This window comes from Rhinopithecus roxellana, chromosome 21 (assembly GCF_007565055.1).
Source record: "Rhinopithecus roxellana isolate Shanxi Qingling chromosome 21, ASM756505v1, whole genome shotgun sequence".
Lineage (NCBI taxonomy): Eukaryota > Metazoa > Chordata > Mammalia > Primates > Cercopithecidae > Rhinopithecus > Rhinopithecus roxellana.
The window spans coordinates 2,865,262-2,987,157 of NC_044569.1; the positions used below are offsets into that span (position 1 = coordinate 2,865,262).

A 121,896-nucleotide genomic window follows, 5' to 3' on the forward strand; every position below is an offset into this window, starting at 1 on the left:
TGCTTTTCTAAGGAAGGCCTCTTAACCACCCCTTTAATTGTCATCTGGTGCCTACCAACTCCTTTATACTACTGGAACATTGTAAGGAAGCTGGGAGAAAAGCTTGAATCATGAAACATTCCAAGGCTTTAAAACCACAGGTGTGAGTCCTGCCTGAGTCAGGTCAGTCACTCAAGAACCGGAGGGGATACCTGTGTTTAATCACAGGAAGCAAAGGAACCAAGGAGGAGATGGAGAAGCAGTTTTCTGGCAGGAAGAGAAGCAGTAGAGTTTTCAAAGGGAGTAGTTTGTCAACAATAAATCGCTGCAAATGGAACTTCACAGACAATTTCTCAATGCTGCTGTCACAGAAAAAGAAAACCAAGAGTGCTTTAAAAAATGTTTTAATCTTGTTAAGGCACCAGAAGGTGATGGACAGATTTACTGTAGTATTTTATGTAAAAATTCTAAGGAGTTTTATTTTTAACAAACTCTCACTGCCAATGATAATTTAATAGACTGGAATATTCTCAGCTCAGGATGGAGGCATGTCTACAGTAAGTTTTGCCCAAACCTGACAGCATCAACAGAAATGGAATCTTACTGGCTTGTATTACACTTAAACCAAGATGTAAAACTGTTTACTTTGACCTTAGGAAAGGGACTATAATAATCTAATGGGATAATGCATCTTCCCATGATCAAAGTGGATTTGTCATAAAAGGGCCTTGGCAGAAAATGTAAGGAAGTTTACATTACTGTAAATTGCACAAATTGCCCATGATAATTTCAGTGTAAATGCTGAAAAAGCTTTTGATTGCCTGAAAGGATTACTTCTTTATAAAATATTAGAGGAAAAACTAGAAGTTTTCTGGTTTTATGAAGAATATGTTTCGTATAGCTCATGTAAAATAAAAAATCAGAGATAACTAGAGTTTGCGAGAAAAAGGAAAACATCTTTTCACAGTCATATAACAGACTATCCTGCAGTTGTACAAATCATCACAAACTGCAAAGCTGAAAAATTGCTCTTTTCAAATTGTATTTAATTACTTAGAGGTGTTCAATTTTATCATACTGTAAGAAAACCAGACTGTTACAAATATTCATCTACTTTAACATGAATTAAAAAATAATTTTAGCAATCCACAATGCTCACTCTTTACTTAAGTCAACCCGGTGTTGTAGTTTTAGAGGCAATGAGGATAAGTTGGAACCATAAAACTGAGCCTTCGACTCACCTTTGTCAAGTCCTAGCTATGAGACTGGGCAAGTCATTTTGCCTTCCTGGCTTTCAGTTTCTTACTCTGTAAAATGAAGTTTGGTAAAATCATCTCTAACTTCCTATATAAATTTAAAATGCTGATTCCATTCCTTTTTCAATCTCTGATTGTATTACAGACTATATTGTGTAATTATCAAAAGGTCTATTATTCTGGCCAACTCTATTATATCAAGATCAAAAAGATGCTTATATTGATCAAAACTTCATTTTTTATAGCACAAGACAGCACATATATCTATTTATAGTGATGAAAAAGTAAATTTGCATCTGCTCCTAATACTGGAAGACATGTGCCATCAGATTCTCTGAACACACAGAAGGGCTAGAATATCTTCGGAAGACTTTATCCATCTGTGTCAGACATGAGGAAGCTGGAGATCCCTGACAGTGAAAGCTGCCGTGCTGTTGACCACGTCCAAGCTATTTTCAGATTGATCAAAGGAGATGGCAGTCCACCTGGACATCCAGCGAAGCCATGTGTACCTCATGCCTTTTCAGAAGGATAGTAGCCACAGGAAAGATTTCGGGATGCCCTCTATCTCCACTCAGATTTACTAAGCTTTTGTGTTAAATGGAGAAATTAAAAACCAGAAAAGATCATAGACTTGATGTTCTCAGAACAGAAGGGCTTCCAGCGAGGTGTTGATTCACGAGCCCTAACAACTTGGAGACGCAATTTCTTTGATGCACCTCATCAAATAATCAATGAGACTGGCCAGGCAACGTGCAGGCGCCGGGATGTGCTGTTGACCCAGTGGTGACTGCTGTGACTGCCACATAGAAGGAGCTCAGGGTTCTCACCTGCACGCCCTCTGTTGTCCTTCGTCTTCTGTAACACTGGCATCTTTTTCTCCCCTCTCTGATGATCCTTCTCTGGCCATTTCACTGGCTTCATTTTTCTCCTTCTGCCCCCAGACCAAGAGGATGTGTGGTGTGAGTTGTGTCCTGTCTCTGCCGCTCACTGTCTGGGTGACCTCAGGTATATTACTTCTGTCCTCCGGGCCTTAGGTCTCCATCTGTAAAGTAAGGATCCTGGAGGCACCTACCTCATAAAGTCCTTTAGAGGGTTAAATGTCTCCTGTGAGCACACTGAAAGCAGGGCCTGACACACTCTGAGCACCCAGTAAGTATTAGCTGTTGTGGTTATTTGCCAAGGTCATGGCTGTCTGCCTTCCTCCCTCTATGCTTTGTCCCTGAGACTATACCCATTCTCCTGGCTTCAGCCACCCCCCTCCTGGATGATTCCCAGATCCAGCCCTGCTCCTTGAGGGCTATCCTATTCCACCTTTATTGCAAATCAGCTCAACCTGGGTTCTCTTATTGACTTTATGCAGGTAGCCTTGGACAAGTTCCCTGAGCTCTTTGGGCTCCTGTCTCCTCACATCTATTATGAAAAGTTAGATTGGATAATCGTTAACTCCTGAATGCTACAATACTGATCCTATCTCTAAAACCCATGTCATTGCCTTCGCTTTCAAGCCATTTCTCCCTTTGGATTAAAAAAAAAATTCTACTTAATGATAACAGCTTCTTTCCAGTCCTTTAAACCTGAAATCTGAGTATTATCTCAGAATCAACCCATTTTCCCTACAGCCAGTCAGGTGTCAACTTCTGGCAAGGGACATATTATCCCCCTTCCTTTCCATGGCTGTCTACTGCCTGGTTGAGTCCTTTTACCACTTCATGTTCAGATAATACTGATGCTTTCCTAGTTGACCTTCCTTTTCCTGGGTTACTCATTCATTCATTCTTTCTTTTTTGGCTCTTTAAGAGGAATATACTAAATTGACAATTATACTGGGATTCAAACATCTGTCTTTCCCTTAACACTGTTCATAAATACATGGTACTGTTAGTCTGTGAACTTGAGACAGTGTTGATAAATGCGTACATGTTTATGATTTTATCTCCTTTTTGATTTATGACAGGCTACCCTTAAATGTGATTTTATCTTCTTGGCGTGTATTTTTGTTTGTTTTTGTTATTTTAATGAGGATGAAATAGCTCCCTCAGTTCCTTGTGAAGTTTTTTTCCTTTCCCTTAAATGTTATTTTGGATGTGTTTTGTTGCTCAAAGTGCATCTCATACCTATTCTATCTTGGGTACTGTGCTTCCTGTGGAAGGCACACATGTCTGTGGTCTGCTGGGGGCACCTGTTCTAACCAAGAGTGGCAGTGCAGCATGGTGAGCGCCATATTGTGTGTGGGCTGTTATGGGAACACCATTTCCATGACATCACATTCTTTGCTGAAGAACCTTCCTTAATTCCCCATTGTCTAACAGGATAAAGACCAACTTTCCATGATTTGAATTCTATGTACCCTAACTTTTTTTTTTTTTTTTTTTTTTTGAGATGGAGTCTCGCTCTGTCACCCATTCTGGAGTGCAGTGGTGCAATCTCAGCTCACTGCAAGCTCCGCCCCCTGGGTTCACGCCATTCTCCTGCCTCAGCCTCCTGAGTAGCTGGGACTACAGGCGCCCAGCACCACGCTCGGCAAATTTTTTGTATTTTTAGTAGAGACGGAGTTTCATCATGTTAACCAGGATGGTCTCGATCTCCTGACCTCATGATCTGTCCACCTTGGCCTCCCAAAGTGCTGGGATTACAGGTGTGAGCCACCGCGCCCGGCCTCTACCCTAACTTTTAATGCCTTTTTGTTTTTTCTGCTTTCTTCTCTGGCTTGGTTTTTTCACTTCCTCTAAACGCTTTTTGTCTGTGTTCTGTTCTCCAGTTATGAAAGGGCTTCCTCCTGCTCTCCTACTACCCCCAAATTATGCCTGTCCTTCAAGGATTTTTGTGTTGAAAGTAGAAACTCAAAGAATGCAAGGAGCCTTCTATGAGTCCACAAAGATCACCTCATCATCTCATTGGCCAAAGCAAGTTGACTGCTTAGCCAGCTTCTCTCTTAATTTCCACATTCTAGGTCTTGTGTCCTCAGTGAAAACATGTCCATGTCAAGACTGACTTATTCTACTTTGTCCCCTCCCTCCCATGTCCCCTAACACAGGAATGTGTGTGTAGAAGGCACTCAGTAATTCTTAAGTGAATAAATAAATAAATAAATAAGGTAGATTTTGGGCTCTAAATTAAAACTGGACTTCAACATGAGCATAATATGAAGGGCCTTACAATGTTTGTTTATTTATTTATTTATTTGAGATGGAGTTGCGCTCTTGTTGCCCAGGCTGGAGTGTAGTGGCATGATCTTGGCTCACTGCAACCTCTGCCTCCTGGGTTAAGCGACTCTCCTACCTCAGCCTCCCGAGTAGCTGGGATTACAGGCATTCACAACCATACCCGGCTACTTTTGTATTTTTAGTAGAGATCAGGTTTATCCATGTTGGTCAGGCTGTTCTCGAACTCCTGACCTCAGGTGATCAACCCGCCTCAGCCTCCCAAAGTGCTGGAATTACAAGCATGAGCCACCACACCTGGCCCGTACAGTGTTTAATGACCAAAGGATGCAGCTCACCCCAACAGATCTGGGCCTGATTCTCTGAGACATGGCAAGCACCCACCCATGCCTAGATGTTGTTACAAAACATTTGGCCAGGAGCCCCATTGCTGTGGAGATAACTTCTCTTGACCTGCTTCCCCAGAACTGCTATTCTGCAGCTGCTTCTTGGGTACCAGAAATTTGCTGTGGAGAAATGTACCAAGTCAGGCTGACATGAGGTCATTTTAAAGGATGTTCAGCCAGACTTTCAAGAGGAAGTGTCCTATTCCTTCCCTATTGTCATGGCACCACCAAAAACTTCCCTATTGTCATGGCAACACCAAAAACTGTCTTTGCACAGGATGCATAAGCTCAATGATCTAAACATTGCAGTACTCAAGAATATAGATATTGTTTTGGTTTACCCTGGCATAGCAGCCCCAGTGGGGCCACTCAGGGTCCTGTTTGCAGGCTGCTACTCCCCTCCCTCTGCTCTGTTGGCTTTTTTCCCGTCTGCTTTAGTGCTCTCAGCTGCTACCCATGTGCTGTGTGAGGCTCAGAGCTTGGTCCTATATTACTGACTGGCCACACCTTCTCAGTCACTCTCTTTCCACTGCATCTTCTCACATACATTCTAAAATAAATACATAGGCCAGTTATGATTTTGCTTCCCTTCCTCCTTGTCTGGACAAGCAGCTTCCACAGCTGCCCTTGCTTCAGGTACTCCTGTTCCTTTCCTTTCCAGTGAAGTGAAAATATAAAATGCAGGCTCCAGGGTCGGATGCAGTGGCTTACACCTATAATCCCAGCACTTTGGGAGGCTGAGGCGAGCAGATCACGAGGTCTGGAGATTGAGACCATCCTGGCTAACATGGTGAAACCTCGTCTCTACTAAAAAAATACAAAAAAATTAGCCGGGTGTGGTGGCGGGCGCCTGTAGTCCCAGCTACTTGGGAGGCTGAGGCAGCAGAATGGCGTGAACCCCGGGAGGTGGAGCTTGCAGTGAGCCGAGATCGAGCCACTGCACTCCAGCCTGGCGACAGAGTGAGACTCCGTCTCTAAATAAATAAATAAATAAATAAATAAATAAATAAATACACAAACCACACACAAAAAACATAGGTCCTGTCTGTGTTACCTCACCTTCCAGGTCCCCACCCAGATCACTTGCTCAGGGGACACTCTGAGCCGTGCCCACCAATGGCGTTCAGTGTGTGAGTTACTCACCTGCCACCAGCATCTTATTAATGCACCCTTGGCCAGAAGCCCCGCATGTTTGCTCAAAGAAACGCTCAGACCTTGGGATGCCAGTCTGCCAGGTTGGCATTTCATGGCAACACTGTCCCTCTGTGCACAGTGTTCTTTCCTTCACTGCTAGGAAAAGAGAAGCAAGGTTCACCCAGCCTATGTCAGGCCATCTCCAAAGGCCCTCTTCTCTTCTGAGGCACCTCTTTCTGATGGCTTTTATTTTGGGAGGGGTCATCTGCAACTCTCTTCTTTCCGGTCTCTAGACCACCAGAGTCCTTGTGCTCCACACTTGCTGTCTCTCCAGAAATAAGGAATCAACTGGGAACAGGCTTTATTTTTTTTTTGCTGGACTGTCTGATTACATTTAGTCTGAGGGTCACAGGAAGAGAGCAGGTGCTATTAACCTGGGGCCAGGAACCCTCTTATAGAGAATGCGAAATTGTGTGTATATGAGAGTGAGTGTTTCTGTGGGTTTAGTGGACGCTTTTCTGAGATGATGGCCCATAGTTTACCCAGCTTTCCAAAAGAGTCTCTGATCCTCTCCCAGAGTTTACAATCTACTGCACTAGAGCCTTCCGCTTCAAGCAGAATGTTTACATTCTATACCTACATTGCTCTAAGTGTGGTTTGGAGGCTATTTCCTTATAGAATCATTTCTGCAGGGATCAAGTAGGGAGAGATGAGAGGGATGGGGATGAAAGACGGAACTTGCCAGCAGTTCTTGCAGGTAATGCTGAGTTAGTCCTTTTAGGCGTGCCGGGTGGACAGAAAGGCACCGTCTGCTCCCCTTAGCCCATGTCACAGCTAGAATAGTAATGGCAAATACTTACATGTGTGCAAGCAACTACTCTAAGGTTTTTACATGTATTATTTAATCCTCACAACAATCCTGTGAAGTAGATATTGTTATTTTCATTTTTACAGATACAGAAACTTGGTTGTAAAGAGACCAATTTGCCCAAGGTCCAGTAAGTGGTAGAGTTGGTATTCAAAGTAGGTTACCTGGTTCCAAGTTTACGTTCTTAATCACAAACAAAATCCTTTATAAGCAGATATTTGCCAAAGGGGAATAAGCAGATATTTGCCAAAGAGAAACTTAATGGAATATGAAGAGTCGTATTTAACTTTTTTAAGGATGGTCTCTGGGGGAAGATATTTTCATAGGTATTAGGAGATAGATGATGGCCTACATTTGGTAGTAATTGAACAATAAAATGTTATTCCCTATATGCGAATAAAAACATATTTCTAATATTTCCCTTAGTCCCTCAGAAGAGAATCAGTGTGTAGATAGATGCCAGCTCTGAATGCAGTGCTTGGTTCCCCAGGGCTCGCAGCAGTTTCTCTTCCCCTCCTCGACCTCGAGTTCTGGGCTCTTCAGGCACGGCCATAGCCCCTTGCTCTTCTGTCTCTACTCAGCTGCTTGTGTTTTCTTGTCTGCCCGGTGCTTCAGTCAAAAGGACCTGCAGATGGATGAGGGTGAATGACTCAAAGTGAACCCCCCACCCCACACTGTGCTTTCCTCTGAGCTCTGGCCCTTGCAAGAGACAAGGGACGTTAAGATCCACTCTGTCACCGAAGCAGGGACATTGGGAGTCTTCCTTGCCTTCCCTTCTTTCCTCTACTCCTCATCCAGAATATTACAATATTCCCAGAAACCTCACCCCAAAATATTCCCAGAAACCTCACTCCAAAAGAGTTTGGGAGCCCATCCCTCCTCCCCATCTGGACACCTTTGCCCTAGGTCAGCCCTAGTCTCTCTCCTGACTTGACAGCCTGCTGCTGCTGCTGCTGCTGCTGCTGCTGCTGCTGGAACTCACCCTCTGGGCTCCATGCTTCACACAAGTCCAACCACACTCTCTCCTTAACAGCTTCTCATGACAGGGTTCCCCTGTTTGTAACTTGCCATGTGCCAGGCACTGGGCTGAAATTTTGCATGCACTGCCTCACAGGTTCCCAGTAATCCCAGGAGGCAGCAGCTACCGTGTTCTGTCCCTCACAGATATGAAAAGCAGGCTTTGGGAAGTTAAAGAACTTGCTAAGATGGTGTGTCTCATATGGTCAGAACTGGATTAGAACTGTAGCTTTGCATGCACAGGTCTCAACTACTGCGCTGTGCTGCCATGGGACAGTGTCCAGCCCCTCTGTCCTGATGATCTGACACCACCTACCTCCTCAGGCCATGGGGAAGCATTCCCTGCCTGGACATCCACCCCAGCAGCACCATGCTTGTGTTGTTCCCTGTACACACTGAGTGATCTCCCGCTGTGTTCCTTCTGCCTGGAATGCCCATCTCAATTCCTACCCCATGGCTCTGCCCTTTAAAGCTCAGGTCAGGAGTCACTTCCCCCAAGGAAACTTGTGACTGGATCACCTGCTACTCCTCTGAACCTCAGTTAGACTCTGTGGTGTATATTGTCATCATTTCCACTTATGGGCCATCTGCGGGAGCCCTCCAGGCTCAGGGGCCACATCCATTCTTGCACCCTCAACACATAGTGCTAAGCCTCACCCATGTACGATGGTCATCCATGACCATCCACAATGGCCAATGACCTACTTTCTGTTAGTGCCTTTTATCTGCCTCTCTCCATTCTGCCTTGGACTATAAGCAGGCATTGTATCTGTTTAATTGGCTTTGCACACCAACTACTTCACTATAGTGTAAGTGAGCCCTTTAAAATTGTGTGTACAAAGATGATGAATGATGATTTTTGCTTCCTTTACTTTGTGTACAGATGCAAGCCCAGAATCACAGGGCGGCAGTGTGACCGATGTGCTTCCGGGTTTTACCGATTCCCTGAGTGTGTTCCCTGCAATTGCAACCGAGATGGGACTGAGCCAGGGGTGTGTGACCCAGGGACCGGGGCTTGCCTCTGCAAGGTAAGAGAGATAGTGCAATGTCAGAGACGCCAGCTGCCAGTCAGCGGGGAAGTGCTTCATGTTGAGTCAACATAGAAGAGTATGTGGGAAATAGGACTGACCCAGAAGAGATGTTGATAGTGTGAGTAGCGTTTTGTAGTCATGATCTCATTCTACAGAAATAGTTAGGAGGCAAGATCCCATTTATCTTTTGGAGAGGTCACAGACCACCTTAGAATCTGATGACAGATATAGACCCTTTCCAGAAAATCAACACAAACTTTTATCTACAGTTTCATGAGGTTCATAGGTTCCCCTAAAACCCACTCCTGAACCATGGACTCCAGGTGATCATCTCTGCTCCAAGGGGTTCCACCAGGTTGTAGGAGACCTTCCAATTCCCAGGAGATGTTTTAAGGTGGTGGTGAGTGAGATGAATTGGTCTCCCCATCCTGTGAACCATACAGTGCTATTTCTCTACTTGCAAGATGCCGCAGGGGCATTTTATGAAATTTAGAGAATTCTCTCTTCCATTTGTGTGTGGTATAAAAGTTTAAACGATTAACGTGGGATGTAAGCTTAATAATTAATGTCTCTTTTAATGTTTTGCTCACATCCTTATCCTAACATCTTGTGTTGGTATTTAATTTGTGCAAGTAGCTAATTGCAACTAGGGAAATTTTGGAAGAAGTGATCTCTTACTTCATGTTTTGCTTCAACAGGAAAATGTAGAAGGCACAGAGTGTAATGTGTGTCGAAAAGGCTCATTCCATTTGGACCCAGCCAATCCCAAGGGTTGTACCAGCTGTTTCTGTTTTGGAGTAAATAATCAATGTCACAGCTCACATAAGCAAAGGGCTAAGGTATGCATTGACAGGAAGTGCTGGGGAACATTTTGTACATGGATTTGTTAAATGGTAAGTGTTGCCCTCGCTGCTCCTTGGTCTGCAGCATTTTAAAATTCTTGTTTCCTGAATTCGTTGGGTGTTTGCTCGAATATCATGTGCTCAGAGGGGCTTTCCTTCACCACTCCCGATAAAATAGCCCACCTTGGACACTCTTGCTGACCTTACCCTTGTCTTCCCTACAGCAGTCATCACTCCCTAACATATTTAACATTCTGTTTTAAAATTTGTTTATTGCCCTTCTTCTTCTGTCCCTAGAATGTGAGTTCCCTGATACACCCCTAGTGCCTAGAATAGGACCTGGGACATAACAGATGCCCAGTAAATCTCATTAAATAAATAGAGTTTGTCATTTTCCCCCTTAAAGGAAAACCCTGTTTCTATACTCACAACACTCTAACACCAAATGTGTGGGGTTTTTTTCCATACCAAAAATTCTCTGATTTTCCCAGACACTCCCGGGGTGTCCTGCAATTCAATTCACTTCTGACACTCTCTACCTGGAGGTGGCATCAGACTGTACAGGCTAAGGGCTCAGTTCTTCCAGACTGCCCCCACTTCAGATGCCAGTTGCAAGTCCCAGGCCTCCAGTACTTCTCCAGTGTTTTGCTACAAGTCGGGGGTTCCCACAGCCCCCTTCCTCATGTTTATAATCTGCTATAATGGCTCCCAGAATTCAGGATATACTTTCCTTCCTATTGCTTTTTATTATAAAGAATATGATAAAGGAGACAGAGCAGCAGCCAGGTGAACAGGTGCATAGGGTGAAGTCCAGGGGGTTCCAGGCATGGGAGTTAGGGCGCACCACCCTCCTGGCATGCAGACGTGTTTACCCACCCAGGAGCTCTCCCAAACCACCATTTAGGGTTTTTGTTTTGTTTTGTTTTGGTGGCTCTTTCATGTAGGCGTGATTGATTAAATCATTAGCTATTGATGATTAACTCAATCTCTAGTCCCTCTCCCTTCCTCAGAGGTTGAGGGTAGGGCTGAAAGTCCCAACCCTCTCATCCTACCTTGGTCTTCCTGGCTACAAGCCCCCATCCTGAAGCTACCCAGAGGACCCAGCCACCACTTATCTCATTAGCACACAAAGAGACACTGTTACCACATCAGAGAGTCCAAGGGTCTTAGAAGCTCTGGCATCAGGAATTGTGGACTAAGACCAAATATTATGGCAAAAGATGCTCCTATCACCCCTCTCATTCAGGAAATTACAAGGGTTTTAGGAACTCGGTGCCAGAAACTGGTAGTAATAGCCAAATCGATATTTCTCATTGTGTCTCATTATGTCACAATATCACACCCCTCATTTCTCATTTTTACTTCTTTCTGTTTTGCTTTCCTTCTCACCTATTTTATCATATCTTTTCTTTGACTACTTTTTTTTTTTTTTTTGAGACAGGGTCTCTGTTGCCTAGGCTGGAGTGTAGTGGTGTGATCACAGCTCATTGCAACCTTCGCCTCCAGGGCTCAAGCAATCTTCCTGCCTCAGCCTCCTGAGTAGCTGGGACTACAGGCATGCACCACCACACCTGGTTAATTTTTGCATTTTTTGTAGAGTCGGGCTTTTGCCATGCTGCCCAGGCTGGTCTCAAACTCCTGGGCTCAAGCAGTCCTCCCACCTTGGTCTCCCACAGCGCTAGGATTACAGGTGTGAGCCACCGCACCTAGCCTTCTTTGGGCATTTTAAAAATTAACTCAATGAAACTAAAACTGTTCTTGCTTTCATTATTCCATGAACCAGTAACCTCATGCTTGCCTTCTTTGTGTGAGTCATGTCTTATATCCAACAAGTATTCAAAAACAGATTTTTTCTTTTTTTTTGTCTCCCAGGTTCAAGTGATTCTTCTGCCTCAATCTCCTGAGTAGCTGGAATTACAGGCATGCCTCACCACGCCCGGCTAATTTTTGTATTTAATAGAGACAAGGTTTCCCCATGTTGGCCAGGCAGGTCTTAAACTCCTGACCTCAGGTGATCCGCCCACCTTGGCCTCCCAAAGTGCTGTGATTACAGATGTGACCCACCATGCCTGGCCCCAAAATGACTATTTTATATATTTTACTGCCTGCCTATTTCATATCTTTTACTGCCTGTCTCCTAAAAGGAGTGCAGCTAGTAATTGGAAAAAAAAAATACTTTGTAAATCTGCTCTGAAGTCTCTTCTCCCCTGGGAACCAGAAAGCATTAATCCAACCCTATGCTTGGTCAGTTCTTTCTTTTTTTACCTCAAAATTAACTGGCTTCCTTTGTGACCAGGAAACGATTTAATTCTGATGCTCCATTTAAAGAAAAATAATAATACCAAGCCACTGAATTCCACATCACATTTTTCTTTATAGGGAGCTTGCCATTAAATGCGCCATGGTCCTAGTTTTTATTCATACGTTTGTTTCTTTATTATTCGAACACTCATTGTTCACCTACTAAATGTCAAGAACCAGGATGTGTGCTGGATTACAAAGATAAATCCCACATACATAAGGCCACTGCCTTCCCAGAACTCCCAGTGGCAATGGGTGAGACGGGGCTCCGGCTTGGGAGGGCAGGTGGAGGAGGAGATGCATGAAGGAGGCCTCTGAGGCAAGGAGGCTGCCCGTGAAGCTTTCTGTATACATCATGCAGCCATCACGAGGGGTGCCACGACCAAGACGTTTTCATCCGTTGCTTCTCTCCCTCTTTCCAGTTTGTGGATATGCTGGGCTGGCGCCTGGAGACGGCAGACAGAATGGTCATCCCCGTCTCATTCAACCCGGGCAGCAACAGCATGGTGGCGGATCTCCAGGAGCTGCCCGCAACTGTCCACAGCGCGTCCTGGGTCGCACCCGCGTCCTACTTGGGGGACAAGGTAATGATGTCCTGCTGTTCTTCTGGGCCCTCAGTGGCCCTCTGCTATTGCTGTGTGAGCATCATTTCCTGGAAATCTGGAAGGAAGCATCCAGCAGTTCAGGTTACTAACATTCCAGAAATGAGCTGAACTAAAATGAAGAAGAGACCTTGCTTCCTGCTGTGAGGGGCTGAGCAGGCACCCACTGCACCCCACCGTTGCCACGCATGAGCTACCAGCAAAGGAAATCGCCCACAACGTTTTTCTCAGTTTTTACCTAATGCCAAAGAATTTTCCTCCAGAGAAATAACCATTTAAATGATATTTATTGCAAATGGGACATGCATGCTTTTCAATGCCAGTGCTGAGAATTCTTTATTTTAAGGCAGAATAAAGCCTCTTTGTTAGGAAAACAAAAGCTGACAAGTGACTCACAAGCTTATTAAAAGAAACGCAGGATCTGGTGGCAGTTCGACTTTCCTAAGGAGAATCGCACTAGTTACACACTCCTCAGGAGCTTACAAACCACTTGCTCTTCCTTTGCTGCATGAGTTATTATGCCAGAGCCTGGCCACCTCCACACATTTTATGAGGACAGAAACGCAGGCCTCATGTGGCAACACCATCAGGTGACATATGTTTCTTAGCAAGGGTGGAACTTGCTAACGGGTGGATTTCACAGGGCCCGCCTCAGGGGATGCCATATTCTCACATTAGGAGGAGTAAACTATTAGGGCCTCGGCCTGAGGTCTCTAACTTTGTCTTCTGGATGAAGGACTGTGGGTTTTGACATCTGAGTGTGGGAAATATTGCCTCTCTCCTATGATCCCACTACTCTCACTTAATACTCCTCTTTACTGCTATATGATGGGCACATGTGTTATCTATCGTCATGTAACAAATTACTCCAACACCTTGCAGCTTAAAGCAATAATGATTATCTGGGATGAAGAATTCAGGAGGGGATGGCCCAGAGTCTTCCGAGGTTACTGTCAAGATGGCAGCCAGGGCTGTAGTCCCCTGGGATTGGAGCATCTGCTTCCAAGCTCACCCACCTGGCTGTTAGCAGGCCTCTGCTTCTGGCTAGCTGTGGGCTGGAAGCCTCTGTTTCCCATCACACGAGACCCTCCATAGGCTACCTGAGGGTCCTCATGACATGACCGCTGGTTTCCCCCAAATCAACTTATGGGGGATGGGTAAGGGGGTTGGGTGAGGGGGGGAGAGAGAGAGAGAGCGAGTGAGCAAGAGCGAGCTAGCTCAGGACAGAAGCTGCAGTGTTTTTGTAACCTAAATTTCAGAACTGCCATGCCCTCACTTCTCCTTTATTCTATTCATTAGCAGTGAGTCACTAAGCCCAGCCCACACCCAAGGGGAGGAGAATTTGGTGGCTCACGCCTCTAATCCCAGCACTTTGGGAGGCTGAGACAGGTGGATCATCTGAGGTCAGGAGTTTGAGACCAGCCTAGCTAACATGGTGAAACACCTGTTTTTACTAAAAATACAAAAATTAGCTGGGCATGGCGGCGAGTGCCTGTAGTCCCAGCTACTCGGGAGGCTGAGGCAGGAGAATCACTTGAACCTGGGAGGCGGAGGTTGCAGTGAGCCGAGATCGCGCCACTGCACTCCAGCCTGGGCGACAGAGTGAGACTCTGTCTCAAAAAAAACAAAACAAAAAGGAGGAGGGGAAATTAAGCCCCACCTCTTAAAGGCAGGAGTGCAAAGAATTTGAGGCCATGTTTTTAAAATCACTTTAAGCCCATCAAAAAAGCAATACTTAATCACAATAATAATTTAAGACATTACCTTGAAATACTTCCAGGCTTGGAGATCAAAGCTCTGTAAGGCTTTGTCAGGTTACAGACTCTAAGGAAAAGCTTCTGTTGAATGGGATCCTAGAAGAACGTGGCTTCGTTCCCCTGCCTCCTCTGAGTTGTTGGCATTTTCCTGTGGGTTATTTTGTTCTGTGTAATCAGAGGTGATCTTGCCTGTGATTTTCATCCTTCTGTCACTTCTTCCTTCTTGACTATGTTTTACTGTAAGGTTGGGAAGTGTCAGGACCCAAGGTGTGAAGTAGCTGTCAGAAAACTGTTACCATTCACTCCATGTCCCCAACACCATCATGCTGCTTGAGTGACACAGAGGTCTGTGCACCTGCTGGAGTTGTCAGCCATGGCTACTGTACCCAGCAGAACTCACAATAATTTAGGAAATGTTCACCATCTGCTTTCAGGAGAATTGTTTTTGGAGAAAATTTATTTTTAGAGGTTCATTTTATGACTGATAGATATTATCCAGTTCTCTCAGTTAAAAAAGAAACCAATGGCCTAGATTTCCTAGAATAGTTGTGGATTAAATAAACATTTTGGTTTAGTAATCATCTAGAAAAAAAGGAAGATGACTATTATTTCCTTCCTTCCTTCCTTCCTTCCTTCCTTCCTTCCTTCCTTCCTTCCTTCCTTCCTTCCTTCCTTCCTTCCTTCCTTCCTTCCTTCCTTCCTTCCTTCCTCTCTTCCTCTCTTATAGGGTATTGCTCTGTTGCCCAAGCTGCAGTGAAGTGGTACAATAATAACTCACCGCAGCCTCAAACTCCTGGGCTCAAGCGATCTTTCCACCTTAGCTTCCTGAGTAACTGGGACTACAGGCATACACCACCACACCTGGCTAATTTTTAAATGTTTCTTGTAGATTCAGGGTCTTGCTATATTGCCCAGGCTGGTCCCTAACTCCTGACCTCAAGTGATCCTTCTGCCTTGGCTTCCCAAAGTGCTGGGATTATAGCTACTACACCCAGTCTTATTTTTCTTTTTAATAAAGGTATCTTCTCGCTTGTAAAACTCAATCATGTTTGTGCTAAACATTTCAGATGACATTAAAAATAGCATAAAGTAGAAAAAATACCATCCTCAACCCCACCCCCTAGATACAACCCTTGTTAACAGGTCGAGTGTGTTTCTTTCCACGCTTTGTGTGCCTAAGTACTTTTCATGTGGGTTGATACTGACATCGTTTCTTTTAATGCTTGTGCTATTGATACTATTAATTCCGTTTTAGGTTTCTTCATATGGTGGCTACCTCACTTACCAAGCCAAGTCCTTCGGCTTGCCTGGCGACATGGTTCTTCTGGAAAAGAAGCCGGATGTACAGCTCACTGTGGGTATCAGAGCATGACCTAAGTGGCAGGAAGTGGCGGTTGCAGTTGGTGCTGATCTAAATTTAGGACATCTTGATATGTGGCCTACACAAAGTTTAGATTAGATCATTTCCAATATTTTGTAGAAACTAAATTACAGTTGAGAACATGTAGCATCTTTTCAGGATCCTGCTTCCTCTGACCAAATGGTTTCTGTCTTCTCTGCCTCCAAAATACTTAACTGTACTTTGCTTTTGCCTCTCACTAGTTACTGCCTCATGTTAAACTTTTTTTTTTTTACTTTTTTTATTTTTGTAGAGATAGGATCTCGCTGTGTTGCCCAGGCTGGAGTTGAACTCCTGGCCTCAAGCAATCCTCCTGTCTTGGCCTCCCCAAGCACTGGGGTTATAGGCACACACCACCATGGCCAGCTAATTTTTTAATTTTAATTTTTGTAGAGATAGGATGCTGGCCTCAAACTCCTAGGCTCAAGCAGTTCTCCCTGCTCAGCCTCCCAAAGCTCTGGGATTACTGGCGTGAGCCACATGTCCAGCCACATATTACATATTTTTTATGTTTCTGTCTTTCAATTTTGTTTCATAATTGAATCCTTCCCATGGGGCAAGATCATATCGTTGGACTCTGTAAAGGACAGGTGACCCCTTTTCTCAAAAGGAGGGGAGATTAGAGAAATATGCCAGGAACTCCAATCCACTGAATGGTAACTGTTGGAGGAGAGTCCAAACGGGCCCCTCTCAGTGCTGGGCTCTGGGTAGGGGGAATGGGAGTCATGTGGTCTGAGAGGCCCTTAGAAGACTTTGTGGTTCATTTTGAGCTAAGTCTTTAAGAATGGGCATAAGAAGAGAAGTGCCCTCCCGGGGCAGGGACTAAGGCTAACAGGACTCAGGAGTGGTACAGGGCAGGAGGCTGTGCTCATGGATGACCAGTCCAATGGGGTTGTATCATCAGTGTGTGCAGAGTTGTTGAAAACAAGTCTGGAAGGGTTTGATGCTATAATAGGGTTTTTTTTTTTTTTTTTTTTTTTTTTTTTTTTTTTTTTTTTTTTTTTTTGAGACAGGAGTGCAGTGGCATGATCTCGGCTCACTGCAAAGTCTGCCTTCCTGGTTCAAGCAATTCTCCTGCCTCAGCCTCCTGAGTAGCTGGGATTATAGGCATGGGCTACCATGCCCGGCTAATTTTTGTGTTTTCTGTAGAGATGGGGTTTCACCATGTTGGCCAGGGTAGTCTCAAACTCCTGACCTCAAGTAGTCCACCCACCATTGAAGGGATGTTTGTGTTGTGAGAAAGGAAGTAACGACATCCACACACAATGTGCCTGGCACACAATCCAGTGTGGCAGTCTAGAAAATTCCTTGAGGGCAAGGGTAGTATCACATCCTACTTTGCATTCCCCACAACACAGGGCGTAATACCTTAAACGTAGGGGAGGGTGCCATTGCGTGAAGCCGGCTCCATTTCTGGTTTATGGGGTGTGATTAATGTGATGTAATGATAGCTTCGCGAAGGCTTTTCTCATGTCATGCGCTCACACCAGCAAGTCACACACACCTCATCACAGCATATTCTTGGTAGATATTTGTGTTCAGGCACTACTGCGTTGTGTTCGGTTTCTACTGGTATGCAAATCTACTGAACTGTTCTAAAAACTCCAAGGAACCTTGGCAGAATGTCTTGAAGATAAAGCAGCAAAGATTTTAGAGTTATAGTCTAAGGAAAAATAGCTACACAGTAAAAACACAGTCACAGCAGTGCTGTATTTAAGTTTCATGTTTTTGCAGAGCATCTTGTAGTTCAGGCCACGCCTATTTTTTTACTGCCAAAGTTTATTGTGCAAACCATTGGAATTCACTGAAAGGTAATGACCACATTTTCTGTTTCATTTTACCTTCAAACATGGAAAATAATTTAGGCTCATGAAACATTTTCCCTGCTGCTTTGTTCTAATACACTGTAATTAAGAGCCTCTAGGGCATGTTTCTTAGATTAAGGTTTCAAATGATATGTGATCCCAGGTAATGGCCTTCTTTCTGAAATACCAGCCCTAATGAAATACCAAACCCTTTAGGGTTTGGTGCTACAGCAGAAAAGCTGGGACATGAGTGTGTTTTTGCAGTAGGGTTGCTGATGGTAGGGTGCTGATGCAGTAGGGTACTGGCCACTCCACCCTGCCCTGTTAAGATGCACATGTGAGCCACCATAATGTCGTGGGCTGGAGGCTGAGAGCGAGTGAGGCTGGGTCCCAAAGCGGGAGGCAGCAGGGGAACTTCTTGCTCCACATGCCAGCCTGCAGCTCCCTGCTTGGGCCAACCCTCTGCCCTCCCTGCCCTCCTCAGTAACCCACCCACCAAAGCACTTTCTTCCCACCACAGGCTGGTTTGATGGGCAGTAATGAAAACAGCACTTCCTGCACTGACTGCAAGGCATAAAGAAAATTTTTTTTTCTGCCAGGTGCGGTGGCCCACACCTGTGATCCCAGCACTGTGGGAGGCCAAGGCAGATGGATCACTTGAGGTCAGGAGTTTGATACCAGCCTGGCCAACATGGTGAAACTACTAAAAATACAAAAATAAGCAGGGTGTAGTGGCGAGCAACTGTAATCCCAGCTACTAGGGAAGCTAAGGCAGGAGAATCTATTGAACTCGGGTGGCAGAGGTTGCAGTGAGCCAAGGTTGTACCATTTCACTCCAGCCTGGGCAAGAGAGTGAGATTCCATCCCCGCCAAAAAAAAAAAAAAAAGAGGAAATTCCATCTTTTTAAGCTATTTTTGGCCAAGGCAATTTTCCAGATTTCTCATTTGTGAAAAGACACCTATAATTATTCTGTTTCCATATCACTAATATTTTTATTAAAAATAGTTAATTCTGAGCTATTTTTTTAAAGTCAGGTATGTCATATGATGTAGACCATAGAAATGTTTTCTTAGATCGGTTACACATCTTGAAAGATCCCAGTGAAGGCACTAACGCATTCATGATTTTCTTTAAAAGGGTCAGCACATGTCCATCATCTATGAGGAGACAAACACCCCACGGCCAGACCGGCTGCATCACGGGCGAGTGCAGGTGGTCGAGGTAAAGGAAGAGCAACCATGGAATGGTCCTTTCTGTTTTATGACTTAATTATTTCAGACAATCATGATTTTTACTCATTTTAAGAATTTTAAAATATGGATTCTATTTATATAAATATAAGTTTATATATACAGGTTGAGCATCCTTAATCTGAAAATCCAAAATCCAAAATGCTCCAAAACGCAAAATATTTTGAGCACCAACATGACACTCAAAGGAAATGCTCATTGGAGCCTTTCAGCTTTCAGATTTTCAGATTAGAAATTCTCAGCGGGTAAATACAATGCAAATGTTCCAAAAAAAAAAAAAATTCTGAAATTTGGATCACTTCTGGTCACAAACATTTCAGAGAAGAGATACCCAACTTGTATAGATTCGAAATATGAATTACATAAAATGTGGAGTGATTGATGCTCATGTGGCTTTCTTGGTTCCATCTGTCCAGCCCTTTTATACTTTCTCTCCCATTTCACAATTAATTATCCTTATCTTAAAAACCCCGTGAATCAGCCTGGGCAACATGGCAAAACTCTGCCTGCACGAAAGCAAAATTCAATGGGCATGGTGGGGTGTGCCTATAATCTCAGCTACTTGGAAAGCTGAGGTGGGAGGATCGCTTGAGCCCAGGAGGTTGAAGCTGCAGTGAACCATGATCACGCCACTGCACTCCAGCCTGGGCAACGGAGTGAGACCCTGTCTCAAACAAACAAACAAAAAACCTGTGAGCTTGTAAATGCTGTGACATAGCTCCCTGTCATCCTCAGGTCTCCCTCAGTGCCTGAGACCTGTTTAATGTTCAACATATGCTTAGGATGAATGAATAGAAAAGCTATGAAAATGTTTTATATCCAAAGAAATAAGAGTAATACTAGCAAAATAAAGGAAAGCTCATCAGATCGTAAAACATTTTGTTATACTTATTTGGTTACAACTATTCCTAAAAACTAGTGTTCCATTTATATTATTAAATATGTCCAGTACCTCTAGGTGAAACTTTTTGAGTACTTTGAACTTGGAGACATATTTTAATGTTTCTGAAAAGGTACATCTATACAGTGGAATACTATCTGGCAATAAAAGAAACAAAATATTGACACTTACTACAAGACACCAAAGAAATATCATATTGCATGATTCTATTTATGTGAGACAGGTGATATCAGTAAAATGATAGAGAATCTCTAAAAATTCTGTCCTCCATAAAAGCAATGAGAGAACTGGCAAAAAGGGAAAAAAAAGGTCAGAATCAACGTTTTCAGAACTCTGGAAATTACTCAAAGCCTTGCAGCCATCTGGAAATGGCACACAATGTATAAAGATGCAATTTGTACCATAGTAGCATACAAGAGGAGGGAATGATACTAATAGAAACAAAGTTTTTGCATACTATTGAAATTAAGCTGGCATTTATATAAATTGTCCAGCATGGACACATGCATAGAGACAGAATGTAGATTAGTGGTTGCCTGGGTTTGAGGTGGGAATGGGTAGTGACTATAAACTGACACAAGGGTTCTTTTTAAGGTAATAGAAATGTTCCAGAATTACATTATGATGATGATTGCATGCTTCTGTAAATTTATTACAAAGTGTACACTTAAAATGAGGGAATATTATTGTATGTAAATTATTCCTTAAGTTGCTAAAATATAAATTAAAATTATATAAGCATCATATTTGTGTTAGTAATAGCTACCATTTGCTAGGCACTGTGCTGAACATTTTATATATATTGTATCATTTAATTTACCTTAATTATAATGATAGCCCCAAGACATTAGGTATTACTGTGCCTATTTAAGAGATGTAAAAACTGAGTTCAACAAGGGCAACAAAATATAAAGGTTAAAAAGGCAGGCTTTTGGAAACCGAGTGTGGTGGCTCACGCCTGTAATCCTAGCACTTTGGGAGGCTGAGGTGGGTGGATCATGAGGTCAGGAGATCGAGACCATCCTGGCTAACACCGTGAAACCCCGTCTCTACTAAAAGTACAAAAAATTAGCTGGGCGTGGTGGCACACGCCTGTAGTCAGGAGTTCGAAACCAGCCTGGCCAACGTGGCAAAACCTCATCTCTACCAAAAAGACATTAAAAAAAAAAATTAGGTCAGGTGCAGTGGCTCACACGTGTAATCACTGCACTCTGGGAGGCCAAGGTAGGCAGATCATGAGGTCAGGAGTTTGAGGACCAGCCTGGCCAACATAGTGAAACCTTGTCTCTACTAAAAATACAAAAATTAGCCATGTGTAGTGGCACGTGCCTATAATCCCAGCTACTCGGGAGGCTAAGGCAGGAGAATCACTTGAATCCAGGAGGCAGAGGTTGCAGTGAGCTGAGATCGCACCATTGCACTCCAGCCTGGCAGCCTGGGCAACAGAGCAAGACTCTGTCTCAAAAAAAAAAAAAAAAAAAAAAAATTACCAAACTGAACATAACAAGTGTTGACAAGAGTGTGGCAAAATTGTGACCCTTTGACCCTTTTGGTGGGAATGTGAAATGGTGCATCCACTGTGCAAACACTATGGAAGTTCCTCAAAAAATTAAAAGTAGGATTACCATATGCTCCAGCAGTCCCACTTCTGGATATATATCTAAAATAACTGAAAACAGGATCTTGACAAGATATTTGCACATTCATGTTCATTGCAGTGTTATTCACAATAGCCAAGAAGCAACCAAATGTCCATCAACAGATGAATAGACAAAGAAAAATGTGGTATATATAGATTTATACAATGAAACATTATTCCCCCTTAAAAAGAAGGAAATTCCGTCATAGGCTACAATATAGATGAACCTTGAGAACCTTATGCTAAGTGAAATAAGCCAGTCACGAAAGGACGAATACTTCATGATTCCACTTATATGAGTTATCTGAAATAGTCAATTCTTAGCAACAGAAATTAGAATAGTGGTTGCCAGGGGCTGGGGAGGGGAAAAAGGGAATTGTTCAATGGGTACGGGGTTTCCCTTTCGCAAGCTGGGTAAGTTCTAGAGATCTGTTGTGCAATGTTGTGCTTATAGTTAACAATACTGTACAGTTAAAAATGGTTGAGATGGTAAATTTCATGTTGTGTGTTTTTTACCATAATAAAACTTAAAGTAATATAAATGTTTGTGCAAGAAAAGATTGTATTTTCTGTCACCGTTGTGTCCGTTTAATGAATGACCTGAGCTGCGTGACTCACTCGGTTTCCATATGCCTTCCTTCCCTGTTTCTTACTCACCTTATGTTTGCACAAACAAAAGCACATTTAAAAACAAGTATGACACTGGGAATTTTATTTCATTTTATTGCCCCTTCTTCCCTGCCTTCATTTTTTTCCCTTCCTTCATGGGAATAACCCAGGACGTCTGACTTCTAAATGTAAATACTCCAGGAGACAGGTATTTCCCCATCTTATTTCATTTCTCCCTATGCATTTTAAGTGTCTTTTCTTTGATTCATTTGGGGCGTCTGCCTCTAAGGAACCCCTGGAAGTGAGCCTGCCTAAGGAAGACCCTGCCTTTCTGTTTCCATGTGTAGGGAAACTTCAGACATGCCAGCAGCCGTGCCCCGGTGTCTAGGGAGGAGCTGATGACAGTGCTGTCTAGACTGGCAGATATGCGCATCCAAGGCCTGTACTTCACAGAGACTCAAAGGCTCACCCTGAGTGAGGTGGGGCTGGAGGAAGCCTCTGACACAGGAAGTGGACGCAGAGCATATGCTGTGGAAATGTGTGCCTGCCCCCCTGCCTACGCTGGCGACTCTTGTCAGGTAGGAAGTTTTCCCATCCACAGCATTCCAGTGGGGAACTCCTGTGGCTGTTGTTTTTGGCTGCTGTCCAGCACTACGGGATGGTTTGGGGCCCTCTGTCTATTGTTTCTCTGTTCAAGTTTCTGCAGGGCTTATCTTATATCTTACCTAGACTCCCTTCAGGAATTAAATGTGAAAAAGACATCATCAGTGTCTCAGAATTCATAGGAAATCTACAGGAGTTCAATAGATGCTGAGGGTTAGAGAAATCCAGAGTAGGAAAATAATATACTGTAGTTTCAAATAGCTAGAAGGAGGGTATTGACTGTTCCCGACACAAAGAAATGATCAATGTTTGAGATGATGGATATGCTAATTACCTTATCTGACCACTAAACGTTGCATGTGTCACACCATCACTATGTACTCCATAAGTATTTATCATTATAATTTATCAATTTTTAAAACAAAATATTTTTAAAATGAAGGAGCTCACCAGTTAGTATTTGAGCCCCTGCTTTCCCAATAACTGACCTTATACCTTTCTCTAATCCGAAGCCTCCCTCCACCCCACTCTCAACCCACCAGTAGAGTTGAATTCCAGAGAATATCCTGGATTTCTTAGACGACACTATGTTCTGGCTTGCAGCAGGACTCTCATTGTTTGAGGTCCAGTCAACCAGAGCTGTCTTCAGATGATTAACATGTGCTAAATATGTCTTTTCTTAAAGATCAGGGCGAAAGCACAATGTTAGCACGATTAGTAAAAGTAGCAATGACAGAACGCTGTCATTCTGTGTATTCCATACATCCATAAGTACATAGGCTTAACAAAACCTTTCACTTTCTTTCCTCGCCCCCTGGTAGCTGAAAACCCCAAGGTGATCTGTGCATACGAGTTTCCACTTTTTAAACCTGCAAAAACAAATCTGACCTGCCGTGGTCTTCTGGGGACTCCCAAGTTGTAATATTTAGCCCACAGGTTGCCTACATTCTTCCCCTTCCTCCATCTCTTTTCTAGCCTGATTAAAATTGATAGCCCGAGGGAAAGAGAGGGACTCTGGATTTCTACCCTCCTACCCAGGGCGTGTTCCCTGCCCGTGACTCAGCCTGTGATTTAGGGCGTCTGCAGGGTGAGGTGGGTGGAAGGTGATGCCCGCCCCACCTCACAGGAATTACAGAGCGGTGCACTTACCTGCGGGACTGTTATGTGCACTCTGGCACAGGCTGACTCATGTGTGAAGTTTAAAGGTGGGGCGCTTGCCGCAGACAGCCTTCCTTACCTGAGTCAGGCAGGCCCGGACACTGAGCAGGAAGGGCAGGTATAAGAGGAAGAGGCAGAGGTTCGTGCGCAGCCAGCGGACGCCCAGGAACCAGGATGCCTCCAGCAGTGAGGCGGTCAGCCCGCAGCATGGGATGGCTGTGGATCTTTGGGGCAGCCCTGGGGCAATGTCTGGGCTACAGTTCACAGCAGCAAAGGGTGCCATTTCTTCAGCCTCCCGGTCAAAGTCAACTGCAAGCGAGTTATGTGGAGTTTAGACCCAGCCAGGTAACATCCTTTTAAGTTTTGGTTTGGGATGGGGAAGAGTTTCCAGCTTTGTGACATTTTAAGTTACAGTTATGGTGACTAATGAGTAAATGGGTGGACTGAGGAGGGGCTGATGGCCTCCCAGTCGCCTTGACTGGCAGTGTTTATTACAGTGCCTGACAGATTGCTCTCCTGAGCTATTAACCACAAACCCCGTTAACATCAGCCCACCTGGAAATGCTGAGACAGTTAAGAGCTTGAATGCTTGCGGGATGTTAATATACAATGAAACTTTATGCCCTTTAGAGACCAACCATCCCAAGCCTCAGAACAAAGGAGTCCAATGCCTATAGCTTTCCAAATGCTACTTGGAAGAAAATTTACCCATGGGGGGAAAAATGAGAGTGAAATGCAATGCTTAAGAAAAGTGATCAAAGTTTGCATAATTCCTCAAAGACATGCTTCCATTTACCAGGCAGGAAACATCAAGAAATTCTGCTCTCTTTAAACATCCTGGATACTACATGTATTCTTACAGAGAAATAGATCCCATGGCTACAGATATAGCCCTGGAAACTGGATTAGGGACATAATCTTATTTATATAATTTGTATTACAAAATTTACTGGAAAACTTAACATAAAACATCATCATGTTAACTAGTTATAAAACCCCTTTATTGAAATAATGTATTAGAACACATTCATTTTCATTTAAAAGTGAGTGTTCAATATAATCTGAATACTTGAACTGATTTTTTTGTAGAATGTGGTTTTGCTTGCTTTATAAGAGGTGAAAAAATGATTCTATTTTAGTAACTGACAAATCCTCAGAGAGTCACATGATATGTAACTCTTGCAGAGTGTATTTTCTGCTTGTAATCAAAAGCAAATTAAGATGGGTGATTTAGTTTTAATCAGGATAGACTATACTCCCCCAAAGCGTGTTTAATTAAGGCTTCTACTCAGGCGTGTTGTCATAAACTAACCAGATCTATCTGCTTATTTGAATAACTTGCCAAATGTGATTATTTTGTAAGCAGGTAATGTGATATACACCAATAATTATAAGTTACTTGCCACTTATTAGGACAGATTGTATAATAGATACAGTGACACCATCATTGGCTACATTTCGTTCACATGTAAATCTCAGTTGTGCTTTCAGCAAAAGAACATTCCTTTCATACTTTCATACTTTGATTCTCCTTTAGACAAGCCTATTCGTATAACAACATAATCTGTTTATTTGCAATGTACTCTTTGCCCTAAACATGGTTCCTAATAGCTTAAAGGAACATTATGTTGGAAACTATGGTCTTATTGTGCATGATCTGTATTCATTGGTAATTTTGGAAGGGGCTGTAGCAACACCTGGGAGATTGTACTCCTGGAGCACATGAGGCTTCTGCCTCTCTCTCCTGTCAGGTGGCTTCTTTCTTTCTTCCACTGGACCAGGTAGAGACCTTTATGGCCATGAATGAATAAGAATGGACTGTCCACTTCAAGATTTCGTTTGAGTATAGTTTCTGAGTTTTACAGACATATGTGCTATTTAAAGAAGATTTAATAAAAGGCTATCCTTTGTCTTGAAATCATTTTCCTGATGCTTTCAAGATAGGATATATAGGAGATCAGAGAAACAAATTAGGGACAATATCTGATTTCAGTGTTTATTAGACCGGGTTTCACTCTTGTTGCCCAGGCTGGGGTGTGGTGGCGCAATCATGGCTCACTGCAACCTCCACCTCCCAGGCTCGAGCAATCCTCCCACCTCAGCCTCCCTAGTAGCTGGGACTATAGGCATGTGCCACCACGCCCGGCTAATTGTATTTTTTGGTAGAGATGAGGTTTCACCATGTTGCCCGGGCTGGTCTCGAACTCCTGGGTTCAAGTGATCCACCGTCCTCAGCCTCCCAAAGTGCTGGGATTACAGGCTTGAGCCACCACAACCAGCCAGTATCTGATTTTAATCTGTGCACTGATTTGCTCTGCCAAAATAAAGGACAATGTCTATAATTTCCTTTAAAGACAGAAATCTAAATAATTTTAATGACTGGTATAAGAAGAATTGCTTTTTTTTTTTCTATTGGAGGAATTCTTAACTAGAATCCTTTAAAAAAAGATACTAGTTCATGAAAAGAAAATTGTAATTCTTTTCATCCAGATGAAAATGCATAACTGTATTATACTGAAGAGAGATAATATACGGGAGATAGAAATAGTCAAATCAAGGTTGATGAGGAGACAAGACCAACCCAAGGAGAGTCCCTCAGGCTGAGCCTCTGTGTGTTCAGTGTGGACCAGATGTTCGTGAGCAGTCCTGTATGGGAACCTCGTGCACGCTCCCCTCCCCTGGCTTCTCTGTTGCCCATGGACCAGTGAGTGGCAATGAAGTGACTCCCCTAACTGTGGCATGATTGTCTAAATCTCAGTGAAGACTCCTATTCCCCCCAGCCCACTCCTCCTCCTATACTGCCCCGCCACCAGCCCAAACCCACACTTGGGAAAGAAAATGGCTACCCAAAGATAATTTGGACTTGAAATGATTTGCTTAGACGTCCTCCCCTCTAAGGACGATTCTCTTTATTCATCCATTTCCACCTTCTCCACCTGCCCTCAAAACAGTTGTTGTGAGAAGAGAGGAGCCCCTTCTTACCCCCCACCTCCACATGTGCCCTATCCCTCATGTCCCCACCATGCGTCTCACACTCCCACCAGGGCTTGAAAACCAAACAGCTTGAGAGAAAAACAAGTGGACATGACAGGTGGTTGAAATTAAAAATCTTCACACTGACTGAAGAGGTTTGAAAAATGAATGGTTCAGCTGGGCTCAGTGGTGCATGTGCCTGTGGTTCCAGCTACGTTGGAGGCTGAGGCAGGAGGATTGCTTGAGCCCAGGAGCCCGAGACTCTAGTGTGCTGTGATCACACCTGTGAATAGTCACTACACTCCAGCCTGGGCAGCATAGTGAGACCCTGTCTCTAAAAAATAAAAATGATGTGAATGCTTCACAGTGAGAGGTGTCACGTGCTTTGGATAGTAATTGTTTTCTTTCTTAGTACTGATTAAACACTTTGTTTGAAAAATAGGGTTGTAGCCCTGGATATTATCGGGATCACAAAGGCTTGTATACCGGACGGTGTGTTCCCTGCAATTGCAACGGACATTCAAATCGATGCCAGGATGGCTCAGGCATATGTGTTGTGAGTAAATTGACACTTTAATGCTATCAGCAGGCAATCTGTTTCTCCTCCGTTCCCCTCTGGTATGCCCGAAGACATCAACATTACATCTCCTGCCAAACCCTAAATAGAGGTCGCTGTGTGAATATACGAGGCTCCATTATCAGGCTGAATTATTTTACATTTCATTTTTTCCTCCATTTTAACTTGCACCATTAAAAGAGTGCTGCTATCTGAGCAATTAAGTTACACTTTAGCTTCTGAATCTCTCCTTCATGAAATGATAGTAATGGGTGGACCTTGGAAGTTAATTCTTGCCAGGACATAACTAATCCAAGCCATTACTTTGGGTCCCGATTTTGTTGGGGTGGCAGGAAGTTATAGGAGTGGGGCTTGTTGTCGGCTGACCAGTAACTCAAGAAAGCAGCCAGGGAGAAAGGGATTTGAGGAGCGCTTAAGGCTCATAAGAAATCAGTCCAACATTAGCTGGGCGTGGTGGCAGGTGCCTGTAATCCCAGCTACTCGGGAGACTGAGGCAGGAGAATTGCTTGAACCCTGGAGGCAGAGGTTGCACTGAGCCGGAATTGTGCCACTGCACTCCAGCCTGGGCAATAAGAACAAAACTCCGTCCGCCTCCACACCAAAACAACAACAACAACAAACAAATCAGTCCAACACAAGCTTCACTATTGCCAAGACAAAGTGGGGCTTGGAGAAGACAGTGGGGGAGGTTGTGGGGAAGAGAAAGTGCTGATCGCCCCTCCCGTCCTCACAACATCCTCCGCCTGCCTGTTCCCTGTATTGACTATATTTTCTCATGGCCTCAAGGCTGTCTTGGATGACTACAACATATCCACTGGAAAATTATCCTTTTGGAATATTTTATAAAATTCTTCTACCTAAAATTAGTTTCTTAGGACATTTTTCTTATGCGTCCTGAAGCAGAACCTTTTTTATTCTGCTTTTTTCATCCTTTTCATTAGAGTTCTTCTCCTTGGTAACCAGGGCTTCCCGAGTGAGGAAAATGGACAGTGAAAAAGAGAGCGTACTCCAGGAATACAGGACTTCAGTTGTGTTGTGCCCTTTTGGAAATGCACTCCTCTGGCACAAATTTTCTTTGCATTGTGTAATGCAACTAGAGTGTGTTTCAAGTATGAGTTCCTAGACCGTATGAAGCTCGTTCACCGTGGCCCAGGGAACTGCTTCCTCTGCAAGATGGGACAGGCTAGAACAGGAAATTGTTGTGAAGAGCCACCTGATAGAATATTTTGTTGGACTGTAACCTTATAAGTTCAAAAAGAGTAAAAGGTATTGGTAAATACTGTTTTCCAGCTCGTTATTATTCCTGTAGAATAGTTCATGTTTGATATTGCATGTTTTGTGTAACACAGGTAGATGCTTTAATTAAGAATAAATATGTTGGCCGGGCACAGTGGCTCACACCTGTAATCCAAGCACTTTGGGAGGCCGAGGCAGGCAAATCACGAGGTCAGGAGTTCAAGACCACCCTGGCTAACACAGTGAAACCCTGTCTCTACTAAAAAATATTAAAAAATTAGCCGGGCATGGTGGCAGGTGCCTGTAGTCCCAGCTACTTGGGAGACTGAGGCAGGAGAATGGCATGAATCTGGGAGACGGAGCTTGCAGTGAGCCAAGATCGCAACACTGCACTCCAGCCTGGGCGACAGAGTGAGACTCCGTCTCAAAACAAACGAACAAACAAACAAAAACAACAAAAAAAGAATAAGTATGTTATTAGTGAACCATTGCTAGATGTCAAGCCCATCTTACGAAAACTGCCAATGAACAAAGGGAGGTTTTTTTTTTTTTTTTTTTTTTTTTTTTTTTGTAGTCACCCACTGAAAGGAAAACTTGTGAGAGTCATAATTCATATTTTAATCAAACAAGATTTTCTTTCCCATTTTCTTTTTTTTTGTAGTTCTGTCTTCGCTTGTCCCCAGTGGCCATGTGGCCACCAGAGACTCTTCATTCAGGAAATCCTCACTGAGCATTTGCTAGTATGGCAGGTGCTGAGCTAAGTGCTGGAGTTAAAATCATCAGACCTAATCCCTACACTCACAAGGCTTGCTGTCTAGTAGGGAATGTGTACGTGTGTACACACTCACACACACGCACACACACATTGAGCCCATGTCTGTGCTCAACTAACAGCTACATGGCAAGTCCTGAGTGCTGATGCTACCCTGAATCGTGTCCACTGCATGGAAGCCGAGAATGCATCCCTCATTCTCAAAGAGCAGTAATGAGGAAATCTAGTACCTTTGAATATCAAATGGGCCTTCTGGCTGATTTCACTGCAAATTGACCTCCACCTCTCAAGGTCCAAAGTAAATGTCTAACATCAGGGACCTTCACCCAGGTGCAAATCTTCAAGTCAAGTCATTTCAAGAATAGACTCTGAAGTTTGAAAAGATAAGTAGTCCAACTTTTTGCCAGTACAGCAATAGGTGTCCAGTGTCAAGGGCAGGAGTAGCAGGTGATGCGGGTGCCACCGTCCAGAGGGACCGGCAATGATGGCCTCCTGCTATATGCTGAGACCCCTGTCTCTCCCTCTTCTCATTGCCCCAATTTCTCCCCATATTTTCTCCTCTCCCCCTAATTCCCCTTGCTGTCTACTATCTCTGTCACGCCTTTTTTCTTCTCCATTCCCATTTCCCTCCCCTTTTCTCTTCGTCTTCTTTCTTTATCTTCCTTCTTTTATTCTCTGTGACTTGAGCCCATCTTCCCCTCAGCAGTTGCAATGGAATTTCAGAACAATTTATATGAAATTCACTGCTGACGTGGTACTCCTCTGAGGCTCAGATGGAAGAAAGCCCACGACCCTCAGCACAGTATTGGGGTCTCTTTCCAGTTGCATCCTGCCCCCTTGCACTTCTGCCTTGGGCATGCCCTTTGCTTTCGTTCCCTCCACACACTGCCATGCTATTGTAAGACTGAGGTTCTGCACGCTCTGTCCCCTGTGCCTGGAATGCCCTTCCCTCACTTTTGTGCTCAGTGAATCCCTGTCTTTTTGTGGCCCTCGCAGGCAGCCCCTCCTCCTGCTCCCGTGGGATGCTGGCACACTTGTGTCCTATTTTCCACGGGATATTGAATATGTCTATTCTCAGGACTACATGTACCCCGAGTCGAGGGACCAACCCATCTTCACATCGCTAGAGCCTAGCATAGTTGGGCATTTGGTAAATGCCTAATAGATACTTGGTGGCAAATGCATGTGCATTAGTTCATTCGTTTATTCACAGTAAAACACAAGGAACCTGAAGGGAGGTTCTCCAAGTTTGCAGGACTGAGGACAGTTTCCAGGGTGGCCACTCTCAACTGACAGTGAGGGGTTTCTCACATGTTCTTATGGGACTTTGTCAAGCAACATGGGTTTTGACACCCTTCCTTGATCCTCTCCTCTCACCCCTGTGGAGGACCAGTATTCAGAGTGATTTTAGTAGGATACGGATGTCCTCACCTCAATTCTTGCATCTGTACATTGTTGCTTCTCCAATGTGTTCAGCCTCAGAGCTAAGTAGACACAGGACTGAACTATATCTATACAGTTGTGTTCTACTTTTAAATTGTCATTTGGATTAAAAGAGAAAGAGAACTAAAATGGAAACGTATTAGTTCCAAAGGACTGATGTCTTATGAGAGAGTCAGGGTAGTTGAAGACTGGGTGAGGGTGAGGGAAGCCACTGGTGTCCTCCTCAGTCAACCGTGAGAAGACTCCTCTGTGGAGCTGATCAACTGCAGGGAAGATGTTCCCGGTGTCCAGACCTCAAGGAGTCTGGACCCATAGTGCAGTGAGATTTGGGGAAGGAAGGATTCCGGATAGGGGTGAGCTTTCTGATAATAAGCAAATTTCAACACGTGAGCAGCATCCTACCTTAAAGCCCCTCTACATGCTCTGAAATACTAATATCTTATGTTTGTAGCACAATTTTATAGCTAGAAAAAAAAAACATGAAAGGATATTTTAACATCTTAGTGTTTTGTGTAATTTTCAGTTACTCAAAGGTTAGTGAAGACTGGATTTGCTCAATCTGGACAAACTGATGGCATTTATGATGGAAGGGCAACCTTTTTCATTATGAACAAGCCATGTCCTCTTGGGATATAAATGTATATTGTTTTTCCCAATCTACCTTCAGATATTATTTAAAAACTGACACTCATGGCTGGGCACGATGGCTCATGCCTATAATCCCAGCACTTTGGGAGGCCAAAGTGGGCAAATCATGAGGTCAGGAGTTTGAGATCATCTTGGCCAACATGGTGAAACCCCGTCTCTACTAAGACTACAAAAATTAGCTGAGCGTGGTGGTGGATGTAATCCCAGCTACTCCGGAGGCTGAGGCGGGAGAATCACTTGAACCCGGGAGGCAGAGGTTGCAGTGAGCTGAGACTAGGCCATTGCACTCCAGCCCAGGTGACAGTGCAAGAATCTGTCTCAAAACAAAACAAAACAAAAAAACAAAAAACAAAACCCCTGACATTCATTAAAGTTTCCTACTCAAACAACACCTCTGCATACAGAAGTAAAATACATAGGCAAATTTTAAAAATTGTACTTATTCCTCCCCATAAAATTAACACAAAGTGTTTCCATGTTATCAAATGCCCACAGTAAGGGGAGTTTTCCTGGATGTTTCTGTGCATTTAGATCTTTTTTGCTAGGGTAACGCCAAGAAAATAAACAAATTTGACCCAATCTACCGGGTTTTGTCTCAATAGACCACTTGGTTGCAAAATTTTTTCATCTCAACACTTTACTAAAGAACAAATTTCATTAGACAGCAACTGTGACGTGAAAATAATTGGATTTATGTAAATAAAAAGCTTAGATAACATTAATTTCTTGCTTCTTTGGGACACTGGAATTCAGTTGAGTGTTTTCTTCCGATGCTGTGCAACTTTTTATTGTTTTAACAAATTCTGTGTTAAGAACTCATTTCAATAATATCACTCTTCAGTATATCATTATTATGTGAACCATGAAGTAAAATGAAGGTAATTTTCATCAAAGCAGTGCTAAGGAAAAGAAAGGAAAGAATTTACATTTCCCAAGAGCTTAGTATCTTGCTTTTTTAAATCCTCCCCATAGCCTTAGAAGGTGGGCATTATCCTAACTGTACATTTTGAGAAAGTTGTAATTGTATGTAAATCATACACTAGTAAAATTGATATAAGTAAAATTGATACAATTGAAAGGATCTTGCCCCAGGACTCCATGGCCTCGAGATGCTGGAGTGGGACGGAGACTCAGCTGGCTTGTCCCCACTATGTCACGCTGCCAATGTTAAGCACCGCATCACTGAGGGAAGGGCACTTACCCCTCTTTTCTAACACCAGCAATGATTCGAGGGACAGGGAAAATACATGGTTAGAGGAGCTGATATCACTGAAAGTCAGAGGACTTGAGTTCTAGTCGTGTGACTAAGATTACAGTGATCTCAGAAGTAGGGACTGTACTGGCTGCTGTGAACTGTGCTGTTCACCTGTCCCTAGAACTGTCAGCACAACACCGCGGGGGAGCATTGTGAACGCTGCCAGGAGGGCTACTATGGCAACGCCGTCCACGGATCCTGCAGGGCCTGCCCGTGTCCTCACACCAACAGGTACCGTAGCAGCTTGACGTAACCTACAGGGACCCAAAGTCATTTGGTGGCTGCCTAGGACTAGGGGTGGGAGAGCAGGTCAGGAGAATGGGAAGTGATTGCCACAGGGTCTGGGATTTCTTTTTGAAGGGATGAAAATATTTTCAAATTGATTGTGGGGATGGTTGTACAACTCTGTGAATATACTACAAACCACTGATTTGTACAGTTTACATGATGAATCGCATGATATGTGAATTATATCTCAAGAAAGCTGTGATATTAAAATGAACACGACATACAAGAAAACAAATGAATAGGCTGGGTGCGGTGGCTTACGCCTGTAATCCCAGCGCTTTAGGAGGGCAAGGAAGATGGATCACTTGAGATGAGGAGTTCAAGACCAGCCTGGCCAACATGGTGAAACCCCGTCTCAATTAAAATACAAAAATTAGCTTGTAATCCCAACTACTCGGGAGGCTGAGGCAGGAGAATCGCTTGAACCTGGGAGGCGGAGGCTGCAGTGAGCCGAGATTGTACCACTGCACTCCAGCCTGGGCGACAGAGGAGACTCCATCTTAAAAAAAAAATTAGAAAACAAACAGAAACTGTCTTTCCAAGTTGTATCCTTCCAGGCTTTTCCCTTCCCTCTTTTCTTTTACTGTTCATTCAGTGGCTAAGCAGCTACTTCTCCAGCACCCATGACAGGGCCAGGCCTCAACCCTCTCTATGTGACGGGGAAACTGGAAGAAGAGGACAGAGGCAGTCCCTGTTCTCCTGGGGCTTGACCTAGAGTGTGGCAGAGAGGGAGAGAAAGGGTGGGAGTCATCACGCTCAGTAAACACACACACTAATCAATAAGAAGTATAATTGGAGATACAGATGACATTTTCTGCAATAGGTTGTGTCATTGACAGTGAGGGAGTGGCTGCTTTAGAGGGGTGGCCAAGGAGGCCTGAAGTTGGGTAGAGGAAGCCATGGCAGTATTTTGGCCATGAGACTCCCAGGCAAGGATGAAACAGAAGGAAAAGGCCTGTGACCATGTGTTCAAGGGCAGTGAGAAGGCAGGAGTGGCAGAAGTGCAGTGTGAAGAGAGAGGGCCGGAGGTGAGGTTGGTGGAACAGCTAGGACCCAGATTCCGCAGAACCCTGCAGGCTGTGGTCAAGCATCTGGATCTTATCCTCAGTGCGATGGAAGCTTTGGGACAGTTCTGAGCCACTGAGTGATCTGAGCTGTCATTCAGGCTCCAACATGACCAATGGACTACATAGGTAGGAAGCCACCACTGTGTTTCCAAGGTAACCCCCTCTCTCCTTAGGTGTAGCACCTTGTCATATCCTTGCTCATCACAAAGCATTCACTGCGGGCCCAAGCAAAGAGTAATATAACAAACTAAGTGAAGCAAGAGTTGGTTTGAAAATCAAGAAGACACTGAGAACGTCTCACTAGTACATAGACTCAGAAACAAGTGTGGATCACAAAGGCAGGCCTGTATCAGCCCTTAACAGACACGTGGGCCAAGTCCTCACATCACCAGAAGTCATGTGCCAAGTGTGGCTTCTCTGGAGAGACCTATTTGGAATGCGCCCTGCTTCGCTGTCTATGTATTTGATACTCGTGAAGCCTGCCCCATCCTGCAGCTTTATTTGTCAAGGGATCAATCACTTGACCTTGCCCAGACTTGTTTGAAGAGAAGCTGGCAAAAGTAGAAAGCAGCAAGATTTCCACTGGGGTGCTTGGAAAAAGTTTTTCATTTTCGTTTGCAAAGCATAGTAGCATCAAGGTCAGCTTCCAGCTTCCATGCAGTTGAAGTAACACGCAGGTCTTTGGATTTATCAGTAAAACTCCATTTTTATCTACTTCTCCTTCCCGCAATATTAATAGTGCTGACTAATGTCTAACTGTGCCTTGAGAGGCTTCCTAAATAGGCATTCTCTTACCAGCGAATGGAGTAATATTCCCTCAGATGTCATCAGTGTCATGTCCAGTGGCAGATGGAGATACTTCGCAAGGCAACAGGGTTTTTTCATGGTCTCTTTCTCTGTGTGTGTGTGTGTGTGTGTGTGTGTGTGTGTGTGTGTGTGTATGTGTGTGTGTGTTTAAAGCTGCTTCTAAAATATCATCACTTATTGCTTCTCAGCCTTTTGGCTAAGATCAAGTGTAAAATATCACCACTTTAGAGCTAAAAGAGAAGGGATCAAAATTCCACAACTTGGTTTGAAAAAAAAGCGAGAATCAGCAATGATTGTGCCCACAGAAATGCCGAGGCAGGTGAGTGTCCTCTGTGCATCTTTAGGGGACTCCAGGGCTTGGCCTCCCCACTGACTTTTCTTCCCAGAAGGCAATGTGTCTGATAGAGAAGAACTAGAATCAACAAGGAGAACATTTTTTTTTTTTTTTTTTTTTTTTTTTTTTTTAAGAATCAGAACTCTGTTCTTTTTCTGCCTAGACTTGTTTTACTCCTTCCTTGTTATTCCTGGAAAAATGCTGTTGTAATCATCTCTTCCAAAGGGAGTTACTCTGCTCTGTCTTAAGGGGAAAAATGCTCTTCCCCAAGGAACAAATAAATGCCTTCAGTCCTTATTCACCAAAATTGCCCAGTGTCAGCTGAGATCATTCATCATTATCTCTCCAAGTCTTGATGGGCAAAATTTTCTTCACACAAAAAGTAACCAGACCCTGGGTTTCAGTGTTCGCTTAATGCAAGCCAGTCCTTTGTGGTAAAAAATAACGAGCATAAATCCTATCGATCTGTGTTTTTAATGGGGCCTTTTTCTGTCTTCTTTCAAGGTTTGCCACCGGCTGTGTGGTGAACGGGGGAGACGTGCGGTGCTCCTGCAAAGCTGGGTACACAGGAACACAGTGTGAAAGGTGAGGTGGGAGCCCCTCACCTGCAGAGGGGGCGGGGAGGGCTGTGGGTGGGGCGCTGCCAGGCGCTGGCGCAGAGCTAGAGGTGGGGCTGGGAGTTTGACTGAGGCCTGGAAAAAGGTCTCTTGGGAAAAATACAAGACTGCTCACCTAATAAATCATTAACATCATTCTCTGTCCTGCTTTGTATGTTTCAGAAAACTGAGAATGAGGCACAACACATACACTCACCCACATGTAGCTTTACCTACATCCCCCCAACATGCACCCCTGTGTACCTCAAACCCCCACACCTCCCTACCTACCCCTCCTCTACAATGATCTCTGCATACCCCCATTTCTTCATGTTCCTTCCACGTATCTCCATATACACCTGCCCCCAACATATCCCTACTTACCTGTACACATGTACAACTTTCTACACTCTTCCATACACACACATATCCACAGCCCTAGCCTAGATAGCCCCCCCCCACACACACCTGTATTCCCACACTATATTTTGAACACTTTCAGGACAATCTGTGTCTTGTTTATTTCAGAATCCCTGGTTCCAAGCATGTTACTGTTCACGTAATAGGTGTTCAGTAATGTTTGTGAAACAAAATAATAAATGTTGTGGAATGGAAAGTGTAAAATTAATGACCAAGGGCCGCAGAACCAAGCTTTAGTTATTCACAGACAATTGTCATGATTAGCGACTATGCATAGGACACTGCCAAGTATTGAGAAAGTTATAAAAGTTACTTATAAACTAGCTGGGAAGACAGCACACACATAGTTGGAAAAGTAACAGTATGAAAAGTGAATCATATGGTTGACATATTTTAAAATTAAAAATAACTTTCTCATAAAATCAATACATGTTTATTATAAAATGATGAAATACAAGTGAGCAGAGAACCAGTGAAGCCCCCCCCACACCCCTACCTAGCCCTGTGCACTCAAACGCGTTCACATACAATCCTATTCATAATCGTTTTGTCTACAGAAAGCCACTGTTAAAAAGCTGGCTGTATGTTTCTACAGATCATTTCTAAATGCATGAACTTAAAAAAAAAGTAGATTCGTGTTTTACTTTCTGTTTTGACTTTTCTTATCTAATACTATGTTAGTAATATCTTTCCATATCAATAAGTATTCACTGATAACATCACATCAATGACCAAAAATTTCCGCTGGGTTTCCATAATCCCCTACTCTTGGTCTTGGAGATCCTTTTACTGTTCTCCATTTAGAGCAACACTAAAATTAAATCCTTGCAGCTTAGTATTTGCGTATGCATATCCTCAAGGTATAATTGTAGAAGTGGATTCCTTGGGTCAGAGGATAGGTTTTCCACGCTTTTAATACTTTTTGCAAAATTGACCTCCAGAAAAGTTTATATTCTTACTAGCAGCAAAAGAGAATGAGTGACTACCTACCCCAATGGATATTGGAAAGGATCAATATTTTAAATATTTGCCAGTTAGGACCAAGCATGGTGGCTCATACCTGTAATTCCAGCACATTGGGAGGCCAAGGTGGAAGATTATTTCATGTGATCCAGGGGTTAGAGACCAACCTGGGCAGCATAGAGAGACCTCATCTCCATAATTTGTTTTTTAATTAGCCAAGTGTGATGGTGTGTGCCTGTGGTCCCAGCTACTTGGGATGCTGAGGTAGGAGAACCACTTGAGCCCAGGAGTTTGAGGCTGCTATGATCACACCACTGCACTCCAGTCCGGGCAACAGAAAAAAAAAAGCCAATTTGACAGAGAAAAATTGTATATCATTTTAATTTACGTTGTTTTGTTTAAACTTTAAAAGAGTTTGACTAATTTTTTTTAACCAGAAAATGAATTCAACCAGATTTCAAGTAAGGCATAACTACCCTAGACTGGGATTATCTGAAATGTTTATGGATAAGGTAGGACTTCGATAGGTCCAAGGAGTGACTAGAACCCAGTGGAGCCAGAAGATGGAGGTGGAGGGCAGGTTAGGTTGGGGAAGCAAGGCAGGAAAGCCCCAGGGCTGGAAGACGCTTGCCACGTGTAGGATGTGGGGACTGCCTTAGACTGGGGACACCGAGCAGCAGCTAAGGAGCCCAGTTCTATGCCAAAAGATGGTAATGGAAGGTTCTTCTGTTTTCCATTTTCCATTTCAGCAAAAGGAGTATTTCTCACACTTGCCTCACACTTATTCATGTATTCTTTCAATGAAAAATGTATGGAGGTCCTAGTATATATATATATATGTCTGGCACAGTGCTAAGTATTGAAGGCACAGTAGCAAACAGCACAGACAGCATCCTCAAGGGCTTTCCAGTCCAGTGGTGGACAGACATCAAAACATGCCATTAAAACAGCGAGAGATGGGAGAACTGGGCTAAGTTGAGATGCAATTAGGAGGTGCATCCACCCAGCGAGAAGGGAAGGATGTGGGTGGTGGGAAGGGATTCTAGGCTCTGAGATTTAAAAGCCACAGGGGACCAACACCTGGGAGGGGCGTCCTAATTTCATCCTCTTTATGGCTCTTCACAAACAATGAAGCATTAAACAGCAACCGGCTCGGTGAGACATCCATTTGGCAGGCAAAATTTTTAATTAACAGTACTTCTCTCAGCTGATGTTTGTTATATTTGATGTCTCAAGAAAACAAGCTATTATTTCTTTAAAAATTTTTTTGAAGCTTTTTCACGGGTAAATGCCATTTTGATGTCAACACTTTTCATTGGTTAGACACAGCACCCAGACATCATTCCTGGCACTCGCGATTAACTACACAATGATAAATACAAGGACAGTTAAGGGTGAAAAGTAGGAATATAGATTATGCAGGAGACTAGCTGGATAGAAACCAGAGCAGTCAGCCAGGGGGAGGGTTTAGCAAAGGCTTCCTAGCCCATACATGCTTTTACCCCCTCTTCTCCCTCAGCCAAACAGGGCCACAGATGACAAGCCAGTTCTCTGCTCTTTATTTGTTGTACCAGTGTCATTCGTGAAATCGGGAAGTTTTACTTCAGTCCTTTGTGTTTAGCCACTACCATAAGTTGAGAATAAGAGAACCAGTTATTTCTCGTAACCAGTGAGTAATGCTTTGCAAGAAGTAGAATCGAACTTCCTGAATATTTCTGTGATTTAAATATAAGGTACTTTGTAATTATGCACCTATTACTTGGGAAGTTTGGATGTAGGTAAGAAAGACATCAAAAATAAAGTATTCTAGAACACAGAGCTTCTGCATAGTATGATCTGTTAGGTAGAATACCAAGCCAGTCACAAAGTAAAGCCCTATTATTAGTATATGACCACCCTGCTTAGTAGACTTAGATAAGCACCTCAGCCTAGTTACCTTCTTGATTATTAGGGGGTACATGGGCCTTCTGCTATCTTGTAATAATTTCAAATGATGCCAATTAGAAGATGAATATTTTGTCATGTCTTATAATGATAGCTACACTTGAGAGTCTGTTATGTGCAAACATTATGCTAGATTCTTTATTACATGATCTCTTATATTCATTGAGCAAAATAGGTATTATTAGTCCACTCATTTATTCATTCAACAAATGAATGAATATGTGCAAGGTGCTAAGGATATATCAGTGAGCAAAACAGCCCAAAACTCTGTGTCTTCATGGAGCTTATATTTTCATGGGGGTTGTGGGGAGACCGGTAAAGAAACTGAAGCACAGAGGGTTACAGCAACAGCCTAAGATCACATTTGTAAGTGGTGGAGGCAGGAGTCCAGCCAGATCTTTCTGATCCTTTACATTATATCACCAGTGTATCCATGGTAATACATTGGTGAGGTATATTGGAAGTACATGGTAACGTGTGTTGGAATTGCCTACTTTTTTTTGATGCAGTGCTTACATTTTGGGAAATGAGGTAAATACCATATTTCCTTGAGTCTATCAAGTCCATTGATGATAAGACACCACACATCAGTTTAATGACAATTTGCAGGTGACTGGATGGGGAGTGGAACTTTGTTAATGGAAATATTGTAATTGACACCCCAACTCCAGGAAAATTAACGTGTGCTTATTTGACTTTTTTTTAAACAGTCTAAGAATCAAGGAAATGTGATCTTTAAACTTGTAAATCAGGAATGAGTTCTCATTACTATACTACCTAGAAGAACAAAGGCTCAGGGCCAAAGGTAGTAGCTGTAACTGTTCTCAGTTGTTTAAGAATCATTATATACAGCACGGCAGCAATTAGTGCAAATATGAATTATGCAGACTTTACATAGTGCAGGTCAGGTGCAGTGATTTGTGCCTGTAATCCCAGCACTTTAGGGACTGAGGCGGGAGGATCACTTGAGCCCAGGAGTTCAAGACCAGTCTGGGCAACATAGCAAGACCTTATCTCTGCTGAAAATTAAAAAATTAGCCAGGCATGGTGGCATGCACCTGTAGTTCCAGTTTTTTGGGAGGCTGAGGCAGAAGGATCGCTTGAGCCCAGGAGTTCAAGACCAGTCTGGGCAACATAGGAAGACCTCATCACTACTAAAAATTAAAAAGTTAGCCAGAAATGGTGGCATGTGCCTGTAGTCTCAGTTTTTTGGGAGCCTGAGGCAGAAGGATCACTTGAATCCAGAAGCTCGAGGTTGCAGTGAGCTATGATTATGCCACTGCACTCCAGCCTGGGCAACAGAGAAAGAGAGGAAGGAAGGAAGGAAAGAAGGAAGGGAGGGAGGGAGGGAGGGAGGGAGGGAGGTTAGGAAAGTCTTCCCTCATCCAAGGAAGGAAGGAAGGAAGGAAAAATATTAAGAAAGTCTTCCCTCATCCAAAAAATTAGAAATTATATGGATCTTACTTCAAGTTTATTTCTGTGAGACAATTCAAGGGTAAATATCTCTGTATTGAGAAATACTCATTCTTGCAGATCTATGTCAGTCTTCCTCCCAATGGGTTACAGTATCCCAAACACAGAGGTAGAGATTGAGAAAATTGGTTGGGATAAACGATGAGTTATTTGGGTGTTTCTCCTCCTCTCTACATTTTGTGTAGGTGTGCACCGGGATATTTCGGGAATCCCCAGAAATTCGGAGGTAGCTGCCAACCATGCAGTTGTAACAGCAATGGCCAGCTGGGCAGTTGTGATCCCCTGACTGGAGGTAAGGTTGACCCACACCCCTGCTAATTTGCATTTATAAAACTGGTACAACTTAACAGCCTCAGAACCCAAGCACACATTTTCAGGATGCATAATACACAATTCCAGCCAGCAAGTTGTTCCCTGGTTTTGACAACCCTGGGAATGCTTAAATAGTATTTTCAGCTTTGGTGAATAACCTGTTTCAATGCACTTTTTTTTTTAAAAAAAAGTGAATTGTTTTGAAAACTTACCTGATCATAACCAAAATAACTTCAGATCCTACTTTGGTGATTTTGCTGAGATCTCCCTTTGATATTGTAGGGATATTGTCACGTCAGCTTTCCTGTGTGTGTCTTAAGAAATTGAAATACTCTTTATCTTACAGCAGTACATGTTCTGGGATATGAGTGGGTGATTGGGGTGGATTTTATACATCAAGAAAAAGATAATTAGCAGGAGTTAGTATGGGTTTATTAGGAGCAACTTGGACCCAAAAGGAAGACTATCCTCTTCCTTCTTTGACAGAATATTAATAGGATTCATCAGGAAAATGCTATTGATGTAGTGTAACACCAAACACTTAGATAAAATCTTTCATCTTCTACTTACGGACAAGTTGAAGAACTAAAACCTGGAAGTGTGGATTCCAGCTGGTCAAGTGACTATTCCCAAAGGAATGCAGAGTAAATGGATTAATGCCAGTCTAGAATGGGGTATTTATTGTCATGCCTCAGGACTTCATCCTTGGCTCCACATTTTTTATTTGGATGGAAATATGGAAAGCATGCCTACCCATTTATCAGATGACGCGAAGTTGGGAAGAACAGTAAAGGGACCAAGGGAAAACTTCCCCCTCACCTGCAGAAGGTTTGCAGAAAATCAGCAGACAAGAGGCAGATTAATAGGAGAAAAGGCATACACAATTTTATTTTAATGCGTGTAACACAAGAGTATCACAGGACAATGATTACCCAATAACCCAGTGGGGTGTAGATGCTTTCGTACCCTTCTTCTTAGGGGAAAGAGATGTGGAAATGTGGATGATTTTAAGGGTAATGGTAAATGATTTTTAGACTGACTCAATGGACTCAGAGAACATACGGTGAGGCCTGGGACAAAATCTTTTGGGCCCACAGAACAGACAATGGTTTGTGACAAGAGTCTGTCCAGGTGTGTTGACAGACTTCAGTCTTTCTCCCTGAAATATGAGTTAAGTTCATGAAAACTCATGGAAGAAACCAGAAGTAGTTTGTTTTCATTTTTGGCAAGTCTGGATGTTGGGAAGATAAGTGGATATCAGAGTAAAGTTTTTCCGGCATCTGCTGGTCTCCAAGGGCCTTCAATTTAAAATAATCAGTCTACCAGGGTGCCATATTTTGGGGTGAAATTCCCTGGTCTTCTCCAATAGTAAGTGCCTCCCATGACACATTCAGAATTCAAAAGGGCCTCAACAGTCTGGAATGATGGGCCAATTCAACCAGACAAAATGATGTTAAGGATAAAGGTGTGGTCCTATAGTTGAGTGGAAAAAATAAATAAATGTTTAGCTATGTGATAAGTGGTAACTGGCTTAGTAGCAGGAGGTTTAAAAAGGCTTAAGGTTGTCATCAGCAGTCAGCGCAGGGTAGGTTAGAGTGTGGTGTGGCTCCAAAGATAGCTCGCACTGTTTTCACTGAGTTCCGGTGTCTAAAGCCAGGGTCCATGGCACCCTGCTCATGTAAGTCCTCACGTGAGAGTTAGTGACATCTTTAGAAGACAATAGAAGAGCTATAGTTGTTCAGAAAGAGAGTAAGACTCTGAAGAGATGTGGAACTGTGTCATATGAGGAAGGACTGGCGAGGGCAGTGAAAGGAAGAGCTGGAAAGGACATGTGTGTCAGGCTGGCGTGTGGGAAAGGGTTGGTCTTGTTCTCTGAGACATAAGGGACAGAACTTAGAGCAAAGAGTAGAAGCAAGAGGGAGCTCTATTTTAAATCATTCTAAGGAAGAAATGTCGAATGTTTAAAGATGAAACAGATTGCTTTAAAAAGAGGCGATTTCTCCTGTCACTGGAGGTATTCAAGAGGCTTCAACATCACTTGCAGCATATTCACCAGACTAATGCCTCTGCAGCCCTCATTTCCCCCACGCCAGTAACAGAAATCAGCAACCTGAAATGAGGAGAGTAACTGTTTGTTCCCAAAATGGAAGAAAATGCTCATGAATGAGACTTGCTTATTTCTGTTAGAGTTTTGTTGTTGTTGTTTTATTCTTTTTTTTTTTTTCTTTAACTAATAATGGACATATTCCTTGTGTGGTCGAAATGCAAGCTTGTTGGGAAAATTTCACTAATAAATCATCCAGAGAAGCCTAGTTCCCCATAAACTATTCAGGGTGCTGTTGAAAATTGTCAAGGAAGCAAGACCATGCTTGCTGGCCAGAAGCCATTTACAGACTAACTGAGGAAATAGAAATATCACGATATGTACATATAAGAGCAAATGGCCGGGCATGGTGGCTCACGCCTGCAATCCCAGCACTTTGGGAGGCTGAGGTGGGTGGATCACCTGAGGTCAGGAGTTTGAGACCAGCCTGGCCAACATGGGGAAGCCCCATCTCTATTAAAAATACAAAAATTAGCCAGGTATGGTGGCAGATGCCTGTAATCCCAGCTACTCGGGAGGCTGAGGCAGGAGAATCGCTTGAACCCAGGAGGCAGAGTTGCAGTGAGCTGAGATAGCACCACTGCACTCCAGCTTGGGCAACAAAAGAGAAACTCTGTCTCAAAAAAAAAAAAAAAGCGAGTAAGACTTTTTTTTAAAAAAGGAACCCATTATGATATATATAATAAATTAAAATGTATACAAATGTTTATAAAGGGAACATTGTCTTTGTGTGGCAAGATCAAGGATGATGCTTTTATCTCATTTTCCTGACTTCCCCATATTTTCCATAATTAATTTATATCAGTTTTTACAATTAAAAGTAAATGTGGCTTAAAATGTCTGTATATACAACAAAGTGTGGAATATTATTGGCAGGTGAGAATAACAGATGTGAAAGCCTCTTGCAGCTTGTCCAGGAAAATGTTAAGCATAAAGTTTTGCTGTTGTGAAGGTAGACAGTTTGTTCAGGGGGAAGTGAGAGGACATGTCAATGTCAGAAGGCACGGCATGGGGAAAAGAGTACATGTGGAAGGGGTCAAGAATGCCCAGGGTTGACCAGCAGGTTTCATTGTAGCTGAGAACCTCAAAACTCAGCTTATCCAGCCTGGCCAATATGGTGAAACTCTGTCTCTACTAAAAACACAAAAAGTAGCCAGGTGTGGTGGTGTGTGCCTGCGGTCCCAGCTACTCGGGAGGCTGAGGCAGGAGAATCGGTTGAATCTGGGAGGCAGAGATTGCAGTGAGCCGACATCACGCCACTGTGGTCCAACCTGGATAACAGAGTGAGACTCCCCCATCCCCTCCGGCCAAAACACACACACACACACACACACACACACACACACACACACACACACACAAACTCAGCTTATATGTGCTGTAGCTGGTGGCATGGGCCCACTGACATTGCATGCCCAGCACTATCACCACATCTGTCACACTGTTTTGTAACTTGTCTGCCCTCGTGTTTCATGGGACTGTTAAGTCACAGAGCAGCAGGGATTTTGTCTTGATATCTTTGTATTTCCAGCAGCTAGCATGGGGCTCTGGCACACTGTAAATGCTTAAAGTTGCTCAGTGAATGTTTGCACAATGTTCTTGAATGATGCCAGAAGCAGCACGAATATACAAGAGTCTCTCCAATGAAGAAAGGCCTAATGCGAATAATTGAGAGGTTTGGTTTGATAAGAAAACATGGCCCTTTATCAAATTGACCTTTGTAGTGAAGGAATTGAATATATAACAGGGAGGCCACAAAAGCAGTTCCTGCAGCGTGCCTGCTGGGAGATGAGAAAGCTTCTGGGCACTGGCGTGGGTGAGGGAGGGAAAAGGAAGAGCTAGTGATGCTGGGTAGTTGGATGTCTATTAGGTTTGCCATTTTAAGTAATGGCAAAACCCACAATTACTTTTGCACCTTGCAACACTAGCTTTTCTGAAAACCACGTTAAAGAGCAGATGAAGAATAAGTTTAATAACATTGTCTTCTTTGGTTATTTTCTGATTTCAGACTGCATAAACCAAGAACCCAAAGATAGCAGCCCTGCAGAAGAATGTGATGGTGAGAAAAGACAGCCCCTCCTCCTCCTTTCCAAGTTGTGGGGTTTGGTTTAAGATATGTGAGCCCCATGCTGGGTCATGCAGTTTCCAGTCTGGGAAAGTAAGGGTGGGAGAAGGTGGAAGGAGGACTACTTAGGGTCAAATCAGCTTCACTCTGTATGACCTTCGGCAGCTGACCCTGCTTCTCCAAGCCTCAGTTTCATCATTTGCTAAGTTAACATGATAATTAGACCTACCTTATAGGGATATTAGGGAAATGCTTGTAAATGTCTTATCACAATGCCTGGTAAATCGCAAGCATCCCATAGTTGAAGGCTATTATTATTTTCCTCATGTATAAAGTAAGCAACAGGTTGCATGGAATCTCCATTTCTAAAATGTTCCCTGTGCATAGGGCTCTCCTTTTTTCAGAATCCACATCCCTCCCTGAGAAGACCAGGGCTGTGATTATCACCTGTGATGATCTATGTGTGTGCCAACTGGGCTGCATAGCACTTGGGGTCTTTTCACAGTCCCACGGCTCCCCCCGCAGCACATTTGCCTTTGACTGTGGCCCCTACAGATTGCGACAGCTGTGTGATGACCCTCCTGAATGACCTGGCCACCATGGGCGAGCAGCTCCGCCTGGTCAAGTCTCAGCTGCAGGGCCTGAGTGCCAGCGCGGAGCTTCTGGAGCAGATGAGGCACGTGGAGACCCAGGCCAAGGACCTGAGGGTAAATCCCCTGCGTCCGAGAGTAGATACGTGGGGAGGAGATGCTGCGGGAGTGGATTCTCCATAAGGAGGAAGGAGGAGGTTGACTCCTGGAAAGGCTCAGGGGTTGTCCTCCTTCCTCTGATCCAAATGAAGATAAGAGTTTTCCTGGTGGAAAATCACTTTTGTGAACACACAAAACTAACACATCTAGGTGAACAACCCCGATATTCAATGTGTACTAATAAGTGTCCATGAAATCTTCACAATTATATTCTTCTGCCATGCCTTCAGCCAGTCCCTCCATTCGGGGTCCCTGACTTCCCACAACAGTCCTCCTTCCTCTGATCCAAATGAAGATAAGAGTTTTCCTGGTGGAAAGTCATTTTTGTGAACACACAAAACTAACACATCTAGGTGAACAATACTTACTGAACATCCAGGTGCATTTTTCTCATAGAGCCTTTATTTCAGTATCTTGCATTCAGAAGACTCAAACACAGGTTTGTGTTAAATTGGTATTAACTCTTCTTTAAATGTTGGATAGAATTTTTCCAGTGAAGCCATGTGAGCCTGAAATTTTCTTTGTTGGAAGTTTTGGTTTTTAAAAATAAACCGTGAATTTAATTTTCAAAGAATAGATATGAGACTACAGTATTCGGGCTATGTGTTTCTTCTTGAGTGATATTTGGTCATTTGCACCTTTCCAAGAATGTGTCAATTTCATCTTAATTACCAAATATATTGACATAAAATTGTTCATAATGTTGCCTTATTATCCTTTATACACTTACAAAGTCTATAAAGATGCCTTCTCATTCATTTTCTGATAATGATAATTTACATCTTATCTCTTTCTCTTATTTTGGCTAGAGTATTATCAATGTTGTTGATCCTTTTATTTCGTTGATTTTATCCATTGTTTTTCTGTTTTCAATTTCATTGATTTCTGTTCTTATCCTTTTTTTTATTTCTTCCTTGTGCTTGCTTTGCGTGAAACTTGCTATTCATTTTCTGGTTTCCTAAGCTTATTTTATTGATTCAGAATCTTTCTTGATTCTAACATAGGCATATAATCCTATCAGTTTTACCACTAAGCACTGCTTTAGCTGTATCCCACAGACCTTGTAATGTTATGTTTTCATTCTTATTCAATTCAATGGATTTTCTGATTTTCCTTGTGACGTATCTGTAACCCGTGTGTTATTTAGAAATGTGTTGACCAGGCATGGTGGTTCATGCCTGTATTCCCAGCACTTTGGGAGGCTGAGGCGGGTGGATCACTTGAGCCCAGGAGTTGGAGACTAGCCTGGACAACATGGTGAAACTCCAACTCTACTAAAAATACAAAAATTAGCTGGGATGTTGGCACACGCCTGTAGTCCCAGCTACTTGGGAGGCTGAGGCAGGAGAATCACTAGAACCCCAGAGGCAGAGGTTGCAGTGAACTGAGATGGTGCCGCTATACTCCAACCTTGGTGACAGCGAGATTCCGTCTTAAAAAACAAAAACAAAAAAGAAATGTGTTGTTTAATATCCAAATTGGGGGATTTTCCAGATAACTTTTGTTACTGGTTTCTAATTTAACTCTTTCATGGTCAGAGAACACACTTTCTATGATTTCAATCCTTTTAAATGTGTTGAGGTTTGTTTTATAGCTCAGAATGTGGTCCATTTGGGTGAATGCTGTATGTATACTTAGACGGAAGGTGGCTGAGAGGGTATCCTAAGAAGTAATAGAACCTATGTCCCTGAGGGGAAATAGGGGATGCTGTGCCTATGAATGGGGGCTAAAAAGCAGCCTGGAAACTGCCCAGTGCTCATCGCTGGGTAACGGCCGTATGACAGCCTAGCAAAGCTACAGGGGTGGGACACATCTACAGACCTGGATCTGTGCTGGAATGTTACATCCTCTCAGTGCCACCACGGTATACAAATCCTAAACTGCCAAAGTGAGACCTGGTCCTAGACCACGGGTCGGAGGCTCGAGTAGGGGTGGTGATAAGCATAAGAGCACTAGACAGGGCCCAGAGAGCACAAAGAAAGGGGAACTCCCACCCAGAATGAGCCTGCAAACATTGTTAGCAGAGAAGTAATAAGAAAGATGCTCAACAGAAGCAGCAGTCAAGAGATGAGTTCACTTTGGATAAAATGAAAACAATAGGACAATCTAAAAATGACTTTGCAGAATAACACCCAATAGAAGGAACAAGAAATTAGGAAATTTGAGGGGGGAAACCACCAGAAATCAAACAACAAGGGGTAGATATGAAAAGACCTACTTGGAAATCATGGAAATGAAAGAATACACTCATTGAAGTAAAATAATTCAGTAGATGAGATCAGCTCTAGTCTAGACACAGTGAACAAGGCTTTGGGGAAAGTTTAATAAGTACTTTTGGGTTGAGGACTGATTTTAGTGGCTATAGCTGAGTATATATAGCAAAAGATTATTCTAGAAAAATGACTCTTTCCTATCCTTTTGGATAATTTTAGTCCAAGGTTTATAGGCTTAATATGGAGAAGAGGAGGGGAAAAGCATTTATGTCTTGAGGAAAAAAAAAAAGGAAGCCACTGGGTTGCTTGGATTTTGTCAACACAGCCCTGTAGCCTTCACCGTTCTGCACACATGCCGTGTGCCACACCCTGTGCTAAGGGCTTTACTCAAGTCTCACAACCTCCTCATGAGGAACCTAGTGTTATTCTCATTAAACAGGCATGGAGAAGCTGAGCATCTTGCCTAAAATCATGGTGGTTCTAGAAGAATTCAAATCAAGATCAAATTCTAAAGGCCGTGCTTTACCCACTCCACCTCTTATGGAGGTGTTCTGATGACAATCTATAAAATGACTTGCCTCCCTTTCCCCGTAGTAAAGTTAAAATAGAACTATCTTCTTGCCATATCACACAAACATAAGAAAATTAAGAAAGATTACATATAAGAAGGGAAGTAACAGTTTTAAATTCCCATGTGTACATGACATTTTAAAATACATTAGCTCACTTATCACTAGAACCAACCTTGCAGCTAAATATGATAATCCCCAATTTACTAATGGAAGAGCAAGGCTTAGTGAGGCTCATCTATTATGTGGCAGACTTAGGGTTTGGACCTAGGCTTTATTTAAAGCCTGTATTCTTTTACCCAGCACTGGTTCTGACATACTTATTGAGGTAATAATATCATTTTTTCTATAAACTTTTTCAATATATTCTTTTTTCAAAAAAATTGAAAATAATCATCATTCTAGATATTATGTGCAGCAGCGTCTAAGAGTCTAAGAGTACTGAGGCAATTTAGCCTAAAAAAGGGGCAAGGGACCTGGATTATGGTCCTGAAGCAATCACCGATGAGCTATACAACCATGGACAAGTCACCCTACTTCTCTGGGCTTCCATTTTCTCATTTGCAACATGAGGCTGTTCAGCTACATGAGCTCTGAGTTCCCTGTGGTTCTGTTGGATGAGATTCTTTGAATAGATTCTTAATGGTTCCTTCATTCAAGTAGCCATATGCACTGCTCTTAGTGTCAGGTTAACTGCAGATTTAAAAAAACTGTATTTATTATGGAATCTGGAAATTAATTAATCAGGTAAGTAGTATTGCCCTCATTTCTATAAGGTTAGGTCATTAATTCAAGTGAAGTAGCTCTTGTCTTTTCACATTTGCTACTTTATTTTAGAGCCATATCACAGTGTACATCAGAAAATAGATTCCTTATGTAACCTATTTCAAAGAACCACATTTGTGTGTGTGTGGAACTGACAATGGTCTTGCCAACTGATTCTTCAATTATAACCCTGTTGACCAGGTTGATGGGATTTAGTCTTAATTTATACTGTAAAGTGACACTCATTTGTGTTTTATTTCCAGAATCAGTTGCTCAACTACCGTTCTGCCATTTCAAATCATGGATCAAAAATAGAAGGCCTGGAAAGAGAACTGACTGGTCTGAATCAGGAATTTGAGACTTTGCAAGAAAAGGTAATGTGTTAGGTCCATTTAACTTTGGGTTTTTTTTTTTTTTTTTTTTTTTTTTTTTTGCTTTCAAAGTATTTTTATCTTTCTTCATTGACTTAATTTGTTGCTAATCCATTTGTTTTTCATATAGGCTCAAGTAAATTCCAGAAAAGCACAAACATTATACAACAATGTTAATCGGGCGATACAAAGCGCAAAAGAACTGGATATGAAGATTAAAACTGTCATCCGGAATGTGCACAGTAAGAAGAGTTACTAAGCCCAATTACAGTTTTTTGGTTGCATAACCTTCATTGTACACTAAAAGAATTCCCTTTAAGATTTCAACATTATGAAAAGAATCCCATAGTGGTACTAAAAAACTAATATAAAATCTCCATAGAAGTTTCTGCCTTTTTTTTTCTTTTTTTTAAGTAGCCTACTGGAGCCCAGAATTCCCAGTTTAATAAACCACTTGATGTTTCCTAGTTCTCTTAAAGCAGATCTCGGGGACAGATGGAGAGGGAAACAACGTGCCTTCAGGTGACTTTTCCAGAGAGTGGGCTGAAGCCCAGCGCATGATGAGGGAACTGCGGAACAGGAACTTTGGAAAGCACCTGAGAGAAGCAGAAGCTGATAAAAGGGAGTCACAGCTCTGTAAGAATGCTCCCAAATTCTTTTATCCAGTCCATTCTAATTGATTTGAAACACGATGTATAGAGAACAATGTAGAGTTCTCCATTGTAGGCAGAAGGCCTCATGGTTTCAGTGAATATTACTGTTAGAGCATCACGTGGTGAAAATCGGTAGCCCCCAGGAGACCCAGGTTAACGAGGCGCTGTAGAATATAACAGCTTACCATCATGCAAAAAAAAAAAAGAAGGTTCTTCTAAAAGTTAGATACGGTTGCCTCTTTTTCCTTCTTAACTGTATTTTTCTGATGCTCATGCACCTCTTTCCAGTTTTCTCATTACATCATTATTAATGGTCACCTCACCACTATTGAATTTTTGAATCACAAATTGGTATTAGCACTACTACAGGTTGAGTTTTCCTTTCCAAAATGCTTGGGACCAGACGTGTTTCAGATTTTTGATTTTTTTGGATTTTGGAATATTTGCATAGACTTAATGAGACCTCTTGGAGATGGGACCCAGTCTAAACATAAAATTTATTTACGTTTCATTTACATCTTATACACATATCTTGAAGGTAATTTTATACAATATTTTTAATAATGATGTGCATGAAATGAACCTGTGTGTGTTTGTGTATGTGTAAGACAGAGTCTTACTCCATTGCTCAGGCTGGAGTGCAGTGGTGTGATCTCAACTCACTGCAACCTCCACCTCCTGAGTTCAAGCGATTCTCATGCCTCAGACTCAGAAGTGGCTGGAATTACAGGTGCCTGCCACCATGCCTGGCTAATTTTTGTATTTTTAGTAGAGACAGAGTTTTACCATTTTGGCCAGGCTGGTCTCAAACTCCTGACCTCAAGCGATATGCCTGCCTCAGCCTCCCGAGGTGCTAAGATTACAGGCATAAGCCACCGCGCCCAGCCTCTGAAACAAACTTTTGACTGCATTTTGACTGAAACCTGTCACATGAGGTCAGATGTGGAATTTTCTATTTGTGGCATCATGTCATTGCTAAAAAAATGTCAGATTTTGAAACAATTCAGATTTTGGCTTTTTTGATTAGGGATGTTCAAATTTCTATTACAAAAACAAACAAAAAATGATATACTAGAAATTAACAGAATACATCAAAAGGTTTTGACTAGAGAAAATGCCTCATTAGTTCAAAACTGAGAAATATTAGTTTAGTGCATACTTTTTTCAGGTACTGGTATTTATTCTTTAATAAAATGATGTATCAGTGGTTAATATATAGATACTAGCAGCTTTCTTGCTTAAATTTTTATTGTTCAAATTTAATGTGAGTCTTGGCTTTTAATTGTAAATAGGCAGTATTCACAGTGGAAGAAGCATGCACTTTACCCCCTGCAGTCAGCTCAAGTTCAAGTCCTGAGCCTGACTGGCCATGTAACCCTGGGTCAGCCATCTCATTTCTCATGGCCTCCATCTCCTTATCTAAACATGAGAATGATAATTTTTTGTTTTTCAGTGGAAGTTAAATGAGGCAACATGTACAGTGCACATAGCAGGTCTGTGTCAATGTGAGTTTCCTTTCCCATCCCCTCCAAAGTTCAAGGAAAACCATGAAATGAGTAGAAACTCGATTCTCCCTTCATAGTCTTTATAACCCAGCTTCAGTGTGCTCCTCTATCAAGTAGAAAACGTGAAGTGATGTATTACAGTGCTGAACCGGATAAGGACCTGGCAGAAAACCCACCAGGGGGAGAACAACGGGCTTGCTAATAGTATACGGGATTCTTTAAATGAATACGAAGCCAAACTCAGTGACCTTCGTGCTCGGCTGCAGGAGGCAGCTGCCCGAGCCAAGCAGGCAAATGGCTTGAACCAAGAAAATGAGAGAGCTTTGGGAGCCATCCAGGTGAGTTCACAGTTTGAAGCTGCACACTTTCGTTAATAAGGATGAGAGAAGAAGAGATCTTTATTATTAATAAAGTGGCATAGTCAGGCACCTGTCTGTACATCTAATTATACCACCTCAGACCCAGATCAGATAGGAACAAAGCATTAAATGCAAAACCATAGTCATTTCTAGCCTTCAGCTACCAGAAAAGATTCTGCACTTAAACCACAGACAAAGCAGTGCAAACTGCTTCACCTGCATCCTCGGCTGAAAGAGTATTGGAGGAATAATGTTGCCAAATAGATGAGAAATTAATATTGCTATAGTTAATTCAAAGTATATATTATGTTTTTGGTAATTTACTTTTTGTGTCAGATATGTAAACATAATTATCATAATCACCAGCAAAGGCATTTTAAGCCATAATCTGCTTTATAGGAAATAAAAGTACAGGTCACATACAGAAGCTGCAATGACAGAATTTAGAGCTCTGGATTTTGCAGTTCATATATATATATATTTAGCACCACCACGCCTGGCTAATTTTTGTATTTTTAGGAGAGACAGAGTTTCACCATGTTGGCTAGGCTGGTCTCAAACTCCTGACCTCAGGTGATCCACTCGCCTCAGCCTCCCAAAGTGATGGGATTACAGTTATAGCCACTGTGCCCGGCCTTATAGTTCATATTTCAAGTAGTGAACATTGTATGTGAAAACAATAAGGCCAGGTGCAGTGGCCTATGCTTGTAATCTTAACACTTTGAGAGGCCGAGGCAAGAGGATTGCTTGGGGCCCAGGGGTTTGAGACCAGCCTGGGCAAGGTAGTGAGACCTCGTCTCTACAAAAATGTTTTAAAAAATTAGCTGGGCATAGTGGCATGCGCCTGTAGTCTCAGCTACTCGGGAGGCTGAGGTGGAAGGATCACTTGAACACACTGGTGGGTTGGGGGCAAGCCATTATCGAGCCACTGCACTTCAGCCTAGGCAACAGAATGAGACCTGTCTCAAAAAAAAAAAAAAAAAAAAAATTAAAAACAACAAAAATATGAGAGATTATGTAGGGTTATAAAACAACAGTGAAATCAAAGTTGAATAACATAGGGCAGACCCCAAAACAGGAGGAAGTTGGTAAATGAAAATAAATGATGTCTTAGTGGATGACTCTATGCTTAGCTCCCAAAGCCTCTTTGGATGGTACCATGTCTGTGTGAAGTTGCTGATTATGCCAAGGTAAGGAAGCAGGACCCAACTTTATAGGCCTCTGAACTCTGGCAGCCTTCCAGCCTGGCATTCTCAGGTTCTGTGTGACCTCTCGGTCAAGTGCCTGCTGTGTTCTCATTGGTACTGGCTGATGGTTGGTGATGGTTTATTTACATAAAATCTTTTGGTCTGTTTCAGAAACCAGATTTTGATAATATGCCCATCTCGTTGGGCAAGTTGACCCCTACTGTAGAAACCTTCTTCAGCAGTGATAGCAATTGTTTCATTGGCATATCATTTAAGGAACTATGATAAAATACCTCCACTACAAAAAGAACTGATTTCCTATCACTTTGTAATTGCCTAGACAATGTTTAGGTTCGAGAAAGCATTCTGACTTTGAACTTACTTATATGTTATTGTCCCATAAATTTGTCTGTGCCTTCTGATAATATATCATGGAGCTCAAGCAATTTTTTTTTTCCTCCAGAGACAAGTAAAAGAAATAAATTCCCTGCAGAGTGATTTCACCAAGTATCTAACCTCTGCAGACTCATCTTTGTTGCAAACCAACATTGCACTGCAGCTGATGGAGAAAAGCCAGAAGGTAGAGGAAATAGTTGTTCTCTAGAAAAATCTAAAATATTTTAATTATATTGTGAGAAAACAATGAAATGGGCTGACCTACTTTTTTGTTTTATCAAAGTATAGTCTCTTAGATGCAAGGGAATATATTGAAATGTTAACAATAGTTCTCTCTTGCAAAAGAAGTATGAATGACATGTCTTCTTATGTTCATACGTATTACCTAATTTGTCTGCAATGAACAAATCATTTTTGTGATAACAATAAAAAATTATAATGCTATTTTTAAAAATCAAGCATACAAGCATTTATTAACAAGATATTTAAGACTTGATCAAAAAAACTGATACAATTTCTTAGCAGTTCAATGGGGATTTTAAAGCATCTTTTACAATAATGATTTCTAAGTCATTAAAAAAGTTCTTTGGTTTACTACAACTTTATATTGATGATAACATTGTGCTTTTGTAAAGGTTTCTAAAGGGTTTCTCACCATAATGAGAATGTTCAAGATAGTGGTAAACCTTGGGGAAATATTACCAGTGCTACTGTCTGAAGTGAACAAGGATTAACTGGTATGGTAAATAGGCTTAGAAAATATAACATCTCATTGTTGCCCCTGGAAACACATCAGTTATGATAGAGTTTGAGAAATCAGCATCTACGTTCTTTGCTTGAATTTATACTGTCTTTGTTTACTTGGAAAAAATAGGAATATGAAAAATTAGCTGCCAGTTTAAATGAAGCAAGACAAGAACTAAGTGACAAAGTAAGAGAACTTTCCAGATCTGCTGGCAAAACATCCCTTGTGGAGGAGGCAGAAAAGCACGCGCAGTCCTTACAAGAGCTGGCAAAGCAGCTGGAAGAGTGAGTGTATGGCCCAGGAGACCAGAAGGCCATGTGGGCTGAGCGCAGCAGCTTGTCCTGAGACAAGCAAGGCCCTCCCTGGGTTGGCTGGGTCTCCAGAACTGGGTGGAGGGCAGAGGGTGGGGTCAAGGCCAATGCCCCATGCCCAAGTCAGAAGCAGAGCAGCAATAAGGGCGCTAATTCCTGGCCACATCCTTTGGGCACAGCTACAGAGGCCATCACCTCAGGTATCCACTTACCAAATGAAATGGGAGGGGGCTGGGCTCAAGTTGATGGCACCACTGCAGTCAAACCTGGCCGACAGAGAGAGACTCTGCCATCTCTTTATATTATATTTTATTTTATTTTTTCCATTTCTTAAAAAAAAAAGGAAAGAAAAGAAAAGAAGAAATGGTAAGGTTTGGGGGGATGTCAGCTGCTGGCAGAGGAAGGTTGTGGGGAGTGCCTAACCTGCCCTGTCTTCCAGGATCAAGAGAAATGCCAGCGGGGATGAGCTGGTGCGCTGTGCTGTGGATGCCGCCACCGCCTATGAGAACATCCTCAACGCCATCAAAGCGGCTGAGGACGCGGCCAACAGGGCTGCCAGTGCATCTGAATCTGCCCTCCAGGTGGGCACCTGTACCAGCAGCTTCTCCACATTCACTGTGGAGATGGCTCTTTTTTATATTTTCTTTCCGTGGGCTCCAAGGAATAGAAACAAAGCGTTATTTTAAATCAGAACTTGTTGTATAGGATAGAACTTGCTCTAGATATGGTTAATTTCTGTATTTGACTACTTCATGTCTGTAGCACAGTTTTAAAACTATGTGTAAAACCAGATGGAAATTACACTGATTATCAATTTTCAACCTGAGCAAATATTATATCCTATATCTTACCAGGTATGCTTTTATGCTGTGATCGTTAACCAAAAAGAGACATTTTTGCAGACAACGTGATCAGCATTTTCATCAGGTCATTTGGCCTTACATCTCGGTGTGTCTGTGGAGTCCTGTGGGATCTTATATGCACCGTATGATAATTCCTATATCTGAAAATAAAGAACAAAATATTAAATATCAGAGTTCAGGAGGACAGGCCTTCTTGAATGAGTAAAGGCTTTTCTGTCCCAAAGTTTGAATGCCTGAAAACAACTAAGTTCTCTCTTCTGTTATTGTGGGGGGTTTCGTACGAATGACAGTAAGCAGCTAAAACAAGTGTCACATAATTTGTCAGTATGCCACCAGAGATAGGCCCACCTCCCCAAGCCACATAAGTCACATAGGTGTTAGGGCTAACTGGAGCCCTAACTGTATCTTTTAGGGAACAATCTAATTCTAGCTCCTTCCCCCTTTGCACTTCATCCTTAAAATTACGGGCTTCAGACTAGGATAGAAATCTTATTCCATATTTCCTAACATACAGCATTTGTTTAAGGCTGTTAAATGCTTTGCTTTCAGACAGTGATAAAGGAAGATCTGCCAAGAAAAGCTAAAACCCTGAGTTCCAACAGTGATAAACTGTTAAATGAAGCCAAGATGACACAAAAGAAGCTAAAGCAAGGTATTAAGGGGAGTTGGCAATGGCAGGGATAGTCAGGAGCTTTAAAGGACCTCTGGGACCAGGCAGGACAGCCCTAGAAGCAAATGTTGTTTTTGAATCTCAGTGTCAATGCAGATGATACCTTTTATTTATTTTATTTTATTACTATTATTATTTTTAATAGAGATGGAGTTTCCATTGCCCAGGCTGAAGTGCAGTGGCACAATCATAGCTCACTGTAGCTTTGAACTCCTGGGCTTAAGTGATCCTCCCACTTCAGCCTCCCAAGTGGCTGAGATTACAGGCATGCACCACCAGGCCCAGCTAATTTTTGTATATTTTGTAGAGGCAAGGTCTTGCTATATTGCCCAGGCTAGTCTCAAACTCCTGTCCTTACAGGATCCTCCTGTCTCAGCTTCCCAAAATGCTGAGATTACAAGCATGAGCCATCATACCGGGCCCAGATACTACTTTTTAAATTCATGATTTGTTTATCAATTTCATGTATCCACCCAATATCCTAAATATCCCCCACCCATCATATACAAAATTAACTAGAGCCTTATAAATATAAATAAATCTTGAGAGTGATAGGCCTATTTGGGCCTGGCCTTGGTGGGGAGGCTATTTTAATTTAACTCACCTGTGATCATGGTATTGGCAATCCACATGTCAAGATCATTGGTTTGGGATCATTAGAATAACTGCTTTAAAATTTCTTAAGTACTAAAATCTTTGCAACTAAAAGTCCCCAAAATCACTACTACTGTGAAGCATGAGAATTTTTTTTTTTTGTTTTTTTTTTTGAGACGAGGTCTCACTCTGTCACCCAGGCTGGAGTGCAGTGGCATGATCTTGGCTCACTGCAAGCTCCGCCTCCCGGGTTCACGCCATTCTCCTGCCTCAGCCTCCCGAGTAGCTGGGAATGCAGGCACCCGCCACCATGCCTGGCTAATTTTTTGTATTTTTAGTGGAGACAGGGTTTCACCATGTTAGCCAGGATGGTCTCGATCTCCTGACCTCGTGATCCGCCCGCCTCGGCCTCCCAAAGTGCTCAGCCAGGGCCAGGAATTTTTTAAGCATAAATTTTATCTTTGGAAAATGTTCATGTATTTTACTTACTTATTTTTTTAAATAATTAAACTCTCTCAATCTCACCAAATTTCTGTGTTTCAAAAATACTGTTTCTTGTGTTTCTCCAGGCTCTTGTTGTCATCCGTGAGTCCACAGCCCTCACTCAGCCTCTTAGTCCTTTCAGAGGGATTAAATGATGCCTCTGTAAATTAAATAATTTCTCCCCTTTCTGCTTCCTTCCTTTCCTTCCTTCTTTCTTTCTCTCTTTCTTACACATGATAAAAAATTAAAGACATGAAAAATAAAATACCAAAAAAGTACTAACATACATTCATTTGCCTCGCAAATTTCAAGAATTCAGATTTTCTGGTGTGACATCTGTTGCTCTCTACAAAATTTGAGCTTTGAGGTAGGCTCAGTGTGCTAAATAGGGTTAGGATGCTAACTGTGTAAACCAGTCCTGGAATCATAATTGAAACCATGAATCATCAAGATGGTCTTAAAGCATTTGCTGGTCATTTTCGATGACCCAAGGATGGCAATATTATCAGCTAGGAATGTCTGCTAGCTCCCTTTCTTTCACAGAATTTTAAAAATGTGTCGTTCATTTTGGAAATTAACAGAAACAATGCCTACTTTATGTCTGTATTTGCCTGAATGAGGCTCTTTCAACAACACTCTTGTCCTCTGATGGAAGAGGATCCTTTCTGCATTATTAATTAATTCATTCACTCATATATTCATTTACTCAACAAACAGGTAATAATATTAAGCCTCAACTAGTGCCAGACACTACATTATGTGCTAGGACATGGTAGTGGATAAGACAGATGCATCTTTTACTAAACAGAGTCTCTTACTCTGGGCGGATAAGAAGTTTAGCCTTTGCCAAGTTATTCAGCCTCTCTCTTTCTTCCTGTGTATTTCCAAGCCATTTCCTCAAGGTTCTGATTTGCTGCTGACCTCTGTAACTGGAGGATCCCAGAGCTGTGGGTCTGGACACATGCAGTGGGCATCTCTGAGATGACCCCTAAGAAGCAAGTCTGCTCAATGCTGTGCAGACACTGGCTACTTCAGGGGCCACAAATACCAATGGAGGATCAAAAATGCACAAAGTAATTGCCTCCTAATGCTTTATTTTATTTTAGAAGTCCATCTGGCTCTCAGCAACCTACAGCAAACCCTGAATATTGTGACAGTTCAGAAAGAAGTGATAGCCACCAATCTTACAACTCTCCGAGATGGTCTTCGTGGGATACAGAGAGGTCAGCATCTTCCTAACCCATTGTACTTGGTTGGCTTCTTTTGTTGAATGTTTTAGATACTTATACCTCCCTATTTGTGTGTGCATTAGGTGATATTGATGCTATGATCAGTAGTGCAAAGAGCATGGTCAGAAAGGCCAACGACATCACAGATGAGGTCCTGGATGGGCTCAACCCCATTCAGACAGATGTGGAAAGAATTAAGGACACCTATGGGAGCACACAGACCGAAGACTTCAAAAAGGCTCTGACTGATGCAGATAACTCGGGTATCAGGCGTTCTCTGGCCAGGACATCTTAGCCATTCTCTCCATTGTTATCTGTTTTGGTCCATTTTCATTCTTCCCTGGTGAAGTCTGATCTCAGAAACTAAACCATTAGAAAACAGCTCCACATGACATAGGATATATTCAAAGCATATAGGTAGTCTACTAGTTGGAAGGACCAGATAGGATTTTTAATTTTTAGAAAATACATTGAAAATGCTATTGGTTTTTTTTTTTTTTTTTTTTTTACAAAGTGGAGATATAAGTTTCTTAATCATGAGGCATTGAATTATGATTAATATTAAGAATCAGAAAATAGGCCGGGCGCTGTGGCTCACGTCTGTAATTCCAGCACTTTGGGAGGCCAAGACGGGTGGATCACGAGGTCAGGAGATTGAGACCATCCTGGCTAACACAGTGAAACCCTGTCTCTACTAAAAATACAAAAAATTATCCAGGCGTGGTGGTGGGTGCCTGTAGTCCCAGCTACTCAGGGAGGCTGAGGCAGGAGAATGGTGTGAACCTGGGAGGTGGAGCTTGCAGTGAGCCGAGATCATGCCACTGCATTCCAGCCTGGACAGCAGAGCAAGACTCCATCTCAAAAAAAAAGAAAAAGAAAAAAAAAAGAATCAGAAAACAAAGATTTTTTTTTTTTCTTTCTGTAGTGGTCAAAGTAAAGGATTTGGTACCCAGATTGCAGAATACAATTCACCATGTACAGTAGTTCCTCCTTATCCTCAGGGAATATGTTCCAAGACCCCTAGTGGATGCATGAACCCACAGATAGTACCAAACCCTATATATACTATGTCTTTTCAATCTGATAACCCAGACAGCTACTAAGTGACTAATGGGTGGGTAGGGTAGACAGCAAGGACATGCTGGAAAAAAGGAAGATTCACATGGATGCTACTCCAGACAGCACACAATTCAAAACTTACAAATTGCTTATTTCTGGAATTTTTCTTTTTAATATTTTTGGACCATGGTTGATAGCAAGTACTTGAAACCTCGAGAAGTGAAACCATGGGTAAGGGGGGAACTACTGTAACTAATTATGACCCATCCTGTTCAACATCTGGGGACCAAACATGCCACTTGACAAATACTGTCAGTAAGAACAATTGTAGTTAGCCTTTTCTTAATGCGCAATCTTACATTTCTGTTTTCTAATCTCACCAACAGTGAATAAGTTAACCAACAAACTACCTGATCTTTGGCGCAAGATTGAAAGTATCAACCAACAGCTGTTGCCCTTGGGAAACATCTCTGACAACATGGACAGAATACGAGAATTAATTCAGCAGGCCAGAGATGCTGCCAGTAAGGTGAGTATGTCCCCATGTGGTCAGTGGCCAAGGCTAGTTCTCCGATGAGTTATCACATTCATCAAGAAAGAAAAGACACTTATTTACTCAAGAATTAGTTGTCTTTCTTTCCCCAATTCTTTGGTTGCTTGAAATATAAAGATTGATTTTCTCCTGTCATCCTTTACAAGTGTACATGACCTTCGTACATTCTTACATGATCTTATCATTCTCACATTATCTGGTATATCAGGATCCTGAAGCAGTTTGCCCCCATTGAGTTTATTCAGGCAGAAAGAAGGATTTTCTTCCAGGCCCTAGTTTGTAAACTGTAATTGCACATTCAAGTGAGGACTCTGTGGTCAGAATGTGCCAGTGTGATACTGCACAGGACCTACCCTCCTACTGTAACTTGAAAGTTGTAGAATCCATCTTTGCTGAGGATGGAAGATTTAAGATGACAGCAGTTTTCCATCATTGGAGTACTGATTCACCAGCCTTTCTTGTTTTAACCTGACATTATTTACTTGAATTACTGACACTCGTCTCTTAAAATGTGTTTTGTCCTAAAATGGCATAAATATAATTTCTTATATTTTCCAATAACTCCTAGACAGCCCTACAGGAGAGTTTTGGAGGGAAAGGGTTGGAGAGCCTAGTCAGAATATCACTGCCCTGGAGGCATCGTGCCCGGTAACCAGGCTCACTGTTACTTCTTTTGAGGCTCGGAATCTGCCCTTTCTTCTAAGAAAGCAAAGTATTCCCAACATTAAACCTTGAACAGGAAAACAAACAGCATAAAGCAAAATTTGGAAGAAAGCACCCTCTTCACACTCATACATGCTTTATAAAAACCAAATGAATAAGAATGTATGCTAGCTTTTACCCTTCTGTGTTCATTCACTAATTTATCCAACAAAAATTTGAAGTGTATTATAACACGGTGGTTAATAGCTGTTTAACCAAGCCAGACTGTCTTGGTTTCAATTCTTGCTCTGCCTTTGATGAGCTGTGAGACCTGAGCCCTGTCCCTTTACCTCTCTGTGCTTTAGTTTCTTGGTCTATAGGGCATAGAGAATAATAGTACCAACCTCATGAGATTGTTAGGGTTAAATGAGCTAATGTGGAACAGTGCCTGGCAAATAGTAGATACCATGTTAGTGGAAAAACATAAAATAAAAAGCAATAAGTAAGTGCTTTTGTATGCCTGGTTGGCATTGGCACTTCTTTGGCTTCTGAGGACACAGAAATTATTAAGTCATAGTTCTGAACTCGGGCTGCTCTCCAGCCACTGCAGGTAGTTTCTTAGACTGTGCTAACAAGCTGGATAGAGGTGTGTTATGTATATCTTCAAAATCCCCAGTTCTACCTGGAGAGGCTTGGAATAGCATTAGTAAGTATCATTAACAGACATGGATAAGAAGTTTCATTGCAACATAGTTTGTAATCACACAAAAAGTTTTTTTTTAAAAAAAACCACATTGACAACAGTAAACCTGAATGAGCTGGGGCTATGTTTATCAGCATGAATAAATCCAAACACATAGTGCCCAGCAAAGAAAGCACATTGTAGATAAATGTGTACAGGTGGACACCATTTATATAAAAATATTTAAAACATGAAAAATGGGACTAATTACAGTTTATAAATAAAGGCATATTTAATTTTTAAAAATTATGAAAAAATGTATGGGAATTTGCTTGGGAATCCAGATCCAGAGTAGTGGTGACCTCTGAGAAGGGAGAGGGGAACGGGTGCCAGTTCTGTGAGTCGTGTTCCATTTCATGGTGATGCACATACAGGCATATTCTCCCTCCCTTTCCTTAAATACAAGAAATACCTTAATTTAAAAAATTTAAAGGACGAGTAGGAATTTGCCAGGTGACAAAAAGCAGGAGAGAATGCCAGGCAGAGACTCAGAGAAGGTCCTGAAGGGCAGGGGGTGAGTAGGAGAGAGATGCGTGAAATGAGCCTGCAAATGTGGGACCCCATCGCTAAGTCCTCTGATTTAATGCCTTGCATATACAAGATTCTTGATAAATATTTAAATACTTGATAGAGAAAACGCAGACTTGCCGTAAATCTCATTCTTTTGTGTTTGATCATTAGGAAATATTTATCTTCTTGGTTCACACACCAGGGCTAGTCAGAGAACTTTTGTTATTGGTCTATTACACATAAGTATAAAGTTGAGAGTAAATGTTTGGAAGTTTTGAATAATTTGAATTGCCTCAACATGCAAGCATGTGATCAGTGGGCTTGTATTTTGTCTACCATCTGTTTTATTTTCTAGTTATTTAAATTTGAGTATGTTTTACAAAAGTATTTGTCCCTGGCATATTAGAAAGAAAAAATGGTCCTTCATCACAGATCTTAAGAAGCACTATTTTAGAGAGCCTTGATGCACTCACTCATTTTTCAGGACTGAATGCCTATAATAAATGAAACTGTAACATGTAATATATCCAAGGGAAGCAGTTCCTTTAAAAATGCATTTAAAATATTTTAATATATATAAATATAAATATAATATATGCATATATATTTAATTATATATTATAATATATTTTATGCATATATACTATTATATAATTATATATGCTTTTGTATATTAAATATATAAAATTATATGTTACAGATAATGTATATATAATTATATATGCATTTTAATATAATATATAAAATTATATATTATATAACATAATTATATATGCATTTATTATATATTTAATATATTAAAATGCATATTTATATATAAACAGTATATAATACATAATCATATATAATTATATATTAATATATACTTATATAAATATATTTTGTATATTGAATATATAAATGCATATATTTAAAAACTACATATATATATAAATATATAGATATATATAGTTTTGTTTTTTTGAGACAAGGTCTCACTCTGTTTCCTAGGCTGGAGTCCAGTGGCATGATGATGGCATGCTGCAGCCTGGAGCTCCTGGGCTCAAGCGAGCCTCACACCTCAGACTCCTGAGTAGCTGGGACTACAGGCATGCAACACTGTGCCTGGCTTTTTCTTTTCTTTCTTTCTTTTTTTTTTTTTTTTTTTTTTTAGTAGAGATGAGGTCTTGCCATGTTGCTCAGTCTGGCCTCAAACTCCTGAGCTCAAGTGATCCTCCCAGCTCAGCCTCCCAAAGTGCTGAGATTACAGGTGTGAGCTACTGCGCCTGGCTTAAAATATAGTTTTAATGTATTACATGTCTGACTGTATGCCAGGCACCATGCCAAGTGCCTCCACGGATGTTAGTTCGTCTGCACAAAAATCTTCGAGGGTTGTCATTCATATTATTGTCATTATCATTATTATTATTGCTGGCCCAGAGGACTAAATGCACTGCTCAAATATCCCTGACTAATAAAAAACACAAATGCCTTATGACACAGCTCCCAAAACAACTTCATGAGTTTATAATCTGGGTCTTGGAGATTATGATCCAGGGCTTAGACACATTCACATTCCCTTGCTCCTTATCATAACAACTCAGGAAAGGCTGATGCATGGCTACAAGTCACAAACTAGCTCTCTGAGCACGCCTACTTTCTTCACAGGACAGTGTTTGACACCTTGTAACTTACTCCTCACAGGTTGCTGTCCCCATGAGATTCAATGGTAAATCTGGAGTTGAAGTCCGACTGCCAAATGACCTGGAAGATTTGAAAGGATACACATCTCTGTCCTTGTTTCTCCAAAGGCCCAACTCAAGAGAAAATGGGGGTACTGAGAATATGTTTGTGATGTACCTTGGAAATAAAGATGTAAGTATTGCTTGGACATCTCCCTTGTTTTTGAAGCAATATTTTTCAAGATGTGTGCTTTTGAGATGTGTGGCACAGCTGCATCACTGCCATTAGCACAGCAGGCAGAAATCCTACTAAGACTTCAACAAATCCCTCCAGCTTCCTCCCTGTCCACCTCCCCACTGTGGCAGTGCCCTCGAGGGATTTCCCATGCATCCTGGATTGTTGGTTGCTGGAGGATCAAGAGGCCTTACCCAATGGACCCAACACATGGGCACATGTGTGTACATGTAAAAAACATACGTACCTGGGGAGGGTGATTGGCACCCCTCCATACTACCAAGTTGTATAATTGACACCACATTACCAGGGATCAATACCAAGCCTTCATGGAAATCAACAGTAGCTCCTCCTCATGGAATTGTGACCTTGTCCTCTTCCTCAGACCGCCCAGCTGCAGACCCTTCCTCAAACCTGTGGGATGGGGAGATTATGGGTGAGGACTGGAGTGGAATGAATCCTCCCTCTCGTGCCTAAATGATAGGAAAAGCAGTTGCCCATCTCTTTATCAGTGTAAATTCATTACTACTGCTACTATCAGTGTAAATTCATTACTACTGCTACTATCAGTGTAGATTCATTACTACTGCTACTATCAGTGTAGATTCATTACTACTGCTACTATCAGTGTAGATTCATTACTACTGCTACTATCAGTGTAGTGTAGATTCATTACTACTGCTACTATCAGTGTAGATTCATTACTACTGCTACTATCAGTGTAGATTCATTACTACTGCTACTATCAGTGTAGATTCATTACTACTGCTACTATCAGTGTAGATTCATTACTACTGCTACTATCAGTGTAGATTCATTACTACTGCTACTATCAGTGTAGATTCATTACTACTGCTACTATCAGTGTAGATTCATTACTACTGCTACTATCAGTGTAGATTCATTACTACTGCTACTATCAGTGTAGATTCATTACTACTGCTACGATCAGTGTAGATTCATTACTACTGCTACGATCAGTGTAGATTCATTACTACTGCTACGATCAGTGTAGATTCATTACTACTGCTACGATCAGTGTAGATTCATTACTACTGCTACGATCAGTGTAGATTCATTACTACTGCTACGATCAGTGTAGATTCATTACTACTGCTACGATCAGTGTAGATTCATTACTACTGCTACGATCAGTGTAGATTCATTACTACTGCTACGATCAGTGTAGATTCATTACTACTGCTACGATCAGTGTAGATTCATTACTACTGCTACGATCAGTGTAGATTCATTACTACTGCTACGATCAGTGTAGATTCATTACTACTGCTACGATCAGTGTAGATTCATTACTACTGCTACGATCAGTGTAGATTCATTACTACTGCTACTATCAGTGTAGATTCATTACTACTGCTACTATCAGTGTAGATTCATTACTACTGCTACTATCAGTGTAGATTCATTACTACTGCTACTATCAGTGTAGATTCATTACTACTGCTACTATCAGTGTAGATTCATTACTACTGCTACTATCAGTGTAGATTCATTACTACTGCTACTATCAGTGTAGATTCATTACTACTGCTACTATCAGTGTAGATTCATTACTACTGCTACTATCAGTGTAGATTCATTACTACTGCTACTATCAGTGTAGATTCATTACTACTGCTACTATCAGTGTAGATTCATTACTACTGCTACTATCAGTGTAGATTCATTACTACTGCTACTATCAGTGTAGATTCATTACTACTGCTACTATCAGTATAGATTCACTACCCTTACAGGCATTTTGAATGGCTGGTTTTAGCTTTTAATCCCTCCTTTTTAAATATATTTCTTTGACATAAGTGTCAGAGGAAAAGCTAATCACTCACTGGGTTAGGATTCAGTTGTTGAAAGAGAAATGCTTGAAATATGGTTCCCAAAAATTCTGCCCAATTAGGAAATTGTTAGTTGTCACTAGTGGATCTTGTATTTAAAGATTCTTAAAATCAACACTATTGCTAATTACTCTTCCATGCTTCAAGAGGTAGGCATTTTATTTGTAGCTTTCTTATGTCATGATTTTTTGCTTTGTTTTGTGATAAAATGCACATTACTTTATTCCTTCAACACATTTATACCATATACCTACTATGTGTCACATTCTGGCTTTGTGATAAACAAAAATTATTTCTCGAATGTACTTAATGCCAATGCACACTTAAAATGGTTAAAATGGTAAGTTTTATGAATATTTTGCCACGATTTTAAAACATTTTGTTTCTACCTTAAGGTGCTCACATTCTAGCAGGGAAGAAAGATGCATATATAACTAATCACGATAACATAGAGGTGTGATAACAGAGGCATGCCCAAAGTGTTAAGAGGATGTTGTGTAGTACTGGGAGAAGCAAAATGGCTTATCTCCCTTACCAGACTAAAATCTGATGGACGACTGAGTCCGTATCTGGGCCCTCTGTATGGCAGGTGCTTGGCACATATTTGTAGACTGAGCAAATGGAGGGATGAGTAAATGAGTGCCCTATAGTATGAGCAGAGACAGCTCTCGCATTATTAACTCAGCATTCTGTATTATTCTATAAAAGATTGCACCTTGTTTATTCTGTCTCTCCAAGGCTTATTGCCTAAAACCTGTTAGTTATTTGAAATGCATCCTCATCCTCTTAGGATGGGAAGTTGGGAAACCACAGTGTGAAGTGTTCTGAGGTGGCCCTTTGTCTCTAGGCCTCCCGGGACTACATCGGCATGGCAGTTGTGGATGGTCAGCTCACCTGTGTCTACAACCTGGGGGACCGTGAGACTGAACTCCAAGTGGACCAGATCTTGACCGAGAGTGAGACTCAGGAGGCAGTTATGGATCGGGTGAAATTTCAGAGGTATAAGCCTGATTGACTGTTGCTCTTTGTGAACCTGACCTGCGCTCACCAAACTTCCATGTATACATGTTGCTGAACCCCATTTTTAGTGGCTTGGCTTTGAATTCTTTAATTTTTTCATGTAACTCTATATTCTAAATTCATTTTAAACAGAATTTATCAGTTTGCAAGGCTTAATTACACCAAAGGAGCCACATCCAGTAAACCAGAAATACCCGGAGTCTATGACATGGATGGTAGAAACAGCAATACACTCCTTAATTTGGATCCTGAAAATGTTGTATTTTATGTTGGAGGTTACCCACCTGATTTTAAAGTAAGTGTAAATGTTATTTCACTGAATGAAATATTTAAATTTTAATTTGGTATGGTGATGACCTCATGTCTCTATTTTAATTATTAATTACATGTAAAATGGATTTAACCGCACATTCTTACAGCACATTCTAGCGATAATAATTAACACTTATTGACTGCTTCCTCTGTGCACTCAATAGAAACTGTTCTAAGCTTAAGTATGTTAATTTAAATAAGCATCATGATCATTCCCATTTTACAGATGAGGAAACAGAGACAGAGGGGTATAATAACTTGCCCACAGTCATACAGCTAGTAAATAGCAAAGCCAGGGCATCTTGTTCCAGGGTTCACATTCTTAATTAACCCTTATGCCAAAGTGACTGTTGAAAGTGATTAATTGATACTATTTTGATTATTGTCCTTTGTTCAATTGGTAGAAGATGTTTTATTTCATTTTCAGCTTCCCAGTCGACTAAGGTTCCCTCCATACAAAGGTTGTATTGAATTAGATGACCTCAATGAAAATGTTCTGAGCTTATACAACTTCAAAAAAACATTCAATCTCAACACAACGGAAGTGGAGCCTTGTAGAAGGTAAATAAAATGTAGAAACCAGAAACTCTGTAACTGGAGTTTTGGTAACTTGCAGTACTTTTACATATGCTAAATGATGGGCCAGTGAGATGCTATTGATGTTGCTAGTGGCTTTGGGCCAGTAGTTCTTCAAGTATGCATGCATGCAACACTGGCAGTCCCGCCCTAAAATCTAATTATGGTAGTCTCTTCCTAATTTGTATGAAATGCTAGATTGATAGAGTTTTCTCACTTAAAAAAAGTCTTTATGAAAATTTTTGTGCCTCCTATCACAAAATATTTAATATTAGATGGTACCTGATTTAGAGGCCTGATTTAGTGGCTCATGCCTGTAATCCCAGCACTTTGAGAGACTGAAGTGGGCAGATCACTTTGGGCCAGGAGTTTGAGACCAGCCGGGCCAACATAGCGAAACCCCATCTCTATTAAAAATACAAAAATTAGCTGAATGTGATGGCGTGTGCCTGTAGTCCCAGCCTCTTGGAAGACTGAGGCAGAGGAATCGCTTGAACCCAGGAGGTCAAGGTTGCAGTGAGCCAAGATCATGCCACTGCACTCCAGACTGGGCAACAGAGTGAGACTCCATCTCAAAAAAAAAAAAAAAAAAAAGGAAAAGAAAAGAAAAAAAAGTGGTTTACAAAGTGTGCCATGACTGTTTTGGTACTCTTCCACCTCTATCTTTTTGAAAATTGCTGCCTTGAGCTCCTAACCTTCCCTACAATTATGAGGACATGGTATATTCTAATATGAGGTGGACCAAATATCTATTATTCAAAATAAAATTACATTGCAAGTTAATAATCTCTTACATTTCAAAATCTTCAGCTGGTGGACCACGTCTTCCTAAGTAGACATTTCCAAAAGGGACTCTTACTCATCTTTTGTCGAGCTAGGGTTTGATTGTCAGAGTATAAGAGCACATCCAGGAGAAAAAGCTGGCTGCTTTCACATTTTAAAGATGTCTCCTCTGCTTTAGCAAAATTATGACAACTAGATTGCATTTTCTTGGCTCCATTTTTCAGATAGCAGCATCCCGTATTAGTAAGCACACTGGCATGGTGATCATTTGCTGCTGTGTTCTAACTTATGATGATTAATGTTGACAGGAGGAAGGAAGAGTCAGACAAAAATTATTTTGAAGGTACGGGCTATGCTCGAGTTCCAACTCAACCACATGCTTCCATCCCAACCTTTGGACAGACAATTCAGACCACTGTGGATAGAGGCTTGCTGTTCTTCACAGAAAACGGGGTAATCTATAACAAGCATCCAGATGCAACCAAATATATTCATTCTGTTTAGCAATTTGGAGATAACTGGGTTGTTATAAATGACCCACTAGATCTGGAAAACAATGTGCAAATGTTACCTACATCCTTTTCCTCCACCCAGTTGTACTTTCTTTCTATTGGCTAGGAAATGTACTTTTTTAAAAACATTTTTAGTTTTAGGGGTACATGTGCAGGTTTGTTATGTAGGTAAATCGCATGTCACAGGGGTTTGGTGCGCAGATTATTTTATCACTCCGGTAATAAGTGTAGTACTCAATAGGTAGTTTTTTTGTCCTTAAAAAATACTTCCACCCTCAAGTAGGCCCCAATGTTTGTTGTTCCCTTCGTTGCATCCATGTGTACTCAATGTTTAACTCTCACTTATAAGTGAGAACAGGTGGTATTTGGTTTTCTGTTCCTACATTTGTTTGCTTAGGATTATGGTCTCCAACTTCATCCATGTTGCTGCAAAGGACATGATCTCGTTCTTTTTATGGCTGTGTAGTATTCCATGGTGTATATGTACCTCATTTTCTCTGTCCAGTTTACCATTTATGGGCATTTAGGTTGACTCCATGTCTTTGCCGTTGTGAATAGTGCTGCAAGGAACATTCATGTGCATTTGCCTTTATGGTAGAATGATTTATATTCCTTCAGGTGTATACCCAATAATGGGATTGCTGGATCATATGGTAGTTCTAAGTTATTAGAGAAATAGACAAACTGCTTTCCACAGTGGTTGAACTAATTTACATTCCTGCCAGCAGTGTATAATCATTCCCTTTTTTCCACAACCTCAGCAGCATCTGTTATTTTTTGACTTTTTAATAATTGCCTTTTTGACCAGTATGAGATGGTATCTCATTGTTTTGATTTGTATTTCTCTAATCATTAGTGATATTGAGCATTTTTTCATATGCTTGCTGGCAGCATATATGTCTTCTGAAAAGTCTGGGTCCTTTGTCCATTTTTAATGGGGTTGTTTGGTTTTTGCTTGTTAATTATTTAAGTTCTGTATAGATTCTGGATATTAGACCTTTTTCACATGCATAGTTTGTAAATATTTTCTTCCATTCCGTGGGTTGTCTGTTTACTCTGTTGATAGTTTACTCTGTTGATAGTTTCTTTCGTTGTGCAGAAACTCTTTAATTAGGTTCTATTTGTCAATTTTTGTTTCTGTTGCAATTGCTTTTGGGGTCTTCATCATGAAATCTTTGCAAAGGCCTATTTCTAGAATGGTATTTCTAGGCATTTCTAAGTCTAAAATAGGTTTTCTTCAAGGTTTTTTTTTTTTTTAATAGTTTTACATTTTACACTTAAGTTTTTAATCAGTCTTGAGTTGATCTTTGCATATGGTGAAAGGAAGGGGTCCAGTTTCAATCTTGTGCATATGACTAGCCAGTTATCCCGGCATCATTTATTGAATAGGGAGTCCTTTCCCCATTGCTTGTTTTTGTTGACTTTTTCAAAGAGCAGATGGCTGTAGTTGTGTGGCTTTATCTCTGGGCTCTCTATTCTGTTCCATTAATGTCTATTTTAATGAGGGCAAGTAATCAGGAATTTAAGAACATGCCATCAAAATGTGGGAGAAATCTCCCCTTTTTCTATTTTATTCTCATTACCAGTTTTGTTCTTTGAGAACCACTGCTTGCCTAAGAATCTACTTATTCTGACTCAAAACATGTGAAAGCTTCCTGGGATCTCTAAGATCTAAACTGACTTCCTGCTCTTTCCATCTTGGTCTGATTCTTACCAGGCGGCGTGGGATTGTTTCTTTGTCGGCATGTTTGCCTTCTCAAGACACTGAAAATTCTCTGTTTTCAAGTAGCTGAGGTTTCTAGGGACCTTCTAAAATCTATTAGGTTAGAGAAGTCCAAAGTGACACTCTACAAGTGATCGTCAGCGCCATCTGCTGGTTGATGGAGAGTTGGCGTGATGTTTGCTGCTTTACACCTACAGCGGGCCTGGAGTTGAACGCTCCGGTGAGTAGGAGCTTCTGTAGTTGGTCTCACAGGGGATATTTCTGAAAATGTGGGTGAGCCCAAAGGCTTTCTGGTGGTCCGAGAACATGGGATTGATAAGGAGCTTGGGATTTTACCAGAGCCTTCTACCTGCAGGGCGGTGACACTCACCGGGTCCAACTCTCCTCTCTGGGTTTGGTCTGGACCCTTCAGGAGATTCCAAGGCTGAACCAGTTCTGATGTTTTGGGAAGGTTCCAGACAACCTGAAGGATACATAGAGCAGAGACGTCATCCAGCATCTTCAGGACAAGGCAGTTGTTTTACAAAACAGGTCTTCTTTGTACTATAATTTGAAGTTCTTGGAGACTAAGAACCAGAAATACTACTCACATAATAAGAAAACTTCCATAATGCCGTTACATAAGAGACGACCTAAAGAGCTGCTTTAAGTAGGATGGCTCATGACTCTCAGTAAATTGGTGTGACTCTGATGTTTATGAGTTGGTCAACCTAAGCTGACTCCCAAAGGCAAGATTTAGGATCCAGATAAGGAGTGATTTTCCTCTTAGAAAGAACTCGGTCCCTGGACCTCAAAGAGAGGCATTCTTATCATTAAGGAACTGTGCAAAAGCAAAGCCTTCAAGCCCTAAGTCAGAAATTGCTCAGCTTATCTTAGGGAAGTAGCTGATTCAAGTATATGTTTCCCACCGTGATGGAGGTGCGATAATGACAAAGACAGACAAGGCTCCCGCCCTCCGGGATCTTATAATCTAGAGGAAAAGAATAGGCAAAGGAATACTGTTAATAGGTTGTTTATTTCATCACAACTGTGAAGAGCTGTATCAAGGAAATGTTTGTGAGTGAAATGAGGATGTACAACATAAAAGACACTTGAGCAAAGGAAGTGCTTCCTCTGAGATCAGGAGGACTAGTAGAAGACAGCATTTGAACGGGACTTGGGGACAGGGCAGACGGGGGATCCAGGCAGAGGGAGAGGCATGAAGAAGGCCTGGAAGGAAGGTCAGGGAGCACTCAGTGGAACAGTGTCTGCGGGGCTGGAGAGCCAGAGGCAGTGGTGAGAGAGAGGCAGATGCCACACAGCATCTGGCAGGGGTCAGGGCTTCATCCTGACAGCCGAGGAGAGTCACAGGCTCCCACTGGCATTTTCAGAGACTACTCTGGCTGTAGAGGGGAATGGACTTGTCGGGGGACACAGGGAGACCAGCGGGTTGTTGCTGCGGGGACTGGCTAAAGATGTTGTGGCTGAGACTAGGTTGGATGACATAAAGAGAGAGTTAAGAATGGAGAATTCATGAGATTATGTTGGATGCGAGAGAGGTAAGGATCAAGAATGATTCTTAGGTTCTGATAAAGGGGTGAGAAAAAAATGACTCCTAGGTTTTTGGCTTGCTCAGCAAGGTGATGTGTGTGTGTGCGCTGCACACGTGCATGCGGGGGGCAGGCTGGGAGGGGGTAGCGCATGCACCCGGTGTAAAGGAAAGAGAGGCAGGCTTGGCAGCCTGTGGGAGGCATGTAGGTCATACGTTCTGTGTGAGATATTCTCAATTTGAGGTCTCTGTGAGTCATGCAAGCAAAGCAATAACAACAAGGGAATCACGTGTGCAGACCTGGCCCTGAAGACAGGTCTAGGCTGGGGAGAACAATTTGGAGCCCATGAGTACACCTGAATTGGAGCTACAGGACAGCCTGTGATTGTCAAGGGAACGGAGTGGTGTGGGGGAGGAAGGAATCCTGGGTGGGATCCCCGACACTGACATGGAAGGTAGAAGGGGATAAACCAACAAACGAGACAGAGACATAAGAATCAGTCAGAAAACAGATGGTGGAAGGTATCTGAGGTCTGTGTAAGACCACGCCTCTCTCTAAAAGGCACTCATATTTTCAAATAATATTAATGATCTGTATCTTTTCAGTCTCCATCTTTACATGCCAGTTATGGATCACACGAAACAAAATCATGATCATAGCTAGCATTTATTGTGTCTGTCCTGTGTGTCAACCACTGTGCATGACATTTAACGTGACTTACAATATTGAACCATCACCCCATCCCGTGAGGTGGCTATTGCAGCACCATTATCCCTTTTCACTAAGGCAGCAGCTGAAGCTGAGAGTGGGGGTTTCCGTGAGAATAACTTGAGTTTCAATGTGCTGTCTCTTCTTAAGGCTTCCGGTAATCTGCATTATTCCCCTGTCCTAGGATCGCTTCATATCTCTGAATATAGAAGATGGCAAGCTCATGGTGAGATACAAACTGAATTCAGAGCCACCAAAAGAGAGAGGAGTTGGAGACGCCATAAACAACGGCAGAGATCATTCGGTACACCCTTTGAGTCTGTTTACTTGAATTGTTAAGTGTCCTTAGTCCTTTAAAATTAAGTCAGTGCCCCAAATAAATAAACAAAACCCTTCCTATTACCAGATAAACTTATGGATGTTAACTGAGGGATATATCCTTTTAAAATTTGCACATTTTGGCCTGAAATGTATAATATATACATGACATCTATAAAACACGGTTAACTTCAAATGCAAACATTTCTATTAAAATGTTTTAGTATCACATTTTTATCCAAAAATGCTACTGCTCAGAGCCTTCCTACTATGTATATAAATGAATCTGGAGGAAGATAAATAAAAACATGATAGTTCTGAACCCCTGTGAATAGGATTCTCTTATTTTCCCTAGCTTGCTGATTCATCTCTCATTTATTTCAGATTCAGATCAAAATTGGAAAAGTCCAAAAGCGTATGTGGATAAATGTGGACTTTCAAAACACTATAATTGATGGTGAAGTATTTGATTTCAGCACATATTATCTGGGAGGAATTCCAATTGCAATCAGGGAAAGGTAAGATGATTTTTTTAAAACCAGATTGCCTCTGTTAGTGGTTATGATTGTGACCAAAAAAAATCTGGTCTGCCTTTTTTAATTTCACCAACAAACAAATGCAAAAAGTTAACTTTTCCGTATTAACAGTATAGTCAACAGAGTAAAACAGATTTAAATCCTGAATAATGAGACTGGGCAGTGGAAAGAAGGAAGGTCGGGGAACTGTGTGTCACCGCCATTGTCATTCTTGGGAGGGGAGAGACCACAAAGAATATAGTAGGGTTGACAATGCTGGCGACAAGTAGAACAGAGGCTGTGGCCCTGGGCCCTTGAAGGCTGTATAGGAGAGCGTGGGCATCCCAAGGCCTGATAGACATTCCCAGGAAACTGGAAGCTGAGGTTTCCACTTTCAGGAAGTCTCTGGAAGAATGTGAGACAGTATGTCTCCTTCACTTCCGCATCACCTGCTCCTTGCATGCTATCGCGCGTGGAATTGGTACATAACTGTTTCTTGGATGAATGAACACATGAATGAATTAATGTGAAAGGCAGTAAAGCTTTATCTGAATGGGAAAAAAAAATCCCACCATTTTGGAATGCACTTAAAAATAACCATTTTGTTCATTTGTATCCTCCCGGAAAACTTTTCAATAGCTGACAGTAGTGTGTGGACAGAACATATCCTAGAAGGATTCGTGCAGCCTCATGACTAAGGAAGAGTGCTTCCAGAAGGTTAGGTGATGATGACTTTTATATGAGATCTGAAGCTAGTTAACTCTTTTGCGAACTTACACATCAGTTGGAAGGAACTAGATGTGATTTATGAGGTGTCATTCCAAGGTATTCTTTCTTCTAGAGTCCTGATACATGTGGGCATCTGTCTATTCTGCGTAGTCAGGCACTAATATTTGTTTTAAAGTTGTCAGGGTTGCCTCCAAAGACAAAAACGCAAATGGGAAAGCTGGGCACTTTAATAGAACCTGGGAGTGAACACCTTTACTCCTTGGGCTCTGGAAGGAGCCTTGCAGGTCATGGTATGTAACCCCTGAGTTTTACAAACGAAGAAATTCAGAGCCAGTGAGATTATATTAATATTTAATATTATTAATATTAAAAGGCAATTCAGCCATGAATAGCCAGTTATGAATTGTCAGTAATCTTAATTTTATTTCCATGAAATGGAATAAAATAAAATCATTCAAGGTAGTCAGCTTTTTCGAGTACTTTTGAGTATGTTTGAGAGTTACCACGTATTCATTCATTACACAGGATTTACTGAATGCCTAATGGGCCTCAGGCAGAGTGACAGGTGCCAAGGAGACAACAGTGAGCAGGGTGGAGCCTGGAGAAGAGCAGAAGAGAGACAGTCACTACAGGAGAACATGATGTGTGTAGGAGGAAGCTTAGGATGCTGACAGAACCCAGGAGGGAACCTAATTCAGTTGGGGCCATCAGGAAGGTGACCTCCAGCTAGGACCTGAGAGATGCTAGCAGTCAGTGTATGTGAAGCACCAAAGCTGGATAGAGAAAGCGTGAACTTGCAAAGAGCTGGAGTACAGCAGGAAGTGGGATAGGGATGCCCCATGGGGCTCATGTGGGCAGCAGGGGCCTGACCACAGAGTACCTTGAAAGTCACAGAAAGGAGCCATTGGAGAGACTTCAGCAGAGAAAGGCCATGACCAAATTAGAGTTTTCAGTAGCTCACTCTAGTGCAGGGCAGAGACTGGATTAGAGAAGGAAAGGGCAGAGGTAGGTAGAGTGGCTGGAGGCTGAGTGTATTAACAGAGGTGAGTGATGAGGGTGACCTGGCCCAAGGAGTGGCTTTGCAGGTGAGCAACAGGGATCAGGTTCCAAATATATTTAGGATGGCGAATGGGCAGCACTGCACAATGGCTTGGGTTGGGGAATAAAGGGGAAAAGCAGTCAAGAATGATGCCTCGTTTTTGGCTAAGCCCTTGGCAGATGGAACACACCAGTGGAGGAGTGGGGTGACAAGTTAAGTCTGAGACAGGCTTAGTCCAGGAGCCTGAGACACAGCCAGGTGGAGATGCCCACAAGCAGGTGCACAAAACGGCCTGGCCTCTGGAAAGGAGGCCAGTCTGGAGAAGGGTAAATGAAGCCCGGGCCAGGTAGTCATTGAGGTAGTGGAGACCAGTGGGCTTACCCAGAGCCAGGAGGAATTCTCACGCTGAGCCAGTAAGGAACCCATTGGTGGGTGGTTTGTGTTTGCATGATATTAACGCAAGGCCCCTAGATAGTGATGTGGATGCCAGTCAATCCAGGTTTTCTAGAAAAGGGCAGTAGGTAGAACCACAAAAGAGGTGGCTTTAGTTTTGGCTCAGCAAAACTTTAGGTTAATTTAGCACTCAACCTTTATTTACTTTTTCATCTCCATCCATTAAAGAAATATATAGATATAGAGATGCATATAAATAATTTGCTTTTTTAAAACAATTTTTGTAGAGATGGGGTCTTGCTGTGTTGCCCAGGCTGGTCTCAAACTCCTAGCCTCAAGTGATTCTCCCATCCCCCGAATTCTGGGGTTACAGACGTGAGCCACTGTGCCCAGTCCAGAATTTTCTTTCTTTTTTTGAGACAGAGTCTTGCTGTGTCACCCAGGCTGGAGTTCAGTGGTGCCATCTTGGCTCATTGTAGCCTCCGCCTCCTGAGCTCAAGTGATTCTCCTGCCTCGGCCTCCTGAGTAGCTGGGATTACAGGCATGTGCTACCATGCCTGGCTAATTTTTGTATTTTTAGCAGAGATGGGGTTTCCCCATGTTGGCCAGGCTGGTCTCGAACTCCTGAGCTCAGGCAGTCCACCCACCTCGGCCTCCCAAAATGCTGTGATTACAGGCGTGAGCCACCGCGCCTGGCCCAGAATTTTCTTAGTAACTTTTTTTGGGATCCTCCAAACAAGGGACTGCTTCCTTTTTTCTGGGTAAGTTTATACTTTGACTTTTTTTTTTTTTTTGAGATGGGGTGTCGCTCTTGTTGCCCAGGCTGGAGTGTAATGGCATAATCTCAGCTTACTGCAACCTCCACCTCCTGGGTTCAAGCAGTTCTCCTGCCTCAGCCTCCCGAGTAGCTGGGATTACAGGTGCCTGCCACCATGCCCAGCTAATTTTGCATTTTTAATAGAGATGGGGTTTTGCCCTGTTGGTCTGCTGGTCTCGAACTCCTGACCTCAGGTGATCCACCTGCCTCTGCCTCCCAAAGTTCTAGGATTACAGACGTGAGCCACCATGCCTGGCCTATATTTTGATTTTTTATTAAAATCACTGGAACATGGAAAATGCGGGAGATAGAGGCCAATGAAAAGATTTCACTGGCCCTTCACTCTCTCAAAAGCAAAATGCTAAGGAATAGTCAGCTGTTCTGGGTCTTGCCTCATCCCTCTGGTGAAGTCTTTGGTGGCCCAGAGATTCCTGAAACTGCCACTGGGCATGAGTCACTGGGAGGTGGGGTGGGCACAGAGGAGTTCCATGGATAATTCACAGCCAAGCTCTGTAGGGGCAACCAGCCGACTCTTCCAGAGCAGGGAGGTGTTCTGGCGCCGGCATAAATGGTGGGACCTTTTAGACAAAGTTCTCAAACTTAAGGTGGAGCAAAGCAAGCAGGTGTAATCACGAACTCAGCTTTGCTCAAGGGATTTTGTGCGTAGTTTGTTTCTTCCCCCCCTCACTGTAGTGTTTCTTCTGGGAATGGGGACCCAGATCTTGGAATGGCTTGTTTCCGATCATAATCAGAAATCATTCTGTTAATCCCATCTCCTTCCCAGGAGAAGAGCAAATCATCCCTGGTAATGCCAGAGGATCTGACACCAGCAAGGACATTTTTCTTGAGGACCTACACCATTGTTCACAGAGTGTGATAATAAACACTAAAATGAAAATGATCCACAAAGTAAAAATCAATCAAGAATCTATTGAACATCGACTAAGTACCCAACACCGAGGTTAGGGCTGCCTTTTGTTCTTTTTGCTCCCTGAAGTCGGCCTGCAGCAGCCATGGAGCTGGCTAAGCTTTTGTGGACAGATTGGCCCAAAGTATACATAAATACCCCAATGCAGGAACCCGCTAACACAGCAATTCATGCCCCAGTGCAATGACATTCCTCTAGCAAGGATGTTCAGACCCTGCATCCTGGAGTAAATGTAGAACTGTGGGTCCTCAGGTAACCCAAGGTAACAAGAATCTCCCCAGGAATAGTGGAAGTAAATCTCTTCCATTTTAACACTTCTGCTGTAGGTAACTCTTCTACAAGAAGAAGACATGACACTTCCAAGTGCTGCAGGAATACTAACTGTAAGCGTAAAAAGCAAGGGCTTCAGGCCTCACTAACCTGTGTGACACACTGACAGTACAGACCCCAGCTCTGCCACTTACCTGTGTGACCTTAGGCAAGACCTCAGCCTCTCAATGTGTCATTGCTACATCTGTAATAAGGGCACAGTAGCTGCCCATCTCTTAGGGTGGTTGGAAGATTCAAAGTGTGTAAAGGAATTAGCAGAGGTCAGCACATGGTCAGTGCTCAATAAATGTTAGATAAGAAACCTGTCCTTCCTGGACATGTATCCTAGAACTTAACATAAAATAAAATAATATAAAAGAGAAAATACCTCCCTCAAAATGTTATTGTAAGTTGTATTCTTAGAGCTTTGTGCAAAATAGGTGGTCTGTGTCTGTTAACTGCGTTTCTCTCCCTCTATTTTACTTTCCTGCAACTTTCTTTCTTTAACCAATAACCTAGGGAGAGAGGGACACCTGGAACGTTGTTGTCCAAGAGATATGTTGAAACCCAAAGAAGAATGGACCTAAAACCATGTATAAATAGGCAAGCTCCAGGAATGAAAATGAACCCTCCTCCTCTTCTGAGACAAAAGGCCATCTTTATAAAATAATTAGGCTCATACTGTAATGCCAGTGAAGATTTGTTTCTTTCTTTTCCTTTTAATGAAACTTAATTTTAGGGCTATTACATATAGCTCAACTGTTTCTAATGAATTGGATTAAAAGGAATGCAGACACCTTTCCGTTTAGAAAAGTAAGCTGCATTAGGGATTTAGAATGAAATCAGCTTTGGGTTTTCTTAGTACATCATTTGTTTAGGAAACACAAATATTTGCCTGGACTTCAGTTAGTTCATGTGTGTGAATGCTTTATGCACATTCAGCTCCAGACAGATCCAGAAGTCAAATCGAAGGGGAAGTGCCATGGGACCATTTAAAAAGAGCTGCTTTAGAAATTGCTGTCATTATATAAGAATAGTAATATGGGAGTAGTTACTAGCTTGATGATCTCACATTGAGTCCTTACTCTGTATAAAGCACTGTTTGAGTGTGTTACACATATTAACTTTCTTAGACTTATGACAACCCTATGAAACAGACTCACATATTCCCATTGTCTAAATGAGGAAACAGAGGCACAGAGAAGAGAAGTTGCCTGTTCAATTAGCAGGGACAGAACTTGAACCCAGGCAATTTGGCTGGTCCACAGCAGCACAATTTTGCCTCTCAGAAACCGCTGCTGAGCATTCATGCCCAGGTGCCATGCACTGCTGCAAGCTCTTGCTGTACGTTAACTTGTTTTTTTTGTTTTTGTTTTTGTTTTTTGAAACAGAGTCTCACTCTGTCGCCCAGGCTGGAGTTCAGTGGTATGATCTGGACTCACTGCAACCTCTGCCTCCCAGGTTCAGGTGATTCTCCAACCTCAGCTCCTGAGTAGCTGGGACTACAGGTGCCTGCCACCACGCCTGGCTAATTTTTGTGTTTTTAGTAGAGTTAAGGTTTCATCATGTTGACTAGGCTGGTCTCGAACACCTGACCGCAAGTGATCCACCTGACTTGGCCTCCCAAAGTGCTGGGATTACAGGCATGAGCCACCCCACCCGGCCCGTTAATTTTTTTAATCCTGGCAATAACCCTTTGCCCAGGTCCCACGGGTAGGAGGTGGTAGATACAGCAGCATATGAACCTGGACAATGTGTTCCATTGTTTCAGCTTGGCACTGATGAAATCAAGCTACATTCTTCATAATTGAATAGAACCAAAAAGTGGCACTTTGTTTCTTCTGACTTTACAGTGGCTAACTTAACAGTGAACAGAAAAAAAGAGCAAAACGTTTTCTAGAGCATTCCTGCTTCCTATAAATGATTGATTATTTATATATGTATATCATATATCTATTAACTTATTAATACATGTCCTATCCACCGTGCAATGCTGTGACTCCAGGGAGAGGGACGGGAAGTTCTAGATATTGTGCATCTTCTCTGTCTTTGTACCTTTTGCAGTCACTGCCGTTCTTCTGTTAACATTGTTGTCTGCATTTTTATAGCTGAGAATGTAAACTTCCACAGAAAGGAAGTCGGTTCTCCCAGCATCACAAAATAAGTGGCATTATGGGAATCCCATGAGAAAGGATAAACATAAAACACATACTCGTGTATGGGTGAAAAGTACTAAAGAGCACAGCGTTTCAGCTCTCATTTCATGTGAGCCTGGCATGATCCATCTCTTCCTTTCATTTGTGTTCCTAATCAGATTTAACATTTCTACGCCTGCTTTCCGAGGCTGCATGAAAAATTTGAAGAAAACCAGTGGTGTCGTTAGATTGAACGATACTGTGGGAGTAACCAAAAAGTGCTCGGAAGACTGGAAGGTGAGTGAAGGTTCAGAACCTCGTGAAGGAGTGCTTCTCAGCCAACCCACCTTCTGTATCCATTAACACAGCAACTTTTGACTTCTTTCTGGTAGCACACAGTGTTATAGTGAACTGGCTCATATACACTGCCCATGTGCTTGCAAGGTGCTGAACCTTTGCAGGTTTGCACATTAAATTTGCAGGAAAGTAGGAAGGCCAACTATATACGTGAAAACTTACAGATGATTGCTGACTTATCATGCAGCAAAGTAAGCTCTCTTTCTTTCTGAGGCTACATAAATCACATTAATTGGTTTGGGTAAAGTGAGATCGGGTAAGGTACTGTATTTCAGCCAAGAAATGATTACAATGCCAGTAATTTATTCCATGTTTGCGTTTCAGCTTGTGCGATCTGCCTCATTCTCCAGAGGAGGACAGTTGAGTTTCACTAATTTGGGCTCACCGCTTACTGACCACCTCCAGGCCTCATTTGGATTTCAGACTTTTCAACCCAGTGGCGTATTATTAAGTCTTCAGACACGGGTATGCAACAGTGTATTAATATCAAACAAGATTTGAACCTGACTCAAAGTTTGATGTTAAAAACAATAGAGAGATTTTGAAAGTGGTGGAGTTGAACATTTTTTCTATCATCACACAGTAAATGCTATTGTATAGTTCAACCATGAACGTTATTCCCCACTCTGGGGTAGGTCCTCAAAGAAATCAGGTTTAGAAAGTAACATTATAATTTACAGAGTTACATTTGCATGTATTCGCGGACTCATTTTTATTCTTTTCAGGTATATTTTATAATAAGAGTTAAGGTGGATTATAACTACTGCAGTTAATAATGTAGCTTAAAGTTTCAGAGCTCAGAAGGAAAATCAGAGTGTGTCCCTATGATCCCGTTTTGATCACATAAAAGGCAGCTCTCTAGTCTGCCTTTTTGCAGCAGCAGCTAGTTGGACAGTATTTATACCTGGAGAATTGTAGAAAATAAGATCCTTTGCTCTTTCCTCATGTACAACAGAGCCACATAAATTCTCTTCCACAAGCAGGTACCGTCTGTAACGTAAGTGGATTTAGCTAGTGTGGTTATGTAGGTATAGAAGTCATCTAATAGTTAGAAATGAGTATTTGTGGAATGAGTGGAATTTTTAAATAGAAGTAGAGTGTGATTATTTCTGAATGTGTTTCTTTAGGATTGCAGAGCACAACAGACTTCTAGTATCTGCTAAGAAAATAGATGCTGGCTGACTCTGTGGCTCTGTCATATTAGGAAGGCCGCCCCTCTCTTGGTGGCTTGCTCACCAGTCCCTAAGGTCTTATTTTTAAAATGAGCCCTAAAGAAGCACATGCTGACACTTAGACTGTGGGGGTGGCTTTTCCATGAAAGCAGGATGTTTTGATCTAGCTCTTATGATACCTGACACTTGTTTCCTCTGCCACATGTAGGAACACTTAGTACACAATTCACAAAATGATCGAGAGCAGAGGGAAGAATTAGGTTAGCAAAAGATTAGATCAACCCTGGACCATAGGGGAATCTTGGAAATAGCATAGGGACGTTGCCCTCAATTTCATAATGGGTTAGCTAAAGATACATATAAGTCAGCATTATTTTATGCAATTCATAATGAATATTGCCAATTGAAAAAAAATTAACACAAAACAAAATCAACAATGGCTATAACCACACACTGTAAAACTTGTTTTAGACTGAAATCTTACCAAAGAATCACATCTTGTTGAAAACGGCAGAAATTATACTTGGTAGAAAAAACACGAACAAAATTGAAATGACAAGTGCTGAGATTGCACATTTTTAAAATTAATGATTGACAGGAAGAGTCAAATTATCTTGCCAAAATTTAGATCTTCAGAGTTTGACATGGAGAATTGAACTTCCCAGAAATAATGACTAGGAAGTAAAAAATTTATAATGACTGAAGAGAAGAAATCATTGTAATATTCTTATATTAAAAATTAAGGAATCAAGTCTTTGCTGTAAAATTTATTTAACAATGAATTGATCCTGATAGAAATAACTTCAGCAAAAGAAAAATAAAAACAGAAAAATTTAGGCTGGGCATGATGGCTCACACCTGTAATCCCAGCACCTTGGAAGGCCAAGCCAGCAGTATCTCTTGAGCCCAGGTGTCTGAGACCAACCTAGGGAACATAGTGAGATCCTGTATCTACAAAAAATTACAAACTTAGCCGGCTGTGGTGGTGTGCGCCTGTGGCCCCAGCTTCTCAGGAGGCTGAGGTGGGAGGATCGCTTGAGCCTGGGAGAGTGCCACTGTACTCTAGCCTATGCAAGACAGCACGACTCTGTCTCAAATAATAATGATAATAAGATAAAATAGAAAAATTTAGAAATGATTTAACTGTTTTGTGTAGTCGATTGAGAAATTAAATTGGCTTAATGAATGTAGGTCCAAAAAATGTTTTTGACAAATTCATCAGTGTTGGCATAATTTGCATAAGATTTGTCTATTTATAAACATGGAGTCAAATATGCAAAAAATAATCTTTAGAGCAAAAAGCAAACTCACAGCATTTGGGTCAAAACATCCTGATTGTTTGATACATGGTTTGGATGATAAATTCAGTACGGATACAGGCATAATCCTTAAATGCAAATTAGTTGATGGGTATTTTCTATGATGATTTCAGACAAGCACCCTGCAGGTCACTCTGGAAGATGGTCACATTGAATTGAGCACCAGGGATAGCGACGGCCCAATTTTTAAATCTCCACAAACATATATGGATGGTTTGCTGCACTATGTATCTGTAATAAGCGACAACTCTGGGTAAGTGGAATAATACTTCTGTCAGAGCTGTGAGTGAGTTTTACTCTCTTTCATTTAATGGAATTTTCTGGTGTCTTTTTGCAAAATATTTGTCCTTGATGCCAAAAATACTTGACTAATAAGTCTTGTCCTTCTTCCTTATTCCATATCAATTTCTTCATAAAAAAATAAATTGCCACACATGGTGGCTCGTGTCTGTGATCCTAACAACTAAGGAGGCTGAGGCAAGAGGGTTGCTTGAGGCCAAGAGTTCGAGACCAGTCTGGGAAACATAGTAAAACCACGTCTCTAAGAAAAATAAAATCAAATAAAATGTAAATAAATAAAATTTAAAAAATAAATCAGTTGGATGGATAAATTGTGGTGTATTCAAAATGGAATGCTATATAGCAATGAGAAAGAAGAATCTAGAACTGTATATAATGACATGAATGACCCTCATAAACATAATGTGGAAAACATTGAGTCACACATAAAAGTTCATCTCATATAATTTCCTTTATACAAAGTTCAAAAACAGGCAAGAGCTAATCCATTCCATCAGAATTCAGGATAGAGGGAGGGAGGCTACAGAGTTAGAGGGAATGCACAACAGGGTTCCTGGGGTGCTACTCTGTTCTGTTTCCTTATCTGGGTGCTGGTAATGTTGGTGTATTTCTGTTGCAAAAATTCGTTGAGCTGAACACATACAGTCTGAGCACTTTCTGTACATGAGGCTCTCATACCAGTCTTTCAAAATGTCATCTTTGGCAAGATACACCCATTTTAATAAAAATGTTATGTGCAAAATACATGAAAAAAATTGTAATGCTCTTTAAAAATAAAGCCTAGTTTCACGAGTTATTTTAGATAACAAATATTGAGTCTGAGTCATAGACAGTGAGTTGGCCACATGGCAAGGGCCCTTTTATCCAGCAGTTCTCACCCTTGATTTGCTTTTCTTCCCTTTCAGACTACGGCTTCTCATTGATGACCAGCCTCTGAGAAATGGCCAAAGGCCAAAACGCATTTCAAGTTCCCAGCAGTCTCTGCGTCTGGGCGGGAGCAATTTTGAGGGTTGTATCAGCAATGTTTTTGTCCAGAGGTAGGTGATCCTGTCTTTGTGGGTAACTGATGAGAATGGCCTGCCCATGGGAAGGGTATCTCTTTGGTCCAGTCAACAAAGTCAGCTTTGTCAACGTGTGCTGCATGAGGCCCACATGCCACAGTCTTTCAAAATGCCATCTTTGGCCAGATACATCCATTAAAAAACAAATCCACAAAAAACTCCTGGGCCCGGCCTCCCTTTGGAGGAGCAGCTTTGGCATGTAACCTTGGGAAAGGCCTAATTAAAATTAACTTCAGATTATGGCCCTGAAAAGTATTCACTGAAATTTTATTGCATTATAATCAAGATTGTGCAATTAGATTTAATCAGCTGTCCACGGTTTTCAGGGCCAAGGAATTACATGGACTAGTGCTGTGCTAGGAAGCCAAATCACCACAAGGTTGAACGTGATATTGAATAGAGAGAGAGTAGCGCTTGGGGCTTCTATGCACATGTTTACATATTTTCTTTTGATACAAAATGATTGTTTTAAATAAGAGGCAAAATCTTCTCCAGGGTAAGGAGAGGGCCTGGTTCTGGCTATGAACCTCAGGCTGGAATTCTCAGGCTACCATGACAGGGAGCCTCCCACCCATCAGGGCTCCATCCTCCTTGGCCAGGGTGAGGCTTAGAGTTCTCATTCCCCTCCTGGTTGATGAAACATCTTCCTTGAACATCTAATTCAGGGAGCAGGAAATGGAAGGGATGGGGAAGGCACAGGGGTTGTTAGCAACAGCTTACTGCCATGATAAGGCTTGGACAAGAATCGTGAGATAAAGCAAATTTGTCCAAGACTTTCCTCCTCGTAGTCAGACAAATCCTTCCATAAACTCACCTCTGAAGTTTCCTTATATTTACCATCATTCAGTATCATCCAGAGCCCATCTTCCCCCTCTGTGCATATTTACTTTTGTATTTCCATATGACACCCATTTCAAAGAAAGAACTATGGTATCCCGGCCCTCCCACAATCCTGCCACAATCACGAGTCAATGAAAGTTTCTTGGGCTCCTCGCTGGCTTCTGGAGGTGATATTAAAGTAGGAGAGGAAAGTTTCCCTAGGAACCATGACCATAAGAATGTGTAATTTAAAAAAAAGTATTGCTACATAACAGTTGTATTAATGCATATTTGTGGGATACATGTCATATTTTGATACAGGCCTACAATGTGTAATGATCAAATCTGGGTAACTGGAATGTGCTTCATTTCAAGCATTCGTCATGCTCTTTGTGTTGGGAACATTCCAAAACTTCTCTAGCTATTTTAAATTAGACAATAAATCATTGTTAACTTGAGTCACCCTATTGTGCTACCAAACACTAGATCATATTCCTTCTATCTAACTGCATTTTTGTACCCATTAACCAACCCCTCTTCATCCCCAAAACACGTAGTTTTTGAAATGAGCTCTCTCTACCAGCGGGTCTTCCTCGACATGAGCCAAGTTTGGCAGCATCTTTCATTTCTGCCCTTTTTCCAGGTTATCACTGAGTCCCGAAGTCCTAGATTTGGCCAGTAACTCTCTCAAGAGAGATGTGTCCCTGGGAGGCTGCAGTTTAAACAAACCACCTTTTCTAATGTTGCTTCAGGGTTCTACCAGGTTTAACAAGGCCAAGACTTCCCGTATCAATCAGGTAAGTGTCCAAACCTCACCCTGGGTTTCACTCCTCCCTGGAGGATTCCCCTGAGCCTGCCCTGTGGGAGAGATTGGGGAAGGGGGTGAGAGATCACCAATCCGTGAAGTGGGATTGATGGGTTGTCAACAGTTGAATCACACCAAAATGTCAAAGTGGTTTTCTTTTTAGCTTTTATTTTGCATCTTGATGAAAAGTGGGCAAGTTTTGCACTCACAGAACAAAACTGTGACTTAGGTTTCTTAATTTCTGTAGCTGATGCCGTGCTGTTTTAACATTTCTGCTGTGTCCCCAGCAGGTCCTGTGTTTTTCTATAGAATATAAGGGCCGTGCTCCTCTTCCTTCCCACAGACTTCCCCTCTGCTCTGATGCAACTCCTATGACAAGATACACCCATACATCTGGGCCTTGTCAAAACCAATGTGGCGTACCCTTGACTGCAGACTAGAAACACCTGGGGAGCTTTAACACCCAATGCTTAGGCTGCATCCGACCCAATTAAGTCAGATGCATGTGGAGTGGGCGTATCGGTAGTTTGTGAAGCTCCCCAGGTGATTCTGAAGTACAGCACTGAGAGGGATTGAGAGGAAATGAAACTCCTTATTTGGAGGAGCAGAACACTGTGATGAATTGAACACAGGATGAGGGCTTAAGGAGCTCCTTGCTCTGCTGAAGGTCAACAATGTAACTTTCCCAGGTTTGAGGTTACAATTAATATGGTTAATGGATAACAGTGGTCACTGCACTATGCACTCCAAGGGGATTTTCTTACCAAATCCTTCATTAACCTTACGCTGCAGTATAGAAAGGTAAGCAATTCTGCCCAAGCTCCCACAGGTGGAAGGTGGAATTGGAGTTCCAACCCAGGAGCCCGTGGCCTCTTGAGAGCTGTGTGCTCCTGTTCAACACACTTTCCACTTAATGTCAACCACATGCTGCTTCTCTACCAATATTTCCCCACTGCACAATGATTTGAGAGAGCATGAACAGATAATACCTAATAAAATACATGTTTTATGCTATTAAGAAGAAATATACTTCATAAATCCAGAAGAGCTGTCATTTTCCCATTATGGGAATATCTTTAGAATTGCCCCATCAGAAATGAAGTCATATATTCATTTTTTCATTGTAAGGCTGAAAGTTATTGAGAGACTAAATTAGCCCAGTGATGGTGAACTGGAGAGAGCAAATGGATTCAAATCTATTTACAAGATAGAATACACATGACTCAGACAATAATTGAATTGGGAAGACAAGGGAGAGGCAGGAGTTAAAATAATTCTGAGGCACCCAGTCTGGGTTATTGGATGGATGGAGATGTCCTCTCCATGGAGACAGGAGAAGGGCAGATATTTGGAGGAAAAGAGAATGAATGGAGTTCGTGGTGTATTGAGTGACAGGAACCTGCAGGACACCCAGGTGCAGAAATTTGGTGGGAGACTGTCAGGAGTCTCTGCATGGGCTTCAGCAGATGGGGTGGGACTGGGGCTATTGATGTGGAAAACATTGGTGAATACACTATTTCATTTCCCCCTGTTTTGCGTAAGCCCCCAGTTTAGATGAAATAGGACATTAGTCTCTGCCCAGTAGCAGAGAGAATACAGCACAGCTTAGTGGTTAAGTACTAGACTCTGGGGCCAGACTTCTTGGGTTTGCATCCGGCTTTACCATTTATTAGGTATGTGATCTTGGACAATTATTAAACCTCTCACTGAGTCTATTTGCTGCAATGTAAATGAAGATAAATAATGGTAATACATCACATCATGATGTTGATGTGAGGATTAAATGAAGTAATAAACAAAAAACACTTAGAAAAGTGCCTGGCACATAGTAAGTATGCGTTAAATGCTAGTTATTATTACTATGCACACTAATGAAAACCTAAATGAAAGGATAAGATGCTACAGGAGTGGTGCGACAGGAATTTTCCTGCCATGGAAATCAGGAGGGTTCTTCTGGAGGCGGTGACCCAGGAGCTGGGTCTGGAGTGTGGGTTGAATTTAGCTGAGTGAATATTGTTGCCGCCCGAGCAGAAGCCCAAAGCTGGAGGCAGGATGTGGCTGGGACTCACGGGTGCAAGACATGCTGCATGCATCCTCACCAGACTGACTTCACACTCTCTCCCTTCTCAACACACTCCTCTGAGAGCAGAATAAAATACCAACCTTACAGGCCAGGAAATTGAGTGTTTAAGAGGTTAAAAAAAAAAGTTGCCAAAAAGCACCCTGTCAGTAAATGGTAGAGTCAGAATTCAAACTTAAGACTCTTAAGCACAAAGAACATGCTCTTCTCCCAGGCGCTCAGAGCTCAGTGGGGATCTCCATCAGTCAAAGCGAAGGGTGGGGATTCACCTTCCTAGGCGCTGGCTCAGAAATGGACATGTGGCCCCTCCCTCCTGGACAATGAGCCCTGAGAGGAAGTTGAGGGCGGGGCTTCTGATAAAGAATTCCATATTAGCACAAAGAGAAACCTGGGTAGAATCCATGCTTTTTGTGCTGGACAGTGCAGTGAGGATGTAATTCCCAGAAGCACAAGAAGAGCACAAGATTCAAACTTAAGCACAAAGAATGTGCTCTTCAAGCCACATCATGTGGCCTCTACAGGCCCAGAGAGCCTGGTGAACAGTGGGAAATTTGATGGAGAAAAGAGACTGGAGAGAGGTAAACTGGAATCACACCCTGGCAGCGTGGAATCAGATCAGGCAAGCGTCATACGATCTACATCAGTTGGACATTTTGCTATGGTCGGTGTAACGTCATTGAAAGGAGTCCTGTAAGCAGTTGAAAAAATTAAAGATTACTAAGCTGGCTGCAGCCTGTGGGATGGTTTGGTGTAGGAAAGTTCTAGAGCCATGGAGTCAGATTGGCAAGCTACTGCAATCGTCCAGGCATGAGTCAGGGCTGGCTGGGCACAGTGGGTCACACCTGTAATCCCGGCACTTTGGGAGGCCGAGGCAGGCAGATCACCTGAGGTCAGGAGTTCAAAACTAGCCTGGCCAACATGGTGAAACCCCGTCTCTACTTAAAATATAAAAATTAGCCAGGCTTGGTGGCAGGCATCTGTAATCCCAGCCAATGGGGAGGCTGAGGCAGGAGAATCACTTGAACCCGGGAGGTGGAGGTTGCAGTGAGCTGAGATCATGCCACTACACTCCAGCCTGGGCAACAGAGTGAGACTCCGTCTCAAAAGCCAAAAAAAAAAAAAAAAAAAAAAAAGAGTCAGGGCTGACTTTCAGGGCATAGGCACTAGAAATGAAAAGGAAGGAGTGGAAACAAAATATGTCACACAGAAGAAGAGTAGGACATGAGAAAATGCATGAAAGAGGCCAGGGAGGTGGGTGTCCATGAGGACCAAGATTTTGAGCCTGGATGCCTTAAAGTATGATGATGCCATTAAGATAATTAAGGGACACTTGGTGACAAAGGCTGTCTCTCAAAACTGTTCATCTTGATGCTCATGCTGCTGACACACAGAGAAGACTCCCAGAGAGGGAGCAAGGCCCACTGGTGTGAGTCCCAGGCAGAAACCCAGGCTGGCTTTTAATCTCAGTAGGATCAAGATTTGGCTGATATAAATAACTCACTTGAGTTTCTGTTGGGTACAGTAGAATGTCTCCATTCAGCAATGTGCAAGCGTCATTTTAAATAACTGATTTCAAGTTTGCATTCTGAGCACTGTATCCAGGAAATGGGTCAGGGAAGAAAACCCACCCCTGAAGGAATGTGAATTTTTTGGGAAGCCTTTAGCTGCTGATTCAGAAAACTCACTGCAAAATTAATGACTTAAATAATAAGAATAATCTCACACAGTTAGCCAGGCAGGGGTAGGTGAGGCTTGAGGCCTGGCCCATCAGGAGTTGGCTCTGCTTCCTCTTGGTTCTCTTGGCTCCATCCTGCATGCTTCTGGGAATCTCATCCGCACCACACTGTCCAGCACAAGAAACACCAAGTCTGCCTGGGCTTCTCTTTGTGGTAATATGGAATTCTTTACCAGAAGCCCCTCCTTCAACTTCCTCTCAGGGCTCATTGGCCAGGAGGGAGGGGTCACATGTTCATTTCTGAACCAACCCCTAGTACGGTGAATCCCCACCCTTTGCTTTGACTGATGGAGATCCCCACTGAGCTCTGAGCGCCTGGGAAGAGCGCATCGGCGTTTCAGAACCTGAGCTCCGCGGTGGAGAAAAGAGTGGCAGGGCTGGGGAATCTCAGTTACTTCCAACAATTTTCCTAGGCGCATTTAACATTTATTATGGTTGTTTTCCTGCAGTAAAACTCAGTCCCATTCAAAAGTTCAGACTTCTCTGCTGAGTCACTCTGATGGAAGTGGGGACAGGATGTGGTCTCCTCCCTTCTCTCTCTCTCCTGCTGGCTTGGTCCTTTCACCTGCCCTGCTGCCCAAGTGAGTGGTTGTTGGGGGAGGTGGCCGCAGGTTTGCAGCTCCGTGTTTCGCTGGCGGGCTGTGGGTGTCTCGGTGCTGCTGGCCAAATGCTGGTCCTTCAAGCAACACTGCGGTTCTTCCGATGCCCAGTGGTGGAAAGGGGCACCAGGCAGCCACTGGTCCCAGGTGCAGCAGCTGTCAAAGAAGAACCCAGACTTATGTAAGATGAGAATAACATGCATGCTCCCCAAAGAAGGAGGGAGAGAAAAGGGGGGTATTTAGACTCTCCTAAACTTCGTTTACCCCAAAAGAATGAACCCTCTGCCTCCTAGCCCTGTCTTACACCTTCCTGGTGGCAAAATGCTCTCAAATCAAAGCCACACTAGGGCACTGATGGGGATTGCGAGGATCTGGCTTCAGGAAAGTTAAAGAGCTAAATAAAGAAGGGGCTCTCCGTTCTGCCCACTCCATGCCAGTCAGTGACCCGCAGGAAGGGCTCTCAGTGGAAACTTCCCATCTCCGTGGTACCGTTTCCCAGGCCTTCTATTGCCCTACTGAATTCCTCACTTAGGATCAACGGTGAAGATTAAGCAATGTACTTAGCAAGATAAGCAGTCTTCACTCTTTCCCCTGAGAATTGTGTCGCTCTTTTCCCATGCAGCTGTTGCAGGACACACCAGTGGCCTCCCCAAGAAGCATGAAAGTGTGGCAAGATGCCTGTTCACCACTTCCCAGGACCCAGGCCAATCATGGAGCCCTCCAGTTTGGGGACATTCCCACCAGCCACTTGCTATTCAAGCTTCCTCAGGAGCTGCTGAAACCCAGGTATTATTTAGCTTTCCTGCCCCAGCACCAACTCAGAACCTGACTGCGATTCCACCGCAGGGAAGTCTGACTGCCACGACACCATGCAGCTGTCTCTAATGAAGGTGGCACTACGATTTTTGTGCAAAGAGGTGCTGGCCTGCACAGGACAGGGAGCATGATTGCCTGCCATGTGCTTTCCCAGCAGCTGGAGGCAAACGTGACGACAGCGTACTGCTCAGAGGCTGAAGCAGTCAGCTCAGCTCTGGTTTAGAATTGATGGTGTTCTAAAAATAAGAATGACATTTTTTTTTTCTAAAGCTGCTGTTTATTTCCATGATAAATCACCTTTCTTTTCTTGTATTCTGTAGTGAAAGTAAAACTCTTTTTAGGTAGATGCAGTGCCAGATAGATCATTTTTAGAGAATACATTTGGCCTTTTTGTGCTAACAAGTTGCACCTCTTTTGGGGAGGAGGGAATGAGCAGAAATATTAATTATGTCAGAAAAAAATTAGAAAAACAAGGTTTGTCATTTTCAGGTGATTTGAAGGAGACATAGATAGAAAGGTACTGACCTTTTCTTCATGGTTTTCCCAGAGACAGAATTGCCCAGGGATTAAAAGGACCTGGCTCTAGCATCTGGCTTTCAGTCCTGCTTCACACTTACTGGCTGTGTGACTCCAGGCCATGTGCCAGGGCAGCTCCTCTGAGACACAGACACTAAGATGGGATTAGATGGCAAGAGGTTCATTGTGGGGAAGCCTGTGAAAGATGACCAGAAGGGGACAGGGACGGGGGCAGGCAGAGCCCGCAGATGGCTGTGGGCCTGCAGATACTGTGAGGGGAGGGCACAGGGAGGACAGAGCCAGGTAGGAAGGGCCTCAGGCGGCAGTTCAGCTGTCACACAGTCTCAGCCAGGTGCCTGCAGTCCCCCAAGCAGAGATTATCTTTGAGAAGAGCTCATTGTTGACCATAAATGGCCTGGCTCTAATACCCCCGAGTGTCACTGAAGACCTAGGGCATGGCAGCCCCACTCTGCTCCCTGCAGCAGCTTCTCTTGGGGCATGACTTCATGGCTGCCACAGGCTGTTGAACTTCTCTAAGCCTAAGCTGTCCCTCTATGCCTGTCTTGCATGTTAGCAAATTGCTACCTCTCTCTGGACCTCAGTTTTCCTGTTAGTTAAATGAGCTCGAGGATGCTTTTCTTGCAGGGAGGAGAGGTCATAGCTCATAAGGAGGCTGGCCCTTGAAGCCCATTCAGTAAGGTGTGAGTATGCATCACAGGCAGAGAGACGTTAAGGCCAGAGAGAGACTGAATGCCGAGCTCTGAAGGAGAAAGCCTGTGTGGACAGCTCTACGTCTCCAGCTACCCCATGGAAATTCTTGGGGTCCCTCATTTTCCAAAACTGTGCTAGTAGAAGCTAAGGCAGAAGGAGAGGAGATTGTCCCTCCAGTTGTCCCCTCCCCTGGCTATTCCTTGGTGGGGAGGACCCACTCCCCATCCCTGCTTTCTTGGTCAAGTTGACCTTAATGACAATGACCTCCCTCTTTCAAGAAACTGCCTGGACTCCCCTTTCCCCAGCTTCCCGCCACTGGCCTCCCCCTTGTGGCCTCCCCATCAGCTTGGCCCTCCCCTCCCTGGCAGCTTCTCTCTCAACACATTCAGTGCAGTGAGTTACCAACTTCTGATGATTCAACCCCTGTGCCTTCCCGTCCAACATTAAACCATACATCATTAATGAAAAAGTAACATTTTAAAAGGTAAAAATTTTTTAAAGTCAATCAGTAAATATAATTTTCAACTTGTATTTTAGCCCCAAATGTTGTAGCAATCAGTTATTTTCAGAAAGTTGAAAGAGTTGGAGGATTCTGTTGTTCTCATTCTGATTTACATTCTGGCAGTGTTCTGACAGTCCTTTAGAACTGGTGCCATTGCTTTATCCCTTTGGTGAATGTATAAAAATGCTCTTTAGCTCTCTGCCCTACCCTCCCATCCTCCAGCAATGAAGAGTCATAGCTACAGTGTCATGTACTGGGATCTAAATCCACTGCTGCCTTTTTCTGGGTGTTAGTCAGTTAGTCTTTTATGAAAGAAAGTTGCTTTAGGAAACAGTTCTGGAAAGCAAATGTCAAGTCTGATCACCAGGCCCACATATGGAAAGTACATTCTATTCTGCAGCACGTTCTAATATCCTCCTTCACTTGGCTACCCCTCGTTCTCCAAACCTCCGCACTAACACACAGACACACCAGGAGAAATATTGAGCAGTGTTACCATCTGGTTGGCTTAATTTAACAAATACAGATTTCTCTTTCATTTTGAAGAACATTGCCCTCAAGGAAACTTGCTAATCTGAAGAATAAATGTGTATCTTAGCCTCACAGAATTAAAAAGCAAAGAGAATTAACAGTATAATTTGTTTCTTCCACTTCTGGTTTCTGCCTCCAAATTTTCCATTTACCATTTAATTCAATTCAGTAACTATTTATTGAGTGCCTACTGCATAATAGGCACTGGGGATACCACTATGAGTGGGATGAATGCAGTTCCTGCCTCCTGTCTGGTGTCTGCTTAGACATTAGCCACAGGAATGGCTGAAGACAGCCTATTGACATCTGCATCTCCCACGACCCTTTCACGCACACCTTTATGCATCCCTCTCAGGGCACCCCTGCACCATAAACCACTCAAGGAATGAAACGTCCATCGTTGCATTCCTACTGCCCAGCACTGCACCTTATGCATCCCCCACACTCATTAAGTACTTGTTTGATGAGTGGGTGGATGGATGAGTGTGAGTTTTTATAAAAAGTAAAGCTCGCTTAGCTGGATGTGCATAGAACATGTAACCATCATGCAAATGAATGCTAACAACTTGCGCTCTGCTTTTTTTTTTTTTTTTTTTTTTTTTGAGATAGAGTCGCTGTGTCACCCAGCCTGGAGTGCAGTGGCATGATCTCGGTTCACTACAACCTCTACCTCCTGGGTTCAAGCGATTCTCCTGCCTCAGCCTCCCGAGTAGCTGGGATTACAGGCACCCACCACCACGCCTGGCTAATTTTTGTATTTTTAGTAGAGTCAGGGTTTCCCCATGTTGGCCAGGCTGGTCTTGAATCCCTGACCTCAGGTGATCCGCCCACCTTGGGCTCCCAAAGTGCTGAGATTTTCCCAAAGTGCTGAGATTACAGGTGTGAGCCACTGTGCCTGGCACACTCTACTTTTACTGCATATTTGCCTCATTCTTCTTCCTTCATCGGGAGGGTATTAGGGTCTGAGAAATGTAGAGGTGGGTGGGAGAAGGTGGGTCTGTGTGTCTTCATCTTTGTGTTAAATCTAACAGAAAGGAAATGCTTTTTTGATGCTTAAATCACATCTTTGTTATTCAAGTTGTCTCCTACTTCTCCTACGACTTCCCTCTCCATGAATACATACAAAACAGAATGCATATGCATTGGGTTTGAAAAGTACAGGCTTCCCAGTGGAATAAGCCAGTCACAAAAGGACAAGTCCTGTACAATTCCGCTTACATGAGGTATCTCGAGTAGTCGAATTCATGGAGAGAGAAAGTAGAGTGGTGGTTGGTTGTCAGGGGCTGTGGGGAAGCGAGACGAGGGGCCTCTTGTTTCATGGGTACAAGTTTCAGTTTTCAAGATGAAAAGAGTTCTCGAGATTGATTGTACAACAATCTGAATGTACCTAACAGTACTGAACTGTACACTTAAAAATGGTTAAGATGGCACATTGTAGGTTAGTGTATTTTCCCATAACTTTTTAAAATGTAGACTTTTTGTAAAAGATTCAGACATGTTTTTTCTTGCCACGTGCTGGGACTTACACCACTAGCTAAGTTTGCCACAAAAGTTCCTTGTTATTCCCCAATGTCGTAAGGAAGTTATACAACAAAACCGTTAACAGCTGGAATAGAATAGCTTTTTAAAGTTCCGAGAGAAACAGGTCATTTAATCAGTACCTACCTTAGCTTATCTATTTGAAAAATGGAGGTTGGGTGTTTGCTCCGCACCCTCTGTCTCAGCTCTGAGATTCGGAGGAACACTGCACACCTCTATTTCCCTTCATTGCCGGTGTTCCCCACAGGTCACAGTTTGCTGTGGACATGCAGACAACATCCTCCAGAGGACTGGTGTTTCACACGGGCACTAAGAACTCCTTTATGGCTCTTTATCTTTCAAAAGGACGTCTGGTCTTTGCACTGGGGACAGATGGGAAAAAATTGAGGATCAAAAGCAAGGAGAAATGCAATGATGGGAAGTGGCACACGGTAAGAGCTGGGGCTGCGTCAGTACCTCCAGTTGGTGTAGAATGCATTGTTGGAGTTGCTGAAAACAGGAGTCCCAGCATCCTTCCCAGACATGAGGGCATGGAGTGGGAGAACTTGTGTGCTTGCAGGTGCTGCGTGCCCAGCATCTTAGTACTGGAGGCCGCGGCACACATGTTGCATGGCTGTCATCCTAGACAGTAAAGTCAAGATGGGCTTTACTGATGCTTCTTCCACTCCCTCCAGCCCTCCCCAGTCTGCCTCATGCCCCTTGCCTACTCTCACTCCTGCCTCCTGGACCATTTCTCCCCCTTATGACCAATTTCCAGGCCTCCAGGCCCCTCTCTGGACCTGGAATGATGCTAGCATCTTAGCTCTTGTTAAAGCCATTCCAGATTTAAAGAAATACCATTTAAGGCAAGAAGGGACCTATTTATTTCTCTAATGAGGCCACTGGACTTCAGAAAATGTAAGTGACTTGACAAGTTGTATTCCCTTAGTCGTTCACCGGCCTTCCTGGAACACATAGGCAAACACTCCTCAATGTAATATCAGAGATTGGCAAGTGCTTTGAGAAAACACTAGAGCGAAGTAAGAAAATGACAGAGCAGGGAGACTATTTTAGATAAGGCAGTAGAGAAAGCTCTGGTACAGCAGGTGGTAGTCACATGAAGTTATAGGGAGGGGGTTCCAGGCAGAGGGAGGAGCAAATAACAAGGACCTGGAGGTGGGAATTAGCTGAATGAACAAAACACAAAGTGATAAGAAATGGAATTAGAGAGGAAGACAGAGCCCAGATCATTTAAGCTTTGAAGGCCAAGCTCCGACTTTGGACTTTATTTGAAAGTGTCTGTAAAGCTTTTAAAGAGTCTTAAAACTCTTGGTCAGGCGTGGTGGTTCATGCCTGTAATCCCAGCACTTTGGGAGGCCGAGGCGGGCTGATCACAAGGTCAGGAGTTCGAGACCAGCCTGACCAACATGGTGAAACCCCATCTCTACTAAAAACACAAACATTAGCTGGGCATGGTGGCATGCACCTGTAATCCCAGCTACTCAGGAGGCTGAGGCAGGATAATCGCTTGCATCCAGGAGATGGAGGTTGCAGTGAACCAATATCACACCACTGCACTCCAGCCTGCGTGACAGAGCAAGACTCTGTCAAAAAACAAAACAAAACAAAAAACAAACAACTCTTACATGTACAGATTCATATATTGTTTAATTCTTTAGCTGAAGAGACTGCTGGGGTCGAGAGTAGCAGCAGGGACCCCACATGGCTGCCACTGCCTTTGCTTGCAGAGGCTGTGGGGCAGTGGGGAGAAGTGACTGCTGGGACCCATGCTGAAGGTAGAACCGTGCGGCCTTGCTGATGGATCACATATAGAGAGAGGGTGAGAGGAAGAGAGGGTCCAGTGTCTTGTGATTTGGGTCCAGCAATTGAGTCATTAGTGGGCATTTACTGAGATGAAGATGGAGAAGAGGCAGACGTGGCCAGGAGGAGAGCGGTTCAGAGCTGGGAGAGAATGAGGATTTCTGTTGTGAACATCTCAGGGTCGAGAGGCCTGTCAGACCTTCAAGCCCAGGTGTCAGCAGGCAGTAGAAGCCGAAGGTCACAGCTTGGCATAGAAATGGAAGTGTCATTTTGGGAGGCCGAGGCAGGCGGATCACGAGGTCAGGTGATCGAGACCATCCTAGCTAACACAGTGAAACCCCATCTCTACTAAAAATACTAAAAATTAGCTGGGCGTGGTGGCAGGTGCCTGTAGTCCCAGCTACTCGGGAGGCTGAGGCAGGAAAATGGTGTGAACCCGGGAGGCGGAGGTTGCAGTGAGCTGAGATCGTGCCACTGCACTCCAGCCTGGGCCACAGAGCGAGACTCTGTCTCAAAAAAAAAGAAAGAAAGAAAGAAAAAAAAGAAATGGAAGTGTCCTCAGTGAATAGTCTCACCACACCCTATGAGATGGCAGAGTCCACACCAGACCCCAGGGATCAGAAATTTTAGCAAAGAGTTTAAACCCTCCTCTTGTTCGAAGAGAAGTGCCCTCGTTCCACCTGCTCCAAGAGGCCTGCCCAGGGTGCCACAACTCCAACACAGCCCCGTCCCCAGCACTGTATAAACTGTCCCTGCCCCTTTGTTACATGGAGGAGGTTGCCTGTGGCTGTGCCTTTAACTGTTTCTGTTTTGTGTAAGTTTCCAGATCAATTCTATAATATCTTTTGATTAGTTCACTTCTGAACAACCTTTTTTTAGTTCCCCTTTTTAGCTCAGTTTGTTCACTATTTCACATAATCTCACAAAATGATGGTGATGGTGATAATCGGAAAAAAAAAAATCTCACATCTTTTGAAGCTTTTTTTTTTTAATGTGGCCACTAACATTTAATAAAATACAACACCAATTGCCAAAGGTAAAAATACAACTCATGTATCTTCCTTACTCTGAAGGTGGTGTTTGGCCATGATGGAGAAAAGGGGCGCTTGGTTGTGGATGGACTGAGAGCCCGGGAGGGAAGTTTGCCTGGAAACTCCACCGTCAGCATCAGAGGACCAGTTTACCTGGGATCGCCTCCATCAGGGAAACCAAAGGTAAATAGTTACGTTCAGAGCCATGGACAAAAACAATTCACCTTATTGGCATAATTATATGAGATATTCAAAATACTCAACATATGAGAATCTCAAAATACTTTAAATGATTTTTAAGGATTTAATTAATGTTCACAACCACATGGAGTAGGTGCCCATTTCTTAACCCCAAGCCTTCGTTTTTAAGATGGAGGTTGAGACGCAGACCCTGAAGGGGTGAAGATAGAGCTTCTCTACCACTTCCTAAACCTGAATCTATTGGCTTCTGCTCCAGGGAATGCAAAAATGTAGATTTTAGGTTATAGACAGATTTTTTGATTAACATAATGTGTTCCAAATTACAGTAATTTGTGCCACTTTCACCATCTTTGCCATAAGGTAAAAGATTGGCTTGAGGGTTTTCTCTCCATCAAACTATTTATTTTAAATATACTTCTATGGGATCTTTTTATCTCACCCATAAATGGAAAAACCCAATATTCTTTACCATAAATGATAGGTAACCATGAGAAATAAACATTTGGAAACCAAACAATGTTATTAATGTCAAACTAGGTAGTGTGACCTATGTGCTCTTTGCTTGGAGAAAAAGGTGCTTGACACATAATCAAGAGGGTGGTTAAGACATACTAGCACAAAGCCAAAAGCTGTTCCTTGTCCTTGTCCAAACGCTAGAAAGAGAATTGAAAAAGGAATAACTGAATAACAGAATGTGTGTTTTAATGTTATTTGATGTCTGAAACCACAAAATTATCTCAAAAACCCAATTCGGGAATGCCGGACGAAGGGAAAGTCGGGACTCCCTCTGTCCCCAGAGAGGACGGGTGCTTTTCTAGGTTTGTCAAGTTCAAGGCTCTGATGGGGCACTCTGATGGGGCCACAGCCCCTGGGCTGAGCTCTGTGAGTGCCCTCTCCCTTCCTCTCTCCTACCCCCTGCCACAGTGTTAATTGCACCGGGGTTACTTGAGGCAGCCTTGGGCACCTGTCTTCCTTGTCCCAGATTTGTCTTTTTTTTTTTCCTCCCCACAAAGTTAAGTAAGATGAGCGTATCAACAGCTCAGGTCCTAGGGACTGTCCCCCACCTTAATGCAATTTTTGCTCCTTTCCTTCAGACCTGGTGGTACATTCTGGTGTGATGTTTGCTTGCAGTGAGTGGGGGGCGGGGAGGGGGGGAAGAGCCCCAGGCTCAAATTTGGGCCTAGAAATGGGCATAACAAAAGCAGATCTTTTCCACCAGCTTGGATGCTAGCTGCTTAGGTTGACCTAGCCTCAACCAGGGCTCAGCCTGGCCCACTTGGGTTTTGCACTGGGGTTTGGGCCAGAGCTCCAGTGTTATACAATAAAGTATATGTATTTTACCCCAGCAGGCAATAGAGTATTACTTTGCTTTGTTATATACAGTAACATATATATATCATAAAATACATAGCATATTATCCCTTATTTATAATATACATTATATATATATAATATACACCACATATTAATTGCTAAGGAGGATTCTCATTGTTCGTGTTTGCTTTTCTCAACCTCTGTTCCTGTTTTCAATTCAGAGAAATCACAGGACGGGGCAGGATTTGGGTATTCTTTGGCCTTGGATAAATTCTCTTCAAACCACCCTAATCACACCCAGCATGCAACATCTGGGGCAATTAATAGCATCCCATTTACAATACTCTTTACAAACCAAGTTTCTTTTTGCAGCCTTCTTTCAACCTAAGGGTATAAACCATCTCATGGGCCCTCCCACATGTCCTTTTCAGGAGCAGGCCACATCTGATCAGTGTCTGCCTCTGAACACCAGCACTGCAGTCAGCCCTTAGGGATCAATGCTGGGTTCTGGCCCATCCTGGGGAGTCCTAGCTTTAGGACACAGCTTTTTCATTGTGTAGCATGACAAATCTTAAGAAACTAAAAGTTTCATAGGGAGCCCAATCAGTAGTTTACTGCTGATGCTGACACCATGTATATCTATCACATCACCATTTTCTCTTTTTTTTTTTTTGAGACATAGTCTTGCTCTGTCACCCAGGCTGGAGTGCAGTAGCACAATCTCTGCTCACTGCAACCTCCACCTCCTGGGTTGAAGCAATTCTTCTGCCTTAGCCTCCTTAATAGCTGGGACTACAGGCACCTGCCACCATGCCTGGCTAATTTTTGTATTTTTAGTAGAGACAGGGTTTCACCATGTTGGCCAGGCTGGCCTTGAACTCCTGACCTCAGGTGATCTACCAGCCTCAGCCTCCCAAAGTGCTGGGATGACAGGTATGAGCCACTGCGCCCGGCCACCATTTTCTCTTAAAGTTACCATATCTTTGTTACCACATCTGTCTCGTAGGATTCCAGAGTCCAAAAGGCATTCATTCTAGAAGGGAGTCCAGAAGTTTTATTCAGTGAATCTTAAACTTTCTTGAGAATTTTATGAAATTTACAGTCCTTCTCCCCAGGAACATGCACACGCAGAACATATGTGGTGTATAATATAGGAGAGCACAAAACCCCTCCAGCCTGTTCCTGGGCCCCAGGAGAGGAGTCTCCTGTTCCAGCCAGCTCTAGGCAGGCATGGGGCTCCACGCAAGCCCACTGACGATGCACACTGTGTCTTATTTTAACTCTGCAGCATTCGTGACTTGGTGGTGGTACACTGAGCCCAACAATGTAGGAAGATTTTTTTGCATTTTATTATTTTGGGAACATTTTGGCCTCTATTTTTGTCAGCTGCCCTGCATTAAGCTATCATACTGCCTCATGGAACTCTAAGAAGGGGTTTGTATCTGCAAAGAGACGGTGAAATCTGTGAACTGTAAGGGGGAAATTTCCCTTGTTGCTGCTCCGACTGTGAGGACCAGGGTCAGGTCAACTTTCCCTGTTCTTATTCTAGCACAAGCTAGCAACCTGCACTACCCCCACCCTCCTGCACACACACCACTTGGTTTGGTGGCACCTGCAATCTTTGACTACCCACCCAACATCTGGTATACAGGTTTTTTTTGGCACTGTGGGCAGAGAGCCAAATAGAACAGCTATTAGAACCTGAGCTTGAAGAACCTGACTTGGAAGCAGGAAGAATGAATCCCTACCTACCTTCCCCCTCTTGCGTACAAGCTGCAGTGCCCTTTGCCTTGGCTACCCATGCCTTTCTTGGAGGTGTAGGTAATGAGCTTTTTCTTTTCTGCTTGGTTGCAGAGCCTTCCCACAAACAGCTTTGTGGGATGCTTGAAGAACTTTCAGCTGGATTCAAAACCCTTGGATACCCCTTCTTCAAGCTTCGGGGTGTCTTCTTGCTTGGGTGGTCCTTTGGAGAAAGGCATTTATTTCTCCGAAGAAGGAGGTCATGTCATCTTGGGTAAGGAGCAGTTCTATAGGGTTTATGTCTTTGCATCTTAAGAATTGTATCCTGTTTTCTTTCATGGTGATGTTTTAACTTCTGCTTTTTTTTCTCTTCTAAAAGCTCACTCTGTGTTGCTGGGGCCAGAATTTAAGCTTGTTTTCAGCATCCGCCCAAGAAGTCTCACTGGGATCCTAATACACATCGGAAGTCAGCCTGGGAAGCACTTATGTGTTTACCTGGAGGCCGGAAAGGTGCGTAGCAGTCTGATGCCATGGGGAGGGTCTGTGGCAACCAGCTTCAGTGTCTGGAGACCACAGTGGGTCAGGTTTGTAGTAGAAAATGAGATCCAATCTTGTATTTAAGAGCCTTGACTTCAGGGCTAACTTACCATTTTCCTTTAGCAAGTCATTTTATCATCATGTTTTCTGTTCTTAATTTTTAAAACTGGGAAAACTCAAACAAGTCAGGCTGAATTGCAACTCCAGCACTTGGTTATATGGCCCCAAGGAAGTTACTTAAGCTCTTTCAGACTTATCTGTAAAATATAGATAATAACTCTTATATCTTATGGCTTTTGTCAAGATTCTAGAACTTGTCATATACCCAATTCTTATGAATTTCTTCCTCATCTCTGCGACCTCATGTGTCCCATCACTCACAGGCCTGAGTCAATGTCTTACTTTCCACCAGTCTCAGTTATATCTCTTTCCTTCTCAAAGATGTCTCTTTAAAACCAAATTCTTCTAGGAAGACCTTTAGTTGAGGCCTCAAGTGAAAGATTGATATAATATGCCATTTTCTTTCATCTCAGTCCTTCCACAGTTTTACTAAATGTGAAGGGAAAAGAATCCCAGAAGAAAATAAAATGCCCCAAACTCCTAGAACATTTTTTTTATTATTATACTTTAAGTTCTGGGGTACATGTGTGTAACGTGCAGGTTTGTTACATATGTATACTTGTGCCATGTTGGTGTGCTGCACCTAGAACACTTTCTATTGTAGCCTTTAATTCAGTCTGAGTAGGTCTCTGGTAGCCCAGAGAAGCAAGTAACTATCCACTTGCAAGGTGGTTGAGACAATTCTGGTTTTTCAGAGGAGGGGCTGGCTGGAGAGAGTCTCTACTGAGAGTCTCTGGGAGGGAATTATTCTCAGGAGAACAAATCAAGACCTGATGATCTTCATAATAGTAGTGACATTGTTTAGCTCAAAAATTGCCTGTGAATAGTCTGTCCCATCTAGCTACATGCAAATTAAATGTAAATTATTTATAAATACACTTATTTTCGTCCTCTCATTTCATTCCCCTTGATCCAACCCTTGGAAAATCCTGGAGGAGACCCTGATCTAGAAAGCAGGACTGTGGGATTCTGCACAAAACAGACTGCATGCCTGGCTCTCGATGCATGCTCAGTGCGAACTCAGTCATTTTGCTTGTTTAATGTCTTGGACGAGAACCCCTCTATAATCCATGCATGGAACTAGTACAGTTGGCTGGCCCTTGCAGCAGGCTGTAGGCCTCCACCAGTAGCTTTGCCTTCCACATCTCACATATCCTGCACAGAGCCACTGTCACGCATTAATTGCTAAGGAGGATTCCAATCAGTAACCTTTGAGTTGAGCTGATGGGGGCGGGGTTTGAATTAGAATTAGAATTTGAATTTGAATCATTGCCATTGGTGACGAGGTCAGGCCAGGGTTGCCTGCCTGGAAGGGATGCAGCAGAGAGATCTCTGGAAGCCTTGGACCCCATGTGGTCACATGCTTCAAAAGTGGAGGAGGACCAATATCTAATGTGCACTTAAGCTGTCAGTTGGCCAGATTTGGGGAGGGAAGATGGCAGGGGAAGGTCGGCTCCACCTGCCTTTCTGAAGGAAATAGGAAAATGCATGTGTGTTCCAGGTCACGGCCTCTATGGACAGTGGGGCAGGCGGGACCTCGACCTCAGTCACACCAAAGCAGTCTCTGTGTGATGGGCAGTGGCACTCGGTGGCAGGTATGTTGTCCAGTAGCTGATTGTTCCTGCACTAAAACAGGCCTCCTTTCCATCTGACTTGAACTTCCCAAAGGCAGCCTCAGCCCTCCATCCATAGTGCCTGATCAGGACCAGCCCACAGAGTAATGTGTCCATTCTCAAAGCCAGCCATGCTTCTGTCACTCATGGTTGCCACCTCCAATTCTCCAGAACCTATCGGATGTTTTATTGTTGTTGTTGTTTTTGTTTGTTTGTTTTTGGAGCCCAGCACATTAATAAGCTAGGCTAGTTTTCAAGATAGTATAATATTGTGATTTAGATTTTGGCTCTGAAGTTAGAACAGAGGTAAAATCTTAGTTCCGTCCCTTTCCTTGTGTGACCTTGGGCAAGTTGCTTAATTGTTGTTTACCTACGGTTTCCTCTTCTGTAAAATGGAAATAAAAATAGGGTATGCTGCTTAAGGTTGTGGAAATTAAATGGGATAATATGTGAAAAGTTCTTAGCCAAGTATCTGCTATGCAGTCAGTGCTCAGTAAGTGTCTGTTTTTTGCTAAGGCTCATTGTTGGGTTATTTTTTTCAACAACCATTTAATATTAATGCAAACTATTTAGACAAACCAATGAGTAGAAAGCAAGCATTTCCTCTCAAAAAGAGTCTGTTATTTTATTAATTACTTGTGGATATTAGAGATCTGTGAACCCGTATTGGCTAAAATACCTTTTGTAAAAAAAAAAAAAAAAAAAAAAAAAGGTCTTTTCTTGGCTAATTTAAAAGATAGCTACATTGCAACTAGCTGAGATCGTTAACATGAGAGGAATTTTGTGTCGAGAGTCAAAAGCACTGTCTTTGGCATCAGTTTTCAGAAGTCAGTGTCTTCATAGAAAGTAGCTGAGATCACATGAAATCAGCATGGCTTCTGGACACAGGAGACCAGAGCTTAGTCCCAACTCTTGGTAACCAAGCCATCCTGTCAGACTCCTCAGTGAGACACATTCTCTTATCTGGGAAATGGGGAATGATCATTTCTTCTTCACAGATTCATTTTAAGGGTAAAATTCATTCATGTACATGAAAGCACTACCTGGTGTTTAGAGGAAGTTAATTGAATTTATATCTAAACTGACCAAATCCCTGCAAACGGCGTTCCCACAGGTCCAGTATGAAGGAATTAAAACAAAGTCAATAGTTTAGACATTAAGCAGGGCTCACCTCCAATGACAGACCTAACCAGCCTCTTTTCCCCAGTCACCATAAAACAACACATCCTGCACCTGGAACTGGACACAGACAGTAGCTACACAGCTGGACAGATCCCCTTCCCACCTGCCAGCACTCAAGAGCCACTACACCTTGGAGGTGCTCCAGGTAACTCTTGTCCTGACTTCTATAACATGTTGTCCTGTGTCAGCTCTGAACATTCGCTTCTTAATGAGTTAGTGGCAGGGCAGCTCTTGGCTGGACAGTGGAGATGGTGAGGCCCTCTGCACTGGCACGTGGGGAAAGGCAGTTGCTAGAAAGGAGCACTTGTCAGGTCAGCCCAGGCCCCATTACTGCTGTTTCCCCTCGTCCCAAGCCTGTTTTTTTTGTTTTGTTGTTTGTATTTTTTTTTTTTTTTTTTTGAGATGGAGTCTCACTCTGTCGCCCAGGCTGAAGTGCAATGGCACAGTCTCGGCTCACCGCAACCTCTGCCTCCCGGGTTCAAGCAATTCTCCTGCCTCAGCCTCCCGAGTAGCTGGTACTACAGGCACGTGCCACCACACCTGGCTAATTTTTGTATTTTTAGTAGAGGTGGAAATCTTGTTGGCCGGGCTGGCCTCAAACTCCTCACCTCAGGTGATCCACTGGCCTTGGCCTCCCAAAGTGCTGGGATTACAGGTGTGAGCCCCAAGCCTGTAATTTATAAGCCTCTCTTAAGAGGTTGCATTAACCCAGAAGCCTGATACCAGCAAAGAGTCAGGAAAGGGTCTGAAAAACTGATCTCTGTCCTCTTCAGGTATTTAGTTTTACTGGTGAGTTATTAAGCTTTTGGGGACCAGACTGGGAGAATGAGGCTGAAATGGAGTCAAGTTCAACACTGGAACGTTGCCTGGGAAGAGCCTTTTCATTCTTCATTGTTTTCTGTCCCTCCAAATACGCTATAATCTGGTTGTTACTTGTATAGGTCTTTCATTACCCATAAAAAGCACCAGTTTAGAGCTATTGATTTGGGCTGTGGATTCTCCCCTGAAGAACTTGAAGAGTAGCCTTGTTGCTGATTTATCACCGCAGGTGGAGTGTCCGATTCCTGCCTGAAGTGGAGAGGCTGAGTGGGCTGAGATGTGAGGTCACTTTAGCTTTCTCCACTAACACTATCTTTTGCCTAGCATGGTGGCTCACGCCTGTAATCCCAGAGCTTTGGGAGGCTGAGGCGGGAGGATCACTTGAGGCCAGGAGTTCAAGACCAGCCTGGGCAACATAGTGAGACCCCCATCTCTACAAAAACTTTAAAAATTAGCCCAGGGTGGTGGCCCACACCTCTATTCCCGGCCACTTGGCAGACTGAGGTGGGAGGCTTGTGTGAGCCAAGGAATCCCAGGTTTACAGTGAGCTGTGATCACATGACTGTACTCCAGCCCGGGTAACAGAGCAAGACCCTGTCTAGAAAACAAAACAAAACAAAACAAAACTATCTTTTAAAATCCAGGGAACAGTCCCTGGACAGTATGAATTATTTACTGAATGCCTCTCCACTTTCTCTTTCAGCCAATTTGACGACACTGAGGATCCCTGTGTGGAAATCATTCTTTGGCTGTCTGAGGAATATTTTTGTCAACCACATCCCTGTCCCTGTCACTGAAGCCTTGGAAGTCCAGGGGCCTGTCAGTCTGAATGGCTGTCCTGACCACTAACCCAAGCCTATTTCACAGCAAGGAAATTCACCTTCAAAAGCACTGATTACCCAATGCACCTCCCACCCCAGCTCGAGATCATTCTTCACTCAGGACACCAACCAGACAGGTTTTATAGCAAACCTAATTTTGAATTCTGACCATGGATACCCATCACTTTGGCATTCAGTGCTCCACATGTATTTTATATACAAATCCCATTTCTTGAAGATAAAAACATTGTTATTCAAACATGCACAGAACGTTTTTGGTAATATTAATTTCCACTAAAAAATTAAATGTCTTTTAAGGAACATTCTTTTCCACTTGTTAAAAAAATTAAATATATTTTAAAGCACTTTAAGAATATGAAACTTTCATATATGTTAAAGGGTTATAATTTATGGAATTAAAAAATACAGTGTAGTCCTTAAATTATGATGTTTTATTAGCATAAAACAAGTGGCTTGATGGTCATTGTTAATTGGATTAATTCTTCAGCACCGGTTCAATGTGTTACCTACAACGTAGTCTTCTACAGATAATCACAGAGCATGTACTGATGAGGGTTTTGTGTGTGCTCAGTACTGCAACCACAGCGAGGGATAAGAAATAATTCCTGCCCTTAAGGAATATGCAATCCAATTGCGGAGACATATAATATTCATAAAATAGTAACTTATAAACAAACTGAACTCATGAACCCATTAATTAATGAAGCCCATTGGCTTCCCAATCCTAGCCTTCCCCAGCCTGCTACCAACGAAGTCTAGATTATGATGATCAATTCCTTGAGGGCACAAACTACCTAGTAGGGAAGCTGAGATGGATGTAACGCACCATCACTGAAGCTTCGTGTGGCAAGCTAACCAAAGTCAATGGGATGGAGGACTCGCTTCTAGTTTTGTCTACAAAATAATGAATGATATACTGAACCAATATCATTACCCAGCACCACTTTCCCTAACAGAGAAGACTATGCAAGTGTTTCCATATCCTCTACATAGTGTTTGTTCATCAGAAGAAAAATAACAAGTAATTCTAAAAAACTGGATATAGTAATCCTATGTGGTATCCTTATAGCTACACACTCTCCACCTTTGAAACTGAGTCACATCCCCTTCAACCCAGTGTTCTCTTCTGACCTCCACACTGCAGTCTTGTGGACATGCTTTCTAACCACATCTATACAGAAATGGAATGTTCTCCTAGAGAGGTAGTGAGGTCCCCATCATAGGAGTATTCAACCGAGGCTGGGTGGTGATCCTTAGGGATGCCATGTTGGGTTGGAGGTTAAACTACATGACTCTAAGGATGTGCTTTCTTGAAATATTGACTTTAAAATGAAAAATTCACCAGGTGATGACCAGCCAGGAACTGAGTCTGCAAGAGAACCATCCATTTTAACACCTGCCTTTGGCAGGTCTACACTAAACTGATGGTTCTCTCTTCTGGGTCCCCGGTGTTAACCTGACTGAATCTAAGGAGCTATTCACTGGTGCTGATTATTTGTTAGCACTTCCTAGATTCATTAGAAAGGGGTAATGATTGGGTGTGGTGGCTCATACCTATAATCCTAGCACTTTAGGAGGCCAGGGCAGGAGGATTGCTTGAGACCAGGAGTTCGAGACTAGCCTGGGCAATATAGCATGACCCTGTCTCTACAAAACAATAAAAAAATTAGCTGGGCATGGTGGCATGTGCCTGTAGTCCCAGATACTCTGGGGGTCGAGGTGGGAAGATCACTTGAGCCCAGGAGGTTGAGGCTGCAGTGAACTAGGATCACACCACTGTACTCCAGCCTGTCTCTAAAAAAGAAAAAGAAAAACAGAAAGAGCTAGTTTATTCCTCACTGACTAATACCAATGATTTTCCCCCCATTTTGTAAAAGCTTGAAGAACAGCCACCTATCTGTCCTTGCTGAATACAGTTCCAGCCACCAGAAAGCAGCACAGAGAGTCACAGGTGAAATTACAGCTGAGGAAAAAGAACACCCTCAGTGTGGCTATTCTCAGATTGTAAACATGTGTTCCTGAAAAGAATGTCTAGAGCTCCTCAACTGTGTTTTCATGGGAATTATTTGTAAGCTATCAAATGCCATATAAATATTGTCACTGGTATCCTCTTCCTGGCTCATAGGCACACACAGATTGGGCTGACCTTGTGAGAAGAGGCTCAGTAGGGACAGCAGGATCACTGGTAGACGACGCTGACCAGTCCACGACGGGTCCACCATCGTTCCATCTTCGTTCAGTGGACTGGGGACTGGAAACAGTGCGTCTCCCTGGGCAGCAGGCACGTCAGGGACACCAAGTAACTGTAAAGCAGTCATGGGTGTGTACGGGCCTGTCTTCTTCAGCATCCCTGCAGGTGCTGGCTGCCCTCACTCCTCAGCACATACGGTTATTGAGTTTTTGCCATGCTCATAATATCCCTGTGCCAGAGGACAGCTGCCCTGGACAGAACTCACTGACCTTCCCTTCTCCAAGGTGGGATGTGGTCCCACTTCCCCAGAGAACTTGAACTCAGCTCCTTTCTCTACTCTCCCGGACCGCCAAAACTGCTGCACTGAAAACACCTCACACCTCAGCCTCTGTCAGTCACTCTAACTCCTCTCTTCCGGTTCCCCGGTTCTCTTTCTACTAATTCGAACTTGGGCAGGTCAGTGGTGGCCCCCAAAAGGCCTCATTCTTCCTTTGGAATGAGGACTTAAAGTCAGCAAGTGGGTAGAAAAAATTTTTAAATAACCTTTTTTTTATTGAATATAAGTGGTATGTGTGTTCGTTATGGAAAAACCGGAATATGCAGAGAGACACAAAAGTCACTTAGAATCTCACCACTCCGAAATCTGTTTGTATGTAGTTATATGTTCATTAGTCGTTTTTCACATGTGTTTTCTTACAAAATCATGATACCACATATATTGTTTTTATATGGTTTTAAAAAGTCTATTGTGTTTCCCAGGTCTTTAACTGTAGAGCATTTTATTCCATCAGATGAATTTACCGTAATATATTTAACTACCCTCCAATTAGTCAGTAAGTGGGTTTTTGTTTTGTTTTCTTTTCTTTTTTTGCAATTACAAGCAACACTAAAATGAAGATATCATGGGATATAAATTTATTTTCTTAAGGTAAATTCTTAGAACACTATCAGGTCAAAGGATATAAACATTTTAATGATTGTTATTAGCTATTATGAAATTGTTCCCCCAGAAGTTTATATCTGTATCTGTTTACACTCAGAGTCATTTTAAGCTGGCCTTAATCCCTAATGCCACTGAATATGAACCCACCAAAGCCTGCTGATGGTCTTCAAGATGGGCAGCAGACACTTACGTTTATGCAAGCCAGCTTGTAGAGGTCCACCCTGATCCAGGCTGATCTGAGCCAAAATCCCATCACCTGGAACGGTGGTCAGCTGGTGGGTGTTTAGCTCTGAAGGGCGATCCTGCAAAACACCTTAGGAGAGGGCGCAGCCTGCTGATGAGCCCTGCAGAACTGGAGCCCGGCCACAGACACAGCCAGGTTTGCAGAATGCGTCACACGTGAGAACACCAAACCAGAGCCAAGCCGGGCCATGCTCCCAGAAAGGGTTGGAATAATGCGCTGAGCTCTCTTCGCAGCGCTGGGCCTCAGTGATCGGCCCAGCCAGCCGGCTTCACCCTCCTCCACCTTGGAAGTTTGCTTTCATTGTGAATGAAACTTTCACAAGGATTCTCTCAGGCAGGATTTCCAGGATTTCACTTGGGAAAAACTCGAGACCCCATCCCTCCCACCAACCTACTCAACAGAGAAATCCAAAGCAGAAACTTTAAAAAAAAAAAAAGTGGGCCGGGCGCGGTGGCTCAAGCCTGTAATCCCAGCACTTTGGGAGGCCGAGACGGGCGCATCACGAGGTCAGGAGATCGAGACCATCCTGGCTAATACGGTGAAACCCTGTCTCTACTTAAAAATACAAAAAACTAAGCCGGGCGACGAGGGGGGGCGCCTGTAGTCCCAGCTACTTGGGAGGCTGAGGCAGGAGAATGGCGTAAACCTGGGAGGCGGAGCTTGCAGTGAGCTGAGATCCGGCCACTGCACTCCAGCCTGGGTGGCAGAGCAAGACTCCGTCTCAAAAAAAAAAAAAAAAAAAAAAAAAAAAAAAAAAAAGTGGGTGATATAATAGCAGTAGTTGAAAGGGATGGATTTATTGTTTTTAGTTTCCCCTTTTGCCAAACAACAGAGCTTAATTCTTCAGCATAGAAATTCCAGCACAATGTCTGCGTGGCTGGGAGTAGAAAGCAGAGATGAAATCGGGATATTCATCTTGTTAATCATCCTCAGGGCAAGGAACATAATTCTCCCAAAGTAGAGGGACAGGGGCCTGAGATGGTGAATGCTATTGACTGGAAATGTCTTTTCTGCCTTGCTCATAAAGACTTGTATGACCCCAGAATATAAAGTGTATCTTTCCATTTCCAGAAGGTTTCTTTCTCCGTACATTTTGAATGTGTGGTTTATTTTACTCTACATTGAGCCCTTGATAAAATGAGAATTGGGAGTTTCAGAGGTTAGAGGACTGGAACTTTCTGCAGCACTTGAATCTTGCGAATGCACACAAGTCACACAGCGGCACACACTTACTGATTAAATCATCACTTGCTCAAAAGGCTTTTGCCTATTAACCACTAACTTTAATCGTTTCACACTCAGGGAGCATACATTTCTAACCAGTTAGCATGGATCTGTGTAGCGGAGCTGCAGCCTGGCATGGCATCCATTCAAAAGGCAAATCTCGGAAGATATTTACTATTCCTGCAGGAAGTATGCTTCCTTAGACATAAAGGTTATATTCTGGAAAACAGGTGATTGAGCATGGCTAGTATTCAACTGGAGTGCTGTCAAGGGAGAATAAAATCCCAAACACCCATGTTTTCCCCAGAAGCACAGTGTCCTTAGTGGGGGACGAGGGGTTCTGCTAGAGGATGAAATGCATCCTGGGACATCAGGGGCACTTCCTGGGCCAAAAACCAGCTGCTACTGTGACAGCTTCTGCCTAGCCCAGCTCCCAGGGGGGCTTTTCTCCCGTTCTTTAGTTCCCTATAAACTCTCTCTTCCCACTTTCCCACAATGAGAGGAAAGCGCCACCCCCATGCCCCACTTTAGAGAAGAGCTATTGCTCTTGGAAGTCTCTTGAATCTGAGCCACCCCTTATTCCCTTGGGCCTGTAATGTCAGCAGCAGTTTAAGCATGCAAGCTTTATGTCAGGGCGTTTAAAATATCCTAGAAGTTTGACCTCCCTTACTTCATAAGGCTTCTTTGAGAGTTAAATGAAATGGCAGATGTGAAAATGTTACGAGAATATCATTGTTAATATTATTACTGTTGGCCGGGCATGCTGGCTCATACCTGTAATCCCAGTACTCTGGAAGGCTGAGGTGAGAGGATTCCTTGAGGCCAGGAGTTCAAGACCAGCCTGGGCCACATAGCAAGACTCCATCTCTACCAAAATAAAATAATTAGCTGGAAATGGTGACACCCACTTGTAGTCCCAGCTGCTCGGGAAGCTGAGGTGGAAGGATCTCTTGAGTCCATGAGTTCAAGACTGCAATGAGCTCTGATCACACCACTGCACTCCAGCCTGGGCAACAGTGCAAGACCCTCTATCAAATATATATATGATATATTACTATAAATGTGAATATATATAGTAATATATATTGCTATAAACTACATTCAACTTTTGATATCTTCACTGTTTTTACAGTGTTTATAGTAGTAATGTTACTACTATAAGTACTACTATATATTTGATATAATATATATACACATATATAACTACTATAAACAACACCATAAAAACATGGAGTGGAAGTCTCAACAGTTGAATATTTCCTTGTGGCTTTAGTTATTCCTAGGCATGTTTGGAGATTTAAATATTTGGATATTCAAATATCAAAAGGCCAAAGACCTAATAAAGAAGTTTGCTATTCTTCATGTGATGTATGTTTATCACTTTTCCTGATTTGCCATTCTGAGGAAACAATGGAGAAAGTAAATGTTCCTGTTTTATAGCATTGCTGTGTACATAAGTAAGACGTATTTCAAATTAAGGAGAAACCTCTGGGACTGGGTGTGGTGGCTCATGCCTGTAATCCCAGCACTCTGGAAAGCCAAGGTAGGAGGATCTCCTGAGGTTAGGAGTTTCAGACCAGCCTGGGCAACATAGCAAGACCCTGTCTCTATAAGAGAAAAGAAATTAGCCAGGTGTGGTGGTGCATGCCTGTAGTCCTAGCTGCTCAGGAGGCTGAGGTGGGAGGACTGCTTGAACCCAGGAGTTTGAGGCTGCAGTGAGCTGTATTTGTACCACTGTACTCCAGCCTGGGGGACAGAGCAAGACCTTGGCTCTAAGAGGGGGAAATAAAAAGAAGAAATCTCTGTGGAAGATCCTGCTAGCACCCACTTCACCCTGACCACTTGGGGGCCTGCCACCCTGCCTTCCGAGTGCCAGCCCCAGCATTTATTTGGCTGCTGAAGCCAGCGTTGTTTACCTGTGCAGCAGATCAGCTGTGCAGAGGATTAATGTCATAAGTGCAATTCACCAGCAATGGCTCACAGGAGTCTGGGGCTAGCTCCCACACCCCTTGGAACCTGCATTTTCCCCCATATCCTGAAGTGCCTCCAGCAGGATTACACGCCAGTCACCCACAGCAGGATGTGGCTTGGGAACATTTCTTCCTCCACTGCCTTACCTTCCCTGTCTCCCTCCCTCATCCCCTCCTCCTATTACTGGTCTTTCCTTCCCCTCCCACATAAATTCCCTGCACTCAAATCCCTGCTCAGAGTCTGCTCCAAGGGAACCCAAGCTTAGACCCCCTCCAAAGAGTAGAAGGAAATCTTGTCCTAGATTTTGACAATATTATATTTGTAATATGGCTAGTTCTTGCTTTTCACAAAAACAAGGAATATTGTCTACTATGCCCATTGTGTCAACCCATATAAAGAAATCCTTTGCTCCATGAGGATGTGTTTTGATTGATTAATTAATAATCATGTTGTGATGTGAATTTTGACTGGATTACCAATGGGGAATATCTTCTGAATAAACATGTTCATTGGTACTAATGGTATTTTATATCTGAAGAGCACTTTACAGTTTGTAAGTAAATTTAACATATATTTTCAATCAATGCATGAGAAGAAAGGGGAAGAGGAATTATCGTCCAAATTCTAAGGTAGTATCATGCTACCTTTGTGTCAAAGTAAGTAAAGGAATCAAGTCTCCTAATGCCTGTATCTTCACTGCCTGGCAAAGCTTCATGGCCAAGTGAAGGCTGCCATACCCCTTTCTAACCTTGAAGGAGAAAGAGGAGTGGGAGGCCTAATGTGCAACCATTCACTTCTGGCAACTTCAGCTTCCAGTTTTTGGAATGAGCCTCCTCCTTTTCTTGATTTTCCAGCCCATACTCCTCTTTGGCTTTTTTATCTTGGAGGAGGCAGACTAAAATTATCTCATTTTATCTTTTTTGATCCAAGGTAATAATATGTCCCCTTGAAGCTAAGTAACTGGCTAACCATTTAAAAAATTAAAGATGGCTCCTTACCCTGCATCTTCTACCCAAATTAATTCCAGATGAATTGAAGATGCAAGTGAAATAAACCAGCAAGTGCTGGAAGAAAACATTAGGAAAATTATTTATATACTTTAGGTTGAGGAGTGATTTTCTAAACATGGCACCAAATAAGGAAATTATAAGGAAAAAATTAGTAAATATGATCACATAAGAATATTAAATTTCTAGATGGCAAGAAATTCGACGAAATTAATTAAAATAGAGCACTGGAAAAATATTTCAACATATAACAGAGAAAGAAACCATAATCTTACAGATTAAGAGCTCTTGCAGATTAATTCTAAAAAAATATAAACACCCCAATAATAAGATGGCAAAGGACAGGATAATTTAGAAAAGAAGAAATACAAATTTTGCCTAAGTGTATGATACCTATCTTCAATCTAATTAGAAATCAAATAAATGTAAAATATGAAATACATTGTTTTATCTATAAAATTGACAAAGGTTGTTTAATATACAGGTAAGCAACAGGATTGTATATTGGTATCCCTTTGGGGGAGGAAAGTGGCAATGTGGGAATAGATATCAAAATTTTTAAATGTGCATTTTATCCTGCACATGTACCCTGGAATTTAAATGTTGAAGGAAAAAGTCAAAGGGAAAAGATAAAATGTGCATTCTACTTCTAGGAATTTGTCCTAGTTAATTAAGAAAGATATGGGCCAGGCGTGGTGGCTCACACCTGTAATCTCAGCACTTTGGGAGGCTGAGGCGGAAGGATCACCTGAGGTCAGGAGTTCAAGACCAACCTGGCCAACATGGCTAACCCCCGTCTCTACTAAAAATGCAAAAAATAGCTGAGCATGGGGGCGCATGCCTGTAATCCTAGTTACTTTGGAGACTGAAGTAGGGAGAATTGCTTGAACCCTGGAGGCGGAGGTTGCAGTCAGCCAAGATCATGCCAGTGCACTCCAGCCTGTGTGACAGCGCGAGATTCTGTCTCAAAAAAAAAAAGATACGAGTAAAAATGTAACCATAAAGGTGTTCATATAGCATTGTTTGCTGTATGTATTATGTATTATTAATATGTAACATATATATATATAATGTTGTTTTAAGTTGGAAATAAAATGTGCCCCAAGCCCAGGTGCAGTGGCTCCCACCTGTAATCTCAGCTACTTGGTAGGCTGAGGCAGGGGGATCACTCGAGCCCAGGAGCTCAAGGCTGTAGTCACTTACACTCCAGCCTAAGCAACGGGGCAAAACTTTGTTTGTTTGTTTGTTTTTTTTAAAAAAAGAGTGGGTTCCCTCAGGTCGGGTTAGGTGTGAGAAACAGGAAGCCTGGTGGCCCGGGTCCCTCTGGGAGAAGCCCTGATCCGGATGAGTCTGGTGCTCTAATGATAGTTCATTGTGTGCCGATGTCCCTAAAAACAGAGGCTACCATCGCCCTTCTTTACCTCAGCTTCCATTTCTTGACCCCAACTTGGATAAATGAATCCTGCTTTATCCTCCAACACATATTCTATCTCTGGTGGCTGAGGACCATATGGTTTCACTTGGTAGGGGCAAGAGAAACTACATACTTAAAATCCTGCCTTTTCATCAAGGTGTCACTAGGGTCCCTGAGCAATAATGAAGCAATGAGGGGAATATCCAAGTCCACGTCATAAACTTTCAGTGACTTGGAGATGGAGCCCTGTGCTCAACCTTTCTGTGAGGGCTAATGACCCCACTCAACCAGATGCCCTGAAACTTGAACCACAGTGTCGGGAGCACTGTGAGATAGAAGAGTGCTACCAGGACCCAGAAAACTCCCCTCTCCCTTCCCCTACGTACCTTGTGCAAAATGCTCATATTTCATTTGAAGAAATCCCACCCTGGAAAAAATAAGGAGTGCCAGCCAAGAACTCATTCATGAGGGGAAGTTTACCAAGCATTTTGTTTTGCCTTGATCTCAAATGTTGCTCAACTGCCCCAGTTTCTCCAGTTCAGCAAGCACAGTGTTGCTCTTTCAGGAGGTAATTGGCAGGTAATTGGCTTTGCCAGCCATAACTCACAGACGTTCCTCCCAGGAGATAATGAGATCTCAAAATACATGTGATGCATAAGGATGAGACCTTGCAGTGGTGATTCTGATTCCCCAGGTAGGGGTGGGGCCCAGAGATCTGCATTTTTTTTTTTCTTCTTTGAGATGGAGTCGCACTCTGTCTCTCAGGCTGGAATGCAGTGGAGTGGAGATCTGCATTTTCAATAAAAACACCAGGTGATTTTCACAATCAGGCAAATGCGAGAAATATGGTAGTATAGGAAACAAGGACTTGCATTAAATAGAACTTTCACATTTCACTCCATTTCAGGTAGGAGTCCCTAGAAAATGATCCTTTTACTAGCATCCAGATCTAATAGAGAATCCGCACTTAAGTGAGGAGCCAACGTAGCCTTACTAGTAGAATGCCAAGCAGCACGAACCTCCTGAGGGGCTACAGCCGGGGGACATCTATTGGTGCTAGCGTCAGGGAGGCCATGGTGCTGCCCAGTGGTGGAAGTCATTTTTTTCCTCTCCCATCTCAGTTAGAAATAACTCTTTACCTCCAAAGAGAATAGGGAGGTACCTGAGCCAAGACGTGTGTAATTCAGGAATGAAGAATGTGGAAAGGAGCATTACAGGCAGAGGGAAGAGCACAAGCAAAGGCACAGAGAGGAAAGAGGGCGTGGCTTAGGGGAACTGGAGAGAACCTTGGGTAATGTGAGCAGAAAACACAACCGCAAGGGAGCAAGTGCTTGTAAGGAGATATGCTGCGGGGCAGAGTCAGGCAGGAGCCAGGTCCTTGGGGGAACGTGCTGATGCATGCTATCTACTGTGAAGCACTGGACTTAGCAAGAAAGAGCCGGTTGGTATCTTTGATAACTGCAATTTCAGTGGAGTGATGGCGCCAGAAGTCAGACTACAATAGACTGAAGACAGTGAATGGGAAGTAAGAAGGTGTTAGCAAATCCTGTCAATTACTCTTCCAAGAAGCTTAGTTGTAATGAAAAGGAGAACTTGGAGGACTGTGATTGTGATGGATTGCTTTGTTTTGTTTTGATTTAAGAAAGCAGAATAGAATGTTTTGTATGCTAGGAAAGACATAGTTTATAGGGAGAGGCTAAAAAGGAAGAGCAGAGGGAAGGTAGCCTAGTTACTGAAGAGGTGAGGGGACAGGAAATGGACTTGGAGGACTCTTGGAGGGAGTGACCTTGAAGAAAGGTGAGGGAGCCTCTCTTCCCCTGAGCCTAGAGGAGAGGAGGTGACTGTAGGTGGAGAGAGATGGCATTGTGTGCAGGTGGGGAATTTGGGGGCCTGTATTTTCCTCGTGAATTAAGAGATAAGGTTGTCTGGGGGAGAAGGCTTGAGAAGAGTGGGCACAATGTCAATGGGCAATGTGAGGGCCAGTGGCCAGGTACACAGACAGTGGCTACTGAAGGAAACTGAGGGCTTATCATGGGTTATAGTTTTAGATAGGTTTTGAGTGGCACTGATTCACATAATTAACAGCTAGGTGGCCTGAGGGATAGAAAATAAAGCTTATGGATTCTATTTCTTTTTTTTTTCTTCTATTTCCATTTTCCAGGTGCCAAAAGCTGAGTTACTCACTCTCTTCATTTCACAGCCTGGTTGGCTTATCTCGTCCAGGGGCTCTCACCTGCCCTTGCAGCAGAAGCATCTGAGAATCATTTCAATACAGGTGTGTCTACCCCTACCCCACAGAGTTGATCTCAGGTGGGATCGGGTATTGATGATTGTTAAAGCAGCCCAGGTGACTCTAATGAAGAGTCAGGCTTGAGAAGCCCTCAGCTTAGCTGTGTCCAGGGGAGAGTCCTTTCCAGTTCCCTGGTAAGAAACACCTGGAAATGTATAAGAGATGAACAGGCCAGGTGCGGTGGCTCACGCCTGTAATCCCAGCACTTTGGGAGGCTGAGACGGGCGGATCACGAGGTCAGGAGATCGAGACCATCCTGGCTAACACGGTGAAACCCCGTCTCTACTAAAAATACAAAAAACTAGCCGGGCGAGGTGGCGGGCGCCTGTAGTCCCAGCTACTCGGGAGGCTGAGGCAGGAGAATCGCGTAAACCCGGGAGGCGGAGCTTGCAGTGAGCTGAGATCCGGCCACTGCACTCCAGCCCAGGCGACAGAGCAAGACTCCGTCTCAAAAAAAAAAAAAAAAAAATACAAAATTAGCTGGGCGTGGTGGCACATGCCTGTAATCCCAGCTACCCAGGAGGCTGAGGCAGGAGAATTGCTTGAACCCGGGAGGCGGAGGTTATGGTGAGCCGAGATTGCACCACTGCACTCCAGCCTGGGCAACAAGAATGAAACTCCGTCTCAAAAAAGGCTGAACATGGTGGCTCATGCCTGTAATCCTAGCACTTTGGAAGGCCAAGGTGGGTGGATCACCTGAGGTCAGGAGTTTGAGACCAATCTGGCCAACATGGTGAAACCCCATCTCTACTAAAAATACAAAAATTAGCAGGGTATGGTGGTGCATACCTGTAATCCCAGCTACTCAGGAGGCTGAGGAAGAATTGCTTGAATCCAGGAGGTGGAGGTTGCAGTGAGCCGAGATCACGCCACTGCACTCCAGCCTGCACGACAGGAGTGAGATTCCATCTCAAAAAAAAAAAAAAAAAAAAAAAAAACCAATGAAACTTCTGTATTTTGTTTTATACACGTATCTTTATGGTAAATGTATATAGCTCAGCACCATTAAGCCATACCCCACTGGCTCCCTCCTCGTTTCACCAGGGAGTCCTGCAGCAAGGAATGGTGCATGCTGGACCCCACCCTGTCTCATCCCACTGTGGCTGGTTTCTGCCACAGGAGGTGAGTTTTTGGTGAGGGACTGAGGAGCAGAGTTGCATGGGTGCTGCAATAACTGAGGATCACACCAAGTCAGGGTGGCCCATCTGCCATGATGATCTACCCCAAAGGGTGGGAAAGCCAGGAAGCCCCCAGGGCATCTTCTCCGGGGTCCGCTGCAGCTGTTCTGGTTTGCTGTTGTTTGGGGTTTCCTTGTTGCCGTTTGTCTTTTGTTTTGTTTTTGAGTTCTCAGTAATCTGACAGGCACCAAAGTGGTCCCTTTGGAGTCCACGCCCATCAGTATAAAATGGAGAGGGAGAGGAAGGAGCTGGGCTTTGGGATGAGCAGACGAGGGCTTAGGGCCTGGGCCCTGTTACACATGGATGCTATCCTCTTGGGCAGGTTTTCTAACCTGACAAAAAACCAGACTGCCTGGCCCAACTCTAACCCTAAGATAAAAAAAGCAAAAGACTCCTTGACACTCACATAGGACCCAGCCCCCACTTCCATGGTAGAAGTCTTCCAGGGATTTGAGTCAAAGCTCTGCCTGGTACACAAGAGGGTGCATCTGCCTCCAGCGTCTTTTGTGCTCACCGAGGGCAGCCTCCATAGGCCAGTAGGAGGCTTGGCCAGAGACAGGGATAGGCATGCTGACGTCATTTCTTTCAGAAACACATCTGACTGTGGGTACCATTCACCCATCTTCTAGCCCAGGAAGCTCAGGCTCCAAAAGCTTAAGCAATTTGCCACAGTTCCGATGCAGGTCCTCTGACTTCGCAGCACATGTTACCCACATGTGCTGGAATTGTGTGGTGGAGGTGGGAGAAAGCTGAAAACACCAAGTGTTTCAGTTGGGTGGAGGGTACATGAAAGGGAAGTACTGGGGACCAGGTTGGGAAAGATCATGTTCTCTTTTACAGAACATCTCTCTGCATCTGAACCTGACCTGTTTGTGACCTCGGACCAAGAAGCTGGGTTAGCAAATGGGTGGATATTTCAAGTCCTAATGATACTGTTGTGCTGTCAATTATCACACAAATCCAAGAGCTAACACCCCTTTGGTCTGAAGACACTGCAGAATAATTGCAGAATAATTACAAGTTGGATAAAGCCCTCAGGTCAGAGGAAGGGAAATTTAAAACGAAGGAAACTAATTACTTTTCAGGACAGCGATTCTCTGGCCTCAGACTTCAGCGGGATGCCCTCTGTACATTTCTTTCTCTTGGTGTTTTTACTTACGCACTCATAAAAATGGACAGAAACCCAAAATAAAAGCAAACACTGGTGATGTGGCAAGAGAACGTGAAGCACCCTGAGCTTTGTCCTCTTTCCTTCCATTAATTTCTTTTATGCAAATTGCTCCCTCCATGTGCCTCGCTCGGGCATAATAAATATTCACAGAAGGAAGGAAAGGAATTGCACAAGTGGGAGATGAACGAAAATGTAAAGATTTCCAAGCCTTGCCCTCATTAGCATCATGTATTTTACTACTAAAGCTTAATGAGAAATTGATCCACTAATTAATCCAGGAAAGATTTTCAGAAAAAGCGCAACTCCTCATTTATTTGGTGAAAACTACAAAAACCATTTATTCTCCTGGGTCCAAAGTTTTCCCATGATAAAATCGAGTCAGTTCAACCAATGGATCCCTAAGAATGACGTGGTCACCTATGTGCAAAGTGCCCCTGAGGGGGTTTAATTAAAAAGAAAAAAGAAATCTCTGGCTCCAGATGAGAACTGCTTGCTATCTAGGAGAATCAGGTATTGAAGGAGCATGCCTACCCTTCTCCACGCTATGCCATGAAACAACTCTTGGAACTTCCATGGGTGGCGCTCATGCTCCAGCCACTCACAAATAGACGTTTGTGTCATTCAGCCCCTGGTAGGTCCGAGGCACTGTGCCAACCCCTTACCTACGCATCTTACTCAATCCCAACAATTACTTTGAGAATCGGGTATTACTGCATTTAGCAGGGGAGAAAACAGAGAGGAAGCCCCAGGTTACCTGGCCCATCCTTTTGGAGCTATTACTCACACTGTATTAATAATGTGTTTCTGGTGCCTAGATAGCTGGAGCTTTGCTGACCCTGGAGGAACTGCCTTTCTCAGGGTCAGCTAATTTCTGGAGAGAGTCAATGACTTGCTTGGGAGCACCTTTCAAATGCAAGCCACCCAATCCAGAGCCCATACCCCGCCACCTCCTCTATTAGCTCTCACCCTCAGGACCATGTGCTCCTACTCTAATCACCCTAGGGACAGATAGCAGACAGCAAGAGGCAGCCCCTATGTCCCAGACTCCCGTGAAATTATTCAAACTAGCAAATCATAAACCTGCTTACCCTCCTCATGCCATTCCTTCCTGCAGAAACCATGGTAAAAGCTCTTGCCCACGTTTCCCCTTCACTCCCTCTGCTGCCTGACTGGCCCTGGTACTTCCCCACTTGGCACCTGTGGCATGATGTGGGCCCCTCTCTTGGAATATGTGAGTATCACAGAGTATCTTTTCAGTGGCAATTGTCTTCTGATCTGTTGGCCTTGCCAAACCAGAAAAAACAATGAGATCCACATTTTAATACACATGCCCTGTGTCGCCCCTGCACTAATCTGAGCCAAAAAAGCAGAACCGCAAATGGAAACATCGCATCCTGTTTATCACTAGTATTGGTGTTCTCAAAGACAAATTAAGGTCTTTAGGGGTATATTCCAAGAGCATGAGGAAGAAGAGGGACTGCTAGTCTTACCCACTAATTTTATCCAAGATGCAGATAGCAGCCATTCATTTCCTGCTTGGTTTTTTGTTTGTTTGTTTTTGAGACAGAGTCTGGCTCTCACCCAGGCTGGAGTGCAGTGGCACTATCATGGCTGACACGATCCTCCCACCTCAGCCTCCTGAGTAGCTGGAGCTACTGGTGTATGTCACCATCCCCAGCTAATTTTTTTTTCATTGTAGCGATAGGGTCTTGCTATGTTGTCCAGGCTAGTCTCAAATTTATGGATTCAAGCCATCCTCCTACCTCAGCCTCCCAAAGTGCTGAGATTACAGGCATGAGCCACCACTCTTGGCCTCCTGCTTAGTTTTGATAACATGATGATGATGAAGAAGGAGAAGTCAGTCTATCTGGGGGATGGTGATGTGCACATTCGTCAAAAGGGGTTTAGAAGAAGTTGGGAACACCAGACGAAAATGGTCATCCTTCCCCTCTGGTAGGCT

General features: G+C 42.9%; 1 protein-coding gene across 2 annotated transcripts; it reads left to right on the forward strand.

Moving 5' to 3' along the window:
* The first annotated feature begins 12,302 nt into the window (after positions 1 to 12,302).
* On the forward strand, positions 12,303 to 106,724 carry LOC104678039 (laminin subunit alpha-3). 2 transcript variants are annotated; one of them, XM_030926086.1, is made up of 41 exons: positions 12,303 to 12,562; positions 15,593 to 15,691; positions 18,680 to 18,763; positions 22,289 to 22,519; positions 27,118 to 27,231; positions 32,728 to 32,837; positions 35,607 to 35,687; positions 40,684 to 40,790; positions 44,923 to 44,973; positions 45,535 to 45,686; positions 49,539 to 49,649; positions 49,777 to 49,888; positions 50,115 to 50,282; positions 51,946 to 52,142; positions 53,814 to 53,930; positions 54,621 to 54,775; positions 55,242 to 55,383; positions 56,215 to 56,317; positions 58,519 to 58,635; positions 58,725 to 58,904; positions 60,087 to 60,229; positions 63,831 to 64,001; positions 66,744 to 66,895; positions 67,049 to 67,211; positions 67,656 to 67,789; positions 68,896 to 69,040; positions 73,244 to 73,363; positions 73,762 to 73,895; positions 80,422 to 80,539; positions 80,924 to 81,064; positions 83,204 to 83,343; positions 84,296 to 84,427; positions 85,914 to 86,067; positions 91,112 to 91,275; positions 95,352 to 95,535; positions 97,978 to 98,118; positions 101,305 to 101,464; positions 101,570 to 101,700; positions 103,349 to 103,442; positions 104,668 to 104,787; positions 106,165 to 106,724. In XM_030926086.1, the coding sequence occupies exons 1-41, from the start codon at positions 12,410 to 12,412 to the stop codon at positions 106,308 to 106,310; spliced, it is 5,571 nt and encodes a 1,856-aa protein (XP_030781946.1). In that variant the 5' UTR covers positions 12,303 to 12,409; the 3' UTR covers positions 106,311 to 106,724. The 2 variants fall into 2 exon arrangements, with proteins under 2 accessions (XP_030781946.1, XP_010381530.2); XM_010383228.2 differs by lacking the exons at positions 12,303 to 12,562; positions 15,593 to 15,691; positions 18,680 to 18,763; positions 22,289 to 22,519 and adding an exon at positions 23,858 to 24,047.
* The last annotated feature ends 15,172 nt before the right edge of the window (positions 106,725 to 121,896 follow it).

Bases quoted from the DNA above. Each gene is read 5' to 3' on its own strand.
- LOC104678039 (XM_030926086.1), top strand. From the start codon at position 12,410: ATGCTGGGCTGGCGCCTGGAGACGGCAGACAGAATGGTCATCCCCGTC. The intron at 64,002-66,743 runs GTAAGTATTGCT...CTTTGTCTCTAG, and splicing joins TGTACCTTGGAAATAAAGAT to GCCTCCCGGGACTACATCGG. The intron at 86,068-91,111 runs GTAAGTGTCCAA...TTTCCCATGCAG, and splicing joins AGACTTCCCGTATCAATCAG to CTGTTGCAGGACACACCAGT.